Below are 121,579 nucleotides of genomic sequence, written 5' to 3'. Positions count from 1 at the left end.
GGAGATCTGCTAGTCCAACCTCTTGAACAAGCAGGAAACTCTATACCAGTGATGAACCTTTTAGACACCGAGACTCCAAACTGCACACATGTGCATGTCTAAACTGAAATGCAGATGCATGCATACACAAACGTGTGTGCATGAACATGGCATGCATGGACATGTGTGTGCACATCCATGGGCATGCATGCATGCACAGCAGTGACCCGCTGGCCGGCAGGAGGCAGGGCATCCCAACACTGTCAGTGTGGCAAGAGGTAAGATCTTTTTCTTTCGTGAGCTTCTATTTTGTCGTTTGCAGGGAAACAGAAGCTCACGGAAGAAACGCCACGGAGATTTGACCTGGGACGATGGCATAGCAGAGAGGGCTTTGCATGCCACCTCTGGCATGCATGCCATAGGTTCACCATCACGGTTCTCTACCGTTTCAGAGAAATAGTTGTCCAGTCTCTTCTTTAAAACTTCCAGTGTTGTTGTTGTGTTTTTCGGAGTATAAGGCGCACCAGAGTATAAGATGCACCAAGATTTTGAAGAGGCAAATTTTTTAAAAAAGTTTTTGCACTCTGCAGACCTCCCCAAAACAGCCCGTTTTTCGCGAATACAGGCCCAGTTTTTTTCAAACAAAAAGGGCATGAATAGCCTTTAGGAGGCTTATAGAGTGCTCTTGGGGACTGGGAGAAATGAGCAAAAATCGGCCCGTTTTTTCGCTCATTTTAGCCCTCCCCAACCCCCAAGAGCACTCTAGAAGCCTCCTAAAAGCTATGCACCGCCATTTTTGCAAAGGGGGTGGGGCATTAGGAAGCCAAAAATGCTGAATTCAGTGTATAAGACGCACCCAGATTTTCACCCTTTTTTGAGGGGAAAAAGGTGCGTCTTATACTCCAAAAAATATGGCAATTGTTCTCACTGTCAGGAAATGTCTCCTTAGTTCTGGGTTCCTTCTCTCCTTGATTGGTTTCAATCTGTTGCTGCTTCTTCTGCCTTCAGGTGCATTGGGGAATAGGTCTACCCCCTCTTCTTTCAGACAGCCTCTTAGATATTGGAATACTGCTATTATGCCACCCCTAGTCCTTCTTTTCACGAGACATGGATATGTCGCTAGCGTGAACACCAACTTGATGGTGGTCAATCAGTCAATCTACGTGAAGATCTTCCTTTCTGGAGAAGTCTATAGTACTGGGAAAGACGACGAGTGTGATTTACACTGTCAATGGGTGTGCCCATTGAAGAACTGAAGGGCCAGGTTAGGGAACCTCATTACGGAGAAAGTGTGACTCTTAAAAGAGTTAACACCAACTTGATGGGACATAATCAATAAACCAACCAACCAATGAAAACACCTGGTGGAGTCTATGATACTGGGATAGGTAGAAGGAAGAACGAAAAGGACAATCAGCAGCAAAGCGGAGGGATTCAGATATATATGTGATAGCTGCCCTGTTGGAAGACTTCAGTCTTAAATTTAAAGGAGACAGATTGGAGAAGATGACACATTGATTACGCAATCCACCAATCCTGTCTGAACCGCGATTTGCCAATTTTCAGCAAGATCTAAGAACAAAGTCCCATGCCATGTTTTGGCCCTCGCTTGATTGCAATTTTCAGATTATTTACCCTAGACAAGGAAAACTTGGGTGTTGAGACTTAGGACGCAGTTAGCCGAGGCTAATGAGTTGCAAGTCCTCTAGAAAAACTTGCAAAGTGGTCTCTCTCCGGATGTTGCAAGCATCCATCCTCCTTCAACCCATGCTGCCTACTGCAGTGTTTCTCAACCTTGTACGGTTGATGATGTGTGGACTTCAATACTGACTAGGGAATTCAGCCCGATATTGAGAAACATCTATCGAATTGGGAAATCTGGGGAAGGATAGTTATGATTGGTGCCATTCCTCCAACCTACATTCCTGGTAGCTCAGCCTCTTTTTGTTGCAGGGATGATGCGCTGTGAGATAATTGTTTTGGATCAATGCAACTGAGTTACTGAGGTCAGGTGATTGAATGCGTACAATTCAAAGTGCTATTTTTGATTTACAACCACAATTAAGCCCAAACATTTATGTCGCTAAGCAAGAACACTGTTAAGCGAGCTTTACCCCATTTTACAACTTTTCCCTCCCACAGTTAAGTGGCTCACTGAAATTGTTAAGTTAGTAACACGGTTGTTCAGTGAATTTGGCTTCCCCATTGACTTTGTTTGTCAGAAGATCGCAAAAGGGGATCACATCACCCCAGGACACTGCAACGGTCATAAATATGAATCAGTTTCCAAGCGTCCGAATTTTGATCATGTGGCCATGGGGATGCTTCAATGGTTACAAAAGTGTGAAAAATGGTCATCAGCTGCTTTTTTCAGTGGCACTGAAATACCAGTAGCAATAGCAGTTAGACTTATATACCGCTTCATAGGGCTTTCAGCCCTCTCTAAGTGGTTTACAGAGTCAGCATATTGCCCCCACAGTCTGGGTCCTCATTTCACCCACCTCGGAAGGATGGAAGGCTGAGTCAACCTTGAGCCGGTGAGATTAGAACCGCTGAACTGCAGATAACAGTCAGCTGAAGTGACCTGCAGTACTGCACCCTGACCACTGTGCCACTTCGGCTCTGAATAGTCTTGAATAGTCACCAAATGAACTGTTATTAAGTTGAGGACTATCTGTAAAGTGGTATTAATGCTTGAATTGATGACGCAAAAAACTCCAGGACTAGTTCTCAGGAAGGGAAACTTAATTGTCTAGAATTGATGCTTCAGCCCAAATCCTCCCCCTCCATCTTTTTTTTTAGCCCCTAAGTTCAGAATGTGGAGAGGGTGGTATAGATGATCTTAAAGTACCCCTTCTGCACATTGCCACCTTCCAAATGCTGCAAATGTTGGCGTGGAAAATCCAGATTCCTGGGTGAACTTTGAATATTTTTTTCTAAAAGCACACACATATTATTGGCAATAATAATAATTACCACGAACTAAAATAGATCGGGGAAAACAAGGAGGAGAGATATAAGAGCCGAGGTGGCGCAGTGGTTAAATGCAGCACTGCAGGCTACTGCTAGATCAGCAGTTCAGCGGTTCAAATCTCACCGGCTCAGGGTTGACTCAGCCTTCCATCCTTCCGAGGTGGGTAAAATGAGGACCCGGATTGTTGGGGGCAATATGCTGACTCTCTGTAAACCGCTTAGAGAGGGCTGAAAGCCCTATGAAGCGGTATATAAGTCTAACTGCTATTGCTATTGCTATAAAGATAAAAGGTAAAAGTGCAATAAGAAAAAAATAGCAGACACTCGCAAAAATATATATAAGCAGGCTTAAAGATAAAAAGAATTGCCTTCAGATATCCTTCACAGGAGTTATAAACAAAATTATATTTTAACCCTGGGTCAATGTACATGACAGTTGCCAAGCATTCAAAGTTTGATCATGTAACAATGGGAATGCTGCAACAGTTGTAAGTATGAAAAACTATGTAACTTGTTTTTAGTGTCATTGTAACCTTGAACAGTCATTAAAAGAATGGTTGTAAGTTGAGGACTACTTTTGAATAGTTCCTGCTTAGCAGAAACAGGCAATAAAAAGTTTTAAATATTCTGATTTTAACCAATGCCGTATTTACCAGAACAACAGCACTTTTAGACAAAGAGTTAAAATTTAGCTATTTATAATAAGACGCCACATGCCTATCTCCCATGTGAAAGTGTGCTATGTGGTGAATTACTTACAATATCTGCAGAAAAAGGACAACAGAACATTAACGCAAACCAACTCCCAAAAATAATGGACAAGTTTTTTTTTTATTGATTAAAAATTAGAGAAATGACATGCAATAAAATACAAAGTCAAAGGGGAAAAAAAAGGCCGAATATTTTACATCTTTCGTTAAAATCTACAGTACACCAAATTGTGTAGAGCTTCCTTTCATATTAATACACCACCCCTCCTCAAGGCTATTGACTAAGTTTAAAAAAATACAAACCGATTTCTAGGTTCAAGTTCAGAATTTACCCAAAATAAAACCCCTCTGATCCATGAGGGTATAAAGGTTAGAAATAATTTTCTAAACTACCAAACAACAACAACAAAAATCATTGGCACTTTTGAACCTCAAGAATAAAATAGTTGTCTAGCATTTCTAGTATCCAAAGAGGTTGTGGGGGGGGGGGGAAGGAAAAGGGGAAAAAAAGGAAATACTATTAATTATTAAGAGACAACCGGCCTAGAAATCTAGTAGCAAAGTATTTCTGGATCACTAAAAGAATCATTATTATAATAGTACACAGGAACAGTCATTAGGGATACTCTTTGTCTGCCAGACCTGGATTAGGCAGAAGCAGGAATGAATAAATAAATAGATACTGCATCAAGATATAGTGGATTCAAAGGTACGCATAGCATGCAGGCCAAATGATTTAATACTGTACCAAAATTATTTGGTCTCTGTAGCTGAAGATGGGATGAAATCAAATGGATGGCTACATTTCTCCTTAAGCTGCTCATCTGCCATCTTGGGGTACCCCAATTCAGGGCCGCCACCACCACCACCACCCCCATTTCAGCAAGAGATCCTCTTTCCACATGATCGCACCTGCGCATGGATATTGGGACTAGGGCTGTGCACTGTAGTGACAATAACATCACTGGCTCCAGAGAACTTCTGGCCAACCAGAAGCAGAAGTTTGGGGAGACCATCATCTCACGGAGCCTCCGAGAGCCGCTTCCCTCATCCAGGTGAGGCCTATCCCAAACAGTGGGCCAGGAATGGTTGACTTCCGCCCCTCCTGAAGGGGAAAATCGAGAAAATGATCTCCGGGGTTCATTCAAGGATATACCATAGCTTGCTTGCTCGTATGCGCCAGGGTGGGAAAATTTGGAAGTTTTGGGGAGGTCACACATAGACACAAAAGGACACAGCCCGAGCAGTACTTTCCCCCCACCCCGCAAACATCCACCATTTCCCACCCCCACGGCTGCTGTCTAAACATTTCTCATTTTCAAATCTTTTCTTCCATAGATGTCCACATCTGGAGCAGGTCTGCTAATGACCTATGAGCAGATCTAGCCAAAACAAAAATTAGAGGTGAACAACAAATATATGAAGCAATAACCGGGCTTTCGTTGCTGCTTGGGAGAGGGAAATTTATTGCATCAGAAAACTTGAGAATCCCAGCCTCCATGTTTTCCACTCGCCCCGAGGGAGCCAGCGTGAGGCGCTAACTTCAACCCTCTCGGGAGATTCAATACGGACATAAGTGAGGGCGTATAACAGCTCCCCTCCCAGTCTTCCACAACATGTTGCGAGGGCATTTATTGCTGTCCTTAACCTGAGCTAAAAACCAGGTTTGGAGGCTTAAGTGTCATGGTGGTTCAACTATAGTAATTGAAACACAAGAGGAGGAGGAGGAGGAGGGGCATTATAAAAACAGTTCATAATCATTTCACTGGGGGCCCACACCCTACCTTACTAAAACGCTACATCCAGGGATGAGACTTAATTCCATTGGTTTGCTATCCAAATTAATATTAAGGCGAAAACAATGTGGAGGTACAAAACACTTCAAAGCTAAGCAGTGATACACATAAGCTGGAGGGGGTGGGGGGGTGGGGGGCATGGCTGCTATAGAATGGCAAGGGAAAAAAAATCCATTAGCATTTTATTGTTCACATAGTGCATTATAAATGTTTCTTTTCTCCCCAAACTAAATATATAACTTATAGGTTAAAAATCCAAAACAACGGAAAGGAAAAAAAACAACAACAACCCAGATACTAATATTGTCTTAAAAAAACAAACAAACACTAAATATGAGTTATAGTGGCTTCATTTACCCTAATGTTGACCAAACTTTTGATATGTGAGCAGAGTTTTTTTTTTCTTTAAAAAAAACAACACCTTACTATTGGCAGATTCCAAGCAGTGCAGCAAAGATAGAAAATTGATTTTGCCAGCTATGTCTTTAAACTGGCAATTTCATTTATTGCTGTAAAAACTGAGCAAGAGCAGTTCCATATGTACCAGTCTATAAAGGAAGAAGGACATAAGAAAGATAAAAGGATTTTTTAAAATGAAATAAGTGGGGTTTTTTTGGGGGGAGATTAAAATGGGAATCAGGAAACCACCTGCAGTGGCCGGTGATAGAAAGACTCATGTTTACAGACTTCCTAATGGCCAGCCAATACGATCGATTTCCCCTCCGTCCACATCAAAGGACATTTGGTTTTACGAATGGTCACAATGAACCACACCTGGTGGCCTTTAACTACTAGTAGCAACTTGCGAGACAATCTCAACAGCCTACTTTGCACAGGAATCTTTTCACCAAAAAAAAAACCAATTGCAGAGACAAACCGGAAGGACGAGAAAATCATGTAGACTGACAAGAGATTCTTCCGCAAGAAGTCGGCATAAGGTAGGCTGCACCTTAAATCTTCTGTCAGAGCCTCAAATTTTCTGAGGATTCGTCATCAGATTGCAAGAGTTTTAAGGAAGCTGGAAATTACTTCAGGGTAATGGGGTAGATTTCTCTTGGTGGAAAACAAGAGAAAATTGTTTTCCACCAAGGGATTTTTTCAGGGATATTTGCAGAAGAGTTGGAAGCCAGGCAACCAAAGGATAAAACAGAAAGACTGAAATTTTGTTTTCTGAGAAAAGTTCCGTGTTCAGGAATATCCGTGCTGGCTGTGCCACTCTCCATTTTTGTCCAGATAACCAATTGAGCGTAAGCAACTTCCAGAATGAAATAAGAAGAGAGATGAGGAAACGTACACCATATCGATATTTGGAATGGGACATCTTCTGGTCCTGTAAGCTGCAAAATCCTCCCTTTGGCCTGATGGGAGGCGAGTTTCTATGTAGGGTCTCTGCCTCTTGCCCCAGAATTTCTCCCAGTCTATCCATTCCTGCAATTGTCAAAGCTGCTTAGATTAGGATGAAGAAAATGTTTTTGGCACCAGATGTTTCAATCATTGTGTCTGTAATTTTGGAAGCCTATGAGCACAGGGCGAGTGGGGAGAAAGCCCAGTGAGGCAGCCAATTGAGGATGGAGGAAACACAGCTACACAGAAACATGACGTTTCTTCACTCATAACGTGTTTGCAAAATAGAAGGGGGGGAAATTAAGGCTAGTTTTCATCTCAGGCCAAGCAATTCTGAATATAGAAAAGGTTGCTTAAACCAAAGGATTTCACTTATTCAAGGCTTCACTCAGTTTTCCACAGTAAATTCAACCTGTATTCTGACACTCCACAACAGCTTCCATTATTTTTTAGTTTTTTGTTTTTGTTTTTGAAGATACCTATCCAGTTAGATGGACCACAAATCAAAATGTCTTTACCAGGCAGGCAAAAAAACGATCCAACCCATCACATCAGGACAATTATTAAGAGCAGCGAAACCCTTCTTTCGTACTCAGTGGTAATGTTTCTATTTTTGTTTAGTTTTTAAATAGTTAAGGCAGACATTCCCAACCAGATGTCCTCTGGTATATATCCCAAGACCCCCCTGGAATTCCCAGCCCCCTTGGCTATAAAGCCGAGAGTTGTAGGCACAGCCTAATTAGTGGGCACTCAGCTGGGGAAGGCTGAGTTAAGGCAATAATAAGTACAAGCATGCAGGGGGAGGAGGCAGGGAAGAAGGGGGAAAATGAGAGAGGGAGGAAGGGAGGGAAGGATGGACAGAAAAAGGGAGGGAGGGAGGAAAGAGAACAGCGAGAGAGGGAGGAAGGGAAGGAAAGAAGGGAGGGAAGGAAGGACAAAAAGGAAAGAAAAAAGGGAGGGAGAGAGGAAGGAAGGAAGGAAGGAAGGAAGGAAAGAGAAGAGCAAGCGAGGAAGGGAGGGAAGGAAGAAGGGAGGAAGGGAAGGAAGGACAGAAAAGGGAGGGAGGAACGAAAGAGAAGAGCAAGCGAGGAAGGGAGGGAAGGAAGAAGGGAGGAAGGAAGGACAGAAAAGGGAGGGAGGAACGAAAGAGAAGAGCAAGAGAGGGAGGAAGGGAAGGAAAGAAGGGAGGGAGGAAAGGAAGGACAAAAAGAAGGAAAGAAGGAAAGGGAGGGAGGGAAGGAAAGGAGGGAGGGAAGGAAAGGAGGGAGGGAGGGAAGGAAAGGAGGGAGGGAGGGAAGGAAAGGAGGGAGGGAAGGAAAGGAGGGAGGAAGGAAGGAAAGGAGGGAGGGAAGGAAAGGAGGGAGGGAGGGAAGGAAAGGAGGGAAGGAAGGAAAGGGGGGAGGGAAGGAAAGGAGGGAGGGAGGGAAGGAAAGGAGGGAGGGAGGGAAGGAAAGGAGGGAGGAAAGGAAAGGAGGAAGGGAGGGAAGGAAAGGAGGGAGGGAAGGAAAGAAGCAAAGGGAGGGAAAGGAGGGAAAGAAGGGAGGATGGGAGAGAGGAGGGCTGGAGAGAAGGGAGGGAGGGGGGGTAAAATTGAGAGGCAGGAAATGCAAAATCAGCGGGTGGGTGGGTGGAACAGAAGCCAAATGCCTCCAAGGCAGGAGTGTTGTAAACCTCCTTGATGCTACTTGGGAACAAATGAAGTTAAAGCTTCTAAGAACGAGGGCCCGTAGGTTTGGTTCTTTGGCAGGAGTGGTTTCGCTTTTTTTTTGGCCAACAGAAGTATTCGTACGTTGCACCTATGGGTTGCGACCATAAGCGGGGAGTGTTGTTTTAGTTGATGCTGAGCTGAGCAAATCCAATAAGTTTGCCATCATCGGGGATTTCGGATGCTTCCACGCCTGATGCCTGAAAGGCAAGGAGACGGAATCCATTATTTTACCAGGACATTTGAAGGACAGAGAGAATGGCCTTGAGGGACAGGAGGCAAAGCTACGATCAAGACCAGAGTCAGGTTAAAAAAAGGGAAAATGAGTCCAGATCAGGAAATTTAAGAAAATCTCTCTGACAAGATCTTGCCTAGTTCTCACAAAGATAAAGGGAGGGAGGGATGACAAACACTCAGGCTTGCAAGACTGCATAACTAGAGGTATTCCTCAACTTATGGCCACAATTTGAGCCCAAACGTTCTGTGGCTAAGTAAGAGAGTTGCAGTAGTTAAGTGAGTAACACAATTGTTGTGAACCTGGTTTCCCCTTTGACTTTGGATGTAAGGTCTCAAAGGAGGAATCGCATGACCCCACCCCACCCCCAAGGACACTGCAACCGTCATATGCACCTGTCAGTTGCCAAGCGGCCAAATTTTGATCACATGACCATGGGCTGTTAAGTGTGAAAAACAACCATAAGTCACTTTAAAAATAAACAACCATTGTAATTTCAAACCTTCACAAAACAAACTGTTGTAAATCCGGGACTTGCTTTAAGATAAAAGTAGCACAGTCCTGGCAGGGCTGACACAGGGGGATAACGGAAGTACAAATAAAGAATCTCCAGGTTTTGTAGTAAGTGAAAAATTATCTTGTGTAATGAAAATATATCCCCTTTAATGGAGACACTCAGGCTGTGATGTTAGTCCCCATTAAAGTTGATATTCTGGGTAACCTTCAAAAGAATGAACTGCCATATTTTTCGGAGTATAAGATAGATCTTTTTCCCTCAAAAAACAGGCTGAAAATCTGGGTGCCTCTTATACACTGAATACAGCATTTTTTGCCCCCAAAACCCTACCCCCTTTGCAAAAATGGCCATACATAGCCTATAGGGGGCTTCCAGAGTGCTCCTGGGGGCTGGGGAGGGCAGAAATGAGTGAAAAAATGGGTCTTTTTTTGCTCATTTTTGCCCCTCTAGCCCCAAGAGCTCTCTGAAAGCCTCCTAGAAACTATCCATGCCCTTTTTCTTGACATAAACGGGCCCATTTTCGCAAAGAATGGGCCATTATTTTGCTTGGGGGGGGCACCCTCCAGTACTCTATAAGCCTCCTAAGGGCTATTCATTCCCTTTTCTAAAAAAACGGCCTCATTTTAGCAAAAAAGTGGCCTTTTGGGGAGATTTGCAGAGTGCAAAACTTTTTTTTTTTTTTTAAATTCCTTTTCAAAACCTTGCTGTGTCTTATACTCCGATGCGTCTTATACTCCGAAAAATACGGTATCTTGTGAGTCGGGGAACTACTTCCTTTGTGAATCTGCTTCAAAGATCTAAGTCCAACTTGAATTTAGTTGACCTGTCTCTTCGCCAGTTTAGTACTGAACTTCAGTTGATTAGATTCTTGTCCATAATAAGCTTGACAAATAAATTCTTTCTGAACTGCAACTATGGTCCTGATCCTTTGTGCTTGACATTAATCTTGAATTATTTGACTAGATTAATGAAGGAGAATATTTGTAACGCAGGGTTGAAATGAGGGGGTCCTTGGTGCTCTCTGAGCTTGGCTGTTTTCTTGCAGATGTTTCATTACCCCAAACTAAGTAACATCATCGGTGCTAGCGAGGTTAGCACTGACATAGCACTAGTGATGCTGCAAGAAATCACATCTGCAAGAAAACAACCAAGCTCAGAGAGCACCAAGAACTAAATTGAAGTCAGATGCAAAGGATCACGACCATACGGTAAATTGCAGTTCAAAGATTTAACACTCAAGAATCTAGTCAACTAAAGTTCAGTATTAAATAGGTGACAGCTACGGTCGACAAATTTCAAGAAGGATTGCATTTGGTGGTGATGTAACTGTCAAGCACGGGAAAATCAGGAATTCAGAGAGTTCAAATGTAGTTTTATTGTATACTAATACTGTCTACAAGAAACTGAACTGAATAGTCAAAGGAAATTGGCAGTAGATAAGAGCCAACAGAATTCAAGGTGGACTGAAGTTAGATCTCTTATGGGTAGGAAGCAGAGGTGGGTTCCTACCACTTCGCACCTATTCGGTAGAACCGGTTCGTCAAATCTACCGAACCGGTTAGAAGAGGTTCCACCAATGGACCCGGAAAGCAGGCCACACCTATAGAAGGGGTTCCAAAATTTTTTGAAACCCACCACTGGTCCTTGGATATGATTATTCTACACTATCATGCTCATATTTATAAAACTCAGTGCCTCTGTGAAAGGGAAGGATGACTACTGCGTTTGTGGTGCAATCAGAACATTGCGTGTGTTGAAGTTGTTTTAATGCAAACCAAAGATGCCTTTTAAAAAACAAGTTTACATCCTATTCTTATGCATGCCAGTGCTGTGTGTCAGGTAATTTAAGGTGGTTCTGACAAGTGTCGTCGGCATCTTCCTATCCAGTCACAGGGGCGGCAAGCCACTCCCACCCGGTCACATGGGCAGCAAGCCACTCCTACAAAGGAGGCCACACCCACAGAGTAGGTTCGAACAAGTTTTGAAACCCACCACGAAGGGACTCGGGACTGATGATATGTTTGACTCCTCCCTTGGGCTCAGCCTGGGCATCTCCTACAGTAACGACTTTAAGCTAATGATGTGCTGAACTCTACCTTAGTCTCTGCTTGCTCTTCTCCTACAATGGATGACTGGAAACAAAAGTATTTGTTGACCAGTGAGTTCTTAAATGAGCATGTCGATTTCTGTTTGCTGTGGATTTCGCATGGCTGCCTTAGTACATTAAGTCTGTTTCCCAATTAAACCCGGTTCAAATGCTTCTGACTAATCTTCATTCCTTTTTCATTCTTCCTCACACATCCATCCTTCCAGGATGTCTCTTGTAGTCGAAGCCTTATAGGTGTGGCTCCCATGGTGGTTGCTGAATGCCTGAATGTGACCTCAGTAGACACATGACTAAAATTTGTGACTTTTCCTGCCAGCTTCCGATAAGCAAAATCAATGGAGAAGTCCCAAGTTACGGTCACATGAGATCCTCATTTAATGGCAACTGGGATTATCGAAATTGTCATCATTAAGTAGCGCAGTCATGTGACATTGCACTTAATGATGTCACTTAGTGACGGAGCTTCTGGGCCCAAGTGTGGACATTAAGTGAGGACTACCTGTAGCACACTTCAAAAAAAAAAAGCCAGCAATTCCTTTAGTTCACCAGTGGTGGTTAGCTAGAAAAGACTTAGCACAGCAATATGAGAGGGGCTCATATTTATCAACTCTGCTTCTTTTAAAAGGTCTAAAGGGGTCTTAAGTGGACAATCAATTAAATATGAGCCAGCAGTGTGCTGCAGATGTCAAAAAAGCCGAAGGCAGTCCTAGGCTGCATTAAGGGAGTGATGGAATCAAGATCACGTGAAGTGTTAGCACCAATTTATAATGCCTTGGTAAGGCCACACTTGGAATACGGGATCCAGTTTTGGTCGCCGTGATATAAAAAGATGTGGAGACTCTAGAAAGAGTGCAGAGAAGAGCAACAAAGATGATTAAGGGACTGGAGGCTAAAACATATGAACAGCGATTGCAGGAATTGGATATGTTTGCCTAGCTTAATGAAAAGAAGGACTAGGGGGGGACACGAAAGCAGAGTTGAGGGGCTGCCCCAAAGAAGAGGAGGTCAACCTCTTCTCCAAAGCACCAGAAGGCAGGACAAGAAGCAATGGAAGGAAACCAGTCAAAGAGAGAAATATCCCAGAACTAAGGAGGAACTTCCTGAGTGAGAATAATTAAACAGTGGAATGGCTTGTTTCCACAATTTGTGGGTGTTCCATCACTGAAAGTTTTCAAGGAGAGATTGGACAGCCACCTGTTCATAATTGGGTTCCACCACAAAACCGCGGTGGACTAAAGCGCGCTCGACGAAAGCGCGTACATGACGTCATCACAGCGCGATGAAAACAGCACGCTGTGAGCGGTAAATTTAAAATTAACGCGAAAACCTTACCCTAACCCTTCCAAACCTAACCCTAAACCTAACCCTAAGCCTAACCCTTAACCTAACCCTTAACCTAACCCTAACCCTAGCCCTAACACTAAACCTAACGCTAACCCTTAACCTAACCCTAAACCTAACCCTAACCTTTAACCTAACCCTAACCCTAACCCTAACCCTAACCCTTACCTTTATGTGAATCGGCTTGCTTTAATTTTATTTTAATTTTAATTTAATTTATTTTTAATTTTATTTGTCGCGCTGCTGATGACGTCAGGTACGCGCTTTAATCGGGCGCGCTTTAGTGGACCGCGGTTTTGACGGGTCACGCATAATTGTGCAGGGTCTCCTGTTTTGAGCAGGAGACTGGACTAGAAGACCTCCAAAGCCCCTTCCAACTCTGTTATTCCGTCTTCTCCATCTTGGGCCCTATTCCAGATCTATGGATGTCAGCAAACTGAATCCCCAGCAGTGACAATGGTGGTTGAAATATCCTAGGGCACCAATTCTACGAATCTGAAACGCCTCCAATAAAGGAAAGCTGATCTACATTTACAAAGCTAGAAACAATAACCAGCTCAACAAAAAGATATAAAAACATGCCTGGCATTCAACTAAATCCAAGCACGTTTGATATCCGGAAATAAACCAGCTTTAATCCAGCGCTTAATATTTGGCAGAGGACAAACGTTTTTTTGTTGAGCTGAATAAACGCACCGTTTTCGCCCAAAAGAGGCTGAGAGCGGAAGCAAAATTTTTAGAAAGATTTGAATAGTAAGGGGATAAAAGCATAAATACCAGCTTGAAAGTGACCGATCGGTTCGTCTGAGGCTCTTCCACAATTTTTTGCAAGTTCGCAGCAACTGAAACAATAGGGAAGACACACTCAGCGATGGGCATCTAAGCTTTACGAACAAATTTCCCTCCAGCACCAGCCAAGAATATACAGGCAAAAGGAAGGCCAGTTTGCCCTGCTGTGTATGCAGGCAAAATAAAACAGCAGAAACTGGCACAGGGATGAAAATATAAGTGATTTTTTTCCCCCACATTATATTACCTATGACTAAATCTCTGCCATCCACGAGTCCAGCCGAGATGAGTTCTTGCGATACTCCATCTGCAGTGTCTGCAAAGACCATAATTTATTTATTTTATTGATTGATTGATTGATTGATTGATTGGTCTTGTATGCCGCCCGCTCCCGAAGGACTGCGGGCGGCTTACAATAAACAGAGGAAGGGGATAAATAGACAGACAGACAAACAACAGTTTAAAATACGCAACATTCATAGTTCCCGTGGGGCTGGCTATTTCAACAGCCGGCCCCAGCCTGCCGGAGCAGCCAGATCTTAGTGGTTTTGCGGAAGGCTGGGAGAGTAGTAAGGGTCCGGATCTCCACGGGGAGCTCGTTCCAGAGGGCTGGAGCTGCAACAGAGAAGGCCCTCCCCCGGGGAGTCACCAGCCAGCATTGGCTGGCAGATGGAATCCAGAGAAGGCCTAGTCTGTGCGATCTAATCGGTCTTAGGGAGGTAATTGGCAGGAGGCGGTCTCTCAGGTACCCAGGTCCGATGCCATGTAGGGCTTTATAAGTAACGACTAGCACCTTGAAGCGAGTCCGGAGGCTAATGGGTAGCCAGTGCAGCTCGCGGAGGATAGGTGTAACGTGGGTGTACCTGGGTACACCGACAATCGCTTGTGCGGCTGCATTCTGGACTAACTGAAGTCTTCAAACACTCTTCAAGGGCAGCCCCATGTAGAGCGTGTTACAGTAATCCAGTCTTGAGGTCACAAGGGCGTGAGTGACTGTCTGAAGGGCCTCCCGGTCCAGGTAGGGTCGCAATTGGTGCACCAGGCAAACCTGGGCAAAGGTCTCCCTGGTCACAGCCGACAAATGGTGTTCTAAAGTCAGCTGGGGATCCAGGAGGACTCCCAAATTGCGAACCCTCTCTGAGGGGCGTATAATTTCACCCCCCATAATTGAGAAACAGTCTTTGTTTTATAGACAGATAAATCATCTAGATGCTATCTTCGATTTCAGCACTAATACACTGGAGGCATCTGATTCTATCTTAATTTTTTGTTTTACAGCAGTGGTGGGTTCCGGCTGGTACGGCCCGGTATGGTCGTACCGGTAGTAATCGGGAGCAGTGGCCGCCGTACCCGTACGGTGGCTCGTTTCCATACCTGTTTTAAAAGCAACTGGGTCAACTGCGCATGCGCGCACAGCGCCTGCATGATCTCTGGCGAGCAGCTGGGTGTCGTAGGGGCGGTAGAGTGCGCATGAATGCACAGCGCACGTGCACGACCAGGACACCCGGCTCCGTGCGCAGCGTATAGGTAGCGATGGGAAGAGGAACCCACCACTGTTTTGCAGATAGTCCTCGACTTACAACCATTCATTTAGTGACTGTTCAAAGTTACAGTGGCATTGAAGAGAGGGGCTTCTGACCAGTCTTCACACGCACGACTGATGCAGCATCCCCATGGTCATGTGATTAAAATTCAGGTGCTTGGCAACTGTCATGTATTTATGACGGCTGCAGTGTCCCAGGGTCACGTGATCACCTTCCGTGACCTTCCCAGCTGGCTTCCAACAAGCAAAGTCAATGGGGGGGGGAGCCAGATTAGGTTAACGACTGCATGATTCACTTAACAACTGCGGCAATTTGCTTAAAAACTGTAGCAAAAAAGGTCATAAAATGGGGCAAACAATTGCCTTGCTTAGCAACAGAAATTTTGGGTTCAATTATGATTGTCTTGGATTACCTATAGTCCTCGCTTAATGATGGTAATTAGCAATAGCAATAGCAGTTAGACTTATATACCACTTCATAGGGCTTTCAGCCCTCTCTAAGTGGTTTACAGAGTCAGCATATTGCCCCCAACAACAATCCGGGTCCTCATTTTACCCACCTCGGAAGGATGGAAGGCTGAGTCAACCCTAAGCCAGTGAGATTTGAACCACTGAACTAGCAGTCAGCTGAAGTGGCCTGCAACACTGCATTCTACCCACTGCACCACCTCGGCTCATAATTGGGACCAGCAATTCTGTTCCTGAGCAACGTGGTGGCAGAATGGACCTCACGTGACCTTCCTGACTTTTAACTGGATTTCCAGCGGCTGTCATTAAGTGAGACGTGACATGATCACAGCTTGAATCCTTCTGCAGACTTCCCCATTGACTCTGCTGATTTAGAGGATGGCAGCGAAGGTCGCAATCTGGCCATCAAGGGACTAGGGGGCATTGTGACTGTCTAAATTGCACAACAGTTGCCAAGTGCCCAAATCACAATCACGCGACTACAAGGACCCCACACTGGTAGCAATTTTGAGGACCGGTTGCAAGTCTCTTTATTCAGCCCCATTGTAATCTTGAACTGTTGGCTGAACAAATGGTCTCTATTCAGCTTCATTCATTCATTCAATGACACTGAATGGGGACTGCCTATATACTGTATATTATTTTGCTTTCATTTCATTACAATCTGCTTCAGACGTATTGTGGCAAGAAGCAAGGACATATTCTCTCCTTTTTTTAACAGTCACTGCAAAGGTTTGCAGTATTTCATGAGAGAGTGAGCTGCGATTGATTACAGTAGTTGGAAAGGCAAAAGGATGCTACACAGCACCAGGTAATATTCGCAGGATTGAGATGAACAGTTCCTCCTCTATAATTCCCATAATCCTAAGCCAAGATGGGAAATGGTCATACAAGTAAGACATCTGGAAGACAAGAGGCCTCTGAGAAGTTGCACGCTCAAATTAAATCCCAAATCAAAGGCATATCATGAGGATTTTAATGCCTGTCTTTCTTATAAAATGTATGTACTCTTAACTTTCAAGCCAACAGTCCATCTTTCAAACATTTTGGGGAGACTGCATCCAGAAAAGATCCTGTCAAGCTTATGGATTCATTTTTCAGAAAATTTGGGTCATTTCCTAAACTGCTCTAACATGGGACACGATCTTTGCTCCGTATTTAGGGAACCTCTTTTCAGCCGGGACATTCCGCACCCACCCAATCAGCACAGGACCACCAAGCAAAACATCGTCACCAACAGGTTGTAAAAGGCAGGTTTTCTCATCTTCCCCCCCCCTCACCTCTTCCAGGTGTGAATTCAAATCGGATGTCGTTCAGCTCCTTTTTTGAATTCCTGCCAGGGTGGAGAGGCACAGTTAGGTATTATCAACATCTGTGTTTACAAACAAACATTAAATCACATTCTGCAACAAATACGAAACCATGTGAGGTAGGTCTTTTGAATCAGCATCCGCGGGAACAGTCTACAATTAATTTTATCCAGCCCAAACTCTCCTCCTATCCCTATACAAAAGTAGTCCTCGAAAGTGGGGCAAACTTCACTTAACAACTCATTTAGCAATAGAAATTTTGAGTTGAATTGTAGTTGTGCAATGACAACTACAATTCTGCAATGACTGTGGTCAAGGATGAATGATGGTCAAAGATGCACTTTGTGGTCAAGGATGAATGATGGTCAAAGATGCACTTTGTGGTCCAGGATGAATGACGGCAAGGGGAGGGTTAATTGTTCTCTCTAGCAAGGAATTCAAAGGCACATTGAACAAAACATTTTGTTTTATCCTGAGCTCATAATGAAACCAACACAATGCAAGGAATCTTATTTTGGGGCTCAGGATTCACACAGCAGACATTTTGGGTGCTGGATGCTTTATCTAGAATCAGAGTGCTGCAAATCTCTAGCGCATGAATAAAATAAAATATCAATGGAACATATTAATCCAAACCATCTGACTGCAAAGTGGTCATTGGTCCAGCACATACTGGTAGACAGGGTTGATGTTTTTTTTTTATTTATTTACTAGTTTTGTAAAAGAGAGGGACCCAGCGTCAGGGTTCCAAATAGTATCCAAAATTAAATCAGAGTCCAAGGCAAAGGATTCCTCAAAGTTCCAATTTATGAAGAGAGCCAAGTTGGTACATTTGGGAAAACCTGAATCTGAAAATTTCCCGGTTTTCCCCACCCAGTTGGAAGTTCAAGATCTTGCCCCCACACCCACCAGTCCTTCACATGGTCCAATCTCGCACTGCCATGCTGGCACTTCCACCTATCCAGTTCCAGTCAGGTGCAGAGGTGCAGAGACAAAGGATGACCTTGGCTTTCTAGAAGGAACTTTGCTTTGGCTACATATCACCCAACTCCATACATTCCCCCCTCCCATTTTCACACAACAGAAAAGGCCTAATATAATAATAGAAAGTGTGGCAGGCCAAAAATCCAAAAGAAATATGGCTGCAGGCCTAACACCCAGTGAGCTTGTAAGGTTTAGGGAGGATAAGAAGCATAGCTTCTTAGGGTTGTGAAAGTTGGACCTTAAAAAAATCAAGGAAGGAAGAAAATCGATTTGTTTGAGCTGCGGTGCTGGAGAAGACTCCAGCGTATTCTTTGGACAGCAAAGGCGACTAACAAGCAAATCCCTGGGGTACGTAACACCAGACCTGTCGCTGGAAGGCAAAAATCACAAAGCTGTGTCTCACTTGCTTTGGCCACGTCATGCAGGGGAATTCAACTGGAAAAAGCAATTATGTTGGGAAAAGTTAGTGGTAAAAGGAAACCACGCCTCCCAAGAACACGGTGGCTGGACACCTTCAAAGCTGACACCACCCAGAGCACAGAGCAACTCAAAGAAGTAGTGAAAGATCGGAAGAGGTGGAGAGACAGGCCCCATTGAATTGCCAAGAGTCAGACTCGATTGAATGGATGACATCAGAAGAAGAACACTGGATCTTCCCACTCCACTTCCAGCATCCCTGCCCCTGGACCAGTTTAGCTTTCTCTCATCCCTAGGCTGCTTACCTTAATCGTAGAACGAGACTGATTGGAATTTTGGGCTCTTCTTGTGCTGTAGGTGCAGGAGGTGCCTTATCAAAAGAGAAAACGATATTTTTAAAAAATCCATGAAAACAAAGGGTTACTATCTCAACTTAGGATTACAAGTGAACCCAAAATTTCCATTGCTAAGCAAGAAAACTGTTGTGATTTGGGCCCAATTTGATGACTTTTTTTGTCACAGTTGTTTTTTTAAAAAATTTTATTTTATTTTATTTTAATACAAACAGTCTAACTTCCATTAAACAGTGTGTTGTCTAGGTAGAAATGTTTTGTGCAATAATTAAAATTTACAATCATATTCATTATTTAATCTATTCTTAGCTTAATACCAATACCTTAAATGTCTAATATTATAACAATACTCTTCTTGATCTATTTAACTCTATTAACTCTATTAGTACATTTTCTATATTTTATTTATCTCCTTTTATTTCTAATTCTGATATTTATTATCTAACCATCAATAAAATGATTCCCATATAGTATAATAATCAATTCTTTCTCTTTAATACCAGTGTTAATATGTTCATTTCTGCACATTTTCATATTTTCCTAATCACATTCTCCTCTGTATGAATCTCTTCACTTTTCCAGTTTTGCGCAAATACAATTCTTGCTGCAGTTGTTACAGGAATAAGCAAATATGCATTTTCTTTGCTATAAGTTTCTGGTAAAATCCCCAACAGGAATATTTCAGGTTTCAAGTCAATATGTTGTTGTATCAACTTTTCCAACCATGTATGTATTTTTGTCCAATATTTTTTTTGCTTCTATATATGTCCACCATATGAGCCAGGTAGCTGATGACCTTTCCAACATTTAGCTGATTTATCTTTAAACATCTTTGCCAATCTTGCTGGTGGCAAATGCCATCTAGAAAACTGTTTTTGCCACGGTTGTTGTTAAGTGATATCGCAGTTGATTGAATCATGTTCAAGGAATCTGGGTTTCCTCATTGACTTTGCTTGTTGGAAGGTTGAGGATGATGATCACATCACGCTGGGACAGTAAAACTGTCATAAGTACATGCTATTTTCCAAACGCCCGAATTTTGATCATGTGACGGTGAGGCTGCTCCAATGGCAGTAAGTGGGAAAAACTGTTCCTAAGTCATTCTTTCCAGTTCCATTGTAACGTTGAACAGTCACTAAACAAATACAGTATTTTTCAGACTATAAGACACACCAGTTCGAAGTAAGTAAGTAAGAAAAAAAGCTTTTGTCCTCCCCAGCCCCCAGGAGCATTCTGCAGGCTTCAGCAGGGCTGGGAGAAAGCAAAAACACTGTTTTTGCAAAAAACGGCGGGAAACTGGCCATTTTTCACAAAAACGGGGGCATTTTTTGCATTCCCCCAGCTCTGCTGAAGCCTGCAGAGTGCTGCTGGGGGCTGGGGGAAGGCAAAAATGCCTCAGTTTTTGCGAAAAACAGCCCATTTTTTTTTTTTATTTGCAAAAATGGGATGCGGGGGTGGGGCTTCGGGAGGCCAAAAATGGCTGTATTCGGTGTATAAGATGCACTAACATTTCTACACTCTTTTAGGGGGGAAAGGTGCGTCTTATACTCTGAAAAATATGGTAGTCAAAGATTACCTGTAATGATCTATTTACCTTCTCAAAAAACTAAAGAGACTATTTCAAAAACAGGCTGAGAAATAAATAAAGTGAGGTGTTTCTCAATTGGACCCGAAATGAAAACTTTCTGGGTGTTAATGTTTTTTACCCATTTAACATGGGGCACATGGGGTTTATTTATTCTGTTCTTTGGCTGCAGTGTGCGATTTGACACATTCTAATCTTTGGCACAAAAAGAACCTTGTTATGCTCTTTTTATTAATTTTAACAAGAAGAAGGCCCACTCAAAGTGAACAGAAAGTAGCACTGCTGCACAGAATCCCATGGTGCAAAGCAAAATAATAGTCAAGCTAGGCCAGAAAGCACTGTGTGAGCTGGGAATGATGGAAATTAGAATCCTAATATCAATGGAACCTGCTAGAAGAGATAAGACACAATGATTGGTGTGACGCTAAGAAGGAGGTGAGGAGAAGAGGGGAAGAGTAGCAATTGTATATCATGTAATCAGAACTTTCCAGTTTTTATTAAAAAAAAATTTTTTTTTGGCTACTGATATTGTTATTTGGAAGGTTGATTTTATATATTGCAAGTTTTGTACTGCAGACAAATTTCAGGAAGTCCTCAACTTACAACTAATCATTTACTGACTGTTGAAAGTTACAACACTGGGGGGAAATGACCTATGACTGGCTTTTATATTTATGACTGTTGCATCATCCCCATGGTCATGTGATTAAAAATTGACTCACGTTTATGACAGTTGCAGCATCCCAAGGTCACGTGATCAGTTTTTGTGAACTTCTGACAAGCAAAATCAATGTGCCAGCCAGATTCACTTAACAATCGTGTTAGTAACTTAACAAATGCCGAGGTGGCGCAGTGGGTAGAGTGCAGCACTGCAGGCCACTTCAGCTGACTGCTAGCTGCAGTTCGGCGGTTCAAATCTCACCGGCTCAACCTTCCATCCTTCCGAGGTGGGTAAAATGAGGACCCAGATTGTGGGGGCAACATGCTGACTCTGTAAATCGCTTAGAGAGGGCTGAAAGCCCCATGAAGCAGTATATAAGTCTAACTGCTATTGCTAAATGCAGCGATTCACTTAACAACTGTGGCAGAAAGGTCATAAAATGGGGTAAATTTTACTTAAAAACTGCCTACAGAACTTTTGGGCTGAATTGTAGTAAATCAAAGACTGCCTTTATATTGCATTATGAATCATTATGAATCTAGCAGGAGTCTGGAGTAGACAAATTTATTTATTATACTACTACAAACAGTTCCTTGATTAATGGACCATTCGTTTAGCGACTGTTTGAAATTATGAAGGCGCTGAAAAACAGGACGTAGGACTGGTGCACGCACACAATTCTTACAGCATCCCCTTGGTTATGTGATAATTTGGGCATATTCATATTTGCAACTGTTTGTAACAGCTCATGGTCACATGATTGCCATTTGTGATCTTCCCAGACAACTTCGAAGTCAATGGGGAAGCCGGCAGGAAGTTGCAAGTCCTGATCACATGATACCTTGGTTAATGATGGTAAATGATTAGTCGAATGACCACAATCGGGAGTACCCTAGCTAAATGGGTTGATCATGTGTTGTTTGCTTAATGAGCAATGGAATCACCGGTCCCAATTACGGTTGTTAAGCGGGGATTACCTGTAGTACTACTGCAACTACTACTGTATTATTATTACTACTATTACTACTACACTACTACTACTACTACTACTATCAAATTTGTTCAATCAAAATCTGTAGGAATGGCCATCATTAGCAGCTGTCCAGGGTGGCAGAAAAACATCTTTTTTGCTGGAAACCGGAAATAAATGCCAGGGACTGGCAAAAAAGTCACCCAAAAATGATCACGTGATGCTATAAACAGCTATAAAGGTGAGCCAGTTACCAAGTGCCCAAAATGTGATAATGTGACTATGGGGTACGTGGCCATTAAAACTTCAAAAATGGGTCGTAAATAGATTTTGAGAAAAAGTCTGTCATAACTTTATAAACAGTCGTTAAGCAACTGATTTTAAGTCGGGGAAGATCCCTGATGCAAACGCAAGTAAATAAATAAATACCACTTATCACTGGACTGTTGGAAATGTAGGCAAAATCAAGGAATGTATTACCACATGTGGTGGTTATGCCCAAAGGCTAAACAATATTGGAATAGAATATGAAAGCGGCTTGAAGAAATTACTAAACAGCAAATAGATATGAAACTGGAATTATTTCTATTGGGAATACCTACGAGGAAATATGACCAAAAAATCCCACAATATTTAATTATACCTACCATAACGGCAGCAAGAATAATATATGAAAAAAAGGAAGAATAATAGCAATAGCAATAGCAGTTAGACTTATATAGTGCTTCATAAGGCTTTCAGCCCTCTCTAAGCGGTTTACAGAGTCACCATATTGCCCCCAACAACAATCCGGGTCCTGGCTTCGGGGGGTGGAGCCTGCCGCCGTCGGGAGCTCAACGAAGCTCCTGCCAGGACTCTGGTTCGTATATCTTATAAGATCTATAGATATCTCCCCTTTCTGGCAGAAAGGGGCAGGGAGAAGGTCAGTCGTTAGGATCTCTTTGTAATTCATAGCTTTTTTTTTTGCTGTGAATGGAGAAGAGGTTCAACATTAGCTGAGCCTTTACTCCGGCCAGTTTTCCGCGCTGCCTTTTTTGCAGCCTAGGCAGATTGCCCCCCCCCCCCCCCCCCAGGACAAAGCTAAGCTATTTAAAAGTCAATCCGGGCGGGGACCATTCCTGAGGAATTTCTTTTATTACTATCTAAAATACCAGCTTCAATTTCGCAAAAGGCTCCCTTCCTTTTTTAGCTGCGTCACAAGATGGCGATCTCGTAGTTTTTGTGTTTGATGTGACGTACTTAGCCAGCCCTACCCTCCTGAAGGCTTCTCTGTACTAATTGCTAAAAGATTAACTGAGGGGAGCAGAGACTTTGATTTTTGGCTCGCTTGATTGCTTGTCTTTTATTTCTACTTTGGAATGGCTCCCAAATCTAAACAGAAGCGCTTCCTTAATAACATATCTCTAAAAACTGCTATGAAGCCGCTACCCTTGCCTCCCACACCCTCCACGGGAGATTTGTTAACACAAGAATTTCTTCTCAAAACGCTTAATGACTTCAGACAGGAAATTAATCAACTGATATCGGATTTATATGATCAATTTGATGCTAAAATTGCTCAGGCAAAGAAGGATATGATCGGAGTAATGACAGTCATGACAGATTATATTGCTGAAGCGGAGGACAAATTGGAACTTTTGGAAGAAACTAACCTTAATTTGATATCCAAAATTCAAACGTTACAACAGGAAATGGAAAATGCTCAAAAACAACTTGTCATGATAAATTATAATAAGACTGCCTTTGCAATAAGGGTTAGAGGACTGCGTGAAAACCAACAGGAGAATTTGAAACAGATCTTCTTTGAGGCTTTCAGCCGCTTGGTGGGAAGTCCGGGATTTAACTTTGATTGGCAGATTCAAAGAATTTACCGCCAGAATTCCTGGGTAGCAAAACAGCGACAGCTTCCGAGGGACATAATAATATACTTTACCACAAGGGAATCCAGAAATGAGATAATACAGAGGCTTTACAGCAAGAGGTTGAGAATTGACGGACAGGACTTGATTGTTTTTAAAGAGATACCATTTCAATTATTAAGAACAAGGAAAGAGTACGCTTTCTTAACCGAAGAACTCAGAAATTCTCAGATTCCATACAAATGGGAAGTCCCAGCTGGTATTACAGTTACATTTGGCAACCAAAAACACCGCATTAACTCTGTCTGTGAAGCCCGAGAATTTTACTACGAGACCCTGAAGGCGGGACTTCCTGATTCATCCGGACCTGGAGAGAGACAAGGAGAAGGAGAAGACAAACAGCGAGACACGTGGCTACAAGGCGGAGGGTGTTGCTTTCCTCTTCCGGAAGGGCAGAAGACTAAAGAATAAAGACTAAGCGATGTTCTTAAAGCTTTATGATTTCCGTCTGGGATAAAATGGAAAAGTGGTATATTGATGATGAGACATGGAGACTGAAAGAAGCGTTGCTGATTGTGGACACATATTGTATATAAGATTTGTCTGAATTCTAACTCAAATTGCGCATGAATTATTTTCTTAGGCGAGGAGAGCGGAGATTGCGATCTTTTTGAGTTGTGGTCTGGGACGAACGGAGTTGGGAGGCGCGTGGGAGAGGGAAGGGTAGCGAAAGCTTAATTAGACTACTTGGGGCTAGAATGCAAGCTGATATTTGTTTGAGTTGCTATTTCAATATAAGGTCAAGAAAGATTGGTCGGAGAGTCTTCAGGAAAGTGGAGTAAATATGGGAGGAGCAATGGACGCGGATAAAATATATATATGGACATGGATAAAGGCAGGGTGGAAGGTAAAAAATTTACATGTGGAGGTGGGTAAGGATAGAAAGGGAGGTGTTGGAAATGAAAAATGAAAGAAGTACTTGAGTTTAATGGTTTTATAGAAAGGTTTGGATATTCGGATAAAAAAGAGAGAAATTAAAGGTTTGAATAGATAGACAAAGCAATGAGACTTTTAGTTGGGGAATCCTAATTGATCAACTTACCTGGCTCTAATATAGTTTGAAACCCTGCAAGTAGTAAAATAATCGAAATTTGGAATGAGCTACATTGTTTAAGATTTACAGATAATGGGAAGCTGTGTTAACGTAGTGGGTTTATTGACCCTTCTCTGTTTCCCCTTTCTTTTTAGGTGTGTGTGTATTTTTTGTTATTCTCTTTTTTTTTTTTTTTGGCTTTTCTTTTCTTTTCTTTTTTTAATTTTAAAGTTAGCTGGCCTTATTATACTCAAATGCTTGTTAAAGAATTATGCCGGGTATGGGACCTGCGAAGCCGTAAGGGGGTTAGGGAGGGGGGATTATAGGGGGGAGGGGGGAGGGTGGAATTACAGTTTCAATTCTTAGAACAATAAGAATTCACTTGTATACTGCGGCTCGTTTTCCTTTTTTTTTTCTTTTTCTCTTTTATTCTTTTTTTTAAAAAAAAAAAAACAAACTGATGGATACACCAAAGCGAGGAGAAGAGGGAAAGAGGAGGGAGAAGTAAAGAGGGAGTGAGAGGGAATGTAAGGAGGGTGAGATGGAGGGAGGGGGAGATGTCTGAGGGGGAAGGGAAGTAGAAGAGGGGAATGCTGGAGGGGTGAAATGAAAGTTGGAGGGGGAGAAGAGAGGGTGTATGGGGGATTGAAGTGTTATGTTGGGGGGGGTTTTTTTTGTTTGTTTTTTTTTCTCTTTGTTTTTTTTGTTACGCACAGTATATAAGTGATTGTATAAAATGAAAATGAAAATGAAATAAATAAAATGTATTTGAAAACAAAACAAAAAAAAAAAAAAACAATCCGGGTCCTCATTTTACCCACCTCGGAAGGATGGAAGGCTGAGTCAACCCTGAGCCGGTGAGATTGAACTGCAGATAACAGTCAGCTGAAGTGGCCTGCAGTACTGCACCCCTAACCACTGCGCCACCTCAGCTCATAATATTCCATAGAGAGGGGAATGGTATAATGAAAGCGTTAGAGTGTGCAGAGATGGACGAACTCACGAAAGAAATTAAAGATAAGGAGGAAACAGAATATTATATCGTATGGAGCGAGTGTTGCAAATGGCTAGAGGACAGGGGTAAAGCTTAAGGAAACACTAAATGAAGAAGACACAGGAATTAAAAATGATCAATGTACAGGTAGAGATGAACAAATGGGTATAAATGGAAATGGTACATAATGAAGGATTGTAAATTAAGGAATGTATATAATAGTATCATATGCATTGACAAAGAAAACTGAAATAAGGGGTGGGGGGGGGGAAGAAGTGTATTTACAATGGATGTATTCCGAGGTGGAAATGTTGTACAGAAGGAAATTGCAAAAAATATATATATTTTGGGGTCATTTTTTTTTCAACTGTTTAATAAAAATTAATTTTAAAAAAAATAGATATCACTTCAATGGGAAGATTAGCAGGGTTCAGTGCGTTATGGCATGTAACCATGGAAGCATCTTCAGACAAAACTGGCTCCCTCAGCTAAAAAATGGAGATGAGCACATTGCCCCCTCGAGTCGGATATTTATTTATTTATTATTTATTTATTTATTAGATCGATTTATAGGTCGCCCAATCCCGGAGGACTCCGGGCGGCTTACATCGAAGAAAGAATAATAATTAAAAAAATGACAATAAAAACATGTTAGAAACAACACACATACATTCGTTACGATCGGGGCTGGACCTCAACAATGAGGTCAACAGCCCCAGGCTTACTGGAATAGCCAGGTTTCCACAGCTTTCCTGAAGGCCATGATTTTTAGGATTTAGGATTTTATTAATATTTATAGGCCGCCCTTTTCCCTGAGGGGACTCAGGGCGGCTTACATAAAATAAGGAAGGGAGGGTACAGACAATAGACACAAACAATACATAGAAGTAAAATAGTAAGCAACATTCATTCATCATTCGGGTGGGGACAAATTATCTTTATCCCCAGGCCTGACGGGCTAGCCAGGTCTTGAGGGCTGTGCGGAAGGTCTGGACGGTAGTGAGGGTACGAATCTCCACGGGGAGATCGTTCCAAAGGGTCGGAGCTACTACTGAAAAGGCTCTCCTCCGTGTAGTTGCCAGTCGACACTGACTGGCAGATGGAACTCGGAGGAGGCCATGAGAGTGGGCAAGGTCCGGATTTCTAAGGGTAGCTCGTTCCAAAGGGTCGGAGCAGCCACAGAGAAGGCCCTCCTCTGGGGAGCCGCCAGCCGGCATTGTCTGGCTGACGGCATCTGAAGGAGGCCCACCCTGTGGGACTGGCAAAGCAAACTTTGGACAATTTTGCAATGGTCACAGTAGCATGTCCCAAAGGTGCCCCTTCAAGAGGCAACTGGGCTTTCTGGTTTTTCTTTGAAGGAGAATTTATACTCCTTTCGGACAGCTGGTCATAAATCCTTCCCTTCCCCTCCATCCAGTCAGAGCTGAAGAAGCCTCTTGGATGAGAAGCAAAACGTCTTCAAAGGAAAACCAGGAAATCCAGTTGCCTCTTGAGAAAGCACCTATGTGACAACCATGACCTGGAGGACTGAGAATCTCCTTAGTCACAATCGCATGAAGTAGAATATTTTGAGCAGGGAAATGTTCTATTCTATTTCGGATATTTTCCAAAAGGGGAACTTGAAGCTGTTATTTGGGAAGGGGGAAGTTTATCTCCAGACTTCCATCATCTCAATGATTCTTACAAAGCTTGACAGCTCTGAGCAAAAGGAAATACCAGACCAGTGGTGGAATTCAAATAATTTAACAACCGCGTCTCTGCCCTAATGGCCAGCTGGGTAGGCGGGGCTCAGTGGTCACGTGACTGGGTGGGTGTGGCCAACTCAACGTCACTCCCGTCGATGGGTGCTTCGCCTTAGCTCTTACAATGACCTGGGTACTTGAGAGACCGCCTGCTGCCGATTACCTCCCAAAGACCCATTAGATCCCACAGACTAGGCCTCCTCCTAATTCCATCTGCCGGCCAATGCCGGCTGTCAACTACCCGGAGGAGGGCCTTCTCTGTGGCTGCTCCAGCCCTCTGGAACGATCTCCCCGTGGAGATTCGGACCCTCACTACCCTTCAGGCTTTCCGTAAAGCCGTTAAGACCTGGCTGTTCCAGCAGGCCTGGAGCTGCTGAGTTCCATCCCCACTCGAACTGGTGTGCTTGTTGAGACCTTTTAAATTGGTTCTGTATTGTTGTTTGTCTTTGTTTTCTTTTCCTTTTGTATTGTTTCCCTTCCCCTCCAGTTTTGTTAGCCACCCTGAGTCCCTCGGGAATAGGGCGCATACAAGTTGAATAAAACCACTAAACCAATGTAATCAGGGTTAACTGGAGAGAAAGTTTCTGTAAGCAGGTCAACAAAGATGAGGCTAGACACAACACCAGAGTGTCTCCTTCCTGCCTTCCTTACAGGATTAGCCTTGTAAAGTGGGGAAAAACAAAAGGAGATTTCTTCCAAAAACCGGTTCTCCGAACTGCCTGGAAAGTTACCAACCGGTTCTCCCGAATAGGTGCGAACCGGCTGAATCCCACCACTGTTCCAGACTCTTAAAGTCCGTGGCACGACAAAACCGCGCTCAACTAAAGCGCGCCTGATTAAACCGCGTCGCTGACGTCATCAACAGGGTGACAACAGCGAGCGCGGAGAAAGAAGGGCGCTTTAAATAGCGCTTTGAAAGCAAGCCGATTCAAGTTAAGGTAAGGATTAGGTTTAGGTTTAGGGTTAGGGTTAGGTTAAGGGTTAGGGTTAAGTTTAGGGTTAGGTTAAGGGTTAGGGTTAGGTTAAGGGTTAGGGTTAGGGTTAGGGTTAGGTTAAGGTTTAGGGTTAGGTTAAGGGTTAGGTTTAGGGTTAGGTTAAGGGTTAGGGTTAGGTTTAGGATTAGGTTTAGGATTAGGTTTAGGGGGGTTAGGTTTAGGTTTAGGGGTTAATTTTAGGTTTAACGTTTACAGCGTGCTTCTGTCTCCGCGCTGTTGTCGCCCTGTAATGACATCAGCTACGCGATTTCGTCGAGCGCGCTTTAGTCGAACGCGGTTTTGTGGTGGAACCCTTAAAGTCTGCAGAGATTCAGATTGGACAGTGGGGAAAACTTTACCTTTGTCTTTTAAGCTTCCCCACTGGGCCTTACCTGTGCTGCCGAAGGAGCTGCGGCTGGGGTCTGAGAGGCTGGACCGGGGGCAGCAACAGGAGGTTGCGCAGGAACCTGACCTGCAGGCTGAGGTAGTTGAGCAGCAGGCTGGTCTTGGAGGTTGAGCAAAGGTCCAGTTGGCTCAGCTGATGGAAACAGCTGTAACGAAACAAATGAATGAACTAACGAAATACTGCCGCACGATACAGGTAGTCTCCGACTTACGGCCACCATTGAGCCCAAAATTGCTGTCATAAGCAAAAACATTTGTTAAGTGAGTTTTGCCCCATTTTTAGGACTTTTCTTGCCGCGGTTACTAAAGTGAATCACTGCAGCAGTCACACGGTCGTTAAGTGAACCTGGCTTCCCTACTGACTTGCTTGTAAGAAAGTCGCGAAAGGGATCACATGACCCTGGGAAACTGCAACCATCATAAATATGAATCAGTGGCCAAGCGCCTGGATATTGATCACATGACCACGGGGATGTTGCCACAGTTGTTAAATTTGGAAAAACAGCCAAAGCCACTTTTTCAGTGCCGCTGTAACTTTGAATGGTCATTAAATTAACTGTTGTAAGTTGAGGACTAGCTGTATGGGATACAGATGATGGAATAACAGAGGTGGTATTCAGCAGGTTCTCACCAGTTCTGGAGAACCGGTAGCGGGAATTTTGAGTAGTTTGGAGAACAGGTAAATTCCACCTCTGACTGGCCCCGCCCCCATCTATTCTCTGCCTCCCAAGTCCCAGCTGATCCGGAGGAAATAGGGATTTTGCAGTATCCGTCCCCTGGAGTGGGGAGGAAATGGGGATTTTAAAGTATCCTTCCCCTGCCACGCCCACCAAGCCACTGGTATTAAAAAAAAATTGAATCCCACCACTGATCTTCACCAACTACCTGAAAAAAAATGTATCAGCAAATCTGGAGTCCAAATGGCCTTTGTACAACCAGCAAAAGTGTGGGCATTACTACAGAACCACAGAATTCAAAGGGGCCACATCTGCAGCCCTCTGCAATGTGCCAGAAAAACAATGAAGCATAGATGGCTATGCCCCGAAGACCCAGCTCTTTTGAAAAATCCTCCATACTGGGGGGGCACAGGAAGAAAGAAGAGGGAGGAGGGAAGGTTCAGCAACAGTAAGGTAGATAAAGTCAATTAAAACAGCCATGGAGCACCACTAGAAGATCTGAAACCCCAGAATAGAACATCTACCTATGTAGTCACTAAGTATTAAGCCTGATTTACTGTAATGCTGGGAAAGGAGGGAAAGAAGGAAGGAAGGAAGGAGGGAAGGAAGGAAGGAAGGAAGGAAGGAAGGAAGGAAGGAAGGAAGGAAGGAAGGAAGGAAGGAAAACAACAGCAAGGTGGATGAACTCATCAGCAATGGTGGACCCTGAAATGATCTGAAGAACCAAGTTAGAGATAGTGGTTGCTTACACATCAACTTAATGGCATGCAATCAATCAATTTTGAAAACAATTGAGCTCCAAGTTATTCTGTTATACAGATGCCGGGGTTCCTAACCTTGGCAACTTTACAACATCTGGACTTCAAACTCCCACAATTCCCCAACAAGACAAGAAATCCATGCGTCTTCAAGTTGCCGAGATGGAGAATCCCTGCTTTAATGGAGATTTCTGATATAATGTACATGATTCACAATTTACCTCAGAGTTCTGCAAGGATTCTTTCACTCTGGGAGACTGAAAGAGAGAGAAAGAGATCTGTGATTAGCACACAATGGTCATAACCGTTTAGGGTAGCACAAAGGAATATCCTCACGTGAGCAAAAGCATTTAAAATCCATTATTTCTTTCTGAGGCAAGAAGAGACTCAAAATGCTCTGACAGCTTTAGATACAGGAAGTAAAGGGGGAGCTGGGAGAAAGAGGTAAACTGGCTCACTATTTGCTTTCAATAATTAATAATTTTAATAATTAATTATGAGAGTTTGCAAGATAAGCATGCCATGTCTATGAATAATAAACAGAAATCAGTCTGTTTTAAAAAAAGAAGAGGCAGCTGCCTTTAGAAGGTTTCAGGGTTTGTTTTAACAGATTAGAAAATAATATTGCGGTCAGAAGTATCTCTCCTGAAGAAAAAGAAATCCCAAAGTATATTGTGTCATATGTACAACATCCTGATAACTAACCCACAGCAAAGATTGGACATTGCCATTCTCTGCAACCCCTGATTTCTCAAAATAACTTTCATTTTGGTCCTAGAGTGCATCAAACATGGAAGGTTGGCACAGTGGATTCACAAAGAATCTTTAGAGACGTAGAAATGTTTTTCATGCATCTCCATAAAAAAATGGAGGGTTTTATACTGGCAAAAGTATTAGACCCAAATGTATATTTACTTAGCCTACCATGGCATCTACAGAGGTCATGGAATCACTGATATACAACACTAATAAAACGCATTGTGCCTACAAGCGCAAATATGAACATATAATATAGACATTGCAATAAATGAGATAAAATATTAAAGAAATATTAAAACAATATTAAATGTAATATTAAGATATTACAGCAATTAGACCCAATCACTGAAAAGAACAGATAACTGAGAAGATGAGTTACCTTCTCCAAAATATGTAATCTGTAAAATGTGCAATTGGCATAATTCTTGCCTACAGTTTCTAACTGTTCCCATTGCCAGAAAAATAGATTAGGAGGAGACTAATACATAGCATCAATAAAGGAAAATATTTGTAGTTCAAGGATGAAATGAGGGGTGCTCTCTGAACTTGCAGGCGTTTCATGACCCATCTAGGTAGTATCATCAGTGCTACAAGGGAGTGGAAATTGTGGAGAGGAGGAGAACTGTGGGGGTCATGGGAGCTCTCTGGCCTCAGCTGTTTTCCTACAGATGTTTCATTACCCAACTAGGCATCAGTGCTAGGAAGGAGTGGGATTGGTGGAGGAGAAGGAGGAGAACTATGGAGTCCTTGATGCTCTCTGAGCTTGGTTGTTTTCTTGCAGCTGTTTCGTGACCCAATTAGATAACATCATCAGTGCTGGTAAGGAATGGGGTTTGCACTTTTAATACTGATGAAGTTACCTAGCTGGGCAACAAAATGTCTGAAAGAAAACAGCCAAGCTCAGAGAGCACCAAGGATCCCTCCCCTCCTACAAGATATGGATTCAGGGAGGAACTGTACTTTTGAGTATTTAAAAAAGTGAAATCGACCCTCACCCTGTGCTGTGAAATTGCCGCTTTGCCCTCTTCGCTTTCTTCATCTAGTTCATCGTCGCTCCATTCCCAGCCGCCGTCTTCGGTCTTATGAAGTCGTCCGCTGGAACCAGGGACTCTCCTGACCTGCCCACCAACAAGAGCAAGACGAGATGTGTGTAACAACGCAGTTCTGCTCGGGGTTGTACAGGTAGCCCTTGAGGCTACAGCCACAATTAGGAACAATTGTTTGCCAAGCGGCTGCGGTTGTTAACTGAGCCACACCTGATTTTATTGCTGCTTTAAGCAAATGGGCGATTGTTAAGCAAATCACATGGTTATTAAGTGATTCCAGCTTCCTGCATTGATTTTCCTTGTTGGAAGCTCCATGGAAAGATCATAAATGAGGATCGCACAACCCTGAGATGTTGTAATAATTGTAAATACAGGTAGTCCTCAACTTACAACAGTTTGTTTAGGGACCGTTCAAAGTTACAACGGCTCTGAAAAGATACGGCAATGACTTATGGGTGTTTTTTCACACATAGCACCACTGATCCCCATCATGTAGTCAAAATTCAGATGCTTGGCAACTGATTCATATTTACGACCATGGCTGTGCCCCAAGGTTGCGTGATCAGCTTTTGCGACCTTCTAACAAGCAAAGTCAACGGGGAAGCCAGATTCATTTAAACATTCGGGTTACTAACATCACAACTGCAATGATTCACTTAACAAACTGTTGCAAGGAACGTCGTAAAGTGTGGCATAACTCACTTAATAAATGTCTCACTTAAGAACATAAATTTTGGGCTCAATTGTGTTAGTAAATTGAGGACTATCTATTCTTGCTGGTTGCCAAACACCCAAATTTTGATCACGTGACTGTGGAGACATAACAATTGCAAGGACGAGGACCTCAGCATCATTGTAACTTCTAATGGTCATAGGTCAAGGACTACCTGTACAGCCTCACTGAGTCTCCTGTAAGGCTTTGATAAACCTAAAAGATGTACTTGTCACAATTTTTGCTATCTTGTGCAGAAACAAAAATAGAAAGGATGCTCCTGACACAACTATCCATCCAGAAATCAATGTGGCTATAAAATATACATACATATATACATACATACGTTGTACTTGTGCTGATAAATAAATAAAGGGAGACTAGTATAGATCTATTTCAAGCACTATATACAAACCTATTTCCCTGGCTCAGCTGATAAAGGAGGAGAACCTTGTGGCTTAGTGGTTAACACATCTGCCTAATATGTAATACAGCCCAGGTTCGAATCCCAGTAAGGGTATGGCTAGCTGATGAGAGCTAAATTGCTTGAAATAGATCTATACTAGTCTCCCTTTATTTATTTATTTATCAGCACAAATACAACACAAATGTAACAAAGGCAACAGTAAAAATATTGGGTTTCTGTCTGGATGGTCTCTTGTGACGAGCCGATAGACAGAGAAAGGAAGCAGTAGGCTTCCTCCCATATTTGGGCATACCAGGGGTTGTGACACTAAATACATACATACATACGTGTGTGTGTGTGTGCGCGCGCGTGTGTGTGTGTATGTATGTATGCTTTCCATCCAACCAAGCAAGAAGAGGAAGGAAGAAACAAAATGACATTGAAAAATCCATCAATACAGTCACAGCCTATGTTTAAAACCAATTTATATATTTGGCTTGAATATTTTAGTCTTTGCAATAAAAGGTGTACTTATGTATCCATAGACAGGCAGACTGTCATCCCATCTGCCAGCAAATTAAGCCATGCAACAAAACAAGCAAAGGAACTCTGATTTATTTATGAAACTGTTTCATTATTTGCCATACAGCAGGGGTCCTCAATCTCCAGGCTGTGACCCACTAATGATTTGGCTTTTTTTAGCTCAACTGTACGATTTGTTACCAGAAACAGAAACTTGCGATGTCATCTTAGATTAAAACCTTATACCTACCAAGGATGCTGGCTAGCTACTTTTAAAAGCAGGAGGAACCAAGTTTCTTTAAGACGTGTGAACTCAGCCAGAATTATTTTCCCTGTTTCTCAGGCTGCAAGCAAGCTACACATTAAGAGAAAGGTGCAAGAAATTTTACGGAACCATTTCAATGCAGATTTCCACTTTAATTTGTACCTTCCTGGCTCTTTCAGTGATAGTTGGGGCTCTCTGCAACATTTTTTCTTGTAGAAATTCTTTATTCTGCAAAAGGAACAGAAAACCATCAGTTCTTGCAATCTGCTCTTCAAAAGCTACAGTTTTATCGTTATTTAGTGAATTAATCAGCCACCCAACTCCACGGCACTCAAACTGCATATTCCCCTAGAGCCTTTTGCGAAGGAGGGAAAGAGAGAGAGAGAGAAAAAAGTTTTAGTTAAACAACACTGAATAAAATTTCCTTTGACACAAGAGCTAAGAAAGCAATGTATTAAAGAGTAACAGTCTCCAGATGAGTAGCAACATTCTCTGCCACTGGACAGATGCAAAGATATGCAACTATTCTCTTTTTCCACCAGGTACCTTAATAAAAAACTAAAGTTACACAAAACTGAACCATAAAGCAGTTGTATTCGGAGTGATTAAACAGTCAATCTGGCTCAAAAAAAAAATCAGGGTGAACTCAAGGATATTAAGCCACACGAACATTTTCACACTTAAAAGATTACCAGTATTGTGGCTGGCAAAATCAGAATAGAATAGAACTTAAATGAGAAGCAAACTTGTCATAGGGTGGATGGAAGTTGGGGGAAATCTCTGATAAATCGTTAAATTTATGTCGTCCATCTCACTATCAAGTGACTATAGGCAGTTTACAACAATGGAAAAAAAACAAAAACCTATAATTATTCCTTGTCTATAAATATATGTCTCCGACATCCAAGTTGATAGATGACTGCATCAATCAAGGATCCTACCTTTGGGTTGAATTTATGTTTTACTGTCAAAGAAATAAAGGAAGACTAGTATAAATCTATTTCAAGCTATTTCAAAGCTGTTTCAAATCTATTTCAAGCTATTTAGCTGTCATTGGCTAGCCATACCCTTCTGGGATTCAAAAGGTGGAGCAGTATGCTCCATCCCATAATTGGGTAGACTAGGTTGCCCTAATAAAAAAACACTTGATCCTACCTTTGCTTTCTGGAAAAATTTGTGCCTTAGAAGTTCAGCTGCTGTAGGTCTATGGACAGAAAACAAAGGAGTGTCTTAAGCCTATGGTATATTGCAGGAAATTTTTTTTAAAAGAGCTTTTTCTATTTCATATGGGAGAATCACCCACAATAAGAACAGGGATCAGAACAGATGCTGCTTTTCACAGGTTGTACATTTCAATTCATACATTAGAGAAAAAGAAACAAAGAAGATGTTAATTCTGGATAAAAAGATGGTGGTTTTTGGCAAAGCGGGGCCATAAGCAAACCTGTGTGGTCTTCTCAACAATAGTAAGATAAAACATTTCCTGCGTAATATTCACGTTCTTATTTTATGTGTTTGCACAGAATTTTACCTGGAGCAGATGCAAAGTATTTAAGAGTGTTAAATATATGGTGGGTTTTGCTATTGGAACAATGCTTTTAGCTTGTTTTAATCTGGCTAATCACATGGCCCAGACTGATTTGACAAAGGTATCTTACTTTATTTCTTAAGATCGGTTCTTAGCATCAAGTCTGAGCCAGAGACAAACATTGAAAACTAACATTTGCTAAAACATCAATAAGGCAGTTATCATACGCGTGATGCAATATCCTGTGGCAGGAAGTTCCAAAGGCCAAGCGTACTGTCTTTGTTTGTCTTAGTGCTTTCCCATTCAATAATTCTCTGGAGTTCTTTGCTTGTGGCCTCTACTTTCCCTTCTTGAACTTCTGTATCCATAGGGCTGAACTTAAAAACCACAACTGAACCCCCATAGCAGGGGTGTTCAAACTTGGGAACTTGAAGGCTTGTGGACTTCAACTCCCAGAATTCCCCAGCTGGGGAATTCTGGGAGTTGAAGTCCACAAGCCTTCAAGTTCCCAAGTTTGGACACCCCTGCCCTATAGTTTCTATTGCTTAGTGAGAAAATTTGTTGACTGGGTTTTGCCCCATTTTATGACCTTTCTTGTCACATTTGTTAAGTGAATCACTGACTTCCCTATTGACTTTGCTTGCCAGAAGGTTTCAAAAGATGATTACATGACCCTTGGATATTTGTAGCTGTCACGAGTCAGTTGCGAAACACCAGAATTTTGACCATGTGACTATGGGGATGCTGCAATAGTTGTAATTGTGAAAAACAGTCACAAGTCACGTTTTTCGGTGCTACTGTAACTTTGAACGGTTACTGAATGAACTGTTGTAAGTCGAGGACTACCTGCATCTAGAAGATTGTGCTTAAATGTGTTTTGTAACAGATATGATGAGAGACATGCTAGCATAGCAGAGAAATCTATCTATGCTATCAAGTTTCAATATTTTGATATGTAAGCTTGGATATTTTCTTGCAGACGTTTCATTACCCAACTAGGTAACATCATCAATGCTAGTGTACGGTTCAATCTTAGTGTCAGGCCTGCAATTATATCCCTTTTAGGATCTTTGGCCTGCCACACTCTCTCTTATTTCATTATGCTGTTTCATTAGTGTAGTAGTTGGGAGGGGGGAATAGAAAGGAGTAGAATTGTGGAATGTGTTGTTGTCATTCTTTTCCAGAAGCCCAAGGTCATCTTTTGTCTCCGCACCTCTGCATCTGACCGGAACCAGCTGGGTGGAGATGCCAGGGTGGAAGATGAAAATTGGACCATGTGATGGATTTGTGGGTGTGGGGACAAGATCATGAACTTTCAACTGGGTGGGAATCGGATGTAACATCCAGAATTGGGATTTCACAGATGTGCTAAGATGTCTGATTTATTAAATTGGAACTTTAAGGATCATTTTGCCTTGGACTCTGATTTAATTCTACATGATATTTGGAACGCTGACACTTAGTTTATCTCTGAGCTACAAATATTCTCTTCTATTGATGTCAATGTATCTGCTATTATAGCCTAAGGCCCTAAAAAATTAGGCCCTAATCTGTTTCTCAATCTTGGCCATTGGAAGCTATGTGAATTTCAAATGTACAAATTCATATTGGCTGGGGAATTCTGGGAGTCAAAGTCCACACAGCTTCAAATGGCCCAGGATGAAAAACACTGTCTTAGATCATTAACATGGAATTCCAGTATGCCTGGTGGCTTTTGATAACTGACCTGGCTTACTCCGAAAGGCTAATACAAAGCTACAGTTATTTGAAAAGGAAATGTCCCTGAACTTTTTATCCACGCTCGCTGGACCACGGAACTGTATGCAACAAAAAGCAGCTGAACTGGTTGCAAAAATGCACGCAGAAAATCCTATTCCACAAAGCCACAGAAATTCTGGAATAGCTTTTAAACCTGGTGTACATTATAAGATGACATTATCCTTTCAACTGCATACAACACAGCCTAATGGATAACAGAGTTGGAAGGGAAGACCACCAACTCGTGGTCTATGGACCACTGGTGGTCCGTAAGAAAGTTTTGGTGGTCCACAGAAAAATTATTTGCATTTTTTATATTGCACTAAATCAAGAGTCCTCAAACTACGGCCCCTGGGACGGATACATGGAATGAATGTTTGTGTTGCTGCAGAATCTCTCCCCCTTTGGGGTCTTTTTGTGTGGGTTGGAGGGGGGCACAAATTCTGACTTGGGGTCTGCTTCGGCCTCCTGGTGGGGGGCTTTGGGCAAAGGCTGGAGGGAAGCAATAATGGTGGCAAAGAGCCAGAGGGCCTCGTTCCAGTGGGACTGCATCATGGCCTGGAACTGGCTGACCGTCTCAGCCCGCTGAGCCTCCAGGCACCAGTACCTGGCCTTGCACTCCCACAGGTCTTCCCTCTGCTTGGAAAGCCTATGCTCCTAGTCCTCAGTGAAGTGCGTCTGCTGAGCCTCCTTCTGGGTCAGAGCCAATTTGAACTGAGCTGTTTTGCCAACTCTTTCTCCTGGTGGCTTCCTCTTGGGGTCCCAAGGAGCCTAGGCAAGGAGTGGCTGGGAGGGGAGGGGCGAAGAGAGGCTGTCGAGGCATCCCTCCACATTAAGTGACATCAAGTTGGCCACACCTACCCAGTCACATGACCACCTTGCCACTCCCACCTAGGCAGTATATTAGGCAGATCATATTAGCGATCCGCGGGATTTAAAATTATGAATTTAGTGGTCCTTGAGGTCCAAAGGGTTGGTGACAACTCTCTGCTCAAGCAGAAAAGCCCATCCCGTTTCAGACACATGGTTGTCCAAACTCTTCTAAAAAACTTCTAATGATTGAAGCACCCACAACTTCCGGAAGCAGGTCATTTCACTGATTAATTGTTCTCACTGTTGTTCTAGATTCTCCTTAGTTCTAATCTTAAAACTAATCAAGGTTCTCTCCTTGATTAGTTTCCACCCATTGCTTCTTGTCCTGCCCTCAGGTGCTTTGGAGAATAGCTTGACTCTCTCTCTCTGGCAGCCCCTGAGATATTGGAAGGCTGCTATCATGCCTCCCCTAACCTTTCTTTTCATTAAATTATACATACCCAGTTCCTGCAACCGTTCTTCGTATATTTTAGCCTCCACTCCCCTAATCCTCTTTGTTGCTCTTCTCTTTTTAGAACCTCAACCATTTTTTTTATATTCCGGCGATTAAAACAGGATAAGCTATCAAACATCCAGCTCTACTTTCGTTTGCCTCCAATTTTCCCTATTGGACCTGCCTAGCAGGAATGACGCAGTTGTTAAGTGAATCTGGGCTCCCCATTGACTTTGCTTGTCAGGTAGCAAAAGATGATCACGTTACCACAGCATAACGCAACTGCCATAAATGTGATCAGTTGTCAAGTATGCAAATGTAAACCACGTGATCATGGGGATGCTGCAATGGTCATAAGTGTGGGGAAAAAATCATCTGTCACATTCTTTAGTGGTGTTTTAACTTCAAATGGTCACTGAATGAACTGTTTTTAAGTCCTGTATTAGGTTTTAAACTTGCTCATGTGTGTTCAAGTGTAGCCACTTGTGTATGCATTTATGTGCGTCCATAGGCAGAAAAGGGAGGTGTAAGTCATATAAATAAATTTTAAAAAGAGAGGGAGAGAGGACGAGGAAGTTAAGATGGTCCCGCTTATTACCTTTTCTCTGGGTCTTTCTGCAGGCACAACGAAATCATTTTCCTGAACGACTTCCCGTATTTTTTAAGCATATCCTTGTCTTGAACCCCTGTCTCCAAGGAGGGGGGATCATTTTGTAGTGTCAACATTAAGACCTGAAAAAATCGCATTGGTTAGAAACCCTGCCCCCTTCACCAAAATGGCCGTGCATAGCCTTTAGGAGGCTTCCAGAGTGCTGGAGACAAAAATTAGCGAAAAACAGACTGGTTTTTTGCTCGTTTTTGCCCCCCCCCCAGCCCCCAGGAGCACTCTATAAGCCTCCTAAAGCCTATGTATGCTCCCCCTTTTTTTTGACAAAAAACGGGCCTGTTTCCACAAAAAACAGCCCATTTTTTGCTCATTTTTACGGTTCCACCACAAAACCGCGTTCGACTAAATCGCGCCCGACTAAACCGCATCGCTGACGTCATCAACAGGGCGACAACAGCGCAGAGACAGAAGCACGCTGTAAACCCTAAACCTAAAATTAACCCCTAAACCTAAACCTAACCCCCCTAAACCTAATCCTAATCCTAAACTTAACCCTAAACCTAACCCTTAATCTAACCCTTAATCTAACCCTAAACCTAAACCTAACCCTTAACCTAACCCTAAACCTAACCCTAACCCTAACCCTAAACCTAACCCTTACCTTAAGTTGAATCGGCTTGCTTTCAAAGCGCTATTTAAAGCGCCCTTCTTTCTCCGCGCTGGCTGTTGCCGCCCTGTTGATGACGTCAGTGACACGGTTTAATCAGGCGCAGTTTAGTCAAGCGCGGTTTTGATGGGTCACGCATTTTTACACACACACACCTTCCCCAGGAGCACTCTATAAGCCTCCTAAAGGCTGTGCATGCCCTTTTTTGACAAAAAAATGGACCCATTTTGGGGAGGTCTGAGAGAGCAAAAACTTTTTAAAAAAATTTGCCTCTTCAAAATCTTGATGCGCCTTATACTCCAAAAAATATGGTACCAGTTCCTTATAAACAACAATTGTTGCTTGGGAAGAGAACACATCTCATCTGTCCTCTCACTGGGGAAGAACGCCAAGAGGCAAATTAGCTTCCCTGCACCCCAAGGATTGTGGTGTCCCTATTTTAGAAAATCCACAATAGAGGGCCAAATGCCACACAGGTACTCCTCAACGTACGACCGCAATTGAATTTGTTGATTCTGTTACATGCTTAAATGTACAACAAACAGTCCCCAGACTTCCTTGTATATTTTCAGAAGGAGGACATGCCAACTTTGCAGATGTACCGTTTTCTAAGAGGGCCGATCCAATTTTTCAGGCTGTGTGCATGCTTTTCATGTCAAATAGGATTATTTAAACTGGTAAATCTGTTAACGTACCTTCATGGGTGGGTATTTGTGATAAGGAGCAGCTCCAGTAGCCAACTCGATTGCAGTGATTCCAAAACTCCAAATATCTGCTTTGAAATCGTAGCCCCGAACCTGCATTGTAAGAGAAAATTCATTTCAAAATTGTTTTTTCTATTGCAGTAATTGTTCAATTCCATGCGCATCTTGCCTGAGTTATATTTGGGAGCTAACCTTCCTTCACTTCTTGATATTCATTTATGATATGGGACCTAAAACAAACTTCTAATTTCTCACCCAACTCCTGAAAATAGCACAATTTGTATTCTTCTTCATAAGAGTGAAAATATTACAAAGATTTTAGCTAAATGAGAGGAATAAACTAGCCTTGAGGGGTATATTGGAAAATCATGTTCTCTGCAAATATCACTGAATTCTGCTGTCTTGGTATCTCAGAATTGCTCCTGAAACTGAAGCAATTCTTCCAAAGCAAAGAAATGTTAGCTTCTCAGAATACAAGTAGTCCTTAACTGTCACAATTGGAACCAGTTTCAGCCGTTAAGTGAAGCAGTTGCAAAGTGAGATGCGACCACATTACTTGGCAACCGCAAAGGTCAATATTATTTCCATTTTGAACAGAGAGGAACCACGAATCAAAGACTTACCTTTATTATAAAGATAATTTATTAGGATTCTACACTAACTTCATTATAAGTTTAGAACCGCCCCACTTCCTAAACAAATTCCAGGACCGATTCCCACAGAAATAGTTAAGATATATAGTGAATGAACGACAGAAGTAGTTACATTCATAATGACGGTTGGAAAATTCACACAGCTATTCAAACACCCTCTTAGTGCATGCATCTTATCCCAAATTCAACTTTATTGCAAGATACCATGAACGGCTGTCTGAAATATGCTTCTCTCTTGGCCTGAACTGATTCATTACAGCCCATGATTAGGTCTCCAAAGTTGTCTGACTTCCTGTAATGACCGTAACATTCAGGACTTCTGTGACTGAGTCCAATGAGAATTATGGCCCAATACAGGTAGTTCTCGGCTTACGACCACAATTGAGCCCCAAATTTCTGTTGCTAAATGAGGTATTTGTTAGGTAACTTTTGCCCCATGTTACGACCTTTCTTGCCACTGTTGTTAAGTGACTCACTGCACTGAACAACCTTCTTGCTTTGGCACTGAAAAAAAACTGACTGGTGGCCGTTTTCCCATTTTGCAGCCTCTCTGTGGTCACGTGATCAAAATCCAGCCGCTTGGCAAATGACTCGTATTTATGACAGTTGCAGTGTCCGCTGGGGTCACGTGATCCCCTTTTACGACCTTCTGTCAAGCAAAGTCAACGGGGGAAGCCAGATTCACTTAACAACCGCGTTACTAACTCAACAGCTGAAGCAATTCACTTAACAACTCTGGCAAGAAAGGCCGTAAAAATCGGGTAAAATTCACTTAGCAACTGTCTGGATCAGCAGCAGAAGAAATGCCGGTCTCCATCGTGTGGTCGTAAATCGACTACCTGTACAGTATTCTTAGAAGGTTAGAATAACAGAGTTGGAAGGGACCTTGTAGGTCATCTAGTCCAACCCTTCCCACCCACCCAAATAGCAGACCCTGCTCCCTTTCTGGAAGGTGGCAGTCCAGCCTCTTCTTCAAAGCTTCCAGGGATGAAGCCCCCACAAACTCTGAAGGCAACCTCTGTTCCATTTATCTCTTCTCATTTGAGTGGTGGCGTTTATGCCTCCATTTTAAACTGGCCTCTATCTCTTCGCATCCCAGCTGCCTCTACCTCTCTTGCATCCACAGACATTGACATGAATAGCAATAGCAGTTAGCAATAGCAGTTAGACTTATATACCGCTTCATAGGGCTTTCAGCCCTCTCTAAGCGGTTTACAGAGTTAGCATATTGCCCCCCAACAACAATCCGGGTCCTCATTTTACCCACCTCGGAAGGATGGAAGGCTGAGTCAACCCTGAGCCGGTGAGATTTGAATAGCCGAACTGCAGAACTGCAGTCAGCTGAAGTAGCCTGCAGTGCTGCATTTAACCACTGTGCCACCTCAGCTCTCTGAACTGCAGCAATACCTTGTTAACGGAGGAAGATGTGACATGCACTCAGGTCACCAAGTTTATGGCTAAACAACAGCCTTCTCTTTCTCGGGCAGTTTCACAACTCAATCCTACCACCCCTGCCTTGGCCTTCACCAAGGGTCAATAGATTATTGTTTCAGCTGTCACTGGAAGACTGGGAAGAAATATATCTGGAACAATGTAAAGGAATGCTTTCACAGGAAACTCATTTCAGTAAGGTAAAAGTTGTTTCTTAGATAGATACCATGTTTTTTGGAGTATAAGACGCACCTCTGTCTCCCCCCAAAAAGAAAGTGAAAATCTGGGTGCGTCTTATACACTGACCCCCCCCCCTTTTTAATAAAAATGGACGTGCAGAGGGTTTGGGAGGACTGCAAAGAGGTCCTGGGGGCTGTGGAGGGCAATGAACGGGCCTTGTTTTGCTCGTTTTCCCCCCCACCTCCAGCCCCCAGGAGCACTGTACAAGCCTCCTAAAGGCTATGCATGCTCTTTATTTTTGGCAAAAAACGGGCCCGTTTTCGCAAAAAAATGGCCATTTTTTTCTCATTCCTCCCCCCACCCCAGCACTTTGTAGGCCTCTCAAACTCTCTGCATGCCCCATTTTTCACAAAAAATGAGGCGTGCAGAGGGTTCGGGAAATATGCAGAGTGCAAACACTTTTTTTTAAAAAATTACCTCTTCAAAATCTTGGTGCGTCTTATACTCCAGTGCGTCTTATAGTCCAAAAAATATGGTAAATGTTCTGGAAAGTTTTACAGGTAGTCCTTGAATTATAAAAGTTCATTTGGTGACTGTTTTGACGTTGCAACGGCACGGAAAAAAGTAACTTATGATCATTTTAACTTATGAATGTTGCAGCATCTCTGTGGTGATATGATCACAATTAGAAGGCTTGATAACCGACATGAATTTATGATGGTTTGTAGTCTTCCAGGGTCACTGATCCCCTTTTGCGACCTTCTGACAAGCAAAGTCAACAGGGGAAATCAGATTCACTTAACAACGGTGTGATTTGCTTATCTGCTGTGATTCACTTAACAATTGGGGGGAAGGAAGGTCGTAAAATCAGGAGCTCACTTAGCAACCACCTTGCTTAGACACAAAGGTCCCAGTCCCAACTGAGGTTATAAGTTGAGGATTAGTAGCATTTGAAATTTCAGTGCTCAGTGAAAGCCTCTTCCAATTTATTCTTACCTGCTCCATCACTTCGGGAGCCATCCAGCAAGGGGTTCCTACAAAGGTTTTCCTCACTTTGTTCCGCGTAATGTCCCCACCGGTAGCTAAAAAAGCACTTACGCCGAAATCTGAACGCCAAAACACAAAAACAGAAAAGAAGGGGTTAAAAAAGCATTCTCTCTTGTACATCTTTTTTTTTTTTAAAGCAAAAGCTATGACTTAGAACAGAGGTAAAGAACTAGGCTATTAGGGACGCAGTGGCTCAGTGGCTAAGAAGCTGAGCTTGTCGATAAGAAAGGTCGGCAGTTCAGCGGTTCGAATCCCTAGCGCCGCGTAACAGAGTGAGCTCCCGCTACTTCTCCCAGCTTCTGCCAACCTAGCAGTTCGAAAGCAGGTAAAAATGTCAAGTAGAAAAATAGGAACCACCTTTGGTGGGAAGGAAACAGCGTTCCGTGCGCCTTCGCCATTTCGTCATGCTGGCCACATGACCACAGAGAAGACTTCGGACAGCACAGGCTCTTTGGCTTTAAATGGAGATGAGCACCGCCCCCTAGAGTCGGGAACGGCTAGCACATAGGTGTAAGGGGAACCTTTCCCTTAAAGAACTAAGTCTCTTTATGACTTGTGGACTTCAACGCCCAGAATTCCTGAGCCAGTCATAAGCCATGCAAGACTCAATAATTCTGGGAGTTGAAATCCACCTGTGACGGAATCATGAATCATGGATCTAAAAATGAAAATTAAGAAAATGAACAATAAATAGTACAAGTCATCAAGGCCAAGGCTGATATCATATGCCACATGTAGAGACGAAATCCTTGTGACCGCAAAGATTAAATGCTTCCTGGAAGGCATCCAGTGGCCAAATGTAAGACTTATGCACTGGGTACAGTTTCATGCTCCTGCCTAGGCTTAACCAATAACAAGCACTGTAGTCCTTGAGTTACAACTCTAACGAAGCCTCAGTGTGGGGAGAGGGAGGCGAGTGTTAAGAATTTCAGTTCCGGTTTGTAAGTCTCCTTCTTCAGGTAGGCAATAACTTAGAACGGTCACTGAGCGATTGGACGTAAGTTGGGGACTACCTGTATTTGAAAAGTATTTCAGAAAAGAAAGTCCTCAACTTAAAACCATTCATTTAATGCATGTTTTAAGTCAACAACTGGAAAAAAGGTGAAAAGGGACCCTTTTTCATACTTACAACCATTACAGCATCTCTATGGGGAAGTGATCAAAATCAAAAATAATCAGCATTCCAAACAGCCTCCAAAATTAAATCAGAGTCCAAGTGAAAGTATTGCTCAAAGTTCCAATTGATTAAGAGAGCCATGTTAGCACATCTGGGGAAACCCGAATCTGTAGGCTCCCTGGTTTTCCCAACCCAGTTGAAAGTTCAAGATCTTGCCCCCCACACCCACCAGCCCATCACATGGTCCAATCTCCCACTGCCATGCTGGCAGCTTCCACCTATTCAATTCTGGTCAGGTGCAGAGGTGCAGAGACAAAGGATGACCTTGGCTTTCTAGAAAGAATGTTGTTATGGCTACGTATCATCTAACTCTGTACAATCCCCACTCCCATTTTCCCACAATAGCAAATGCATAGTAGAATAATGGAAAGTGTGGAAGGCCTGAGATCCAAAATAAAGATGGCTTCAGGCCGGCACCAAACACTTGGCAACTGGCAGGTATTTATGTCAGTTGTAGTGTGTGCAGGGCTCACATGATCACCTTTTGTGACCTTCTGACAAACAAAGTCAACAGGGGGAAGCCAGATTTACTTAGGTTTGTGTTAATAACTTAACAACTGCAATGATTCACTTAACCACTGTGGCGAGAAAGGTCGTAATATGTGGCAAAACTCAGTTAACAATTATCTCGCCTAGCAATGGAAATTTTGGGCTCAATTGCGGTTGTATGTTGAGGACTACCTATGCTACAAAATTTCTAAAAGCTTTCATAACATTTGCAGAATTGGTGCAAGTTTCTACATGTCTTTCATTTTCCACCCTGACCAAAAGAGAAATTAGTTTGGAATCATGCATGTCCTCTGACGGTCCAGTCACAAGATTTCTACACCGTTACATTTTTCTCAGATCACGTACAAAATTATGAAGACCCTGTTGTTGAAAGGAGGATAAAAACAGACCCTCTTCTCTGCCATGGATGCGAGGCGTGTATTTTAAGTCACCATGTGAAATTACTGCAGCGCACTAATTACACTGAAATTCAATTTTCCTTTCTGGGATTTTAAGAAGATAAAAGAACTGCCGGAAATGCTACAACTTTAAATAACTTAAAAATGATCTGCATTGGCTGAGGAAAGTATAGTACATAGTTCCATGATGGCAAACCTACTGCACGTCTGCTATAGGTGGCACGCAGAGCCCTCTCTGCGGGCATGCTAGCCATTGCCCCAGCCCAGCTCCACCACGCATGCATGCGCGTGCCTCCTGCCAGCCCGCTGGTCTTCAGGTCTCTGCCTTGCATTCTCAGGGGGTGAAGGCAGGGGATGCACACACGCATGCACGGGGGGGGGGTGTTGCATGCGCTGGGGTGCTTATATTGCATTTTGAGGGTTAACTCGTGTGTATCCCTCTCCCTGCAGCCTACTTTGGTCCAGGAAGGCCTCCTGTACCAATCTGGAAGCCACAAATAAGGATGGGAGGGTGCATGCACAGGGGGCACAGTGCATGTTTGTGGGGGCGCTTGCATTGCATTTTAGCAATAGCAATAGCAGTTAGACTTATATACCGCTTCATAGGGCTTTCAGCCCTCTCTAAGCGGTTTACAGAGTCAGCATATTGCCCCCAACAACAATCCGGGTCCTCATTTTACCCACCTCCGAAGGATGGAAGGCTGAGTCAACCCTGAGCCGGTGAGATTTGAACAGCCGAACTGCAGAACTGCAGTCAGCTGAAGTAGCCTGCAGTGCTGCATTTAACCACTGCGCCACCCCCCTCATTTTGGGGTTGTCTGTGCTTGCGTTGGGCACTTGGCACCCAAAAGGTTAACCTTCGCTGGTATAGTTTATTAGAGGTCAAATATATTGCAGTAGTACAAAGCCAGAACTGAAAGTGGTGCGTCAAAATCTCTACTTTTCCCTCCCTTAACTGCCTCTCATTGCCCACCCCAGGGTACCCAACCAGGTTCAGGCAAGATGTTTTCCTAAAGGTTAATTCAAGCATAGGCTGGTATGCAGCCCCCTCCCTCTCCCAGCCGGGTGACCTTGAAGCAGCGTCTCAAGGAGATACAGCGCTTACTTTCCTTTCCGGAAATATCCCCCCCCCCCACCCTCTTCCTTCCCCCTTATCACATCATCATGGCAGCCTGTCACCACAAAGTACATGCATGCATAAAATGGCAGCTGACATGAAGAACATGCTTATGAAAAGAATGGCATTAAGAGTTTGCGGAGAGACATTTTTTTGGGGGGGGGGGGGGGGAGGGTGGAATCAGAATTTAGAGAAGATCTCAGAGATTTATTTCAGAAGGCCTGAACTGAAATTCAGATTAGGTCTGCTACTTTGCAGGTTTTTGTTTTAACGGTCACTGAACAAATAATTGCAAGATAAATTGGCACAAAATCCCCAGGGAACTTCTCAGGCTGCGTGGCACGACAAAACCGCACTCGACTAAGCCGCGCCCGATTAAACCGCGTCGCTGACGTCATCAACAGGGCGACAACAGCGAGCGCGGAGAAAGAAGGGCGCTTTAAATAGTGCTTTGAAAGCAAGCCGATTCAACTTAAGTTAAGGGTTAGGTTTAGGGTTAGGTTTAGGGTTAGGTTAAGGGTTAGGGTTAGGTTTAGGTTTAGGTTAAGGGTTAGGGTTAGGTTTAGGGTTAGGATTAGGTTTAGGGTTAGGTTAAGGGTTAGGTTTAGGGTTAGGTTAAGGGTTAGGTTTAGGGGGGGTTAGGTTTAGGTTTAGGGGTTAATTTTAGGTTTAGCGTTTACAGTGTGCTTCTGTCTCTGCGCTGTTGTCGCCCTGTTGATGATGTCAGCTACGCGGTTTTGTCGAGCGCGGTTTCGTCGAACGCGGTTTTGTGGTGGAACCCTCAGGCTGAGGGGGGTATGGGGATTTGAACCCAGATCTCCCCGTTCCTAACCCAGCATCTTCCCCACTAGGCCCTGCGACCTTTAATGGGATCAGATGTCTCTTCAGTTGCAGGTATCTCATAACTGCGTAATCATCAGTGCACTCAACACCAAAGGACACCCAAGGGAGGAAAAGGGCAAAATTCCAGCTTTCCCTTTGATTGACTGCAGACTATGGTGGTAGATTTTGTAGCTGTGTTGCAATGCAAAGTCACTGGGGAAGCCAGATTCACTTAACAAGCCAGGTTACTAACTTATGAAGTGCAGCGATTCATTTAACAGCTGTGGCCAGAAGAGTCGTAAAACAGGGCAAAACTCACTTAGCCAAGATCTCACTCTAACGTAAATTTTGGCCTCAATTGTGGTGTACTGCCTGTACCTGTCGTCCCCAGTGCCTCATCCTTTAACAGCAGAAATGTTCGGCTCAACTGTGGTCGTAAATCAAGGACTGCCTGTACAGGCAATCCTTGACTTACCACCATTCTTTTCGAGACCATTCAAGGTTACGTCACTGAAAAAAGTAACCTACGAATTTCCATTGCTAAGCAAGAAGGTTGTTAAGTGAATTACACCCGATTTTATCACCCAATTTTACGCCATAGTTCTTAAAACACATCATAGCTGTTAAATGAATCATGTGGTTGTTAAGTGAATCATACCCAATTTTATGGTCTTTTACGCCATAGCTCTTAAAACAAATCATAGCTGTTAAATGAGAATCTGACTTCCCGTCATGATTTTTCTTGCTGGACACCAGCCGGGGAAGTTTCAAATTGTGATCACATGAACCCAGGAAACCCGTGCTGGTTACATGCCGGTTACCAAGTGCCCAAATTAGAGTCACATGATCCTAGAAATGGTCGTAAGCCTGAGGACTGGTTGTTAAGTCATTTTTCAGTGCTGCTGTAACTTCAAATGGCCAGTAAATGAATGGTTGTAAGTGAAGGACTACCTGAAGTGACAGATTTTATTTTACTGGGCTCCAAGATCTCCACAGATGGGGAGTGAAGCCAAGAAATTAAAAGACTCTTGCTCCTGGGGAGGAAAGCGATGGCAAATCTAGACAGCATACTAAAAAGCAGAGATATCACCCTGCCAATCAAAAGTGTGTCTAGTCAAGGCTATGGTTTTCCCAGTTGCAATGGATGGCTGTGAAGGTTGGACCATAAGGAAGGCTGAGGGCCAAAGAATGGAAGCCTTTGAACTCTGGTGCTGGAGCAAACTCCTGCGAGTCCCCTTGGACTGCAAGGTGATCCAACCTGGAGGAGATCAACCCTGACTGCTCTTTAGAAGACCAGATCCTGTAGAGAAAACTCAAATACTTTGGCCACCTAACAAGAAGGAAGGACTCCCTGGAGAAGGGCCTCATTCTGGGAACGATGGAGGGCAAAAGAAGAAGGGGAGGACAGAGAAGGAGGTGGCTGGATGGAGTCACCAAAGCAGAAGGCGTTAAATGGACTCCAGAGGATGGTAGAGGACAGGAAGGCCTGGAGGAATGTTGTCCATGGGGTTGCAATGGGTCAGACACAACTTCGCGACTAACAACAACAACAACAACAACACCTGAAGTGCTTTTTTGTTTTTGTTTTTTCGTTTACAAATCTCATCCTTGCTCACGGAGATTTGTGCTTCCATTTTCCTTTCACAACAAAACAACAGGGTTATTTTGATGGGGAAACATGGCAAAGTTTCACATATAGTGCTAACCTTCCTTATGCTACGAGGGTGGGCAGCTTAGCACCCACCCTCCCCGATCTTTGGGGATGACATCAGATGCAAGGATTTCAGCTTCTTAAATTCTTGCGAGGTCAAACATGGAATGAGAAGAACTGGGTTTAGCCATTTGAACCATTATGCAGATTAACATATTCTGGATGCTTGAAAATGGCTAAAGGCACGCTGGGCATTTGCGACCTCTGAATTTCATCAGTTAATCCCCTGGGGTCTCCTTTTGTTCTTCTTCATCTTAAGCAAGGAAATTCCACCAAACTGATAAATATCTTCCTGTCAACCTTTGCTCTTTCTCCACAACTCAAAGAGAGTTTGTGATGGCAAAGGACGGTAAATACTTTTTAGAAGAGAGCTGTATTTTTGAGGGCTGGAGTGCAGCTAAATCACGTTTTTAATAAAACCAGGGATCTTTAACAAGCTTATCCATCATTTAAGACTTGGAAGATAAGTAAATATTTTAAAATAAAACCATGGATTTCTAACAAGTTTACCAATAGGTGCATTTCACCACTTGTGCTATTTGATAGATAAAGGTCAGAAACCACAATCACTTCCTTTGGCTGATAGTGCGTCCATCCATCCATCCGTCAACTGTCTGTCAGTCTTTCTGTCCTATCCATCCGTCCGTCCATCCATCCATCCATCTACCCTATCTTTCTGTCTATCTATCTATCCTATCCTATCCTATCCTATCCTATCCATCCATCCATCCATCCACCCACCCACCATGTCTGTCTGTCCTATCTGTCCATTCATCCATCTACCCTATCTATCCATCCGTCCATTTGTCTGTCTGTCTGTTCAATCTTCCAAGCTGCCACGGTCAAGAAAACATTCACGGTCCTCCACTTACAACCATAATTGAGTCCGGATTAACGGTTACAATGTTAGGCAGGTCTCCCAATTATTCTTTCTGTCAGTCATTAAGCAAACCTGTTTTAAACAATGGATTTTTTTTTTTTTTGCAGAAACCGGAAGCAAATGTCAGTTCACAGGAAATAATAACAATTGTAAATTGCAGCCACGTGACTGCAGGACACCGCAGACAGCATTTAACAACTGGCTGAAAAATTGAGAACTTAATCAAAACGTTTTAATTGCAGTTACAAATGGTAGAGAGTTTTTTTTTTCCTGTTTAGCCTACTACTTAGAATTGCCTTGGCTGAAGCAGTGTTATAAACATATAGTGATAGTAAAAATATTTGATCTGTCATAAAACCCAGGACTAGCCATGCTAGTTTTAAAAACTTGGTTGGCATTGAGAGACCGCCTACTGCCAATCACCTCCACTAGACCGATAAGATCGCATAGATTAGGCCTCCTCCGAATTCCATCAGCCAGCCAGTGTAGACTGGCAACTACCCGGAGGAGAGCCTTCTCGGTGGCTGCTCTGATCCTCTGGAATGAACTCCCCGTGGAGATCCGGACCCTCACCACCCTCCAGACCTTCCGCGCTGCACTTAAAATCTGGCTATCCCAGCTGGCCTGGAGTTAAAGATTCTAACCCCTACTCGAATTGTATGACTGTTGAGTTCTTAAATGATGTAATGTTTTATGTTGTAAATTGTTTGTCCTTCCCCCACCCCTTTTGAACTGTGAGCCGCCCTGAGTCCCCCCAGGGAAAAGGGCGGCATACAAATAAAGTGAACTGAACTGAACTGAACTGATTGGAATGGATACTGATAAAGAAGTCGGAGTAGCGTGTCACTGACAGCCATCTATCTGTATGACAGCAATTTCCATCAGTTAGTTGAGATAAACATGAGTTCATGTCGCACCTAGGCATGAAAGCCGGCAAGATGACTTTAGGCCAATCACCAGGAGATGGTGAGTTCTAGTCCTGCCTTAGGCCAGCTGGGTGACTTTGGGCCAATCACTAGGAGACAGTGAGTTCTAATCCCACCCTGAAAAGCCAGCTAAGCGATTTTGCGCCAATCACCAGGAGATGGTGAGTTCTAGTCCTACCAAGGCATGAAAGCTGGCTGGTGATTTTGTGTAGTGCTTCTCTCTTAGCCTAATCTCTTAGCCAATCCATGTAGGGGAAATAGCAGGAGGAAGAAGAAGGATGAACTATGTTCACCGCCTTCAGTTATTTGTAATAATAATTAAGGCTGCATAGAAAAATAAAATAATAATAATAAATAAAATAAAATTAAAATAAAGTAAAATAATAAAATAAAGTAAAATTAAATTAAAATAAAGTAAAATAATAAAATAAAATAAAGTAAAATTAAATTAAAAAGGAAATTAATAAAATAAAGTAAAATTAAAATAAAGTAAAATAATAAAATAAAATAATAAAATAAAGTAAAATAATAAAATAAAGTAAAATAAAATTAAAATAAAGTAAAATAATAAAATAAAATAAAGTAAAATAAAATTAAAATAAAATAAAATAATAAAATAAAGTAAAATAAAATTAAAATAAAGTAAAATAATAAAATAAAATAAAGTAAAATTAAATTAAAAAGGAAATTAATAAAATAAAGTAAAATTAAAATAAAGTAAAATAATAAAATAAAATAATAAAATAAAGTAAAATAATAAAATAAAGTAAAATAAAATTAAAATAAAGTAAAATAATAAAATAAAATAAAGTAAAATAAAATTAAAATAAAATAAAATAATAAAATAAAGTAAAATAAAATTAAAATAAAGTAAAATAATAAAATAAAATAAAGTAAAATTAAATTAAAATAAAATAAAATAATAAAATAAAGTAAAATAAAATTAAAATAAAGTAAAATAATAAAATAAAATAAAGTAAAATTAAATTAAAAAGGAAATTAATAAAATAAAGTAAAATTAAAATAAAGTAAAATAATAAAATAAAATAATAAAATAAAGTGAAATAATAAAATAAAGTAAAATAAAATTAAAATAAAGTAAAATAATAAAATAAAATAAAGTAAAATAAAATTAAAATAAAATAAAATAATAAAATAAAGTAAAGTAAAGTAAAGTAAAATAAAATAGTATTTTCACTGTTCTGGACTCCTTACTTTTCTGTTACTTTAGCTGTTGTTGAATCTGCTCCACCTGTTGATGGGAAGTCAGAAACCTAAACCACAACATATGAAGGGAATGTTGAGTATTGTATTTCTCTTCCCAAGCTTGTTTTTACATCTGCCAATATGCTGTCCTGGATGGATTTTCAGGAAATTCAGAGAGTGACACAGACTGGTCATCTTACAAATTCCTCATGGTTTTTATTTGGAAAAAAATGCAGTTCCATCTGAAATACGAGCCGGCAAGTAGGTGCGAGCAAACAGGAAAATGATAGCGAAACAGAGATCAGAATGTCCTGATGGAAAACCAGGGTTTTACCCTTATCTTCTCTTAATTTTCATAAGTCTACCATGGAATATTCAGACATGCAACAGAGCAACTGACCTGTTTTAACCGTGGTTTGTTCTAAAAAAGGGCAAGAGATGACGCATAGCTATACAGCATTTTTTAACATAGTGGTTACTTTATTAAGTGTTAGAAAAAAGAAGTAGAAATTAGAAATTGGGAAAGTAGTATTATGCGTACTTGATGGAAGAAATGTCCTACTGGGTTCAATTCCAAGTGGGGGAAAAGACACTGGAAAAATGGGGGCTGCTGGGAAAGATGGTTTAATGGTGGACAGGAACACATGGCTTGGGCTCCTTAACAGAAAAGGGGGAATCACATGCTTCCAGATGTTGGGTGAAGAAGAAAAGAGAGAAAAAAGGGGCTTGCTGAGAGTTCCTGAGATTTTTATACTCTCTGTTCGGCCCCACCTCTCTGTTTCCTGTTCCTGTGTAAATATTGTATTCTGATTGGTTGTCAGACTCCCAGGGGCGGGGTCTTAGCTAACTTTGTAGATTGTGTATCTTTTGAGTCCCAAGCTTGGTTGAGCATTGCTTCTTCCCAGACGCCCTGTGGTGAGATGGGTTAAGGGCCAGAAGTGGGTTCCTACCAGTTCGCACCTATTCGGTAGAACCGGTTCGTCAAATCTACCGAACCGGTTAGAAGAGGTTCCACCAGTGGACCCGGAAAGCAGGCCACACCTACAGAAGAGGTCCCAAAAATTTTTGAAACCCATCATTGTAAAGGGCTAATACCTATAAGGTCCCTTCCAACTCTATTAATCTGTTATCTACCTTGGGACTATTTACAACCTAGTTCTGAAGTTCTGACACTCAAGCACCTCTGCAGTCACATGATCAAAGTTCACAACCACAATTTATCACCGTTTACAGCTTACCCACAATCACATGATTGTCCTTTGCAACGACTTTGTAAAAACTTTATGAGCCGAGGTGGCGGAGTGGTTAGGGTGCAGTACTGCAGGCCACTTCAGCTGACTGTTATCTGCAGCTCAGCGGTTCTAATCTCACCAGGCTCAAGGTTGACTCAGCCTTCCATCCTTCCGAGGTGGGTGAAATGAGGACCCAGACTGTGGGGGCGATATGCTGACTCTGTAAACTGCTTAGAGAGGGCTGAAAGCCCTATGAAGCGGTATATAAGTCTAACTGCTATTGCTAAAAAAACCAAAACCCCAACATTTCTGGTTTTCAGCAGCATTGTGACCAAAGCGAGTCATTGGATTTGCTTAACAACAATTGGTAAGTTCACCTAATAACTGCCACAAACAAGTATAGGACATTAGCACCTACCCCTCTCCTAGGAGAATGAGATGTTTTAGGAAATATCAAAAAGGCAGAATATTTACCCCTAAAAGGGAGGCAGAAACTCACACACACCCCACTTTTGTCAATGGGCCATTAAGGCTTGAGCCTGTCTACATTAAAAAAAGACCTATCCCCTTCAGGCAGAGCCATTTCATTGCCCTTCATTGCACTGCCCACCAAGTTTCAACCAAACTTAGCACGCAGACAAGCTACAAAGCTAGCTATGACCTCTGACTGCAACCAATCACGATACTCTTCCTGTGCCCCAGGAAGTTCAAATCCCAGAGAGGGCGTAAAACTCAGAGACTCTCAGCATCTCTTCCCCTTTTTCATCTAGGAGCTCCAAGCCATGTGGTCCTGCCCACTATAAAACCATCTTTCCAAACAGCCTCCATGTTTCCAGTGTCTTTTCCCCCACTTGGAACTGAACCCAGAAGGACATTTCTCCCAACACGTTGTAAAATTGGTTCTGGCCCATTTTATGACAGTCGCAATATATGACTGTAATAGGCAGACTTTATTATGATCATATGTTGAGGACTGCCTGTATTTTGGTTATTGGAAGCACATCCCACCATGTTCCTGCCTCCAGAAATAATAAGATAAGAATCATGCGTAAGTGCATTTGCACTACGGGATCTTTATTTTATATTAAACACAACTCCCCAAGTCTTCATATGGGCGTTTTGCCATATTCCATAAGTCTATTAAAATAGCACTGATCTGCCAAGTCAAAAAAAAAAAAAGCAAAATCTGAATATCTGGGGCAAGTTAAAACACATTTGCAAGGTCCTTTTAATTCAGTACAGCTAGTCCTTGACTTATGGCCACAATTGAGCCCAGAATTTATGTTGCTAAATGAGAAATGTGTTAAGTGAATTTTGCCCCATTTTATGATTTATTGCCACATTTGTCAAGTGTGAACCACTGCAGTTGTTAAAATTAATTAGTAACATGGTTGTTAAGTGAATCTAGCTTCTTCATTGACTTTGCTTGTTACTAGATCGCAAAAGGTGGCCACATGACCTCGAACTGTCATAAATACCTGCCAGTTGCCAAGTGTCTAAATTCTGATCATGTGACCAGGAGGATATTTTTACTAGGTATATGTACTGACTTTACAGTGGTAGAGACTAACTTGATTCTGCACCTAATAACGGCAGCAAGACTGTTGGTGGCGCAATACTGGAAGAAGGAAGACTTGCCTACAATCCAAGAATGGACATTGAAAGTCACAAACTTAGCCAAGATGGCTAAAATATCGGCATATCTTAAAGATCACTCAAATGAGAGATATAAACGAGACTGGAAAAAATGGATTGACTATATACAAAGTAAATACGGGACCAAGAAATTCCAGTTAGCCTATGCTTAAGATCAGAAATGATTTAAATTGTTTAAAGTTAGTTCAGCAAGAAGAAGCTAAGGTCAATGCAGAATGTCATTAATTTCTTTATTTATTTATTTTTCTTCAATAGATTTTAGACTGTGTTTGTTAAAAGAGCCGAGGTGGTGCAGTGGTTAAATGCAGCATTGCAGGCTACTTCAGCTGACTGCAGTTCTGCAGTTCAGCTGTTCAAATCTCACCGGCTCAGGGTTGACTCAGCCTTCCATCCTTCCGAGGTGGGTAAAATGAGGACCCGGATTGTTGTTGGGGGCAATATGCTGACTCTGTAAACCGCTTAGAGAGGGCTGAAAGCCCTATGAAGCGGTATATAAGTCTAACTGCTATTGCTATTGCAAAAAATCCATACCGTGTACGGGTTCTGGGAAGTCGGGGAGGGGGAAGTCAGGGGGGTAGGGGGGGTGGAGGGAGGGAGGGAGGGGCACACACACAAAAAAAAAATTGTACTTCGATGTTTTAATGATTGACGAATGATGAAATATTTGTGTTTTAAAAGAAATAAAACCTTTGAATGATTAAAAAAAAGTGTGAAAAATGGCTGTGTCACTTTTTATAAAGTGTCGTAACTTTGAACGATCGCCCAATGAACTGTTGCAAGCCGAGGGCTACCTACATAGAGGGTTTTTTCTCCTTTTCTCCCCCACCCCTCACTGTCAAAAGGAAAGAACACTGCAAGGGATGTCCCAACCATACAATGCTGAAAGACGTCAACACTTAACCAAGACCATCTTTAAAACAATGAACTAAAAGCATCTACGAAACTAACAAGGCGGGCTAAAGACCTCCTTTGGTATTTCCGCATGAATGAATTTAGCGGCCTCTCCATCGTGCCTTTCATGCAACTGATTATTCCAACGTGAAGGAGTCCCTGCTTTATCTGACTGCAACAGGCAGAGGATGCCCAAACGGTTTTAGAAACGATATCAAAGCACGGGAGGAAAAGAGGCAGGCACAGTTGCTAACTCCGGGACACAACAATGGCTCCCTCCAGGCTGGGGGACAACGAAGGTCCAGCAATGAACATCCTTAAGCACTCGGGAGTCAGCTTAAAAGGGCAAAATTGGAAGGCTTTGGAAACCTACTGCAAGGAGCTCCCACAGTTTGGAAACAGATGAAACTGAAGGGGAAAGCTCTCTTAAATTTATACTGCAGCCCAGGCCTGCGGCTCTTAAGTTGATAAACTGTGGTGATTACAAATGAAAGAAAGGCCATTTAAAAAAAAAACATGCTCTTGATTCCGAAGAATCTATAGATCAGTGACGGCGAACCTTTTTCACCTTGAGTGCCAAAAACACACACACGTGTGTCCACCCTCACAATTTAATGCCTCCCCCCCACGCTGTGCCCCCAGCGCATGCGCATGTGAACCCACCCACCCTGCTGCCCCACACATGCGTGCACGGCTTTCTAGGAGTCTGGGGAGGGAGAAAACTCTCCCTCCCACCCGAGGCCCTCCTGAGGCTGGAAACTGCCCATTTTCTGACTTCCTGTGCACTCGCTAGATCCGATTTTCACCCTCCCCAGGCTCCAGAGGCTTTCTAGGAGCTTGGGGAGGGCGGAAAACAGCCCAATGTGCAAACTGGCCTTCCAGGTGGCCCGTTGGGACGTTTTTCTCCCTCCAGCGGCTTTAGGAGGCTTCCTTGAAGCCTCCGGAAGGGGGAAAAAGGGCCAAAAATCAAGGCTGAAAATCAGCTGGCCAGGGCGCACATGTGCGCTGGAGCTGACAGGGCAACACCTTACGTGCCCTCGGAAATGGCTCCGTGTGCCACCTGTGGTACGCATGCCATAGGTTTGCCATCAGAGCCGAGGTGGCGTAGTGGTTAGAGTGCAGCACTGCAGGCTACTTCAGCTGACTGCAGTTTTGTAGTTCGGCTGTTCAAATCTCACCGGCTCAAGGTTGACTCAGCCTTCCATCCTTCCGAGGTGGGTGAAATGAGGACCCGGATTGTTGTTGGGGGCAACATGCTGACTCTGTAAACCGCTTAGAGAGGGCTGAAAGCCCTATGAAGCGGTATATAAGTCTAACTGCTATTGCTATCATGGATATACAGGAACTCTTATTATAAACCTGAAATGTTCAAAGCAGGTTTTGATGGTGAGGGAGGAGGAGAGAGGGAAAGAAGGGAGGGAGGTAAAGAAAGAGGAGGGAAGAAAGGAGAAGTGGGAAACAGGGAAAGAAAGGTAAAAGGAAAAGGAAAGAAGAGGGGGGCAGGGGGGGCAAGGAAGGAACGCCCCACTCAATAGGAAAATTCTGATTGGGGAAAGTTAGTCCTCAAGTCAGAAGCACTAAAGCACTATTCACACATCCAATTAAATCACTGGATGTTTCATCATTGCTTGCTGAATGAAACCACAATGGGAGTGTGGCACAAACATCACAGTAAACCCTAGATCATGGAAGAGTATCGGTTCACCAGCACATGGAGCCATTAGCAAAGGGAAGATTCGAATCCAGGATTCCAACATTAGACCCCGTTTTTTTTCTTCCTCCACCTCTCTCCCCCCCCACACACACAGCTTACCTTCCCCTCTCTTGAGAGAGGAGATAAACAGAATCTGAATTTCTGGTCCTGCATTAAAATCATTTTCAAGCTGAGTTGTGATTTTGCTCAAGCATCCCGCTTCCACACGGCTACACAGCTCCCTCCGCTAACAAACATTGTTTAAATGACAGAGAGTGAGAGAGAGGACGGTCTAGAAACCATTATATTTCTCTGTTAGAAATAGAGAGTTGTGTGTGGCCTGGAAATTACTATAGCAGAAGCTAAGAAGTGCAGCTAAAAACCCCTCCACCTGTTCCAAATTCACCAAAGGGAAACCGAGGCAGAAATGGGCTGTAAAAAAAGGGGGAAAGACAAAAAAGCTGCAGCAAATGTGTTTCTCTAGGATCAGGGAAAATATGGCCCCTTTATCCCCCATGAACTTCAATTCCCAGAATTCCCAGGAGTTCTGAGAATGGCTGGCTCAGGAATTCTGGGCGTTGAAGTCCACAGGACCTAAAAGGGTATATATAGTTCCCCAGCCCTGCATCTAAGGGGTGTCCTGGTAGCAGAGCACAGTCTCACAATAACCACCACTCAATCCAAATTGAACAGCGGGGAATATTTACACGGAGAAACGCCGTTCGACACTCAATAAATTTCAGTTCAGTTGAATCTACTTAGCCAGACAATCTGGAGTTCTGCACTTCTGTGGGCTCTCTCCAAAGGTTTGATGGATACTCACCAGCAATCTGGACTGACCCATCTTCTCCCAGTAGGATATTGCCAGCTTTCACATCCCTAGGAAAAAGAAAAGAAGAAAGAAAGAAAGGAGGATGGGAGGGAGGAAAGGGAAAGGAAGAAAAAGAATGGAAAAAAGAAAATAGGGAGGGAGGAAAGAAAAGAAGTAAGAAAGGAAGGAAGGGAAAGGAGGGAGGGAAGAGAAAGAAAGGAGGGAGGGAGGAAAGGAAAGATGAAAGGAAGGAAGAAAGGAAGGAAGGAAGAGAAAGGAGGGAGTAAGGAAGAAAAGAAAAAAAATAGGGAGGGAGGGAGGGAGGGAGGGAGAGGGAGAGAAAAAGAGAAAGAAAATATAGCCATGAGTATGGATGCAGATTCTTTGTTTCCTTCCCATTGCGGCATGGCGCTCCATGACTTAGGCCAAGGGTACCTGCGAGACCACCTACTGCCACCGGTAGCCTCCACCATCCAGTGCAATCCCACAGAGTTGGCCTCCTCAGGGTGCCATCGGCCAGGCAGTGTCGGCTAGCGACCCCCAGGGAGAGAGCCTTCTCTGTGGGAGCGCCTTCCCTCTGGAATGAGCTGCCCCCGGAGCTTCGTATAATCCACGACCTCCGGTCCTTCCGACGCGCCCTAAAAAGTTGGCTTTTCCAGCAAGCCAGCCTGGCCTGACTTATGACGCGTAAGCATTTATCATCGTTGCAGCATCAAAATTCGGATGTTTGGTAACCGTCAAGGTACAGGCAGTCCTCCATTAACAACCATTCGCTTAGTGACCATTTGAAGTTACACTGGCACCGGGAAAAAAGTCATATTTATGACGGCTGCATATCACGTGATCCCCTTTTGCGACCTCCTGACAGGAAACGTCAATAGGGAAGCCAGATTTAGACTTAAGACTCAGAATAGCTTTGTCGTCACTTTGAATGTACACATTAAAATGAAATTCCATCGCTTTCAAGGGGTCACCACCTCTAATATGCACCACTACACAAACACGTAACAAGATTCACTTGCCAACCGGGTTACTAACTTTAACGACTGCATTGATTCACTTCACAATTGCGGCAAGAAAAGTTGTACAATGGGGCTAAAGTCACTTAACAACTGTCTCGCTTAGCAATGGAAAAGTTTGGGTTCCATGGTGGTCAAGGGCTAGCTGTATTCTCCAAGCCAACAAAAAAGAATGGATTTGGGTGTTGTGGCCCACCAGTGGCCAGCAGATCTGGCAGCAGATTCGGATGGTGAGGAGGAAGATGGGCCAGTCCTGGAGTCTGGGGAAGGCTCTGATGAGGGCTCTGTGCCAGAGGCAGAGAGAGGGCCAGGGCCGTATGCCAGTTATCAGCTGCCTTCAGAGTCGACATCAGGAAGAACAGCTGGAGCCTGTTCCCAGTGTGCGCATGCACAGAGTGGCCAGATGAAGGGAACAGCTAAAGAACAGGGGTTGACCTGGGAGTAAGGCCACAGGTGGACGATGGATGGCCCCTCCCAGAGGAAACAAAAGAGGAGCAAAAGGGGAGTGGAGTTTTCAGGAGGCAATTAGTTCGCTTAATTAGTTCGTGACTCTCCGAGACTCCTTGCCATGTTTTGTAGATATCGGCCCATCAGCTCTCCAAGCCAGATAAGGTCTGTGACCATAAATCCTCCCTTGAAAGACTTTGCTGGCTGTGAAGGAGCAGAACACACAGTCAATTAATAAAAGGGTTTTTTGTCGGGACAAGGAGTTTGCTTCATGCTGTTGGGAAGCCTGGGAACAGAACAATGGAGCAAATCGGTTATCTCTCTGAAGATGAAGCTGCCAAATGGAGGTTTCTATCCTTTGGGAAATCCCCAGGATTTCAAGCTTTTAAAAAAACACTAAAATTCTGGATTTTTGTCTGCGACTTTAACGATGCACTTGGTGTTTCCCAATATTGCTAGAATAGAACAGAGGTTTCAAAGAAAGTTACTAACCTCAGCACCCGGCTTCCTTGGATTCAACAGGACCTAACTGACCTTGGCTAATTTTTAATTAAGCAGGCTTAAACCTGGTTAATACTTGGATAAAAGATTACCAGGAAATCAATCAATCCATCAATCAGAATGGAGCTGGAAGGGACCTTTAAGGTCATCTAGTTCAACCCTCTCCTCGAGCAGGAGACTCTGTACCACTACAGACAAATGACTGTCCAGTCTTCTTGAAAGCCTCCAATGTTGGACCAATCACAACTTCTGGAGGCAAGTTGTTCCACTGGTTAATTGTTCCCGCTATTAGAAGTTTCTCCTTCATTCCAGGTTGCTCCTCTCCTTGATTAGCTTCCATCCATTACTTCTTGTCCTGCCTTCTGGTGCTTTGGAAAATTGTTTGACCTCCTCATCTATGTGGCAGCCCCTCAAATATTGGAAGACTGCTATCATGTCATTCCTGGTCTCCTTACTTTTATCTGAGAGTAGGTGGAAGATTAATGTTTACTGGGGGTGGTGGGGGGAGCCCAAAAAGCTGAATAGGAATCTTCATAGAGCCACTTCCCATCGGCTGGTTTTACATTTTTTAATTCTTGGCAACTTTTTGTGCCACAATCCACTGCTCTATTTCGTTTTGGCCAGTGTCCCTCGCAACCAGCTAGTGGAAAGTGTGAAAAAATGCCCACCAATTAGTGCTCCAGGTCAGTGGCGGGATTCGGTTCTGTGAGCATGGTGTGGCTTGGTAGGCATGGCTTGGTGGACATGGTAGGGGAAGGATACTGTAAAATCTACATTCCCTCCCAATCAGCTGGGACTCAGGAGGCAGCAAATAGATGGGGGCGGGGCCAGCCAGAGGTGGTATTTGCCAGTTCTCCAAACTACTCAAAATTTCCGCTACCGGTTCTCCAGAACTGGTCAGAACCTGCTGATCACCATCTCTGGTATTCCATCATCTGTATCCCATCATCTACGTTCGTGCCAGATTATGTCTGGCAATGACAAAGAAGCGGAACAAATATGCTTATGGGCTTGTTCCGCTGCATCTCACATTGCAAATGACAAGGGTGGTGTTGATGGATTGAAGACAATTGCCTTCAGAGCATGGAGAGAGTCCATTCCTGGAGACGAAGTCCTTTCTCCTCCCCATACTCCAAGGACAAGGCAGTGTCCATATCAACAAGTCAAGATTCCCATTATCCAAAGGACATCCAAAAAAGAGACCCTTCTTCCCAAAGGCCACAAAACGGTGCACTACATCAATTCAAACTACATTCCAACTCAAGATGTAGGCTCTTTAAAAATTGGTGCAGCATGCAAATCAAGGCAATATGGCTTGTTCAACGAAGTGGGGGGTGGTTTACAATTTGTTGTTATCTTAGGATTGTCTGTGAAAATGGGTCTCCTTGCTGACTGGACACTTTAAAGAGAGGCTTTCTCATCTTCTGTCGTGTTTTAAAGAGGCATCGCTTGGGATGCATCTTTGAATCTCCTCTAAGGAAAACAGCGTTTTGGCAGGAATACCCAATACTCCATAAGCTCAGGATCCAAAAGGATCTCAACAGACTTGAACACAGGACTCTGTTTAACAAAATGAAATTCAATGGTGAAAAAAATAAGGTTTTATGTTTAGGCAAGAAAACCCAAATGCATCGGTATAGTACAGGTGATAACTGGCTCAATAGTAGTAACTGTGAAAGGGATCTTGGGAGTACTAATGGACAACCATTTAAATAGGAGCCAGCCGTGTGCAGGAGCTGCCAAAAAAGCCAACACAGTTCTAGGCTGCATAAACAGAGGGATAGAATCAAGATCAGGTGAAGGGTTAATACCACTTTATAATGCCTTGGTAAGGCCACACTTGGAATACTGCATTCAGTTTTGGTTGCCATGATGTAGAAAAAGATGTGGAGACTCTAGAAAGAGTGCAGAGAAGAGCAACAAAGAGGATTAGGGGACTGGAGGATAAAACATATGAAGAACAGTTGCAGGAACTGGGAATGTCCAGTTTAGTGAAAAGAAGGAGTAGAGGTGACATGATAGCAGTTTTTTCCAAAATCTCAGGGGTTGCCACAAAGAAGAGGGGGACAAATCTATTTTCCAAAACACTTGAAGGCAGGATAAAAAGCAACAGATGAGAACTAATCAAGGAGAGAAACAACCTTGAACTAAGGTGAAATTTCCTGACAGTTGAGAACAATTAATCAGTGGGGTGACTTGTTTCCAGAAGTTGTGGGTGCTTAATCCTAGAAATTTTAAGAAGAGTCTGGACAACCATTTGTGTTGAAATGGTGTAGGGTTTCCTGCTTGAGCAGGAGGTTGGACTAGAAGACCTCCAAGGTCCCTTCCAACTTTGTTAAGTCTGTTGTTTTGTTAACAGGGGGCTCAAGGTTCAACTCCCAAAAAGAAAAGAGGGAATTCGGAGCTGAGATGAAGATTTTGGTGCTCACTTAACAGGAAAACCTGCTGCTGTAGGATCACAGCATGGAAAGAAGTGATCCCTTGTTCCTCTAACCCTCATAATCACATTAAGCGATTTAACTGTGCCAATTGAGATTTCATTTACTGGCAACAGCAGAGCCGTCAATCAACACCAGGTTTCAATCAGTTCCATCGTGTTGTGGTCTTGAATCAACATCAAGAGAGCACAAGTACAGCTCTTGTGTTCTGGTGTCTTAATCTTCTCTTGGCACGTTTTATTCACCCTGGATTTCGCCTTTTATGATCCCAAGAGCAACTACCGTGTTTTTCAAAGTATAAGACGCACCTTTTTCTTCCAAAAAAGATGCTGAAAATCTGGGTGTGTCTTATACACTGAATACAGCATTTTTGGCCACCTGAAACCCCGCCCTCCTTCATAAAAATGGATGGGTAGAGGGTTTGGGAGGCCTGCAAAGTTCTCCTGAAAGCTGGGGAGGGAAAAACAAGCGAAAAGCAGGCTGCTTTTGCTCTATTTTTGCCCCTGCCCCCAGGAGCACTCTACAAGCCTCCTAAACACTATGTGTGCCCCCCCCTTTTTTTTTTGCAAAAAACGGGCTGTTTTTTGCTCATTTTTGCCCCCCCCCCAGTCCCCAGGAGCAATTTGCAGGCCTCTCAAGCTCTCTGCATGCCCCGTTTTTCACAAAAAAACGAGGCATGCAGAGAGTTTGGGAAGCCTGCAGAGTGCAAAAACTTTATTTTAAAATTTACCTCTTCAAAATCCTTGTGCGTCTTATAATTCGAAAAATACGTTAAGTGTGAAAAATGGTGATGTCACTTTTTTCAGTCCTGTTTTAACGGTCACTGAACAAATAATTGCAAGATAAATTGGCACAAAATCCCCCAAGGAACTTCTCAGGCTGAGGGGGGTATGGGGATTTGAACCCAGATCTCCCCGCTCCTAACCCAGCATCTTCCCCACTAGGCCCTGCGACCTTTAATGGGATCAGATGTCTCTTCAGTTGCAGGTATCTCATAACTGCGTAATCATCAGTGCATTCTACACCAAAGGACACCCAAGGGAGGAAAAGGGCAAAATTCCAGCTTTCCCTCCGATCGACTGCAGACTATGGTGGTAGATTTTGTAGCTGTGTTGCAAGGCAGATAGTCCTCGACTTACAACGGTCCGCATAGCGACCTTCAAAGCTACAATGGCACTGAAAACTGGTGACCGTTCTTCATAGTTATGACCTTTGTATCAACCCCACGATCCTGTGATCAAAATTTAGATGCTTATATTTATAACGGTTTCAGTGTCCAAGGGGTCATGTGATTCGCTTTGGCCACCTTCCGATAAGCGAAGTCATTGGGGAAGCCAGATACACTTCACAACCCAGGTTACTAACTTATGAACAGCAGTGGTTCGTTTAAGAGCTGTGGCCAAAAAAGTTATAAAACACGCTGAATACAGCAACTTTGGCCTCACGAAGCCCCGCCCACTTCACAAAAATGGACTTGCAGAGGTTTGGGGAGGCATGCAAAGTGCTCCTGGGGGGGTTGGGAGAGCAAAAACGAGCAGAAAATGGGCTGTTTTTTGCTCCTTTTTGTCCCCCTCCAGCACCCAGGAGCACTCTACAAGCCTCCTAAAGGCTATGCATGCCTTTTTTGTGTGTGTGAAAAATGGGTCTTTTTTGCTTGTTTTTGCCACCCCAACACCCAGGAACACTTTTCAGGCATCTCAAAATCTCTGCATGCCCCATTTTTCACAAAAAAAGTGATGCGTCTTATACTCCAAAAAATACGGTAAGTAGGTAAATAAACTAAAAGACCCCAGCACTTCTCCACCAGCCATCAGTACCCAGGCATAAATTACCTCCAAGGTTAACATTAGACCAACAACCAAGTAAACAATACCCCAATCAGTGGTGAAATCTATTTTTTTTGCCCACCGGTTCTGTGGGCGTGGCTTGGTGATGGTGGTGATGGTCATATGGGTGGGCATGGCCAACTTTTTTTCACTTTTTAAAGCATTTTTTTTCCTGCCTATTTGGCTGAACCTGCAGGGGGAAAAATGCTTTAAAAAGCGGGGTGGGGAGCTTCTGACGATTGCGCGGCTCACAGCTGATCCTCGGAAGCTTTTTTTTTAACCTACTACTTGCAGAACCAACGGCAATCGTCCCCTACCGGTTCAGCCGAACCGGGAGGATTTCACCTCGATCCCAATCACAAACTGCCAAAGATCCAAAAGCCCAACCCAAAAGCCTCTAAGACCACCCCCACCAACACTGACAGGCAAGCCGCTAGAATATAGGCTGGCAGCAAGCTGCACTCCTCGATGATGCTACCTAGTTTGCGTAGTGAAATGTCTGCAAGAGAAGAAGCAAGGACCCCTCAATTAATCAGTGGAATGACTTTCCCCCAGAAGCTATGGGAGCCCCAACACCCAAGGTTCTTAAAAAGAGATTAGGCAACTGTTTGTCTGAAATGGCACGGGGTCTCTTGCTTGAGAGAAGGAGAACAAAAAGCATTTTAAAGCTGTTGAGGTTGAGAAATATTGTTTTAATGTACATTAAGTGCATAAGTGACACCGAGCTGGCCACGCCCACCCTAGCCATGTATACTTGCCCCCCCCCCCCCCCCCGAGGTCAAACACAACCCTTGATGCAGCCCTCAATGAAATTGAGTTTGAAAACCAGGGCTGTCAAACTCAATTTCATTGAGGGCTGCATCAGGGTTGTGTTTGACCTCGGGGGGCCAAGTGTACATGGCTAGGGTGGGCATGGCCAGCTCGATGTCACTTATTCCGGGGGCGCCTGTGGTGGTCTGAGGACTCTGCCGGTGAAAACAGGTCCCCGAACTCCATATTCACTCACGACGGCCTCCTGCAAACCTCCGCAAGCAAAAATGGAGCCGAGGAAGAGCTCCGTTTTTGCTGGTAGATTTCGCTGTTCCAAGGGTGGCCCTGCAGGCCAGATCTAAGCACCCTGTGGGCAGGATCTGGCCCCTGGGCCTTGAGTTTGACACCCCTGTTTTAAATAATCACTTTCCCTTCTTCCAATGAAGGAAGCTCTAAGCTCTAAGGTTTTTCAGCCTTCTGGGCAACCCAAACTATGCAGAACAGGGGTGTCAAACTCAATCATGTCGCGGGTCCGGTTGTCATGTTGTCATGGTGGTTTTTTTGCCTTTGCGGAACTGGGGTGGGTGTGGCTTGCACCGGCCCACAGGCTGCCAGTTGACAGGCCTGATGTAGCCTTTTCAGATCGAGATAGGCTACTGGAAGGCGGTTTTAAACATTGTTCGTTCTTAAGCTTGCCAGAATTAAGGTTCAGCCATGCAGGAGCTAATCATAAAGAGACTGGCGCCTGACAAGAAGGGACCACTTGCTTCCTGACAAGTCAATCATGAATCCCACGACTGGCAGCCAATCAGAAAGCGATGCCCGATGGGAGGATGCTGCAACCTCAACAAATTGTCTGCCCTTTTCATACAATGTTGCCACCAAATCCTTCCTGACATTTTTTGAAACCAGAAACTAACATGGCTCTATGTCTGGCAGCTGTCAATCTTGCCTGAGTTCCTGTTTCCTTATTGGCAGAAGTCATTCTATGTCTTCAGTCATCAATAAGCACAAAGAGATAAACCACATTTACACACCATTCAAAAAAAGACTAATGAAAGCCCAGGAAGGAAACAGAAACACTAGAACACATTGTTTCCAGCAGCCAGTGCCCAGTAAGCAGGGATTAACACCAGACAAACAAATGGGGGAGATTGCAGCTGGGAATTCAGAGCTCTGGTTCTTCATGGATAGGGAAAAGGTGGACGCATCAGCGATCTGAAGCAATGCGATCTGAACCTGAGACCCACCTGTGGATTTGCCCATTCTTATGCAGGTACTCCAGTCCTTCCAGAACTTCCTTGAGGATTGTGGCTATTACAGGCTCATCCAGGACGCCATTCTTATGTTCTCCTTTGGCTACAATGTGCTTGATCACATCCAGAACAGAACCTATGTCGATAAGGAGAAAAGGCTTTATTAAGTGAAAGAAAGAAGATTCTTCTGAGAATTGTGATCATAAGTCGAGAACTATCTGTACAACAGCTGGATTCATGGTTTTCCCTAAACCTGAATCAGACAAATGATGTGATAGCTTAGTAAAGATATGGGAAGCATGGATCTCAGGTTGCAAGCACCTCTAATCTACATTTACTCCCTATGTAAAAATGGCATTTACGTCAGAGCTGGGAGGGAACCTTTAGAGCAGGGATGTCAAACTCAATTTGATTGAGGGCCGCATCAGAGTTGTGTTTAACCTGGAGGGTGGGTGCAGGGTGGATGTGGCCATGGTGGGCATGGCCAGCTCGACCTCACTGGTGTTATGGGGGCCCCTGCCAATGAAAACAGGCTCCTGAGAGAGGGAAAAGCAGAGGAAGAATTGGAGGGAATGTAAGAGTAGGAGAGAGGGGAGGAAAAGGAAGAAGAGGGGAAGGGTAGAGGAGAGGAAGGGGAAGGAGACAAGGGAAAGGAGAGGAGGAAGGAAGGAGAGAAGAAAGGGAAGAAAGGGGGGAAGGAAGGAGGGAGGGAAGCAAGGAGGGAAGGAAGGAGGGAAGGAAGGAGAGAAGGAGAGAAGAAAGGAGGGAAGGAAGGAGGGAAGGAAGGAGAGAAGGAAGGGGGGAAGGAAGGAGGGAAGGAAGGAGGAAAGGAAGGAAAGAAGGAGAGAAGAAAGGAGGGAAGGAAGGAGGGAAGGAAGGAGGGAAGGAAGGAGGGAAGGAGAGAAGGAGAGAAGAAAGGAGGGAGGGAAGGGGGAAGGAGGGAGGGAAGGAAGGAGGGAAGGAAGGAAGGAAAGAAGGAGAGAAGAAAGGAGGGAAGGAAGGAGGGAAGGAAGGAAGAAGTAGGATTGTTGTAAAATAAGAGGGGTTTATGGGATGGTAAGAAAGCAATTTCAATTATATTGTCAACTGTAGGGGAGAAAAATTGTTACAAATACATATTATTAATAACAGTTATGAGATCATATAATTGTGAATGTATATATGAGAAATAAAAATTTAATAAAAAAAGAAAAAAGAAAACAGGCTCCTGAGCTCTGTTTTCACATGCAACAGCTTCCTGCAATCCTCTGCCAGCGAAAATGGAGTTTGGGAGGGCTATCCGCAGTCCTCCCGAGCACCGATTTTGCTGGCAGGGGCACCGCGGGCTGGTCCTTTGTTGTTTCCAGAGCAGTCCCGCGGGCCAGATCTAAGCCCCCCCATGGGCCGGATCTGGTCCCCGGATGTCTTGAGTTTGACTCCTCCGCTTTAGAGGAATACCACATTGAAAAAGAAAAAATATCCTTCTCAATCCTCCTAAACTTTTCAATGTGAAATTTAAATATTTCTCGTGCAGAATTCACTAAGTTACTAAACCTTTCACCTTTTTCTACCATTTAAGGTAGTGCAGCTTCCACTGTTTACTGCTGCAATCCGTGTATTTTGACATAATAAGTCTACCTTGACTGCTCCTAAGTCAAACGTTGGTTGGCTGAACAGGTTTGCTGAAAGGTTTTGGAAGCTGAATCATCATCTTTAAAATTGGTTTATTTTAATCTTTTTTTTTTCTTTAAAGCCCTAAACAAAAACAAAAAAAAACATCCCAGAAAACTTGCAACCGAGGCTGAATTCAAAAGAAAAGGTACAGATTTTATTTGGTTGAGGTAGTCAATTAAAGCCACAGGGTGCAGGAGGAAGCACGTTTAGGCTTGTTATAGGTGACCTGACAGCTAAAATCCATTCAACTACGCCTTATTGAAAATTAAGATTTAAAAGTATTTATCTTGATGGCGGCTTAAGCCCAAGTGACAGCCTAAGAATAGCCAACTCAAAATAGACTTATTACAAGGGACATTTTTGCACGGTTTAAAATTGTTTTCTGCCTGACATTCCAGAAATACTACTTTCAAGACCTTTTCCACTACAGATTAATTTGTTCGTTAAAAACACGGACCAGGTTAATTAACCTACTTCTCCCTCGAAACAAACAGATGTATATTAGTTCTAAAAATTGCACATGCACAGGTAGTTCTCGACTTACAACAATCCATTCAGTGACCATTCAAAGTTACTGGAAAAAGTGACTTACGACCATTTTTCCACACTTACGACCATGGTCACGTGATCAAAATTCAGACACTCGGCATCTGGTTCATATTTATGACGGTTGCTGTGCCCCAGGGAAATCTCATCCCCTCTCGCAACCTTCTGACAAGCAAAAGCTTTGGGGAAGCTAAACAACGATGCTGCTAACTTGATAACTGCAGTGATTCACTTAACAACGGTGGCAAGAAAAGTCGTAAAATGGGATAAGGTCACTTAACAAATGTTTCACTTGGCAACATAAATTTTGGGAACAACTGTGAATCGCAACGTGAGGACTACCTGTATTAACGGAACAAAAGTGGGTGTGAAGGCAACTTGAGAACACAGGTAGTCCTTGACTTACGACCGGTCTCGTAGTGGCAGAAGTTATGCCAGGCCACCCCAAAATTCCAACAACTGGCCCCTCTGTGGTGACTTGACTGTATTTTGGGTGCTCTGAGATTTACAATGTTTATTAGAAACCAGGATTTACTATTGATTTTCAGCAAAAACTGGATTACGGGGATCGAAGGGTTTATAGAGCCGAGGTGGCGCAGTGGTTAAATGCAGCACTGCAAGCTACTTCAGCTGACTGCAGTTCTGCAGTTCGGCTGTTCAAATCTCACCACCTCAGGGTTGACTCAGCCTTCCATCCTTCCGAGGTGGGTAAAATGAGGACCCGGATTGTTGTTGGGGGCAATATGCTGACTCTGTAAACCGCTTAGAGAGGGCTGAAAGCCCTATGAAGCGGTATATAAGTCTAACTGCTATTGCTATTGCTATTTATGTAATGACCACACAGTTTGCTTAAAAATAGCAGCAAAGGAGGTTGTAAAATCAGTTCAGCCATGGGATGATCTGCTTTAGGACCATCATGACTGTAACTGCTCCATTGTGGTCGTAAGACGAGGACTCTGTGCATATTGCTTTGTGGCTGCTACCCTCCTTAGGATTATTTGAGAGCTGAAAATAACAATGCCAGTTCCCTTAAATCAGGGATGTCTAACCTTTTTGGTTAAGTCACTGCATGGGTGCTGTGTGTGGGTAAAACCCCAAAATGCAATGCGAGCACCGCCCACGCATGCACCCCGCCCCACTGGCGCATGCACCCTGCACCCCCTTTGCCCCGTTTTGGCTTCTGGGTTGGTACAGGAGGCTTTCCATGCCCAAAATGAGGCACGGGGGAGGAGCGCACATGCATGCAAATGCAATGCAAGCACCCCCCCCCCGGGCATGAGCCCCTCCCAGTGGTGAGTTCCGGAACCCGTTGCAACCGGTATGGTGCAACAAGGCTGGGCATCCACCACATGCACGCACACAGCATGCACATGCATACTTACTGCCCGCGGTGCTCTGTGACACTCCAGCTGCTCGGCGGAGCATCGCACAGGTGCTATACACTCCGTGCGCATATGCGTAAGCCCCGATTGGCTCAAATACAGGTAAAGACGATGGGCAGGCGGGTGGGCCCTCCGGAGTACCGTACCGGAACGGTACCTGGTAATCCTAGCAGTCACTGGTACACCTATACCAGGGCGTACGGGGCGTATCCCACCACTGGCCCCGCCCCTCCCATGCATGCACACACATGCCCCCCACATGGGCCCTGCCTCCCACGCATGCACGACAGAGACCCAAAGACCAGCTGGTTGGTGGGAGGCGCACTGGTGGAACTGGGCTGGAGCAACGGCTGGCATACCTGCAGAGAGGGTTCGCCATCACGGCCTTATAAAATAGATGGTATCAGTTAGACCAAATTTAGAATTGGTTGTATGCTTCTAAGTAGTTATACTTCAAAATATATATATATATAGTGGAACTGAAAAAAAATAGCTAAACAAAAATGACACTGTGAAAAATGTTCCCAGCCGTGGCAATTTTAAGATGCATGGCGTTCATCTTCTGGAATCCCTCAGTTTTGTGGCTGAGAAATTTTACAAGTTGGAAGTTCATACATCTTAAAGCTACCATGTCTGAGATACTGGAGTGCATCAGCATTAAAAGAGTCAAATCACTTCTGTTGTGCAAGGAGATGATTATCCATCCCGTGTTTCCCAATTTGGCCACTTCTAGATGTGTAGACTTCTAACTCCCAGAATCCCCCTGCCAGAATCTTTATCTCCTGGGAATTCTGGGGGCTGAAGTCACTGAATGAAGATTTTTTTTTAACCCAGCCATTATCTCTGTGTGGGTTTTTATTGTGCCTGTTTTTTTAAAAATAATTTTCTTTACAGCTGATGGGTGCTCTCTCTAATTTAGTTTTGCTATTTTAAGTTTCTTAAGGAGGGAATGTGAGCTGACCTGAGTCCTCTCCGGATGAGAGTGGCATACAAATCTTACTGAAGTAAAGAAACAGTTTTTGAAAGAGGTTTTAATCTGGCAAGAACCATTTAGAGTGGTTTATTTATGTACTGTATTAAAAATACAATTAATGAAGTGTCTTCAGAAATTGCCAACAGGATCAGTAATGTGTTAATACTACATCTAGATCCCCCCCCCCCGATATTTTCAATCATCCAGTTTAGGATGCTGGAGGAATAGCAGAAACTGTGGCAAATGTGCTAATGGGAAGGGTTTTTAGTATACATAAAAGGGAGAGATAGATAGATGGATGGATGGATGGATGGATGGATGGATGGATGGATGGATGATGGATGGAGAGGAGGGGGAGGGAGATAGAAATAGGTAAGTAGATAGATAGATAGATAGATAGATAGATAGATAGATAGATAGATAGATAGAGATAGATAGATAGATAGATAGATAGATAGATAGAGATAGATAGATAGATAGATAGATAGATAGATAGATACGGATGGATGGAGAGGAGGGGGAGGGAGAGAGAGACATGACAGGTAAGTAGATCATAGATAGATAGATAGATAGATAGATAGATAGATAGATAGATAGATAGATAGATAGATAGATAGATACATAGATAGATGGATGGATGGATGGATGGATGATGGATGGAGAGGAGGGGGAGGGAGATAGAAACAGGTAAGTAGATAGATAGATAGATGATAGACAGACAGACAGACAGATACGGATGGATGGCAAGGAGGGGGAGGGAGAGACATGATAGATAGATAGATAGATAGATAGATAGATAGATAGATAGATAGATAGATAGATGATAGATAGATGAGATGAGATGAGATAAGATAGATATGGATGGACGGAGAGGAGGGGGAGGGAGAGAGAGACCTGACAGGTAAGTAGATGATAGATAGATAGATAGATAGATAGGTAGGTAGGTAGGTAGGTAGGTAGGTAGTAAAGGTATTATTGGTTCTAAAGCATCAAACATATTCTGAAGCTGCTACAAAGAGGACAGTTAAAAGTCTGTCCTTCCTCCCTCCCTCCGGTCCCTCCCTCCCTCCCTCTCTAGCCTTTTCTGTCTGTCTGCCTCAAGAGTGAAATGCTACCAGTTTACCCGAACCAATAGGAAAAAAATGCTAGTTAAAAAAAGGTCTGACGATCAGCTGTGCAACAATCAGCTGTGCAACAATCAGCTGTGCAACAATCAGCTGTGCAACAACCAGCTGTGCAACAATCAGCTGTGCAACAATCAGCTGTGCAACAATCAGCTGTGCAACAATCAGCTGTGCCGGATTGTCTGTGAGGTTCCTGCTTGTTGCAGGAGCCATTTTGTGTGAAATCCAGCTGCTTTTACAATGTGATGTCAACTTGGCCACGCAGGCACGCCCAGTCACGTGACCAACAAGCCACGCCCACCATCACATGACCGCCAAGCTCAAAGAACCGGTAGGGAAAATTTTTGAATTTCACCACTGGTCTGCCCTGCCTGTCTATCAATCTGTCTTTCGCTCTCACATGTGCTGTGTGAGTAACCAGCATTGCAGAACAGAGAAATGTTTACACCTCTGATTCCTGTAAGAATCCCTTAAAAGGCCCATTTGCTCACCTTACGCATTAATAAAATTGCTAGTGAGGCTTCAGTTCTAAAAGGGAGGGAAGGAGAGCTACCGTATTTTTCGGAGTATAAGATGCACCTTCCCCCCCCCGCAAAAAAGAGGGTGGAAATCTGGGTGCGTCTTATACACTAAATAGAGCATTTTTGGCCTCCCAAAACCTTGCTCCCTTTGCAAAAATGAGTGTGCAGAGGGTTTGGGAAAATGGCCTGCAAAGTGCTCTTGGGGGCTGTGGAGGGCAAAAAAAAGTGAAAAACGGGCCGGTTTTTGCCCCTCTCCGAGCCCTCAGGAGCACCCTACGAGCCTCCCAAAGCCTATGCATGCCCTGTTTTTCGCACACACAAAAATAGGCCTGTCTTTGCAAAAAGCAGGCTGGTTTTTGCTCGTTCCCCACCCCCCAGCAGCACTTTGCAGGCCTCTCAAACTCTCTGCATGTCCCATTTTGTACAAAAGAACGAGGCGTGTAGAGGGTTTGGGAGGCCTGCAGAGTGCAAAAACTTTTATTTATTTATTTATCTCTTCAAAATCTTGGTGCGTCTTATAGTCCAAAAGGTATGGTAATTTGCCATCACTTTATGTAAATATGTTTTATTTTCATTTCATTTCGTACAGTCACATATATACTGTGCATAACCGGGGCATATAACATTGAACAATAAACACAGCCATTCCTCTTGTCAACAATACCCCCCAAAATACAAACCCAATATACCACTTCGACCCACCATACACCCTTTCTTTCGCCCCCCTCCAACTTTCGTTCTTCCCTCCAACATTCCCCTCTACCCTACTTCCCCTCCCCCTCTATCACTCCTCTCTCCCAATAAACTCCCTCCCTTCCTTCTCACCCTCCCTCCAATCCTCTCTCCCGCCCTCTCTACCCCTCTTTCTTCTTTCCCTCTACTCCTCCCTTCGGTGTATTTCTACTATCTATCAATATATTCAGCTTGTCCTATTTTTACACTAGAATTAAAGAGCAACAGTATACAAGTGCAATCGTGTTACTTTAAAATCTAACACATACTATATTTCCCCCCTCCCCCCTAAGACCCCACCTCCCTTCCCCCCCCCCCATCACTTTAGATTGCAACGGGAACTATTGGTTCAGAAAGCCCAAAACACCAACAGCTGCCTCAACAGCAATTGTAGCTCTACAATTTGCCAGTTGTAAAGGTTGCCCTGCAAGACTGGTTTAACTCCACTCCCAACCAGCCTTTCCAAATTCCATGATGGGCTTCAAGAGCCAAAAATCCCATCACGACCCAACTTCTAAACTTCTACAAATGGGAATTGAACATCGCTGGAGCATGCTGAGTTAAGAGGCAGCTGGCCAAGATACTTAACACGCTGCGCTAAAAAGCACGTTTTACAAGCCCAAGTTGCAAATTTCACTCTACCTTCCATCAATCAAGTTTGTTAGCTTAGTGTGTTATATGAAAATAAATTCCGTGGCTGCAACACACTGCCTACACTGTCTCCCATCAGCCTTTTCTCTCCCCTGATCCAACTTCATAAAGCCCAGAGAGTTTATTTTTAACCAAAATTATAACATTCATTAGCTTCCATGAAGATCTGTTCTTGAAATGGCTCAAGGCTTTTTAAAAAATGTTACAGTAAAAGGTTTCCTAAGCCCAGTCGTGTCCGACTCTAGGGAGCGATGCTCATCTCGGCCTTTTAACAGAAGGAGCTAAGGAGCATTGTCTAAAGATGATTTGGAAGTCATGTGGCTAGCATGGCTAGACACCGAGACGCAAAGAATGATGTTACCTTCCCAACAAAGAAGCACCTATTTATCCATTTGCATGCTTTTGCACTTTAAGAACTACGTAATTTCTGGTCTGTGCTGATAAAGCCCTATGGCACCAATGGCACGCGTGCTACAGGTGGCACGCAGAACCACATCTGCTGGCATGCCAGCCAGCTGATTTTGGGGCTTCATGAGGGACGGGGGAAGCCGCATTCAGTTTTGGTGGCCACGATGTAGAAAAGATGTGGAGACTCTAGAAGGAGTGCAGAGAAGAGCAACAAAGATGATTAGGGGATTGGAGGCTAAAACATATGAAGAACGATTGCAGGAACTGGGTATGTTTAGTCTTATGAAAAGAAGGAGCAGGGGAGACATGATAGCAGGGTCCCAATATCTCAGGGGTTGCCACAAAGAAGAGGGAGTCAAACTATTCTCCAAAGCACCTGAGGGCAGGACAAGAAGCAATGGGTGGAAACTAATCAAGGAGAGAAGCAACTTAGAACTGAGGAGAAATTTCCTGACAGTTAGAACAATTAATCAGTGGAACAGAAGTTGCCTCCAGAAGTTGTGAATGCCCCAACACCGGAAGTCTTTAAGAAGATGTTGGATAGCCATTTGTCTGGAACAGTATAGGGTTTCCTGCCTAGGCAGGGGGTTGGACTAGAAGACCTCCAAGGTCCCTTTCAACTCTGCTATTGTATTGTATTGTATTGTAGAAACACTGCGATTGCAAGCCAATGGATAAGTTTGTAATAAGGGGCAAGTTGCTGGAATCCTAACCCAAGCCAGACTCTCAATCCTGCGGCTTCCGAATTGCATTTTTATCTTATCTGGTTAAACTACTATTAGCTTTTTTTCCCCACAGGATAGTTCAAGGTGTGTCTCTCCCTTGGCTCCATCAACAATGCTGCTTCAAACAGTCTTTCGTAGGGCAGGAAAGGGGAAATCCTTCAGCTCAAGGAAGGAAAATGAAATTGAAGGTGAATGTATGTGTTTTTTTGGAAACGCACAAAGCGTTGTTAGCCAGTGTTGCTTCTGGAGACGGAGGGGAAGTCCAGTTTGGGAAGGAGAGGTTGACTTAAGAGCTGAAATGAGAGAAGAGCCAATGTTTGCTGATTTTTTTTTTCATTGTAGGAATTTAGGGAGAGTCCTACAGCAAATACCAGCTTTATTTCTAATGGAGATGGTTTGTAAGCCAGAAGCCAATTTTTGCCCCCCTCCTCCTCCTCCTCTTTGACAGCAGACATTTATTTTCCTTTAAAAAAAACAAAAACATTTCAATATAGGAAGAAATTCTCAAAACATTAACACTTGGTTTCATAGCGTCTCGAACAGTTTTTATGTATGTTCTTTCTTCTACTTCTTCCGCACAATCGTTAACCTGATTTGGCCTTGTTCACGCCTTACCGTGAGTGATCAGTTCTTTACTTGTGACTTACATCGCAATTTACTAAATCTGCGAAGCCGCAAATGATAGATTTTAGTTCCTAATGGCCGGTTCTCCTGGCACTCTTTAACCCCAAATCAGAAAAAAAAAGTGTTTGTTGGCCCAGAGCAGAGTTCCTCAAACTTGGTAACTTTTTAAGATGTGTGTACTTCAATTCCCAGAATTCCCTAACCAGCATTCCTAAAGCAATGTGTGAATGTAACCATTCACATCTACAGTTGCTTTTCCTCAGTTCTGATATCGATTTTTCCACTTGCTTTCTATAGGTAATCCTTAAGTTATGATCAATTGCTTAGTGATTGTTCGAAATTATGGCACTATATTTTCCCGAAAATATGATATGTCCTGAAAATAAGGCCATGCCAGATTTTTTTTCGGTGGCCAAAAATATACGCCCTCCCCCAAAAATAAGCCCAGCGGAGAACCGCCCCCTCTAGCCAGGCAGAGCGCCACTCACTGACTCAGCGGTATCCCAAAAGCGCGAAGCCGTGTGAGCGTTGGTCCACCCTCCCCCTTCTGGTCACACAGCTTGGCACCTTCAGGATACCGCTGGGTCGGTGAATGGCGCTCTGCCCGGCTGGAAAGGGGGGGTTTCCAGGCAGCTGTTCTTTTGCGAGTGGGCTCCCGAAGAGCCTGGCTCCAAAATAATGAGCCCCCTTCCCCGATAATAAGGCCGAGGGCATAGGTCAAAATAAAATAAGACCTTGTCTTATTTTCGGGAAAGCACGGTACTAATTAGGAGGTACTTGCAATCTGCCAGCCACTCCGCCAGCTATTCCCCCCTCGCCCCTCACAGTCACATAATTGTACTTTGGTTACTTGAGTTATGGCTGTTTGTAGCAGAGGTGGGTTTCAAAAAATTTAGCAACGGGTTCTCTGCCCGGTTGCTGGGTGGGCATGGCCATACTGGGAGTGATCTTGGTGGGCATGGCCTGGTCGGCCTCCTGCACCATGGGGGGGGGCATTTTTGCCCTTCCTGGGCTCTGGAGGCTTTCCTTGAGCCTCTAGGAGGGTGAAAACGGCTCCGGAGGCCCTCTGAAGGCAGGAAATGGGCCTGCTTCCGGCCTTCCCAAACTTCCAGTAGGCCCGCTTTTTGCCCTCCCTGCGTGCCCTGCATTTATCCGCATCCAAAACAGGCCGCGTGGAGACTCCTGGGAGGGGCAGGGTGGGGTGGGTGGGGCCAGCCAGGAGTGGGATTTGGACTGCACAGAATCTTAGCTAGAGGTTCTCCCGAACCCCTACGAATCCCCAGCAGCCCACCCCTGGTTTGTAGCATCCTGTGGTCACATGACCGCATTTTTAAAGATATATTTGTGGGAGGGAGAAATGGCATTTACTTTCAGTTTTTGGCAAAAACCAGCCAATCATGAACCATAGGTTTGCTTAAAATCTGATCCAACCCATGTTATGACCGTCACAATTTAGGACTACACGGAGTACTCTCCATCACAGTTGTAACTCGAGGATTACCTATATCCCTCTGTTAGAACTTCTTCCCAAGCTTATCTTCCCTTATTTTGCACAAAAATAGTCAAGTTCAACCTGAAGGTTTTTTTTTTTTTTTGTTACTTTTCCACATAGCAACTCATGTTTCCTGCTGAACAAGATATGAGCAAATTCTTTCAACAAAGATCCCAGTTTCTGCAAAGAACCGGTTTTTACAAAGCTTCCTTATCAGCAGATGTATCTGTTGCAAGGCTTGTATTTAACCTGCGGATTACACAGTTGTTCAGGGGTTGTTCTTTTTTCTTAAAGAAAAAACAATGAAGGGATTAGTGCTGCACAATTTCCCATGTTAAAAGTGGAGCCTTTGATTCCTTTTTTCGACAATGCAGGAAGTCCTTGATTTATACAATGACCCCCAACCTTTTGAAAAAAAAAAACATTTTTTAAGTAAGGGACACGGTTTTCTCGCCACAGCTATAAGTGAATCACTGCAGTTAAGTTAGTATAGCAATAGCAATAGCAGTTAGACTTATATACCGCTTCATAGGGCTTTCAGCCCTCTCTAAGCGGTTTACAGAGTCAGCATATCGCCCCCAACAACAATCCGGGTCCTCATTTCACCCAACTCGGAAGGATGGAAGGCTGAGTCAACCTTTGAGCCAGTGAGATTTGAACAGCCGAACTGCAGTCAGCTGAAGTGGCCTGCAGTGCTGCACTCTAACCACTGCGCCACCTCGGCTCTTAGTAACATGGTTGTTAAGTGAATTTGGCTTCCCCATTGACTTTGCTTGCCAGAAGGTTGCAAAAGGGGATCACATGACCCCAGGACACTGCAACCTGTATTAAATACATGCCAGTTGCCAAGTCATCAAGTTTCGATCACATGATCAGAAGGATGCTGCAGTGGCTGTAAGTGTAAAAAAAACACAGACATAATTTGCTCTTTTCACTGCTGTTGTAACTCTGAACGATTGAATAGCTGAAGATGCAGCCGGGACAGAATGAATTACGGGTAGTCCTCAACATATGATCACAATTGAGCCCAACATTTATGTGGCTAAGTGAGAAATTTATTAAGTCAGTTTTGCCCCATTTTAGTTTTTTTTTTCCTGCCAGAATTGTTCAGCGAATCATTGCAGTTGCTAAGTTAGTAACACGGTTGTTAAGTGAATCGGACTTCCCCGTTGACTTTGCCTGTCAGAAGGTCGCAAAAGGTGATCCCCGATGACTCCGGGAAACTGCAACCGTCATAAATATGAGTCAGTTGGCAAGCGCCTGAATTTTGGTCACGTGGTTATGGGGATGCTGCAATGGTTGTTAAGTGTGGAATATGGTCACAAGCCACTTTATTCAGTGCCATTGCAACTGCAAACGCTCACTAAAAGAACTGTTGTAAGTCGAGGGCTACCTGTTTTTTTTTCCTATTCGGTTTGGTATATTTACTATTGTAGGAAGTTATCACCCAGCCCTCTCCCAGAAAAATGAAATATCCTAGGAGATATTGAAAAGGCAGAATATTTCTCTGGATGTGAAAAGAAAGAAACATGTTTTAAAAGACAGAATAGCTCCCTGTAGCTTCCTGCCCATCCCCACTTTATCAATGGGCCATTAAGAAGGCCAAGCTAGTCCACTTTACATAATAAAGACTTCTCCACTTCGGCTCCAGGGGGATGGGATTAAGGCATGATAATATTGGCCCTTTACCCAACTCACCACATGGCATCTGAGAACTCAACCAAACCTGGATTCAAAACGCAGCCTAGAGAGTTGCCCCTGCATGGCCCCATGGGAGTCTGACAGCCAATCAGAATACAAGATCAAGATCAAAGGCCGGGGGGGGGGATAAAACCAGGGACTTTCAGCATCTCTTCCTTTCTTCTTTTTTTCTCCACCAACATTGAAGCATGTGATTCACCTTTTCTGTTCAGGGCTCAAGCCATGTGGTCCTGTCCACCATTAAAACCATCTTTCCAAGCAGCCTCCGTGTCTCCAGTGTCTTTTTCCCCACTTGGAGCCGAACCCAGAAGGACATTTCTTTCAACACTACAAAGTATGTTTCTAGTCTACTGGTCCCCAAGCCTGTGGATAGTTTTAAAGCTGCCCTGTTTTAAAGCATTAATGTTTCAATGTTTTCCCCGCCATTCAATTCTCAGGAAGAGATTATCTCGTCCCACTCTCAAAGCGCATTGCTCCACATAGATTAGCAGACAACTGCACACATACCCTATTATTTCTCCATTTACTTGCTATATTTGAATTCTCAAAGGACGTCTGAGGTCTACGCTTTGGAAGAACACCAATTATCAAAGAACAATGCCCAAATAGCGCATGAATAAATCATAACGTTATTATCCAAAGACTGAAAATCAGAATCCATTTTAACTCCATTTTAACAGCCGACACGAAAATAAAAAATGAGGTCATTTTTGCTAGTTCAGAGAGACTTCTGCAAATAAATTTCCACCTATCTCCTAAATTCAGCTTAAGTCCAGAGCAATCCCGATTAACTTTACAGACAGTCCTCTGTTTACAATCTGATGGTGTTGGTCATAAACTGGGGCACTCACATGACCGACTTATCTTCATCACCTTTGCTGCAGCTACCTTTAAGAGAATGAGACTATTTAAAGCAGTTGCCACAATTGTTAGGTGAATTCTGCAGCCATTAAATGAACCAAATGTTTGCTACAGGCCAGATTTGCTGAAAAAAAACAGACGTAAATGTGGGTTTTTAGCAAACCCATCATGAAATTCAGTCTTATAACTATCGGACACTACAAATGGACGTAAATCCATTTGTTGCTGGGTGTCCCAATATGTGATCACATGAAGCAGCTGTCATAACTTTGATGGGTTGTAAGTTGAGGACTGCGGCAGCTGTGTCTACGTTTTCATTTAGCCAATTAATATTCCTATGTATCAAACACCTTCAGGAGAGAATGCTGTTTGTGTTTGCCCTAATAGGCTGAATATTTTCCTTATCCCTGGTTTGATCTATACATTGCACATCATTAAAATCTTTAAAATTAAGATTAAAATCTTTAAAGCATATTCTATTTAGGTGTCTTGCAGAAAAGGTGTTATTGTTATTGACTTAAGTAAAAAATAGACCTGCGTTTTAAACCCCCCCTTTTTTTACAAACTAAATCAAATAGCAACAAAATTTACAGAAAACGTACCTCCACTTAGGAGCTTCATCACTAACCAAAGTTCATCTTTCACCACGAAAGAAGTATAGTAAGAGACGATATTTGGATGGTGGCACTGACTCATCGCTTGAATTTCTTTCTGAAAAGGAAAGAGGAGGAAAGAAAGGAAAATCAACTTGCAAATCCTATTGTCTTTTAAACACACTTAACCATCCTAAGCCGAAGTAACAGGACACCGACACAAAAACCTTCATTTACAGAGAGCTTCCAATGGGTGGGCTTCAATTTCCAGAATTCCCCCAGCCAGCGTGGTCATTGCTGAGAATTTTGGGAGCGAACTTACCCACCTGGATTCAACCCAGGTTGGGAAATATACCGTATTTTTTGGAGTATAAGACACACCTCTTTCCCCCCCTAAAAGAGGGTGAAAGTTTGGGTCTGTCTTATACACTGAATGTAGCCCCATCCACCCATCCATCCACCGGCCCCCACCTTTTGGCCTCTGCCTCCCAGCAATTTACCTCCTTGCAGCAAAGGGGAAAATGGGGCTTGCGGAGGTTGCAATAGGCTATAGCAATCCCTGCAGCCTGAAACAGCTGATCATTGGGAGGCGAAATTGAAAGTGAAGGTGAAGAGGCAGATTCCCCCCTCCTTGTTTTCCTCCCCAAAAGCTTCTGTAGGTGCGTCTTACACTTCGGAGCATCTTATACTCCGAAAAATACAGTATATAAGGAACTTCGGAGCATCTTATACTCCGAAAAATACGGTATATAAGGAACAAAAGCTGAATCAAATCCTGGCTAAAAGGTAGGATTTGGGAATGGGTTCTCGGCCCAGCCTTACCTAAGATATCCCAGACAGATTGAACTACAACCCTCTTAAATATAACGGGTGCAGCATTTGCTAGTGGGTGTTGGGAAATATGGATCGCATTCCAATCGATATACAGGTAACCCTCGACTTATGAGCGCCCATTTAGCGATTGTTCGAAGTTATAGAACTGCGCTGAAAAAAAAAGGGACTTAGGAGCTGTCCTTGCACTTACAACGGGTCACAACATCCCCAGGGTCACATGATCAAGTTTCAAGGCCTTGGCGACTGGCGTGTATTTATGACGGCTGCAAAAATCATGTGATCACCCTTTGTGACCTCGCCAGGCGGCTTCTGACGAGCAAAGTCAATGGGGGAAACCGGATTTGCTTAATGACCATGTGATTCACTGAACAACTGCAGTGAATCGTTTAACAACTATGGCAAAAAAAAGGTTGCAATATTGGACACATTTCACTTAACAACCATTTTGCCTAGTAAAAGAGATTCTGGCATCAATCGTGATCTTAAGTCAAGAATTACCTGTAACTGCAGGTAAGGATAGCAAACCAATTCGATTGTTTCAAATCGTATTTGTAAATTATTTTACAAATAGATCACACATAAATTTGTAAACAAATTACTTGTAAATAATTTACAAGTAGATTATTATTTGGGTTCCCAAAATGAAACCCTGTTGCTTAGGGCTTCCCCAGATTCTTCTCTGTTCCTAATTCTATTTTCCTTCTCTTAAGAAAGTGACTTGGGCAAAATTAGGGTAGGGTGTGCTGTTCCTGTTGGAAATCTGCAATTGAAAGTTTGATTGGTGTCCGATCAACGGGTGTTTTGTGACAGCAGGCTTTCATGCCTAAGGTAGGACTACAATTCACCGTCACCTGATGATTGGCCCAAAATCACTCGGCCAGTTTTTATGCCTAAGGCAGAACTAGAACTCACTTCTCCTGAGCATTGGGCCCAAGTCACCCAGCTGCTTTCATACCTTAAGGCAGGACTGGAACTCACTTCTCCTGGGGACTGACCTAAAGGCTCCCAGTCAGCTTTTACACCTAAGGCGGGACTAGAACTCACCCTCTCCTGGAAATTGGCCCAAAGATTCCCAGGCGGCTTTTACAACTAAGGCAGGACTAGAACTCACCGTCTCCTGGGGACTGGCCCAAAGTGACCCAGCTGCCATTCACACCTAAAGTGGGACTAGAACTCACCATCTCCTGGTTTCTATCCTGGTGCCTTAACTACTAAACCAAACTGGCTCTCCATTTTATTTTATCATTTATTCTTTACTTTCGCTACACCAGGGATCGGCAACCTTTAAACACTCAAAGAGCCATAAAGATCCTAACCGGAGGTCCCTCGTTAAATTCTGGTTCCCCCCCACCATAGAAGTCTCCTCCTAGCATGGCATCGTTTTTCCTCTACCTGTCCTAACCGAAAGCCCTATCAATTGTGGAGCCGACCAGTGACAGGGAGCCTCAGCAAAGGGATAAAAGAGCCACATGCAGCTCCAGAGCCGCAGATTGCTGACCCCTGCACTAAACAATGCTATCTCAGCACTTTTCCTGGGCATGGGAAATAAGCAGGGTCTAATCTGGTTTATGGTTAGCTGGGAGACCATGCAGAGATTTCAGGGGTGTAGCTTAGACTGGGCAGTTAAAAGATACCCTGGAAAGAAATAATAATAAACAGCTGATGTGCTGTTCGAAGAGGCTACATGAGTTTGACTTGAAGGAAAGACGCCCTTTTCCCAAGCACCATGCTACCTGGGCTGATCTCAAAACTTCAATCCTGAAGATTATGTAGAGAGGGAACAATGGGGATGCAAGACTGCCGACTGAAGAACTGAAGAATATCCTGGAAAAAGGCAATTGAAAAAAGGTTGCCGCTTTGTTTTCCAGGGGGCTATGTGGATGTACAAGCAGTCCTTGACTTACAACCTTCCATTTAGTGACTGTGTAAGATTACAACAGCACTGAAAAAAAAATGATTTGCGACTGGACGGCTGTCGCAGCATCCCCATGACGACAGGATCAAAATTTGGACGTTTCAGTGTTCCGGGATCATGCGATCATTTTTTGTGACTTACTGACAAGCAAAGGGAATGGGGAAGCCAGATTCACTTAAGCACCATATTCTAGCTTAATAACGGCATTGATTCACTTAACAACTGTGGCCAGAAAGGTTGTAAAATGGGGCAATACCCGTTTAAAAATGTCTTGCTTGGTAACAGAGATTTGGGGCTCAATTTTGGTCATTAAGTCAAGGACCACCAGTACCTAAGCTCCATTTGAGAGAGATTTTTTAAACTGGACGTGCAAATTTTTAGTAAATAGTGGGAGTGATGAGTTTTTTTAAAAATAAATCATAGGACACCATAAATCTGTCTATGGACCCTGAAACACAAGCATAAAAGACAAATATTCATACTGTGGCTAAATATAAAATTGGCTCTGAGGAAGCTCCTTGTTGACCAGAACAATCCTGAATATACATAATCCTTGATTAACCATTTGTTCAGCAAACAATGTAAGTTACGATGGTGCTGAATTGTGCTTACGACGAGTCCTTGGAGTTTTCCTAGCAGATCTTCAGTCACATGACTACAATATGGGCACTTGGCAATCAGTTTGCATTTATTACCAATTGCAACGTTCTGTGATCATGGGACCTGTGTTTGCAATGTCCTCTGATGGCTTCCCTAGAAAGTCAATGGGGAAGCCAGCAGGAAAGGTTGAAAGACACTGAGGTACCCATGCACTCCAGTGGTGAAATTCAAACTTTTTTTTACCACCGGTTCTGTAGCCGTGACTTGGTGGGCATGGCAGGGGAAGGATACTCAAAATCCCTGTTCCTTCCCCACTCTGGGACCAGCCAGAGGTGGTATTTGTCAGTTCCCCGAACTACTCAAAATTTCCACTACCAGTTCTCCAGAACGTGTCAGAACCAGCTGCATTTCCCTCCCCCGCCCTGATGCACCCTCCCGAAACCTTGCCTCCCTCACCATTCATACATCTTAAATATCCTCTCTGACCTTCCCCGTGCCCCTTTCACTGCTTTGATTCCCCTACATGACCTCCCTCACGTATCAACTGCCAATTACTTGCAATAGATCTCTCTCAAGGGAGTTGCAACTTGAAGCTACAGGAAGAACAAGTTAAAGAAACTATGTTAGCTTGGGGGGGAAATTTTGGGCATGGGATTGACCTAGAGAAATGGCAAAAACTGTGGTCTCAAAACTATAAAATGACAATGTCTACTGCATATAAAGAGAATTTGTATAAGATGTTTTACAGGTGGCACTTATCCCCAATGAGAATAGCAAGAATGTCTAAGAACAAATCCAAAAAATGCTGGAAATGTCATCAGCCGCCGGGCTCATACTGCCACATGTGATGGACTTGTACTGAAGCTAAAAGATATTGGACTAAAATTCACAGGTGGTTGGAGAAAATGATACATAAACACATAGACTTAAAACCAGAACTTTTTTTATTGGGAATTACACCAGAAACATACAATAAAGACTTGAAATATTTGATTGTAAATGTTTTAACAGCTGCTAGAATTGTATTTGCAAAAAAATTGGAAAAATGAGAAAACACTGACACAGGAAGAAACTATTCGGAAAATAATAGAATGTGCCAAAATGAGTAAACTTACATTTGAAATTAGAGAACAGGAGGATGAGCAATTTTATAAGGTATGGGATTTGTTTTACCAATGGTTGGATAAAAAAACCTGGAAATGAAAGTTATAGTCATTGCTATGAAAGTTTTTTGCTATGAAATAGAGTATTTGATAATATGATATATAAAGGACAATAATGTATTTAATGTATAAGAGTGGGATGATTTGAATCCTATGTATAATTTATAAGTATTGACAATGTTATACTGGAAAGATTTTTATATGTTAAATGGACTAATGTTGATGTAATGAATAATTAATACATATATGAATTGAAATGTTCAATAACTACTTGGATTAACAATGGAAAACTATTTCTGGAGTTGAATATGCCACACTATCTGTAAGTATTGTATACTCTATGGATGATTAATATTAGCGGTAACTTGAACACATAATGCTCAATGATAATGATGTATTTAGTTATGTTTAATGGATAACTAGTGATCTTATTTTTAATTGTAAAAACTAATGCACAAAAGTTTGTAACCAAACGACATGCTTGACGAAATTGAGGAAAGTTTTTTGTATGTGTTGTTTTAAAAATAAAAAAATATTTTAAAAAAAGAATGTACTGGGTTTTGAAGGAGGAGCCACGTTACAATGTCACAACGTGCAGTCTCGATACTACGAGACCGCTGTTGAAACTTTTGCCGCTGGACGGTCCATTGAGACCTAAACCATCCCATCGAGATGGTGATCAGGAAGACAAAGTCTCGCTGGTCTCAGGGACATCGCGAAGTCCCTGATTGACCCAAGGGAAGCCCTTCGCAAAGTCCCTGATTGACCCAAGGGAAGCGCTTCAAGCCGGCGATAAACAGAAAGCCCCCAGGCTGATAAAATCGGGACGCTCCGGAAGGAAGGAAGTGAAAAGAGAAAGTGAGTCCATCTGTCCAAAGACTACCCAAAGAAAATTTTCTTTAAAGCCAAATTAGATCCTTAAGCAGAAAAACTGAAAAATTAACCCTAACTGGATTGCTGTGGAAAGCTTTTTTTTCCTTTGTAATTATTCTTTATGGATTGAAGTGCTCGCAACGTTTCTCATTTCTCCTCTTAAAGTGAATGGATTTTTTCTTCTTCTGCTTTTTGTTGCTTTATTTTTTGACTTCTGGATTAAAACCTTTCTTCTTATTTTAACAATTCTTCCTATTACTTGTTATTAAATTTCACTAAAAGAAATCTAAAGAACTTTGTTTCCTATAAGCCAGAGATAAATATTTGAAAGTGAAAAGTAGCACACTGCTACTTAGAGGTCAGAGGCTGGGGTTTTTGAAACAACGTATCTATTTTCTTTCCTTCTTTGACTTCCCTGAATTTGTAGCTGAAGGGTTTGCAACTTGTTTACAGAAACTGATAAAGAGCCAAGGGCAGGAATTGTTTTCACAGGTGCCTTTGAGAACTATTTTGGCAGAGGAAAGAAAGGGGGGGGGGACAAGAACCCTTCTCCTTTGAAGAGCATAAAAGAACTTGTGTTCAAGTCAATCTAAAATAAAAAATAAAAGAGGCATGGAGGACTAGAGTGGCAGTGGCTATTCTTTCTTTCTTTCTTTCTTTCTTTCTTTCTTTCTTTCTTCCTTCTGTTTTGGAAACATGGATCAATATTCAGATAAGGAAACCTTAAAATTCCAAAATATCTTGGCTGGAATTTAAAATCTATTGGAAGAATATGGGAGAATTGAGAAAAAGTTGCACAGACTAGTCTTCCTCACAGCAAAAGCCCCCCAAATTAAAGGGGAGAATGAAGATAAAGATAAGACAATAGATGAATTTATTAATGGAGCAAATGTGGGTGAAAATGGAAAGAAGGGAACATGGAAAAGGAAGGGAATTCGCCGAATTGGAGCTCTACCCCAGATTCCAGGACATAGAAGAAGAAGAAATAGTAATGATGATGGACTTAAGAAGAGAAATTTTATCAGAAGCAAGATTGACAACCAAAGACAAGCTAATTTTAGAAGCAGCTGGTGGGCAACTGAAATTTTCAGTCTCTTTTTTGAGGCAAAAAGGAGTGTCTTATACTCTGAAAAATACAGTGCACGCCAATCCTGGAAAATAGACCTCCATGCAAAACACAATAACCTCAGTAGCTAGCTCCCGCAAGTAAATAAACAAACGAAAAGAGGGTTTATTAATACAGTAATCTTTAAAGAAGACACAAATCCATTAGGCTTAAAGATTACATAGGGGAAAACAGAAATTAACAAGCTGCCAAACACTCTTGTCTCAAAAACAGGAACTGGCAAATGCCTCTACAATAAAACAAGTTTGCCAAGAAGCTAAAAAATTGAATTAGGCACTATTTTTGGAACCTGAACTTAGCCATACCTCAACTCTGTAACCTACCACACCTTCTAAGTAACATGAAATAGATTTTATGCAGCCTAAAAAATATAATCTAAGCTGCAAAACTGAATGTTTTTATTCAAAGCTGCAAACAAGCAGGCCTATAGATCCAGGGACACATACACGTACATAATTGTTACTAAAGAAATTTTTAAAAGAACGAAAACAACAGATATGTTGAAACAGAAAAATAAGAGAAGGGGAAGAAAGAAGAAGCTTCTGGTCTTTGCTTCAAAAATCACTATTTCATTTTTTTTTCTCATTTCAGAAAAAAAGTACATGAGGCGTTTCCAATGACGAAACAAGGAGACTTAGAACAAACAAAACTATTCAGTAGAAATTCAAGAATTGGCACACTCTGCTTGTCAAGAGTATATAGCAATTTAAAAATTTCAAACATTTTTGTAAAAGGACTTTCAGATCCGAAGCAGCGCCATGCAAAAAACCTGAAATGAAATTGTTGCACAAAGGTGTGTGGGTTATGATTTTTAAAATGCTCTTCCTGCACCCCTTTTCTTATGCAGGTAGTCCTCGAGTTACGACCACAATCAAGCCCAAAGTTTATGTTGCTACGTGAAACATTTAAGCGAGTTTTGTCCCATTTTATGAATCACAGTGGTTAAGTGAATTAGCGCAGTTAACAAAAGCAACATGATGATTAAGTGAACGTGGCTTCCCCATTGATATTTGCTTGTCAGAAGATCTCAAAAACTTTTCTCAAGAGCACGCGACTTTGCAACTATCATAAATATTAACTAGTTGACAAGCATCTGAATTTTGGTCATGTGGCCATGGGAATGCTGCAACAGTCATAAATATGAAAAATGGTCATAAGTCCCTTTTTTCAGTCCCTTTGTAACTTTGAACGGTCACTAAATGAACTTTTGTAAGTCGAGGACTACCTGTGCTTTCTAACTTCACACCCAAATATTACTTGATGTCACCCAGTCCCTGAATTTGGGGAGACATGTCTGCAGAGATAAAACAGCCTTGATTTTATTAACATCCTACAATTACCATATTTTTTGGAGTATAAGACACACCTTTTTCCCTCAAAAAAAGAGGGTGAACATCTGGGCACGTCTTATACACTGAATACAGCATTTTTTGCCTCCCGAAACCCCGCCCCCTTTGCAAAAATGGCAATGCTTAGCCTTTGGGAGGCTTCCAGAATACTCCTGGAGGCTGGGGAGGGCAAAAATGAGCGAAAAACAGGGCGATTTTTGCTCTGTTTTGCCGCCCCAGCCTCCAGGAGCACTCTATAAGCCTCCTAAATACTTTGTATGCCCTTTTTTTAAAAAAAAAAAACAACAGGGCCATTTTCATGAAAAAAATGATCTGCAGAGTGCAAAAACTTTTTTTTTAATTTGCCTCTTCAAAATCTTGGTGCGTCTGACACTCCAAAAAATACAGTATACAAGCATATTTCTATTCGTTCACCTGGCACACATAAAACACAGCCTTCCAAATTTAAAATGTAAAACACTGCTGAGTGTGTCTGAAGACAGCATTCACCTTGAGATTTCTGCTTGCTAATTATAAACACATCCTTGTTGTGAAGACTCAAGAAGCACTAAGGTTTTGAGTCAGGGGAGGTCACGCTGGTTTTTAAGAAAGTTTTGAGCCAGGCAAAAGATTAAGTTTGAAGGTTTTCCAGAGACCTGAAAAAATATATTCTTGAGGACAATTCCTTCTAAGAGAAGAGAAAGGGGATTTTTTTTTTCAATTCCTCTGGAATTTTTGACACCCGACATAGTAAAACTGAGGGATTTTGATTTTTTTCTTGAGCCTGTCTATCCCACACTTATTCTAGCCCGGTGTTTCTCAAACTTGGCAACTTTCGGATGTGCAGATTTCAACTCGCAGAATTCCCCAGCCAGACTTAAAGTCAGCACATCTTAAAATTGCCAAATGTGATAAACACTGGTTTGCTGTGTTGTAGCAGCCCAGTCATTATGGCCAGTAATCAATGGTTTGCAGAGTATGCTGTGCCAGCCAAATCAAGATTGAGCAAAGCTTGGTACATCTTATCCCAGAAAGTAAAATTAATTGTGGGTGTCCAGTTTGTCACAACAAAGACATTTGCCTGGATCGCTGTATTAAACCAGCATTTCTCAACTTAGCAGCTTTAAAAATGGGTGCTGTGCTCGTCAACCTCCCGAATTCTGGGAGTTGGAATCCATATATCCTAAATTTCTAAGCTCTAAACTGGTCTAAACCAGGAGTCACCAATCTTTCGGACCTCAGAGACCACTAAATTCATAATTTCAAATCCTGCGGTCCACTAATATGGTCTGCCTAATGACTGGCTGGGTGGGTGTGGCTAGGGAGTCATGTGACTGGGTGGGCATGGCCAACTCGATGTCACTCACATCAAGGGGCGCCTCGCCAACCTCTACTCACCTCTCACGTCCCAGCCACTCCTCGTCTGCCCACCCAGGCTCCTTAGGGCCTCAACCGAAAGCAGCTGTTGGAGCTACGCAGGCACCACGAGAAAGAGTTGGCAGCTGGCTCAGTTCAAATTGTAGGACCTCACTGAGGACTAGGCGCATAGGCTTTCCAAGCAGAGGGAAGACCTGCAGGAGTGCAAGGCCAGGTGCCGGCACCTGGAGGCTCAATGGGCTGAGATGGTCAGCCAGTTCCAGGCCATGATGTAGTCCCACTGGAATGAGGCCCTCCGGCTCTTCAACACTAGCGGTGCTTCCCTCCAGCCTTCGCCAAAGCCCCATGCCAGGAGGATGAAGCAGACCCCAAGTCAGAATTTCTGCCCCCCCCCCTCCGACCCACACAAAAATACCCCAAAGGGGGAGACTCTTTGCAGCAACACAAGCATTCATTGCGTATCCAGCCCAGAGGCCATAGTTTGAGTGTCCCTGATTTAGTGCAATATATAAAATGCAAATAATTTTTCTGCAATCCACCAACATTTTCTCGTGGACCACCAGTTGGTGGCCGCTGCTCTAAACCATCTTGGTTTTAACAAGTGAGCTTGCTGAATAAGTCTTTCAGCCCTAAATTGGCAAATCTTGAAATCCGGTTAAGTTGTTTGAACTGAATTGGTGGCAGTTACCCAGATAGCCTAGCACCGGTGTCCTAACGTTGTCCTGGGTGCATTAGAGCAAAACAGGATTGCCAGATATGGATATTCCTGAATGATAACACAAATCCCATTTATGCAGTTCTCAAAATAGAACTGAATTGAATCACAATCTTCCTTGTGGCTTAAACAGGAATAACTTTATTCACACTGAGGTCTGAACTAAACCACAAAGCCAGTTGGCTTGAAATCCCTAAATGCCACAGGAAGTGGAGGGCTGATAATTGGAATCATAAAGTAGAGATATCAAACTTCTTTTTCTCATTACTGTGCACCTTTCCCTTTAAATTGTTCTCTAGCAAGCTTTTCACAAAGCAACATACTTTTCACCTTTTTTTATTTTCCATACAGGATAAACAGGAGACTACTTTATTTATTGAACGTTAGTTCCTTTATTTAAAATACCAGCTGATGATCCGGCGTTGCCCAGGTATTTATAGACATCGAAGCGTTTGTCTGACAGGGAGCCATTGAGAGGGGCCTTTCTTCCCCACACTCCCATGCCCATCATCCTTGCCCTCTCCCTTCAGTCTCCCATGCGCCATTCTTCCCCGCCCTGTCTACGATCCTGGCACTTTGCCCCAAATCCATCAGGTGCTTTTCCATTGGTCCACTGGAGGACCAATGTCACACTTGGCTTTCCAGAGGAAGCTGCAAAGGAACTGACATCACAAACATCACTCGCTCTCCTTAACGGCCCAAGCTCCCCCTTCCTCCTCCCATGACATCACAAGCAATTGCCGCTCTAGGATGCTGCACTTCTTCTCCTTAACGGGCCAGGCATTCCAGAGTTATGGTGGGGGACACACACACGCCTCCCCCCTCACCCCAGTATTTGTTTCCAGAAGGTAAGTCATCTGTGTATCAAGTTTGGTTGAAGTTTCTAAGATTTATGCTGGAACAAACATACACACAGCATTTTTTTAAAGAAAAAAGAAAGAATTAAATTAATTCTAAGAAAGCTAAAATTTAAATTAATTGTAAGAATTATATTTATTATTATTATTTATCTGGCTGTATCCAATTCAACCAAGTTAACTCTGGGCAAAAATATGCAAGAAAGCTAACAAAAAGTATATAAAGCTACTGCTGGAAGCTTGCAAACACTAAAGCCTAAAAGAGTCAAATAAGAGTAACACCGTTATCTCATCTAAAAATTAAATTTAAAAAAAAAACCTGTAAGGGACCCACTAAAATTCCAACCAATTCCTGCCTCAAGAAAAATTATTACCATCAACCCCAAATCATAGTGGTTTACAGACCCTAAATTAAGTGTGAAAGAACATGGGTGGAATTTTTGTACCAAGAGCTCGTCCATGCTGGTCTGGCATTTCTCAAGGTTGATCCGCTTAATTGCCACTTTTTCCTTCTTTGGGGTACAAGAGGCTGCTTGGACCACAGCTGTTGCTCCACTCCCTGAAAAAGAACCACAAATACAAAATTAGGGAAGGCAGATTTACTATAAATGGAATAGTTAGACAACACTAGCAGCAATTACACTTGGTCCTCAACCTACAGCCATTTATTTAGCGACTGACTGAAGACATAATAATGCTGAAAAGTCATCCTTGCACTTATGACCAATCCTAACGTTATGACCATCACACTTTCCCCATGATCGTAATTCAGGCACTTGGCAACTAGCTCACATTTATGACTGTTTACAGCTTCCTGCGAACACGTAATTGTGATATTGATATTTAAATTTAGTAGCTGGCGCAATGGAGTTGCACAATGAGTCAGAACAAACCGTAATAGTTGATTGATGGGAGAGGGCCGGGTCCTGCCTGAGGCAATCTGCACTGTGATTGGTTGCTGTGGGTGCGGAGCGGGCGTTTCTCTTTTTCCCCGCCTTTTTTCTTCTGTGGGAAAGCTGCAATTTACCTCATGATGCTCCTGTTTACCTGACCACCTTGTTCACTGCATATATTGATGTAAAATATACTTATTTATCTAAAACGACAAGTACGTGTCAGTACCTCTGACTTCATTTGGACACCTGCTGCATAATTCCAAAGGTTCCAGATTTGGAATCTTTTTTGCCCATTTCCAATAAAAACAAAAAACCACTCAATGGAAAAATAGGTTTCCACTTGCGACTGCTGAGTTTGTTTAACAGTCATAGATTTGCTTAACAACTAGTTATGACTCATTCAATTTCACTCCCAGTTTTGGTCATAAGTGAAGAACTCCCTGTACGTATTTGCTATTTAATCACAGCCCACTAACCAAAATGTCCAGGCTTAAAATCATCTACAAACACTGACCACTCGTGCAAAATTTCAATTACGTACTAAAGATTCTTTCCCCAGGATATTTTTCAAGCAAAACAACTGTTCCCATAAAGGGACTCTCAAATGCTCTTCTGCCTTTTATACCCAGGGGTAAACTTTTAAAAGAATGAGCTGCTTTGTTTACAAAATTGTCCTTGGTGCAGCTAACCAAAACAATGTAAAGCTAATAAACAAACTTTTACAAAAAAGCAAAAACAGTCAAAGGGGAAGCAGTGTCAGGAAAGGCAAAAACTAGGCTGAGGGAACACTTTCATCAAAGCAGATCAGCATAATACAATGGTTCAAAGGGAAATCCATTCCCGTTTTGCCAAAGCATCATCAGGCTTAACACTAATTTTCCCCAACCGAATTGTCAAACTGGCTGGTTTTAAAATTGATTTTAATGTTAAAAAGCAGGAAAAGCATCTATCTATCTATCTATCTATCTATCTATCTATCTATCTATCTATCTATCTATCTATCTATCTATCTATCCATCCATCCATCCATCCATTTCTATCTATCTATCCAGCCAGCCAGCCAGCCATTTCTTTCTATCTATCTATCTATCTATCTATCTATCTATCTATCTATCTATCTATTTATCCATCCATCCATCCATCCATCCATCCATCCATTTCTATCTATCCATCCATCCATCCATCCATGTTTGTTTCTTTCTTTCTTTCTTTCTCTTTCTTTCTTTCTTCCTTCCTTCCTTCCTTCCTTCCTTCCTTCCTTCCTTCCTGTCCACCCATCCATCATTAAAACTCTCATTGTCTTTGTAACCGTTATGTTAAGTCAAAATGGTGCACTATACTGCAAGAATTTTTGCAGCAAGGTCCCTAAAAGCCACTAACTTAAAAGAATGCATTAAAAATCGAGGACTTCTCTGGATTTGAAATTCCCACACAATGTTCAATTCTGTTTTATTTGCAAAATTGTGGACATTGTGGCATCCTGCAGTCATGATTTCCAACCAGGATGGATTTGATTTTTGTAAAGTCAATTTAAATCACGATTTAAAACATCGTGATTTAAATCACTAGTAAAAAGTCTTGATTTAAAATCAACTCAATTTAAATAATAATTTTTAAGCAGCAACTGTAATCTCTGTCCCACAGCAAGTTGACTCATTGACAGTCCTAATATTGCAGAATATACAGCCTCATGCTATATAACTAAGCTCCATTTCATGCTGAATGAACTAAACTATTAATGTATCTTAAATAGAAAACTATCTTTAGTTATATTTTTACTCCAAAAGCATTATTAAAATAAATTTGATAAAAAAATTAAAAATCTGATTTAAATTTTAAAAATCTGCTTTTTTTTTTTTTTTTAAATCAATCAACAATTTTTATCCACCCTGTTTCTAACATAAGATTCAGCTTCCCATAAGCAAAGTCAATGGTGAAATGGTAGGAAATCGAAAGTCAGTCCCACTTCCACTGCATTTTTGCCTACACAAAGTTGTTCTATTTCTCTGCTTAAATAAAGAAAGGTTGACATTACTGAAGTTCTTTTGCCATTAAAGTTAGTTTTCTATTTGCAATATATGCTCTTCCTAGATTAGGTGTGTCCAATCCTCCCTACCTCCCTTCTTCCCTCTCTTTTTCCTTGCTTCCCCCTGCCCTTTCTTCATCCTTTCCTCCCTCCCCCTTCCCTTTTTTCCTCCTTCCCCTTCCTTTTTTTTAAATCCCTCCCTTGCCCTTCTTTTTCATCCTTTCCTTCCCCCTTTTTCCTCCCTCCCTTCCCTTCCTCCCTTCCTTCCCCTTCCCTTTTTAATCCTTCTTTTCCTTCCCTTCCTTTTTCCTCTTCCCTTTTCCATCCTTCTCTTCCTTCTTTTTTCATCCCTCCCTCCCCTTCCTTCCTCTCCCCTTTTTCCTCCTTCCCTTCCTTCCCTTCCCTTTTTATCCCTCCCTTCCTTCTCCTTCCCCTTTTTTCCTCCCTCCCTCCCTCCCTCCTTCCCTTCCCCTTCCCTTTTATCATCCTTCCCTTCCTTTCTTTCCTCATCCTTCCTTTCCTTTCCCTTCCCTTCACTTTACCCTCCTCTCCCCTCCCCTCTTCAACTTATTTTTGTCCTGGCCAGCCCTTCAATTAAATTTGTAAAGAAAGAGAATTTTAAAAGGCAGGCTTCTCTTATAAATACTTTACTAAAAATACTTTGCACTGTCACAGACAAATGAAGGGGGCCCTTTGACACACATACTCTCCCCCCCCCCCCCCCACTAAACCATACCACGCTTCTTCCAGCTCAAGGAAAGCAGGCAGACAGACGCAGAAGAAAAATGTAAATACAGACATCGCTATAATTTCTTAAGCGGCTGTGTTGCTCCAGAATTGCTCAGGAGCAGAGAGAACAAAGGGAGAAGAGGCACAAAAACAGAGAAGTTACAACAGCACTGGAAAAAAAGTGGCTTATGGCCGTTTCTCATACTTATGACTGTTACAGCATCCCAATGATCAAACTTCAGACACTTGGCAATCAACTCATATTTACGACCGTTGCAGTGTCTTGTGGGGGTCATATGATCCACTTTTGTGACAAGCAAAGTCAATGGGGAAGCCAGATTCACTTAACAACCAAGTTACTAACTTAACTGCGGTGATTCATTTAAGAACGATGGCGAGAAAGGCTGTAAAATGGGGCAAAATGCACTTAGCAAATATCTAGTTTAGCAGTAGAAATTTTGGGTTGTGGTTTTAAATCGAATAATATGATTGTATTCCTCAATCATATTATTCCTTGCCAGTTTATTGCCCTTAAACAACAACAACAACAAACCTACGTAATTCAAAGGTTGATAATGAACTTTTCAAAAAGAATCAATTGCCTTATATCTGGGATAGACATCTCCTTCAAAAAAAAATGTGTTTGCACACTAAGAGAAACTTTATTAACATAATCCCTAAATTGTTCTTGCAGCAAAGAAACAGGTAGACAAATTGATTTGAAAAGATGAATCACCTATTCGGAGGCAACCGAAGGACCAACCCAACAGATCAAACAATATTATTTAAATAGATAGACATTTATTAGAAGGCTGTTGACAGATTTACTGCTACTGCTGCTGTGGTTAATGGAGCTGGCTTTTATTACCTAAACTGCTTTACTGATATTATCTTTGTGGCTATTATGAACTAGGCTGAATGTCCAGAGAAAGGACTCAAACATGTGAAAGAACCAACAGGCTTAACATCTTGACTGGATTCCAACCTCATTTTTATTGACATGGGACGCCTCCCCTTTTAAGGCAAAGGTTCAATTCACAAGAAAACCACATTCCAAACTATTTGAGAGGCTACATCCATGAAATATCAACCAATCGGAAAGCAGCTGGAAGGGACCTTGAAGGTCTTCTAGTCCAACCCCGTTTAGCAGGAAATCCTGCGTGACCCGACAAAAGCGTGCCGACAAAACCACGTCGCTAAAACCGCAACATCATCAACGTGCCAACAACAGCGCGGCGACAACAGCGCAGAGACAGAAGGGCGCTTTACAACAGCGCGTTGACACAAAGCCGATTTAACTTAAGGTAAGGGTTAGGTTTAGGGTTAGGTTTAGGGTTAGGTTTAGGGTTAGGTTTAGGGTTAGGGTTAAGTTTAGGGTTAGGTTTAGAGTTAGGGTTAGGTTTAGTTTTACAGCACGCTTTTGTCGCTGCGCTGTTGTTGGCACGATTCAGCCCTCATTCGTTGGAGCGCTTTAGAAAGCATGGTTTTGTCACCGCAGTTTAGTCAGGCGCGGTTTTGTCGTTCGCCCTTTTGTCAGTGAACCGAAATCCTATACATGTGATGGCGAACTTATGGCATGCGTGCCACAGGGGGAACATGGAGCCATATCTGAGGGCACGTGAGGCATTGCCCTATGTCAGCTCCTTGTGCACTGACTGGCCAGCTGATTTTTGGGCTTCCAGAGAGCGGGAGAGGATGTTTTTGCCCGCCCCAGGCTTCAAGAAAGAACTTGTGAATGGCGAAAAACAGGCCCAATGGGCCTACCAGAAATCCAGAGGCTTCAGTGAGGCCTATGCATATGTCCGGGGGGGGACACGGGGAGAGTTGTGCGTGCATGTGAAGGGGGAGGGCATTGCATTATGGGTGTGGGCACGCACATGGGCAGTATCGCCCGTGCACCCTTTTGGCACCAGAGGAGAAGAATATTCGCCATCACTGTCCTTTACAATCTGAGACAAAAACTAAGAAAGTCCAGCTGTCTTTTGGAAAAAGCACGTTTGGGAAAACCATGTCCTGAATTAGAGGTGGCATTCAGCAGGTTCTGGCCAGTTCTGGAGAACCGGTAGCAGAAATTTTGAGTAGTTCGGAGAACCAGTAAATACCGCCTCTGACTGGCCGTGCCCCCATCTATTCTCTGCCTCCCAAGTCCCAGCTGATCAGGAGGGAATGGGGATTTTGCAGTAACCTTGCTCTGCCCGGCCACGGCCACCAAGCCATACCCACAGAACTGGTAGTAAAAAAAAAATTGAATCCCACCACTGACCTGGATGACTGAGAATCTCTATAGACATAAATTACACCATTTGACTGCGGACAATCCAATTTTGGAGGTTACGAGGTATCCCAGGTATCATTCCCGTATGAGGTATCCCAGGTACCGTTCTGGTACAGTGCTCCAGAGGGCCCACCCGCCTTCCTGCCCGTCCTCCTTACCTGTATTTGAGCCAATCGGGGCTTTCGCGCACAGAGCGTACAGTACATGCGCGACGCTCCTTCGAGCAGCTGGAGCATCACGGACGGCAAGTACGCATGCACGCACATGCTCATAGTGGACGCCCGGCCCTGTTGCAGTGTACCAGTTGCAACAGGATCCGGAACCCCCACTGGGCCAACCCAATACCACTACAGGAGTTCCTTTGATTTACAACAGTTCATTTTGTGACCACTGAAAGTTACAACGGCACTGGGGGAAAAAAGTGGCCTATGATAACTTTTCACACAACCACTGCAGAACTCCCTTGGTCACATGATCAAAATGTGAATGTTTGATAACTGGCTCACATTTACGACGGTTGCAGTATCCCTGAGATATGTGACCCCCCTTTTGTGATGTTCTAACAAGCAAAGTCAATGGGGAAGCCTGATTCACTTAACAACCATGTGACTAACTTAACAACTACAACAATTCACTTAACAACTGTTGCAAGAAATGTTGTAAAATGGGGAAAAAACCCCACTTAACCAATGTTTCACTTAGCAACATAAATTATGGGCTCAAATGTGGTAGTTAAGTCCAGGACTATCTCTACTCGTGATCTTTTCCATGGGACTGAAAGCATGGAAGAAAATTAGGGGTGAACAAAATCCTCAATCCATTCAGACTAGCGGCTGCCTCTGGAGGTGGGGGTGGGCTTCACCTTTTAAGCCCCCCCCCCAAGAAGTTCAGACATCCCTTGTCACTTTGGGCTAATCCCAGCTCATGACACGGACATAACTGCCATCTTTGGAAACGGAATTAATCAGATATCGTGCTGAGTAATAGTTTCCCCCACACCTCTATTGTGCTCTAGATAACGCAAGGACATTTCACAAGGGGATTTCCTCTCCCTTTTTTCCATGTTCCGAAACTCTTGACATGATAGCAGTCCTCCAATATTTGAGGGGCTGCCACAAAGGAGATGGGGGTCTATCTATTCTCCAAAGCACGAGAAGGCAGGACAAGAAACAGCGGATGGAAACTCGTCAAGGAAAGAAGCAACATGGAACTAAGGAGACATTTCTTGGGTATTTATTTATGGGGGGAAATGTCCGGACCAAACGTAATTTCTAATGTTGGAATTTCCCTCTTTCCAGAGGGAAACCCCTTGTGTAGTAGTGTGAAACCGTTACCATGACAACTCCACTGCGTTGTGTAGAAGAAGTCATTTTACCGCAGTACAGTAAAAGCCATTTTAAGGCACAATAGGCTATATCTTAACGGAACACACACCCTAAGGAGTGTTAAGGATGTCTTACCACCACTACCACCCCGAGCAGTATTTTTATCCACAGAGTAAGTCATCTGTACACCAGGTTTGGTTGAAATTGCTTGAGGCATTCCAGAGTTATGCTGGAACACACATACAGAGGGGGGAGAGAGAGAGAAAGAGAGGGGGGGGAGGGAGGGAGGGAGGGAGGGAGAGAGAGAGCCATGTATGTATGTATGTATGTATGTATGTATGTAGGTAGGTAGGTAGGTAGGTAGGTAGGTTTGTTTGTTTTGGTAAGATTGCACGGGAAAAGACCCAAATACACCAAAACCTACATACCTGTACCTGTGAAAATCTATGAAAACATATAATGTGTGTGTGTGTGTGTGTGTGTGTGTGTGTGCGCGCGCGCGCGCCAGGGAAATAGGTATGTATTTAGTGTCACAACCCCTGGTATCAGCTGATAAAGGAGGAGAACCTTGTGGCTTAGTGGTTAATACATCTGCCTAATATGTAATACAGCCCAGGTTCGAATCCCAGTAAGGGTATGGCTAGCTGATGAGAGCTAAATAGCTTGAAATAGATCTATACTAGTCTCCCTTTATTTATTTATCAGCACAAATACAACACACACACACACACACACACACACACATACACACACATACGAAGAACTATAGTCCCTTTATGACTTGTGGACTTCAGATCCCAGAATTCCTGAACTAGCACGTCTGGTTCAGGAATTCTGGGTGCTGAAGTCCACAAGTCCTAAAGGGGCCATAGTTCCTCATCTCTGCTCTATGGCATCTGATTTAAAAATGCTATCTTACCCACCACCACCCCCTTTCGGCCATCTTGTCCAGGCCAGACCTACCATCGCCTTCAATCTCCCTTCAGAGAGCTGAGCTTCTTGTTCTCTCCTCCTGTCCTTCTCTGAACCTGTTCCAATTTATCTTAATCCCTTTCAATCCAGAAATAGACAGAGCCAGGGTTGCTCAAAAGCAGCAGCAACATAGTCCTCGGTTTACGACCGGTCAATATGCCGTTTAAAATTACCTCAGACCTACCTCCCAAGGATCACTTACAACCCAGTTCTTAAATTCCGATGGTTGCCCTCTGGTTACGTGTTCCGCATTTCACAACCATTTGCATTTTACAACAGTTTTACCAAAGACCAGCATTTGTTTCCATTTTCCAAGGAGAGAAACTCATCATGTATAATTGGTTCACTTAATGTCTGTAGCACTCACTTAACAACGTCTGCAAAAAGGTTGCGAAAATTGGGTCACACCAGAGTCCTGTTTTACAACTGTTAGTTTTACAACTGTCATTACGGGCCTAAGTCGGGAGTACTCGCATAGTGGATACTTTATTTTCTATGATTCGGACAATACAGTATACTACGGTCAATGCCACCTTAATACTGCCACTACAATCCTTACTATGACAGCAAAATACTTTTGTTTTCATTACATCTGGATCGTCTTGCTGGATCACTATTATGTAGCCAGATACTCCTGTCCTATACCTCTGTAAAGGGTGCGCTCTCCCAGTGCCTAAGACGCTGAGCTTGTCGATCATAAAGGTTGGCAGTTCGGCGGTTCGAATCCCTAGCACCGCATAATGGAGTGAGCTCCTGTTACTTGTCCCAGCTTCTGCCCACCTAGAAGTTCGAAAGCACGTAAAAACTGCAAGTAGAAAAGTAGGGACCACCTTTGATGGGACGGTAACAACGTTCCGTGCACCTTTGGCGTTTAGTCATGCCGGTCACATGACCACGGAGACATCTTTGGACAGCCCTGGCTCTTCTGCTTTGAAATGGAGATGAGCACTGCCCCCTAGAGTCAGGAATGACTAGCACATATGTGCGAGGGGAACCTTTACCTTATACCTCTGCACCTGACTTTTAAAAAATTTTACTTATTCATTTGCATCCTGCTTTTACAGATAATCCTTGATTTACAACCGCACTCTATCCTGGTAAATGTAGGACTCAACTGAGCCCAACATTTATATTGTTAAGCTAGACATTTGCTTAGTGATCTCTGCCCCATTTCACAACCTGTCTTGCCACATTTGTTGAGTGAATCACTGCAGTTGTTAAGTTAGTAAGACGGATATTAAGGGAATCTGGCTTCCTCATTGACTTTCCCTATCAGAAGGTCACCAAAGGGCATCACATGACCCCGGGACATTGTGACCATCATAAATATGAGTCAGTAATCAAGCATCCGAATTTTGACCATGTGGATGCTGCAATGGACGTGTGAAAAACTGTTATGAGTCACTTTTTTTCATTGATGTTTTGTCACTAAATATACTGTTTTAAGTCAGGAACTACCTCTATCATTATTTTTTACAACTAACTCAAGGTGACAAAACATATCCAACATATTCCTCATCCTGTCTTCCCCACAACAACAGCAACCCTATGGCTTTTATGATTAAGGCGGGACTAGAACTCATGGTCTCCGGGTGACTGGCCCAAATTCACCCAGCCAGCTTTCACACCAAAGATGGGACTCGAACTCAGGGTCTCTTTTCTAGCCTGGTGCCTTAACCACTTATAGCAGTTAGCAACAGCAGTTAGACTTATATAGCGCTTCATAGGGCTTTCAGCCCTCTCTAAGCGGTTTACAGAGTCAGCATATTGCCCCCAACAACAATCCGGGTCCTCATTTCACCCACCTCGGAAGGATGGAAGGCTGAGTCAACCTTGAGCCGGTGAGATTAGAACCGCTGAACTGCAGATAACAGTCAGCTGAAGTAGCCTGAAGTACTGCACCCTAACTACTGTGCCACCTCGGCTCTTGACCAGGGATGGCTAACCTTTTTGTCAGGGCGTGCCAAAAGTTTGGGGAGCTGTGGGGAGGGGCTCGTACATGCCTTCCCGCCCCTGCGCATGCGCGCAGGCCGAACTGAAGGCTCCAGACTTCTGGTTTGCACGCTGGGATGTTTTTCTCTCTCTGGAGGTTTCAGGGAAGCCTCCGGAAGGCAAAAAATGGCCCAAAATCAGCTGGCCAGGCCTCGCGTGCCCTCAGAAATGATTCCGCGTGCCACCTGTGACATGCATGCCATAGGTTCGCCATCATGGCACTAGGCCAAAGTTTGCACTATTACTGGTTAAATTAACTTATGATCATTGTTCACCTTTACGACCGTTGCAGCATCCCCAGGGTCACGTGATCTATATTCGGATGCTTGGCAACTGACCCATATTTATGACGGTCGCAGTGTCCCCGGGGTCACGTGATCCCCTTTTGCGACCTTCCGACAAGGAAAGTCAGTGGGCAAAAGAGACTCACTTAACCACCGTGTTACTAATTTAACAACTGCAGCGATTCGCTTAACAAACGTGGCAGGATAAACCGTAAAACGGGACAAGACTCATTTGATGAATTTCTCACTTGGCAACATAAAATTTTGGGCTCAGTTGTAGATCGAGGGCTACGCATGCCACGGGTTGAAAAGCATCGCATTGGAGCTTTCTCCTCCCCTTTTGGAAAATGGGCACACATGTTCCCCTTCTTCCCAGTTTTCCATGATTTCTCACAAATGACACAAAGGTTTCAACCAGATTTTCAGCTACCATATTTTTCGGAGTATAAGACGCACCATGATTTTGAAGAGGTAAATTTTTTTAAAAAGTTTTTGCACTCTGCAAGCCTCCCAAACCCTCTGCACGCCACATTTTTTGCACACAAAAAAGGGTGTGTGTGTGATGCAGAGGCTTTGGGAGGCTTGTAGAGTGCTCCTGGGAGCTGGGGGGGGGGGGCAAAATGGCCCACTTTTTGCTCTCTCTCTTTTTACCCTCCACAACCCTCAAGAATACTTTGCAAGCCTCCTAAACCCCCTGCATGTCCATTTATGCAAAGGGGGGGGGGGGTTCAGTAGGCCAAAAATGCTGTATTCAGTGTATAAGACACACCTTTCACCCTCTTTGGGGGTGGGGGGGGAAGCTGTGTCTTATACTCCAAAAAATACAATAGTTCTTATATGTATGTGATTGAGCGGATCTTGAGAGATTTAAGCCCATTCAAAGCAAAGGAGCATTCTGTAACTATGCTTTTATGGATGCAGATCCAATCTCATTTTTTCCATTATATTCTTAGCATAGCCTTTATTGAGCCGAGGTGGCGCAGTGGTTAGGGTGCAGTACTGCAGTCCACTTCAGCTGACTGTTATCAGCAGTTTGGCTGTTCAAATCTCACCGGGTCAAGGTTGACTCAGCCTTCCATCCTTCCGAGGTGGGTGAAATGAGGACCCAGACTGTGGGGGCGATATGCTGACTCTGTAAACCGCTTAGAGAGGGCTGAAAGCCCTATGAAGCGGTATATAAGTCTAACTGTTATTGCTATTGCTATTGTCATTGTACAAAATAAATATAACGAAATTGGTTATTTTTCTCTTATTTCCTGGTGCAACACTTTATTTTATTGGCAAAACGCAGATTGTTAATACATAACTTTCACTGCCTACTTCTGTATCCTGCTGCAAGGTTGAAAACGGAGTGAAGAGAAAAATAATGAACCCATTTTCAATTGCATCTTTTTTTTGGAAGGGATAGGAAAGAGATGGGATTGCAAAAGCAGACAGGAGAACTATGGTTTGTTAAAATAGGATGGAAGGGCATGCAAATACCTATATAGGCAATGCTCTTGACCTTTAGCCCATCTTCCTACAAACTGTCTGTGTTCTTTGCAAGGATTTTAGCCACATCCTGGCTGTTCAAAAGTATTTGGGAATCAGGGAGGTGGGGAGAGGAAGGATGAAGAGGAAAGAAAAGAGAAATTTCAAAAAAAGCAGAATGGCTAAACTGCTAAAACCAGCCGGTGGGAAAAAAAAACCGAAGAGTGAAGGGTCTACGGGAAAAGACCAATCTTTGCATTTCATTCACTGTCAATTCGAAAAGAAATATGAAACATATGAAAATGAGGAACGACAGTCTGTCAGTGAGATTTTTGTTTTCCGCGAGACTGCCAATAACCATCACTCCATTTACCAGTTCCTGGAAGGACTAGAAGTACCAGACCTAGTTCTAATTTTAAAGGAACCGAAAGGAGAAAATTTAGAACCAGACTGTTCATGTGGCGGGGAATGAGTTTAGCGGCGGAAGAGAAGAAAGGAGAAAGGGTAACTAGGATAGAAACAAATGCCATCTTAAAATGAATTTGCCTCCAAGAACCAAACTAGACATATGTTTAGGCGTGGCACGACAATACCGCGCTGGTCAAAATCGCGGCGATAAAATCACGGCGCTAAAGCCGCAACGTCATCACCGCGCGTCATCACCGCCGCGACAACAGCGCGGCAACAGAAGGGCGCTTTAAAACGGCGCCGCGGCAGAAAGCCGACTTCAATTAAGGTAAGCGTTAGGATTAGGTTTAGGGGTTTGTTTTAGGGTTAGGTTTAGGTTTAGGGTTAGGTTTAGGGTACTGAGTGCTTGGGAATGCGCGATTTTGCCCTCCACGATTATGTCATCGCGGTAGGCTCGCGTTTTTCCCTAGCGCTTAGAATGGCGCGAATTAGTCTTTGCGCTTATGTCTCTGCGCAGAAGGGCTTTGGATGAGAAGTGATAGCACGTTTTTTTTCTATTCAAGCCAAATCATACTTAAGAAGTTTATCCGTAAAAAAATGATGGGATCTTTGAAAAGTGTCGTGGGTCCCAATGGATGTTTTTAAAGACAGATCCACCCAAAATCTTGATTTAGAGTAGCCCACAACGGCACATGGATATCACCACCAGCATTTGTCAAGTGAGGTTTGCCCCATTTTATGACCTTTCTTGCCAAAGTTGTTAAGTTAATCACAGCAGTCGATTAGTTAGCAACACGGTTGTTGAGCAACTCTGGCTTCCCCGTTGACTTCTGCTGGTCAGGAGGTCACAAAAGGGGATCACACAACCACGGGACAATGCAAGCATCATAAATGTGAGTCAGCTGCCAAGCCCCTGAATTTTGATCACATGACCATGAGGATGCTGCAAAGGTCGTAACTGTGAAACACAACCGTAAGTCACATTGTTCAATGGCATTGTAGCTTTGAACGGTCACTACACGACCGACTGCTGTAAGTTGAGGACTACCTGTATATTTGCAGAAATATAAATGGAGTACCTATGCAGCTGTCCCCAATGACTGGCACATAGGTTACTTGATGTGTAGTGATGTAAAAAACTAATCCAAGCTTAAGTAAAAGTAAAGGTCCCACTCGCACATACGGGCTCTAGGGGACGGTGCTCATCTCCGTTTCAAAGCCGAAGAGCCAGCGCTGTCCGAAGACATCTCCATGGTCAGGTGGCTGGCAGGACTCAATGCCAAAGACGCACGGAACGCTGTTACCTTCCCACCAAAGGTGGTTCCTATTTTTCTACTTGCATTTTTACATGCTTTGGAACTGCTAGGTTGGCAAAAGCTGGGACAAGTAACGGGAGCTCACTCTGTTAAGTGGCGCTAGGGATTCGAACCACCGAACTGCCGGCTTTTCTGATCGACATGCTCAGCGTCTTAGCCATTGAGCCAAGCTTAACCCCGTTGATCGTGTCAAGAAATGCTTGTGTTTTCAAATCAGGCTAATCCAAGGCTTGCTGGATAAACCATCATGGTGGATTTATACTGGTTTAAACCAAGTTATATCAGTAGATTGCCCAAATAGATAAAGCAATTAAAGCACAAGAATGGAAAGCTCATAAACAGTGTTCCCATGTTGAATTTTTCTTAACAGTTTTCTACTCTCAGGTCCCTCAAAAAGTCACTGTGTTGTGTGTTCTCTGAAGGTGGGGAACAAAGAACAGAGACTTTGCATTCACTCTAGACAAAATCCAACTTAAGAAACAGACTAGATGTCGTTCAGAAAGGGCAATGAATCTCTAGCTGAAAGAAGCAAAGTCGACCCATAACCGATCCATTCACTTTGGTGGCAACCCCATCCCTCACTAACAGTATGAATAAGGGTTTTCACAAACACTGAGGAATTGTGAATAGTAATAGACAAATGGTTTAATTCATGTAGGTTTCAAACCAGAGGTCTTCAAACTTGGCAACTTTAAGACTTGTGGACTTCAACTCCCAGAATTCTCCAGCCAGCAGAGCCTTAAAGTTGCCAAGTTTGAAGACCTCTAGTTTAAACCATGATCTGTAGATCAACTCATAATGGTCTGATTCACAAAAAACACTAACCCACAATGGGCAAGTTCACAAGCAACGCTAAGGATAGCAGAAGGGTAAAGTGGAAAATAAAATAATCTAGCAACTAAGATACGTTGCAGAAGCAGAATATAGCAAACCATAATGGGGAAAATCCCAAAATTTGACAATTTGCACAATGCCATGACAAACTGGTTTGATTTCAGCTCAGTGCGATGTACCATGGCTAAGATGCTGAGCTTGTCGACCAGAAGGTCGGTAGTTCAGTGGTTCGAATCCCTTGTGCTGCGTGAGCTCCCGTTACTTGTCCCAGCTTCTGCAAACCTAGCAGTTTGAAAGCATGTAAAAATGCAAGTAGAAAAATAGGAACCATTTCTGGTGGGAAGGTAATAGCGTTCCCTGCACCTTGGGCGTTGAGTCATGCCAGCCACATGACCACGGAGAAGTCTTTGGACAGCGCTGACTCTTCGGCTTTGAAACAGAGATGAGCACCGCCCTCTAGAGTCAGGAACGACTAGCACGTATGTGCAAGGGGAACCTTTACCTTTAAGGTATGTGTGGACGTAGGGTAGTGTTTTTGAAGCTTCACAAGTTGAAAATGTGTGTTCAACTCCCAGAATTCCCCTGGCTGGAAAATCCTGGGAGTTGAAGTCCACACATCTTCAAGTTGCCAAAGTTGAGAAACACTGATTTTAAAGAAACCTGAATTTGATCATAATCTATTAATAAACTTATCTTCAAACGGCAATATTCCCCAACAACAATGGCAAAGGATCTGTTCTGCTGAACGTATTCAACTTGAATGGACCCAAATAAGAGTTGTTTGAACACACCAAGACAAGAAAAATTGGCTATACAACAGATTAGTGTGATGAGCAACCCAAATATCTGAAATAATTTTAGGGGCCTCGGTTTCCTCTTTGGAAAGGTGAATAAGCACCCATTTTCCTGCAGTCCCCGGAGAGTTGGAAAGAAATCTGAGGTTGCCACGTCTTCCACGTCATTTCTCCTTGATCTTCAAGACATTCCTGAGAATTGAAATATACCCACAACCAAAATGCCCAGGGTTCATGCTAGCCAAAACATTTTTAAAAGTGCAAATTCTTTCTCACACACAGTATTTCTAAAATTTTGCAGCTGGAGAAAGTTTGAGGACAATGAATCTGAACTGCAAACAAAATTAAGAGCACAGCCACACACCCCAGCCTCAAAGCTTTTAAACCACAAGTATTCAATTTTTTTTCATCCCTCAAGCATTAATTGGGGGAGTGATGGGAGTGGGAGAGAGAGACACTTCAAGCAGAGTTAGTAAAAAAAAAAAAAAAAGCAAGGTTCTTTCTTGGTCCTAATGAATACTCAAGCTAACATAAATGGTCATAATTTTATAGGCGCCCCAGCACCCACAGAAATGTAACACCGTCATCATCGTAACTATCAGTGCTCGCCTCAGGAATGGAATTAAAGGTTATATGCACTTAAATAAAACAAACAAACCGGAGTTGGTGTGCCTTTTAGTTTAAGACCAGACACACATATCTCAAAACACAAGCACAAGTCCTTCAACGCCAAAATTCTCAGAAGCGGAATTTTTAATTCTTGCACAGCCCTTCCAAGGGAAGGACAAGAAGCTGATTAAAAGCAGCATTTACAAGAACAGAGGATCATTTCTTCCCTTTAAAGCCAAGGCTTTCCTTGCTCTTTCCGAACTTTAGAACAGAAACTGTGCCCTGCTGGGATGGGAACCCATGGCCCATCTAGCTGAACCCTCTGTTCTCCCAGGGGCCAATCACGTTCCTAAGGAAGCCCACCTGTCTCCCAGCAGATGGGCTCTGGAGAAGGAGAAAAGCAGTAAAAGAGCATAAGTGGGTTGCTGGATGGGACCCTGGCCCATCTAACCTCGCAGCCTGTACCCCTCGTGGCCAATCAAAGAAAGAACAGGTGTCTCCCAGCACAGGGGTCTTCAACATTGGCAACTTTAAGACCTGTGGATTTCAACTCCCAGAATTCCTCAGCCGGCTGAAGAATTCTGGGAGTTGAAGTCCACAGGTCTTAAAAATCGCCACGGTTGGAGACACACCTCAGCAGGTTGCCTTCAGAGGGAGGGAAAAACGAAGAACTAATGTAAACGGTACATTGCAGATTGGGCCACTGGTCCATCTAGTCCAGGGATGTCAAAGCCCAGGGACCGGATCCGGCCCAAGTGTTGCTTAGATCAGGCCCCGTGGGCCATCCCTGAAGACAACGAAGGACCGGACCGCAGTGCCTCTGCCAGGGAAAACTGAGTTCCATTTTCCCTGCTGATCGTGTCAAGGAATGCCTGCGTTCTCAAATCAGGCTAAACCAAGGCTTCCTGGATAAACCACCATGGTGGAGTTATACTTGGTAAACCAAGTTATATCAGTAGATTGTCCAGCGAGATAAAGCATAGAAGCACAAGAATGAAAAGCTTATAAACCGCGTTCCTGTGTTGAATTTTTCTTACAGTTTTCCCCACTCTCGGATTCCCTCTAAAAGTCACTCCTGAGCTTGGTTTTTGTTGGCAGAGGGTTGCAGGAGGCTGGCGCAGCCAAAAACGGATCTCGGGAGCCCCTTTTCCCAGGCAGATCACTCAGGCCACCCCCAGGCACCCCCAAAACGAGTGACGTTGAGCTGGCCACGCCCACCCCAGCCTCCCAAGGTCAAACGCAACCCTGATGCGGCCCTCAATGAAATCGAGTTTGACACCCCTGATCTATTCCAATGTCCGCCTCAAAGGTGCTTTTTCCGGGGGAAACTCGGCTTCCTTTGTTTTTCTTCGAAGACATTTCGCTTCTCATCCCAGAAGCTTCTTCAGTGCAGTTCAATCTTCAGAAATGTCATCAAGGAAAAACCACAAAGCTCAGTTGCCTTTTGGGAAAAGCACCATGGGGACAGGCAAGGACCTGAATGACCGAGAATCTCCGCGGACATTTAGTCCGATGTCTCTTCTCCCAAGAGAACCATCGACTGCCCACGGGCAGCCTCCCAGCAGAGAGACTCCAACTCCTTCTGCCATCAAGGTTACTTACCATCCCCTTAACCCAGGGCTCTCCTTCTGCAAGGAGAGAGGCAACCTAGAAATAAGGAAAAACTTCCTAACCCTGAGAATTAACCAGTGGAAAGGCTTTGCCTCCCGAAGTACATAAAATTATCCGCTACAACCTCCTACTTGTCAACGAATACATCAGCTTCAAGCACAACAACACATGAGCTCACAATAGATACAAACTCAAGGTAAACCGCTCCAATCTCGATTGCAGAAAATCCGACTTCAGCCACAGAGGGGTCAACGCCTGGAATGCTCTACCTGACTCCGTTGTTACATCCTCAAACCCCCACTTGAGCTTTAACCTTAAACTGTCTTACTGTGGACCTCACCCCATTCCTAAGAGGTCCCTAAAGGGGGCGGGCATAAGCGCACCAGCGTGCCTTCCGTCCCTGTCCTAACTTTCCCTTGTATTCGTATCCATTTCATGTATTCATCATCCTGTCTCTACTTACGTTATCTAATTCATGCTTGAGGAAAATAAATAAATAAATGTTAAGAAAAGGGTTGTGGGTGCTCCATCTCTGGAGGTTTTTAAGAAGAGACTGGACATGGGCAATTGTCTCAAACGATGTAGGGTCTCCTGCTTGAGCAGGGGGGGGGGGGCTGGACTAGAAGACCTCCAAGGTCCCTTTCCACAGCTCTATTCGGTTTGGTTTAAGTTTGGTTTATTGGAATTTATATCTATTAAAGTCTTCCCAAAGACCAGGAACATCCTCTTTCCAGGGGGCAAAACCCGGTGCATCCTGCCCTCCCAAAGGCAGCCCCCACCCCATCCACCCATCCCAAGTACAGGAGGCCAGCGAGGTCACCTTGGCTGTACCGAGGGTCGGATGGCAGACCCCCGCCCCCACTCCCACCCCCGGGCATGCAACCTGGCAAGAATGGGGAGGGTCTTCCTTCTTTTCTCTACATCCCACCCACAATTGGGAGGGCAGCAGGCGAAGGGGAGGGGGCTGCGTGGGGCTGCCCCTCGTTTGCACCCGGTGGCTGCAGGGGGGATGGGCAGCAGGATGCCCACAACCCCCCAGGCGATGACAGCCCCCCCTCCCTGCGCAAAGCCCCCCTCCCCGCCTGCATGGGCACCGGGCACCCACGCCCCCCTCCTGCCGCCCCTCCACCGGGTCTCGCCCGACTCACCGATCACCTCCTCCAGCTCGTAATCATCCCTGTCGATGGACCAGGCCAGCGAGCCGGAGTCCTCCGCGGCCATGGCAGCCGAAGCTGGGGCGGCGAGGGAAAGAGCTGGGCCGGGCACAGCCGCCGCGGCGCCTCGCAGGGGCCAAACTTCGCCCGCTCTGGCTTCCCACCTGCCCTTGCCCAGGCGCGGTGACGTCACGCGCACGGCACGCCGCCCCGGGGTGGGGCGGGGGCTCCGCGGCAGCCATCTTGAGCGGGTCGCCGACTCGGCGGCTCCGCCCTCACTCCGAAGCTCAGCCCCTCCCCCCCCCGTCTTCTCTGTGCTTTTTTTAAATTCCTTTCACGCCCCTCCTCCTCCTGAACTTTCCCTCACGCTGGAAAGACGGGGGAAGTGTGGCCCGAGCGACGCCGCTCCCAAGATGGCGCCCGCGCTGAGGTCTGCTCCCAAAGCTCCGCCCCTTTAGTGTCACCGACGGTGGGCGGAGATTGGCGAAAGGAGCAGAGGCTGCCTCGGTTATTGGCTGGGGCGCTGTCAATAAGGCTCTAGCCCCGCCTTCACTGCATGGGGTGGGGTTAACGTTGAGAAATAGAAGGGCGGATAGTCCTCAATTGACAACAGTACAGTTCATTTAGTGACCGTTCGAAAGTAGGGACATATGACCATTTTTCACACTTATCAATGCAGAATCCCAAGGGTTACGTGATTTACGTTCAGATGCTCGACAACTGACTCATTTAGGACAGTTGCAGTGTTCAGGAGTCATTTTGTAACCTTTTAACAAGCAGTTAATGGATAACCCAAATTCACTTAACAACCGTGTTACTCATTTAACAACTGCCATGATTCACTTAACAAATATGGCAAGAAAAGTCATACAACGGGACAAATCCCCTAAAAAACTTTTTCACTTAACAGCATAAATTTTGGGCTCATTTGTGGTCAGTGGTGGCTTTCCATTTTTCTTACTACCGGGCTTCCGGTAGTAAGTTGGGTGAACAAGAGGAAAAATCTGTTTGGCCCCTCCTCTCTGTTTCCTGTTCCTGTGTAAGAAATGTATTCTGATTGGTTGTCAGACTCCTATGGGGCCATGCAGGGGCAGCTCTGTAGGGTGTCCAGAGTCCATGTTTGGTTGAGCATTCCTTCTTCCCAGGTGCCCTGTGGTGAGATGGGTAAAGGCCTAATATTATCATGCCCATCACCCTGAAGCTGAAGGGGGAACTCTTTGTTATGTAGAATAGACTGGCTTGGGAAGTGGGGGCTATTAAGAGTGAATCTTGCCTAAAAACATGTTTCTCCATTTCGGATCCAGAGAAATATAATATTCTGCCTTTTCAATATTTCTTAGGATATTTCATTTTTCTAGGAGAGGGCCTGGGTGCTAACTTCCTACACCCTGATCTGGACCGAATCGGGAGCAACCCACCGCTGGATCGCACCTGAGGACTACCTGTAAATTATAGTATTAACTAGAAGGTCCTGGACTTACGACAACAATAGAGCCTAAAATTGCCATTGTTAAACTGTTTGTGGATTAAATTAAGTAAATTTTGCTTCATTCTTGCCACAATTCTTAACTGAATCACTGCAGTTGCTAAGTTAGTCACACAGGTGAACCTGATTTCCCTATTGCTTTTGCTTATAGTATAGCCTTTATTGCCCTTGTATATCATATCAATTGGTTTTATCAGAAGGTCGCAAAAAAAAAAAGGATCACATAACCTTGAGACAATGCAACCGTCATAAATATTTACCAATTGCCATGCATCTCAAATTTGATCCCATGACCATGGGGAAGCTGCACTCATCATAAGTGTGGGGGGGAAATGGTCATGTCACTTTTTTTTTTTAGTAACTTCCATCATTAAGTGAATAATTGTAAATCTATCTTGTGTGATTCGGCTTCTTTTAAGCTGCTCCTTTCCTTGCTCAAAGTGAGAGTCTAGGGGAAAAAAATTCCAAGTATGCCTGCATGTCCTAATTCAGTGTTTCTCAACCTTGGCAACTTGAAGATGTCTGGACTTCAATTCCCAGAATTCCCCAGCCAGCATTCGCTGGCTGGGGAATTCTGGGAGTTGAAGTCCAGACATCTTCAAGTAGCCAAGGTTGGGAAACACTGTCCTAATTGATCCCTGGAATCTACATTCTCCACTTCTTCATCATTTTTGAGCCAAGCCACCCCTAAGGGCATGCACAAAGTATCTTTCTCCTACATGGGATAGTTGTTCAAAAGAAAGAGTTGAAAGGATAGATGCCGCCTTCTAAGTGGAAATAGGCCACTGCCCTCCCCTCTCCTCTCGCGGAGCTGTCTCTGAGCAATTGAAAAACACCCTTTCTGTCCTGCAGAATTTGGGGTTTTTTAAAAAAAAACGATAAGGGCTGAAAATCTTTCTGGATGTGAGGAACAATCCAGCAGGAAGAAGGGTAAAGTAGTGATTAGGGGAGATCAAACAAGCCAAAAGTTGCATAGAAGAAAAAGCCAACACTGTATGATAAGCTGCTGAAAAGAAATCAGCACAGCAATCCAGGGCTGGAAGGAATCTTAGAGGCCATCTAGTCCAACCCTTTGCTCCAGCAGGAAACCTTATGTTGTCTGGATTATTTTAGTGCCTCTAACAGAAAGGAAAATTGCCCAAAAGAAGAAAGAGTTTTTACTAGGACAAGACTGCCATGCAGAGGAAGGCAAAAATAGTCCTTGATTTTTGACCACAGTTGAGCCCAAAATTTTGGTTGCTACGGGTTTGTTATAAACAGGTCGTGCCAAACCAATCTTATTTCATTCTTCAAAATAGTGACTAGATTAGCAGACCAGCGAAATACTGTGGACATAATATACTTCGACTTCAGCAAGGCATTCGACATTCGACAAAGTAGACCACAACTTACTTCTTCATAGGCTAGAAAAAAGTGTGATAGATAGCTTCACCACCAGATGGGAGAGAAGTAAGCAATGGGGTACTATAAGATTCCATCTGATTTATTCCAAGTTGACAAGACAAGACAGGGTGCATTTAAACAAGAGTTTGGAAATGATGGCCCCTTTGTGACTTGTGGACTTCAACTCCCAGAATTCCCGAGCCAGCCATGCTGGCTCAGGAATTCTGGGAGTTGAAGTCTACAAAGTCATAAAGGGACCATCGTTCCCCACCCCTGTATTAAAATGACATGGAAGCAGATCTGGGACATCAGCAAATTGAATGGCAATTCCTCCCATAGAGCCGTATCTCAGGGACACCACTACAGTAATAGATTCTTTTACAGGGCAGGCAGTTGGGCTAAATGACCTCAAAATTCCCTTTTTACACCCCCTTTACATTTTATGATAGAGCTGTACTTATTCCCTTGGAGCTGAATGGCAGGAAGGTGATGGAAAAACCATCAACCCTAAAAAAAGGGTGTGTGAAAATGTAAAAAAGTTGAATCCAATTTGAGAGTGAACAGGCTACCTGTTATTCAGAAGAGGCAAATACTTTCCTCTTGACCTCAAGAGCCCCAGGGGGGGGGCGTATTTCTTTTCTCTTTCAGGGGCTCTCCTGGTCAGGTAAGTATAGCTGGAAAAACCAGCCGAGCTACTTAACAAGCCAGCTGTGGTGAGCTACTGTTGATCAGAAGCAAATATGGTTAGATATTTTATGAACTGACTTTGTTTCAGAATATGTTATAAAGGTGTAATGTTGTTGGAGGTTTATTGAAATTGCGAATGAATGCCAGTAGTTGGTTGTGTCTTTAAATACAAATGATTTTAGATAAAACCACATCTAAATAATTGTAGTTAAATGAGAATTATAGTACAGTGATAGTAAAATTCATTAAAAAAATTGATTTAAAATGTACAATCCAATTTGAATGAAGTATATGTAATGATTGTGGAAGAAACGCACGAAATGTATTTGTAACCAATCGACATGCTTTCTTTTTTTTTTAGCCCCTAAGTTCAGAATGTGGAGAGGGTGGTATAGATGATCTTAAAGTACCCCTTCTGCACATTGCCAGCTTCCAAATGCTGCAAATGTTGGCGTGGAAAATCCAGATTCCTGGGTGAACTTTGAATATTTTTTTCTAAAAGCACATACATATTATTGGCAATAATAATAATTACCACGAACTAAAATAGATCGGGGAAAACAAGGAGGAGAGATATAAGAGCCAAGGTGGCGCAGTGGTTAAATGCAGCACTGCAGGCTACTGCTAGATCAGCAGGTCAGCGGTTCAAATCTCACCGGCTCAGGGTTGACTCAGCCTTCCATCCTTCCGAGGTGGGTAAAATGAGGACCCAGATTGTTGGGGGCAATATGCTGACTTTCTGTAAACCGCTTAGAGAGGCCTGAAAGGCCTATGAAGCGGTATATAAGTCCACTGCTATTGCTATAATAATATTGCTATTACAAGATGTAATGAAAGATGATTCCTTTTTTGTGTTTTTGTTTAATTAAAACAATAAAATTTTCAAAAAAAAAAAAAGAAGAAGAAAATATGTGATGAAAGAAATGTCCTTCTGGGTTCGGTTCCAAGTGGGGAAAAAGACACTGGAGACATGAAGGCTGCTTGGAAAGATGGTTTTAATGGTGGACAGGACCACATGGCTTGTGCCCTGAACAGAAAAGGTGATCACATGCTTCAATGTTGGTGGAGAAGAAGAGAAGGGCGGAGGGAGGGGCTTGCTAGGCTTTTTATACCCTGTTTGGTGCCACCTCTCTGTTTCCTTTTCCTGTGTAAGAAATGTACTCTGATTGGTTGTCAGACTCCCATAGGGCCATGCAGGGGCAACTCTCTAGGCTGCATTTTGAATCCAGGTTTGGTTGAGTTCTCAGATGCCATGTGGTCAGTTGAGTAAAGGGCCAATATCAGGGGTGGGTTTCAACCAGTCCGCAGCGCTCCGCACGGACCACTTGGTCAGTGAACCCGGAGGTAAGTAACTTACTACAGCGCCTGCACGATTCTCCGTGAGCAGCTGGAGCATCGCGCAGGCGCTAAGACGCATGCGTGAACTGCGCACGTGCACGAGGACACCGCCAGCCCCGTTCCAGCCGTACCAGTTGGAACGGGATTAGCAACCCACAACTGGTCAATATTATCATACTTTAATCCCATCCCCCTGGAGATGAAATGGAGAAGTCTTTATTATGTAAAGTGGACTAACGTGGCCTTCTTAATGGCCCATTGACAAAGTGGGGATGGGCAGGAAGCTGCAGGCAGCTATTCTGTCTTTTAAAACATGTTTCTTCCTTTTCACATCCAGAGAAATATTCTGCCTTTTCAATATTTCCTAGGATATTTCATTTTTCTGGGAGAGGGCTGGGTGATAACTTCCTACATATGGATGTTGTCTATCTTGCTTTTCTTCTGGCATGGCAGCCATCCTAGGCATGGTGGAAAACCAACCAGGAAAGTTAAAAATAAAATCCCAAACCTGCCCAGAAGGCTAAATATAGATAATCCTTGACTTAAAAACATTCATTTACAGGTAATTCTCAACTTATCACCACAATCGAGCCCAAACGTTTCTGTTGCTAGGTGAGAAATTTGCAGAGTGAGTTTTTCCCCATTTTCTTGCCACATTTGTTAAGTGAATCACTGCAGTTGTTAAATTAATAACACAGTTGTTAAGTAAATCTGGCTTCCCCATTAGCTTTGCTTGTTAGACGGTTGCAAAAGGGAATCTGGAACACTGCTTTTTGCTTAAATTTAGAAAAAAATAATTTGTGATTTATGGCCTTAAGGATGGGATATATCAGGGGTCAGCAACCTTAAGCACTCAAAGAGACTTAACGGAAGCCCCCTGTTCAATTCTGGAACCAACCAGAAGTCCGGTTCTCCCACCATAGAGTCTCCTCCTAGCACTGCGTCCTTTTTCCTCTATCTGTCCTAACTGAAAGCCCTATCAATTGTGGAGCTGACCAGAAAACCTGCCCCCTGCCATAGAGTTTCCTCCTAGCACACCCTGCTTCACCCCCACCCCCACCCAACCGGAAGCTCCTCTCAAAATTGTGGCGCTGACTAGCGATAGGGAGCCGCAGCAGAGAGATGAAAGGGCCACATGCAGCTCCAGAGCCACAGGCTGCTGACCCCTGGGATAGATTATAGAAAGAAGACAGTTACCATGTAACTTCGGAGAGTTAAAATATAATTGTATATTTACAAAGCCACTTTGTATTTTCTACTTTTCTTCAACGCTTTTCCTTTCTTGCAGTTTTTGCTTTCTCTTTGCCTTTTTTTAAAAAAAAATTATGTTAGTATTAGTGTTCTTTTTAAAAAAAAAATATTTCAATATGAATTGTGTATATATGACAGTTTGAAGTTACAACACATCTCCCCAGAGTTACTTAACAATCTATTTTTGGAATAATTAAAGTTACACCCAATCCAAGTCACGTGGTTGCATTTTGGGCACTTGGCAAACTGCCTTTTACTTTTACAGCTGTTTGCAGCTTCCAGCAGTCACACGACTTCAATTTGAATTTCCTTTTGCCCGTTTTTGGCATTTACTTTCTGGTTCCAGCAAGAATCCGTTATTGGAGAAAATTGACTCACTCAACGATTCTGGCATCCACTTAACAGCAGCAAAAAGAATATGCAATTAGATCAGCTCCTGTGATGCTTTGACTTACAACCACAATGACGATTAATTAATTACGATTAATTCTTGGTTCAATTATGGTTGTTAAGTCAAGGATCACTTGCAGTGCAATGTTTTTTTAAGCCTATTGGAAGGAAATGTCCTCCTGCGTTCAGTTCCAAGTGGGTGGGAAAAGACTGGATTCATGGAAGTTGCTTGGAAAGAAGGTTAATTGACGAACAGGATCACGTTCCTTGAAGAAAAAGGGAAGAGATGATGAGAGTGCCTGGATTTTATGCCCTCTCTGGGCTTTTTAATTTGAGCTTTTATTCTGATTGGTTGTTAGACTCCCATGGGGCCATGCAGGGGTAGCCTTGTGCGTTGTGCTTTGAGTCCCAAGCTTGGTTGAGCCTTGCTGGGTGATGTAATCTTCCCAGGTGCCATGTGGTGAGTTCTGTTGCTAGATGGGTAAATCCTACCTTTGTTGGATCTTGCGTGAGGGCATATTTGCCTATGAATAGACCTAGCTATCTCTGTATCCCTTAAGTGGGCTGTGGAGGAGGGTGGGTGCTATTAAGAGTCTGCTTTCTGCCTTTCTTATCCATCCAATAAGAACTCACAGGCTAGGCCTCCTCCGGGTGCCGTCAACCGGACAACGTCGACTGGCGACCACTCGGGGGAGAGCCTTCTCTGTAGCTGCTCCGGCTCTGTGGAACGAGCTACCAGCAGAGATCCGGACCCTTCCCACCCTCGCGGCCTTCCAAAAAGCCACCAAAACCTGGCTGTTCCGACAGGCCTGGGGTTGCTGATTTTCGAATCAGGTTCAACCCCCAATTAAACCGAATGTATGTTGTGTTTTTTAAAATTGTTCGTATTGTTTGTATTCTCCCCCTGTGTGTATTTTATTTCATTTCGTATTTGTAAGCCGCCCGGAGTCCCCCGGGATTGGACGGCATATAAACCCATTAAATTGCGAAATTGCGAATTGCCTCAAAAAAACCCCATGCTTCTCCATTTCTCATCCAGGGAAATGTAATATTCTGCCTTTCTAATATTTCCTAGAATATTTCATTTTTCCAGGAGAGGGCTGGGTGCTAATTTCCTGCAAGCCAATGAGGTCCTCCAAGCTTTCTTGGTGGGCACCATTTTTCTATTCCATCTTCTGAGCCTTTATCACAGCAGCACATCCACACCATTCTGCATATCATTGCCTATTTTTAGCAATGTTTTTCTGCAACGTTGCAACCTAAGGATTTTGAGGGCATCTTTTCTTTTCCCCCAAGTGTTCTCAGTGAAGGAAAACCACGTCAGTAACAGATCTGGACAAAGAGATAGGAAAGAGAAATGACAACTCTTGGCTCGGTTGCTACCGAGAAAAACACAAGTTGCCACTGCAGGTGTTGGCAAAATCCACTCTCTCAAACAGAACCAAGTTTTGCCAAATAAAGCGACGGTGGGAAATTTGGAAGGACTCTTATAGGCCGTTTCCAACCAGCACATTTTATCTCTTAAAAAGCTTCTGCTTTTCAACAAACTTTATTAGGCAGAAAGCAGCCTCTTGAATTTTGGCTATTGTAAACTAACACAGTTCTCTTCGTTTAACATTTTTAACGAGTTCTGGAAATTAAGACTGATAAAGGTAAAGGTTCCCCTTGCAAATATGTGCTAATCGTTCCAGACTCTAGGGGGCGGTGCTCATCTCTGTTTCAAAGCCAAAGAGCCAGCATTGTTTGTCTGAAGACGTCTCCGTGGTCATGTGGCCGGCATGACTAAACACCGAAGGCGCACGGAACGCTGGTATCTTCCCACCAAAGGTGGTTCCTATTTTTCTACTTGCATTTTTACATTTCTTTCCAATTGCTAGGTGGGCAGAAGCTGGGAGAAGTAACGGGAGCTCCCTCTGTTACGCAGCATTCAGGATTTGGACCTGATAATAAACAAATGCACACTCGTGCCACATTTTTCAACGTTGGCAACTTTTAAGATGCATGGATTTGAACTCCCAGAATCTGGAATGCAGTGTACCGACTAGAGGATTCTGGGAGTTGAAGTCCATACATCTTAAAAGTTTCCAACTTCGAAAAACACTGTGTGAGCAGACTCTGCACTGAGCACCGATTCCTTCGGCTAGGAAGCCGGAGCCCCAAACTAATCAATCAAAGGAGATCCAGGCATTGCAGAACTATACTTCCCAGCACCCCTCACTCCCAGCTAAGCTGCCATCTCTAAAAGGCTGCAAATTGTCTCTTTGACCTAATACTTCCGAAGATCTGGCCAAGTGTAAAAATGGGTCAAGGAGTTTACAAAAGAAAGTGCATGTTTTTTAGAATAATAAGAGTTGGCAGGGACCTTGGAGGTCTTCCAGTCGAACCTCCTGCTTAGGCAGGAAACCCTATACTCTTCAGGCAAATGGTTATCAAACATCTTCTTAAAAACTTCCAGTGTTGGAGCATTCACAACTTCTGGAGGCAAGTGGTTCCACTCATTAACTGTCAGGAAATTTCTTCTTAGTTCTAGGTTGCTTCTCTCCTCAATTAGTTTCCACCCATTGATACCTGCCCTCAGGTAACCCTTTGGAGAATAGGTTAACCCGCTCTTCTTTGGGGCAGCCCCTGAGACATTGCAACACGATAGTATCACACCCGAGTCCTTCTTTTGACATGACCCCGGGACATTGCAACAGTCTTAAGTACATTCCAGTTTCCAATTTTGGTCACGTGATTATGGGGAAATGGAGCAATAGTCGTGAAAAATGACCATAAGTCAGATTTTTAAGTGCCGTTGTAACTTTGAACGGTCACTAAATGGTCACTAAGTCGAGCACTAGCTGCAATGTGGCGAGAAAACCCAAGAGCTTTGCCGATAAAAGAGAAGACAGGAGAAATCAGATGGAGAAAAGGAACAGGATAAATTGAGAAACATCTTAGAGGAAACGAAAAGAAAAAAAAAAACGGTTCCATAGTGTTGCAAGAAAACTGGAGCTCCATAAAATTAACAGAGTTTTAAGTTTGGCTGAATTGGAAAATGGACGCAGGTCAGTTGCATAAAATGTATGACTAATCAATGTGTGGAATAAATTGAGGAAGTAAATATTGCTTTTATATGATGGGTTGTTAGATATCAGGGCTGGGCGTGAGACAAGCCGTTCTTTTTCTTTGTTCATGGAAAACACAGATGGCAATTTTTATATCTGCCAATGGGTAAACAGAGTAAGCTTGGCTCAATAATTAGACTCAACAACATGTCAGGATAGTCAATGCTTAAATGTAATTTTAAAAAATATTTTTATATCCCAAATGTGCTCAGAATCTTGCCCAACAGACTAAAAACACCAAAAAAATAGTAGAAAATTGAAACACTAAACACGGAAAATACACAGAAACACTAAACACGGAAAATACACAGAATAAACAGTCGATGAATGCGATTTTGATCTTGGTCCAGATCTATAAGGAAGTCGAACAAGCATGATCTTTCCATCTGCAAGGTTTTTTTTTAATATAAGATAGGCATTATCATGAAGCACAGTTGGTTGAAGTTCAATGAAGTTAACAGAAAAACAGAGCTGGAAGGGGCCTCCGAGGTCTTCTAGTCCAACCCCCTTGCTCGAGAAGGAAACTCCCGTACCATTTCAAATGGCTGATCCAATCTCTTTTTAAAAAAACTTCCAGTGGTGGAATATCTACAACTTCTGGAGGCAAAATGTGAAACATCCCTCAGAGAAAAGCAAATGGCGAATTTAGATGTCAAATTTCCGACCCATTTCATTAAAAAAATGTTTTTTTTAAAATAAAAAAAACACTACTCCATGTTCTTTTGCAAATGGCTTCTCTTTCTCATTTTCAAGCAACCTGTCCTGAATTTGAAGGCAAGATTTTGAAATCTACATTTACAGAACCAAATGTGCATCACAGGTAGTCCTTAGCGGTTCCACCACAAAATCGCGGAGGACAAAATCACGCTCGACGAAAGCGCGCATTTGACGTCATCACAGCGCGACGAAAACATCGCGCTGTGATCGAAAAATGTAAAAATAAAGCTAAAACCTTACCCTAACCCCCCCAAACCTAACCCTAAACCTAACCCTAACCCTTAACCTAACCCTAAATCTAACCGTTAACGTAACGCTAAACCTAACGCTAACCCTTAACCTAACGCTAAACCTAACGCTAACGCTCTAAACCTAACCCTAACCCTTAACCTAACCCTAACCCTTACCTTTATGTGAATCGGCTTGCTTTAATTTTAATTTTATTTCAATTTTTAATTTTTTTCGTCGCGCTGTGATGACGTCACATGCGGGCTTTCGTCGAGCGCGATTTTGTCCTCCGCGCTTTTGACGGGTCACGGTCCTTAGCTGACAGCCATTTGTTTAATGTCCATTCAAGCCACAAAGGAACTGGAATGACTGACTT

General features: G+C 43.3%; 1 protein-coding gene across 1 annotated transcript; it reads right to left on the bottom strand.

Annotated features, from left to right (window-relative positions):
- Positions 1-8,573: 8,573 nt before the first annotated feature.
- Positions 8,574-110,823, bottom strand: OXSR1 (oxidative stress responsive kinase 1). The gene is made up of 18 exons (XM_032237757.1): positions 110,611-110,823; positions 92,368-92,480; positions 81,143-81,251; positions 67,142-67,283; positions 58,923-58,978; positions 43,830-43,939; positions 40,561-40,662; positions 39,190-39,323; positions 35,155-35,203; positions 34,162-34,227; positions 32,044-32,166; positions 30,511-30,546; positions 28,842-29,000; positions 18,524-18,588; positions 16,788-16,840; positions 13,744-13,812; positions 13,485-13,549; positions 8,574-8,707 (listed from the first exon to the last, which is right to left on the bottom strand). The coding sequence occupies exons 1-18, from the start codon at positions 110,681-110,683 to the stop codon at positions 8,633-8,635; spliced, it is 1,599 nt and encodes a 532-aa protein (XP_032093648.1). The 5' UTR covers positions 110,684-110,823; the 3' UTR covers positions 8,574-8,632.
- Positions 110,824-121,579: the final 10,756 nt, after the last annotated feature.

The sequence above is a fragment of the Thamnophis elegans genome, chromosome Z (genome assembly GCF_009769535.1).
Source record: "Thamnophis elegans isolate rThaEle1 chromosome Z, rThaEle1.pri, whole genome shotgun sequence".
Taxonomy (NCBI): Eukaryota; Metazoa; Chordata; class Lepidosauria; order Squamata; family Colubridae; genus Thamnophis; species Thamnophis elegans.
The sequence above is the reverse complement of the archived record's forward strand: the minus strand, read 5'-3'. Positions and strand labels throughout refer to the sequence as shown.

Bases quoted from the DNA above. Each gene is read 5' to 3' on its own strand.
- OXSR1 (XM_032237757.1), bottom strand. From the start codon at position 110,683: ATGGCCGCGGAGGACTCCGGCTCGCTGGCCTGGTCCATCGACAGGGAT. The intron at 29,001-30,510 runs GTAAATTGTGAA...GTTTCGTTACAG, and splicing joins AATCCTTGCAGAACTCTGAG to CTGTTTCCATCAGCTGAGCC. The intron at 13,813-16,787 runs GTGAGGGGGGGG...TGGTCTTTGCAG, and splicing joins TGAATTCACACCTGGAAGAG to ACACTGCAGATGGAGTATCG.